Source organism: Dendrobates tinctorius, unplaced genomic scaffold (genome assembly GCF_039654945.1).
Source record: "Dendrobates tinctorius isolate UK_male_01 unplaced genomic scaffold, ASM3965494v1 ptg000395l, whole genome shotgun sequence".
NCBI lineage: Eukaryota > Metazoa > Chordata > Amphibia > Anura > Dendrobatidae > Dendrobates > Dendrobates tinctorius.
In genome coordinates this window covers 503,959-648,137 of record NW_027362061.1, presented here as the reverse complement: position 1 = coordinate 648,137, position 144,179 = coordinate 503,959, and the positions used below count along the sequence as shown (strand labels likewise).

Genomic DNA, 144,179 nt, shown 5'->3' with positions numbered 1-144,179 from the left:
CAGGACCTGTGATGAGGTCACAGGAGGGGAGGAGTCAGGGGTCACATGATCAGGGGCCTCAGTGTGTGCAGGACTCTGCTGTGCTGGTTGTCATGGTGCTGGATGAGGGGAAGTTTATGTGTGGGGTCAGGAGGGGTTTACAGGGTGGATGTAGCAGAGCCGCGTGTGTACGAGGTGTACGGAGCGGAGCCGTGTGTGTACGAGGTGTACGGAGCGGAGACGTGTGTGTACGAGGTGTATGGAGCGGAGCCGTGTGTGTACGAGGTGTACGGAGCGGAGCCGTGTGTGTACGAGGTGTACGGAGCGAAGCCGTGTGTGTACGAGGTGTACGGAGCGGAGCCGCGTGTGTACGAGGTGTACGGAGCGGAGCCGTGTGTGTACGAGGCGTACGGAGCAGAGCCGTGTGTGTACGAGGTGTACGGAGCTGAGCCGTGTGTGTACGAGGTGTACGGAGCGGAGCTGTGTGTGTACGAGGTGTACGGAGCGGAGACGTGTGTGTACGAGGTGTATGGAGCGGAGCCGTGTGTGTACGAGGTGTACGGAGCGGAGCCGTGTGTGTACGAGGTGTACGGAGCGGAGCCGTGTTTGTGTGGACCCCTCTGTGTTCTCTGTATACCCCCAGGTTCGGTCGCAGACACCTCTGTGTACGCTGTATACACCCGTATACCCCAAGCTTCAGTCACAGACCCCGCGTCCCTCACACTATATACACCTGTATACCCCCAACTTCAGTTGCAGACCCCTCTGTGTATGCTGTATACACCTGTATACCCCCAGCTTCGGTCACAGATCCCTGTGTACTCTGTATACACCCGTATACCCCCAGCTTTGGTCGCAGACCCCTGTGTATGCTGTATACACCCGTACACCCCCAGCTTCGGTCACAGACCCCTCTGTGTATGCTGTATACACCCGTATACCCCCAGCTTCGGTCACAGACCCTGCATCTCTCACACTGTAGAACTGACGCCGGACACACACAGTAAAACTGTGGTCGTCGGTCTCTCATCTCTCGCACTTATACTGATAACATAAGATGGAGTCAGACGAACCCTCCTACAAAACGTGAGAACAAAGTCATTACTACAGGACTGTGTGAGAAAGGGATTTATTCTACAAGAAAAGCTGGGGCCACAAATGAGAATAACATTTTTAACAGGGAAAAATGCAAAGTGCTACATCTGGGCAATAAAAATGAAAAAAGCATATACAGAATGGGAGGAATAGGGCTAAGCAAGAGCACATGTGAAAAAGACTTGGGTATACTAATAGATCACAGACTGAATATGAGTCAACAGTGTGATGCAGCAGCAAAAAAGGCAAATGCAATTCTAGGATGTATTAACAGAAGCATACAGTCTAGATCACGTGAAGTCATTATTTCCCTCTACTCCTCTTTGGTCAGACCTCATCTGGAATATTGTGTCCAGTTTTGGGCGCCACATTTTAAAAAAGACATCAACAATCTGGAGCAAGTTCAGAAAAGAGCGACCAGAATGGTGATCGGTCTGCAAACCCTGTCTTATGAGGAAAGGTTGCAGGATTTGGAAATGTTTAGTTTGCAAAAGACAAGACTGAGAGGAGACTTAATAGCTGTCTACAAATATCTAAAGGGCTGTCACATTGTAGAAGGATCAACTTTATTCTCATTTGCACAAGGAAAGACTAGAAGCAATGGGATGAAACTGAATGGGAGGAGACACAGATTAGATATTAGAAAAAACTTTTTGACAGTTAGAGTGATCAATGAGTGGAACAAGCTGCCATGAGAAGTGGTGAATTCTCCTTCAATGGAAGTCTTCAAACAGAGGCTGGACAGACATCTGACTGGGATGATATAGCGAATCCTGCTTTGAGCAGGGGGTTGGACCAGATGGCCCAGGAGGTCCCTTCCAACTCTACGATTCTATGATTCTAATGTTGTTCATCTTCTCTTTCACCATAGATATTGGCAGTGAGGGCGACTTCCACTTTGCCGCAATGTGGATTTTAGTGGCCATACATAAGTAGTTTACTAGCTTCTGAAAGCTTTTTGGAAGCTGGGAAGGCCTGGTTCCCAGTAAAAGGGTAGAAGGTTCCAGATCAACCGGTCCACCATACATCTGTGCTATCAGACGCTTCACCTTCTCCCAAAGCCCAGAAACCACCGTACAAGACCACCAAATATGTGTCATGTCACCAGATATTCCACAGCCCCTAAAACAGTCTCCCGAGATTTTAGGAAAAATGCTGTGAATTTTTTCTGGTACATAATAGACTCTGTGCAATAGTTTTAAGGAGGTCTCCACAAGAGAAGTCTGGTGACTACCTCTTGATATGGTGTCATAATTGACTGTTCAAACCCCAAATCCTCCTCCCACTGTAACATATACTTCAATTTTTTATCATTTTGTGGAGAATTTATAGCATAGTAGATCAATGAGTAGAGGCGTAGCTAGGGTTTTGGTTCGGGGGGGCGAAACTTCTGAGTGAGCTCCCAACCAGGTAACCTTGATTACAACTCGGTGACGCCCAGTAATAGTGGAGGAGAACCTCAGCAGAGGACGGCGCTGTTGCTGAATATAATTTCTAAATAAAGACCAATATTGATATTACCGCCATATAGTGAGTGGTAGATACCCGTCCTACACAACATACTGTATAAGAGATCACAGCACAGTTACAGATGGTAACTTACAGCTGACGTTCTTTCTGATGGAATCGTTCACTTTTCCATCTGGCCCAGACCAACATGACAACTTCTTCCAGGAAGGACTCGTCTGCAGAGATTACAACAAAGATTCATTTCATGTCTCAAATTTTCAGCACTGTCACCAATGGGACTACTCCCTACCTGCACAAACTCCTTACCCTGATGATACCCCAATGCTGAGCCGCTGCTGCTGTATGTGTCCCTTTAACTGGACCTGCTGTGTGGTTCTCTGTGCCCTCTAAATTCTAAAGCAACTCTCGAAAACAGTGCCCATATTTTGTCCCCTAGAAAGTAATAGCTCCATTTGTGCCCCTTTGACAGTCACAGTTACCTGAGTTCCCTATAACAATAAGTGCCCACTTTACATTTAATAATGTCATGAGTCTCCTGCTGTACAGCTCCCCTATACACAGTATGATGCTCCCCTATACACAGTATGATGCTCCCCTATACACAGTATGATGCTCCCCTATACACTGTATGATGCTCCCCTATACACTGTATGATGCTCCCCTATACACTGTATGATGCTCCCCTATACACAGTATGATGCTCCCCTATACACAGTATGATGCTCCCCTATACACTGTATGATGCTCCCCTATACACTGTATGATGCTGCCCTATACACTGTATGATGCTGCCCTATACACTGTATGATGCTCCCCTATACACTGTATGATGCTCCCCTATACACAGTATGATGCTCCCCTATACACTGTATGATGCTCCCCTATACACTGTATGATGCTCCCCTATACACTGTATGATGCTCCCCTATGCACTGTATGATGCTCCCCTATGCACTGTATGATGCTCCCCTATACACTGTATGATGCTCCCCTATACACAGTATGATGCTCCCCTATACACTGTATGATGCTCCCCTATACACAGTATGATGTTTCCCTATACACAGTATGATGCTCCCCTATACACTGTATGATGCTCCCCTATACACTGTATGATGCTCCCCTATACACTGTATGATGCTCCCCTATACACTGTATGATGCTCCCCTATACACTTTATGATGCTCCCCTATACACTGTATGATGCTCCCCTATACACAGTATGATGCTCCCCTATACACTGTATGATGCTCCCCTATACACTGTATGATGCTCCCCTATACACTGTATGATGCTCCCCTATACACTGTATGATGCTCCCCTATACACAGTATGATGCTCCCCTATACACTGTATGATGCTCCCCTATACACTGTATGATGCTCCCCTATACACAGTATGATGCTCCCCTATACACAGTATGATGCTCCCCTATACACAGTATGATGCTCCCCTATACACAGTATGATGCTCCCCTATACACTCTATGATGCTCCCCTATACACTGTATGATGCTCCCCTATACACTGTATGATGCTCCCCTATACACTTTATGATGCTCCCCTATACACTGTATGATGCTCCCCTATACACTGTATGATGCTCCCCTATACACTGTATGATGCTCCCCTATACACTGTATGATGGCCCCCTATACACTGTATGATGCTCCCCTATACACTGTATGATGCTCCCCTATACACTGTATGATGCTCCCCTATACACTGTATGATGCTCCCCTATACACTGTATGATGCTCTCTTATACACAGTATGATGCTCCCCTATACACTGTATGATGCTCCCCTATACACTGTATGATGCTCCCCTATACACTGTATGATGCTCCCCTATACACAGTATGATGCTCCCCTATACACAGTATGATGCTCTTATACACAGTCTAATCCCCCCTCACTGTATATACACTGACCGCTTAGTATTCCCCAAATTGTTTGATAGCTCCAACACTGTAATCTCCACACTGTATGATGGCCCGCTAGATAGCCTCCATATAGTATAATGTGCCAGACAAGTTCACTATAGTCCTCAGTATAGTATAATGCACTCCCCATAGGCAGACCCTATAGAATAATGCAGCCCTTTATATAATGCACCCCATAGGCAGCCTCATAAAAAATAATTCCAAAACTCACCTTTCCTCCTGGTTTCTTCACTGCTGCGAGCTCCCGCACATCTCCGGACTGTAGGCTCCGAGTAGTGATGTCATTGCGACCCCCTGTCAGTGTTGGCGTTAGTGACATCAGAAGCTGATGAGAGGGGGATGATGGGAGAGGAAGCGTAATGCTCCTTCTCTCACCAATGGAGTCAGCTGAAATGGCCTCCAGCCAACACAGTTGATTTTGCAATGACAGGTGGGGACCCACTGCTGGTGCAGGGCCCTAGCGCCTGCTCAGGGGCCCCATAGCGGCCGGGTGGCAGAGCAGGGAGATCGATTCTGCCTGATCGGCCGCAGAATGTAACACTATCGGCGTGCTGTGGGTGGGTCCCCTCAGAGCGCTGGTCCCGGGGTGACCTCCCTCCCCCCTGTAGCTCACCACATTGTAGGATTAACGATAAGTCACCTGCATTACTGACACTAATATATCACACTAGTAACACGTCCATGCCACTAACAATCGCTGCATAGAAAAACACTATTCCACAGCTATTTGTCATCAAGCACTAACTGCTGCTGTGGCACTACAAGTGCCAGACTTCACTTCCCAGTAGGAGCAGCAAACACTAGTTAGGGTGTGTGCAGACGTTGCGGATTCTGCTGCGGATCCGCAGTGGATTTGGTCCTGCGGATCTGCAGTTTCTGCTGCGTTGTACAGTACAGTCTATGAGAAATGAAGAACACAGTGCACACGCTGAGGATTCTGCTGCGGATCCGCAGTGGATTTGGTCCTGCGGATCAGCAGTTCCTGCTGCGTTGTACAGTACAGTCTATGAGAAATGAAGAACACAGTGCACACGCTGAGGATTTTCTGCGGATTTAAATCTGCAGCATGTCCATTCTTTGTGCGGAATCCGCAGCGTTTTGTCACCTGCTCCATTATAGGAATCCGCAGGTGTAAAAACGCAGGGGAAATCCGCACAAAATCTGCACTAAATCCGCAGGTAAAACGCCGGTCATTTAACCTGTGGATTTGGCCAAATCCGCGCGGAAAAATCCGCAGAGTAATCCACAACGTGTGCACATCCCCTAATCCTTCAGGACTCGTTGTCAGCCTGGTAACGGGTAGGTTAATAATTACACGCCAGCACAAACAGCGAGATAAGGTGATACACTGGTTTAACCCTCCCTCTGCCAGGGAGGATGCGCCGCATTCTCTGCACAGCTCAATGACTGCAGCCAGCAGTGCGATCTCTAGTTTGCACTTTTCCTGGTTTTCTCTCAGTCCCAAAGTGCAGTAAATTCCCAGGCCAAGACAAAGCATCGCCATATAGCGCATCAGTGACCGCTGCAAAGTGCCTGAAAACTATGTAACACGTAAGGAGAGCATCATGTAATGAATATTACACCCCAATAGCAGTAAGTTGTATGTATATATCCAAATCAACAGATTAGACACTTCAAATAGTAATTACCATAGATACTCATCAATCCCCATGCTGTGTGCAGTGTCCACCGGTCCTGGAGCAGCGGCTCCTCAGCTGTCAGGCTCCTCTCAGTCAGAAGCAATCAAGTGCCGAGCAGACAGTGAACTCAGCTCACAGGCAGAGGCAGAGCCCCCCGCGTCCAGGCTGCTGCTGGAGCTGATGACTTCTCTGCAGCAGGGAGATTTCAAGGAGAGCGCGCTCAGCCAGGATTGGGTGAGTGACCTCCCCTCCCCCTCTCCTCTGCAGAACAGCGGTCACATGACTCACTCCCTGCTGCAGCATGTAATTGTATCGGCGCGATCTGCATGCCGATATAGTTACATAGCATAGCTCGGGTGGGCCCCATCAGAGCGCGGGGCCCGGGGCCACCATCCCCTCTGCCCCCCCCGGTAGCTACACTACTGTCAATGAGAGATCGTTCCCCTGCCCAATGGGTCATTTAGACATTAATTTTCAAAACTGGTTGCCCTGAGAGTAGTACCGCTCGGGAGGATCTGCTTTGCAAAGTGGAAGATCTGGTTCAGTCGCATTACCTCCCTAAGGCTGGTTTCACATTCGCGCTTTTTAAGCGCACGCACGGCCGGGGGTAGCTCCGCCCCCGAGCCGGCTCTCTGCCCGGCGTGCCCGCCCCTTCCTTGTAGCGCCGCCTCCTAGCGCACAGCGGCGCCTGCGATCGGCGCACCCTATCTTTAGCATAGGGTGCGCAGATCGTGCGCAGGCCGTGCGCTAGTTGCGCTTTGACCTGCGCTGCGCACTTTTGACGGTGCGCCGTGCGCGCCAAAATCAAACTTTTCGGATTTTGGCGCGCACGGCGCACCGTCAAAAGTGCGCAGCGCAGGTCAAAGCGCAACTAGCGCACGGCCTGCGCACGATCTGCGCACCCTATGCTAAAGATAGGGTGCGCCGATCGCAGGCGCCGCTGTGCGCTAGGAGGCGGCGCTACAAGGAAGGGGCGGGCACGCCGGGCAGAGAGCCGTCTCGGGGGCGGAGCTACCCCCGGCCGTGCGTGCGCTTAAAAAGCGCGAATGTGAAACCAGCCTAACTGGAGGGTCAAATGTTTGAACAAATTCCTGTCTGTCAAGTAAGATATTAAATGGGGAACACAAATGTTGAAGTATATGAATACCTTTCAGCTTCCACCAAGAAAACATTTGTGGCTCAAGGCCGGGCGGGAACATGGGGTTTTGTAATATAGCTGTCAGGGGAGAAGGACTTGATTGTAAGTTATATTTAAACTTTCCTCCAAAGAAGCAACGAGTGGACTGTAAAAGGAGCCACATTCATTAACCCCCGTGGAAGTCGGTCTGTGGTCCACATTAGGCCTGATAAAGAGAATGGTTTGGAGAGAAATGATTCCAGAATAACCCATCTCAGACTATTGGGATATGAACACGCACTTATTAATGGAGCAATCTGTGCCGACTTGTAATAAAGTGTAAAATTAGGGAGGGATAAACCCCCTTCATTTCTATGACGGAACATAAGTTTTTGCACAATTCTGGGATGTTTTCCGAGCCAAAGAAACTTAGACCTCATAGAGTGTAAATGAGTGAACGTTCTGGCTGGTACCATAATTGGGAGGGATCTAAATAGATATAAGAAGCGAGGCAGTGACACCATTTTTAATGCATGTATTCTGCCGAGCCAGGATAACTTTGAGGAAGCCCATCTATCCAGGTCCCTCTGGAAGTTTTGGATCTGTGGAGTGTAATTCCTCCTAAACAGAGGTGACCTGTTGGCTGTTAAGTTGATACCCAGATATGTTAGATAATGTTCTTTGTCTATAAACCCAAAATGGGAGGCTATATTAGTTTGCTCTGTCTTAGGAAAATTTACAAATAATGCTTCGGGTTTATCAATGTTAATCTTTAACCCTGAGATCTTCTCAAATTCTTGAAGGAGAGAAAACAAGTGAGGGAGTGTAGTGTGGGGACGTATTAATGTTAGCAGGAGATCATCCGCAAAGAGGCTGACTTTATATTGGTCTCCCATATTCTCAGGGCCCAGGATATTCTGATCTCTCCTTATTGCTTCCACAATGGGTTCCATTGCAAGTGCAAAAAGATCCGGAGATAGAGGACAGCCCTGCCTGGTACCCTCTGAATATTAATTGGAGGGGGATGTGGTGACGGGAGTTTTACATAAGCGATAGGGCTATCATATAACAATTGGAGGCACTTTATAAGATTAGGGGAGAATCCGACTTCCGATAGAACCGTAAAGAGATATGTCCGGGACACCGAATCGAAAGCCCTCTCAGTATCTAATGCAAGCAGGAGAAGTCGCTTTCGTTGTAGGTTAGTTGTATGAATAATATTTAACGCTCTCCTAATATTATCTGGGGCCTGTCGCGCTGGTATAAAACCAACCTGACCCCGATGGATGAGGTGAGGGAGGATTTTATTGGTCCTGTTAGTCACAATGGATGTAAAGATTTTGAAGTCAATGTATAAGAGGGATATAGGTCTATAATTTGTTGTGAGATGATCTTTCTTAGGATTAGGGATTACGGTTACATGCGCCACGTAGAACTCAGGGGGCAGCTGTGAGCCATTTAGTAGTGAATTACAGAGGTTTTTATATGTGGTGTCAGCACATCGCTGCATTTTTTATAATATATTGCTGTAAGACCATCCGGCCCCGGGGCCTTTCCTTTTTTTAGTTTTTTGATTGTTGAAACTATTTCCTCCTCAGAGATGTGTAAATGGAGTTGTTGTGCCGCGGACTCAGTCAGGTTAGGTAGATGTAGTGTGTGAAGGAATGACTCCAGTAGTGAGGGGGGTGATTGTGGGGGGAATACAAACTCTGGGGGTATTCATTATAAGTGCTATACATGACATCGGGGTGGGCTGAGGTCTGACCCTTAGGGTCTTTTATAGAGGAGATTATTGTGATGTACAATGTCTGTGAGGTATGGGGTTTTGTCCACAAAATATGATGTTTTCTGTTGTAACTTTCCAGAAAGATCCGGCACATATGACAATCCAGGCTGCTAGCTCTGCAGCTTCACCCCTCCTCCCTTCACACACACAGAGCAGTGCCACCCCCCCTCCTCTACAGCCTGTGTTCGCACTAGTAATAGGAGACCCCCCTGCTGTTACAACCATTTGTTTCCTTCTCTCAGCTAAAAAATGCGGGAAAAGGTCTTTGTTTGAAATAAAGGTTAGTAGTAAACCTTTAAGAGCCTGCCCTGCGAAAACCGTACAAAGTAGAGATATGAAAATCATATTTTTGTAACCTGAGAGGTCCCAGCTTCGATACCGCGTATCTTTCGAAGTTCTACCCTGTCCAGAACATGAGATAGGATTTGCACCCAAATGGACGGTCATATCGCATAGATGTTTGATGTTTTCTTGATAGGCTCATTACGCTGGGAAACATGATACCACTGATGAGTCCATACCAGCTTCTCCCATAAAGTTATAGCTAATCTAAGTTTTGTAGCCAAAACATAACTTGGATAAGAGAGGTGGGATCAACCCAGAATGCACCTCTCTGTGATGTCACATAGGAAAGTCTATAAGGCATGCCCTGGCAGAACCAGCTCAGAACAGCTCAAGTCGTCGTGCTAGAAAGACCCGCAGATGAGCGGAGAAGTGCAGCTCCGCCTCCACCCCCTTAAAGCCACATGGGATGCCAACTGACCACATGTGAGTGTGACTTTCTACCCTTTTAATCCTTTTATTTTATATCTGTACTGTACCTATTTTATGTCTCAATTTTATAGCAACTTTTATCTGTAATCACTGTCCTCTTTCGGAAAATAAATGAAATAATTATTTAGATCTGTCTCCATGCTCTAAGAATCGAACTATATGCCTTTGATAGATAATCACTACTAATTCAAGGGGTTTGCCACGGACCCTCTTAATTTAACACTGTGAATTAAGTAACCGTGACTGGTGGCAGCACGTTGTGCACGGCTATTGCGGCTTGCTGGCAGCCTAGAAGGGTCTTATATTGCTGAATGAGGGGCTGCGGCCACAGCTGATAATTCCCTTACTGCAGAAGCCTAATTGCCGGTTCACAACAGGCAGCCCGTCCGGCGCCTAATTATCCTAGGTGCAGTTCCATGACTGACCTGAGGGTAAGGGGGGCGCCGGAGAGCTGCGAGTTCCAGAGTGGAACTGAGAAAGTGGGATATACATAAATCCCCGCAGTACTTGGAAGATTGATAGCAGTGGTGGGGCATCCAAATTAACCCCCCTGCGGCAAATTGTAGAGCGAGAGTAGCTTGCTGGATATTTTGGTCACATGGTGCCAGTGGTGGGATAACTAAGATAAGCCCCACTGTGCATGTGAAAGCCGTGTGCCGGCAGTGTGTCTCGTCCCTCCGTCCGCTGATACACCCGTGTCAGTGGTGGGACTGTGACATAGTGGTGACACAGGGTCCGCTGTCCGTCATGTTTTGGTGGCAGCGGGACCCCCGATAGTCGTCACCCGTAAGTGGACGAACGGCGGTTTGGGCCGTTCGTCACATATTGGTGGCAGAGCGGTGGGATAATCCTAGAGCATTAGTGATTTGGTTTGAGCAATCATTCCTCTCACTAAAGACCTGCACCGTTCCTGCGGGAATCCTGCATCAAAGGTTTTGGAGAACAGATTCGGTGGTTACTAGTCCTGAGACATTAGTGTGTACTTGCAAGTATTCCCTCCCTTTTTCTCCGTTTTTCTTTTCTGTCTTTTATTTGGCAACCATGGCTACGATGGGAGCAGAGTGGTATAAGCAGCATAACAAGGCATCTCTTATTGCCCTCTGCAGGGTGTGGCGGATCGACACCACGAACAAAAACAAAGCCCAAATGATCGCGGCTCTGGTGCAGCGGGAAAACAACCAGAGCCCAGCGAACGCAGAAGCGGGCTCAAGTAACAATGGGGCTGCAGCAGAGGCTCCACTCATGAACGCTGGCCCCACATTCAACCATAACGGGGTGGACCCCTATCTGCAAATGGCCTTGGACGAACTCCCTGCCGAAGACAGTGAGGGTCGTCTGACACTGATCCGGCAATATCGGCAGGAGGCCCAGGCCGAGCGTCAAGCCCAGGCTGAGAGAGCTGAGCGACATGCAGAAGCTCAGAGGGCCCATGAGCTGGAGATGCTCCAGCGGGGGTGGAATGCCCCCACAGCCCGAACCAGTGAGCCCAGCAGCGTCCAGACTCCTAAACCCCGGACCGAGCACTTTCCCATGATGGAAAAGGGCGGGGACTTGGACACGTTTCTGCGAGCCTTTGAGAAAGCCTGCAGACAGTACCAGCTGCCTAGAGACCAATGGGCAAGGTACTTGACCCCAGGGCTAAAAGGCAAAGCCCTGGAGGCATTTGCTTCTCTTCCGCCAGAAGCCGATGACGACTATGACGCCATAAAGCAGGCGCTGATCGCCAAATACCGGCTGACACCTGAGGTATACCGAAAGAAGTTCCAGCACCTCCAACGTGGCCCACACGATAGCTACAGTGATGTGGTGCAAGGACTCAGAACGCACTTTGACCAGTGGATCCATGGACTGTCCGTTGAATCCTTTGAGCAGCTACGGGACCTGATGATCAAAGACCAGTTCCTGCATCTCTGCCCAGCTGAGGTCCGACAGTTCATCCTGGACCGCGAACCAACGAACGCGGACAAAGCGGCGCAGATCGCTGACAACTACGAGGCGAACCGGAAGCCCGAGACGCGGAGGCCAGCCGCCACCAGCTGGAAAGGGGGTAAGCCTGCAACCAACCCCAGTGCCCCAGCTAGCCGTCCCTCCGGAGGCCCTGTCCCTGTTGCCAACAACAGGCCGGCTACTGACAGTCGCCTGTGTCACCACTGCAAGCGGCCTGGTCACTTCTCTTACACCTGTCCGGATAGGCCGAAGAACCCCCCAGCCAAGGCCCCCGGGCCCAACGCCTCTGTTCTTTTGGTGGGAGGTGTGGTTGGGAGGGCTGATGACAACGTTCAACCTGTTCAGGTGGGGGCCCGTCTTGCTACAGGCCTCAAGGACACCGGGGCTGAACGAACCCTCATCCGTCCTGGACTGGCGGCCCCTGAAGAGTTTGTTGAGGGGAAAACCCTGACTGTCACCGGGATTGGAGGCACCCGTTGTCCCTTGCCAGTGGCCCGGGTTTTTCTTGATTGGGGTGCCGGGAGCGGGTTGAGGGAGGTGGGAGTGTCTGAAAACCTGCCCACTGATGTTTTATTGGGGACTGACTTGGGGAGGATGGTTGCATACTATGTCCCTGACACCCTTCCCCAAACTGATAATAAGGGTAACGTTAACCCTGATGATGTTGATGATGGGAAACTGAATGTGTTACCTGCTAATGCCTTGATGAGTAATGATGTAACTAACAACCATTCTTTCCCCAGGTATGATGCTGATGCTGATGTGAATGTACCAAAGCAAACTGATAACCATTCTTCACCTAGGAAGGATGATGATGATGTTGATGTATCTGTGCCGACTGAACCCGTTAACCCTTTCTTTGAAGCGGTAGATGTGTCCACAGGTACCGAAGTGCTCAGTCCCGTCACTCTGCGGAGTGAGACAGCTGAGGAACCCCTGGCAGGAGTAAGCAACGGTGCTCAAGGAAATGGGGAGGTGCATGGGGACCATGAGGAAGGTAATGCCATGCAGCTGACCAGTGCCACCGAGGAAGGTAACTGGCCCATAAGTAGCCCTGCTCCTGAAGTGTTGGGGGTGGATGGGGAGGTAGATCCCAGGGCAGCACCGGCTGGTGGGTCTGTAGAAATCCCCAGGGAGGCAGCGTACATAGCAGCTGTCACACGCAGTCAGAGTGCCCAGATCGCAGGTAACGCACTGTCTTCTGGACCCTCTGCTGCTACAGGAGAGACTGAACCAGAGGTGAACCCAGAGCCGGTTCCAGAGGGTCCCAGTAAAGGAGGTACCCTGACGTCACTTCTGGCAGCCTCCAGCATGGAGTTCCAGGCTGCTCTGCACTCAGATGCCAGCCTGGAGAAATTGAGAGGTCTCGCCGAGATGCCCACCTCCGAGTCTGATAAGGAGAGGGTGTTCTGGGAACGAGGAAGGTTGTACCGGGAGACAGTACCCGGAGATCCTAAAAAGGAGTGGTTGAGGGAAAGACAGCTGGTCGTCCCCTATCAGTTCAGAACTGAGTTGTTGCGGATTGCCCATGAGATTCCACTCGCTGGACACTTGGGGATCGGCAAAACAAAGGCACGGCTGTCTCAACACTTCTATTGGCCCAAGATGGGGACAGATGTAACACACTACTGCCGCTCCTGTGCCACCTGTCAAAAAGTGGGTAAGGCGGGGCCTGCTCTTAAGGCTCCCCTTATTCCTTTGCGGGTGATAGAGGAGCCTTTCCAGAGAATCGCGGTGGACATTGTAGGACCGCTGTCCGTCCCCAGCAGCTCCGGAAAGCGATACATTCTCACCGTGGTAGACTACGCTACCCGGTACCCAGAGGCAGTAGCTCTGTCTTCAACCAGGGCAGATAAGGTGGCTGACGCACTGGTGACCATCTTTTCAAGAGTAGGATTTCCCAGGGAGATGCTTACCGATCAAGGGCCCCAATTCATGTCTCGCCTAATGGAGGCTCTCTGTGAGAAAATGCAGGTGACGCAGCGTGGTATCGAGTCCATATCACCCACAGACTAATGGTTTGTGTGAACGTTTCAACGGTACCCTCAAACAGATGCTCCGCATACTGGTTGAGACCCAAGGGCGCGACTGGGAGCGGTACCTCCCACACCTGCTGTTCGCTTACAGAGAAGTTCCGCAGGCCTCGACCGGGTTCTCCCCCTTCGAGCTCCTGTATGGCAGGCGAGTCCGGGGACCCCTTGGGTTGATAAGAGAATCCTGGGAAGATGAGCCAAACCCCACAGAAGTGTCCATCGTGGATTATGTCATGCGCTTCCGTGACAAGATGCAGACCTTGACGCAGTTGGTGCATGACAACATGACGCAGGCTCAGGCTGACCAGAAGCGCTGGTACGACCAGAACGCCTGGGAGCGGACCTACCAGGTGGGTCAAAAGGTATGGGTGCTGGTCGCTGTACCAACGGATAAGCTTCAGGCAGCCTGGGAAGGCCCGTACGTCGTCCACCAACAGCTCAACCCGGTCACCTACGTGGTCACGCTTGACCATGCTCGGGGTAGGCGCAAGGCCTTTCACGTCAACATGCTGAAGGCGCACTACGAACGTGAAGCTTGCGTCCTACCGGTCTGCAATCTGCCAGAGGATGGGGAGGAAGATCCTCTCCTGGACATGCTGGCCCAGGCCAAGGCCAATGGATCCATTGAGGACATGGAGATAAGTGGTTCGCTCACCGTGTCCCAGCGGTTGCAGTTGATGGCCACCCTGGAACTCTTCCGGCCCGTGTTCACCAACCGTCCTGCGAGGACGGAGTTAGCGGTTCATGAGGTGGACACCGGGAATCACGCCCCATTACGGCGAACACCTTATCGGATCTCTGAAACGGTGCAACAAGTCATGCGCCAAGAGATCGATGAGATGTTAAGGCTGGGGGTGATTCGACGGTCAAAAAGTGCGTGGGCTTCACCTGTAGTCCTCGTGCCTAAAAAGGATCAAACCACCCGGTTCTGCGTGGACTACAGGGGGCTCAACGCCATCACAACCTCTGATGCCCACCCAATGCCGCGCATCGAGGATCTGCTCGAGCGGTTGACAAACGCCAACTACATATCCATCATGGATTTGAGTCGGGGATACTGGCAGATTCCCCTGAGCCCTGAGGCGCAGGAGAAATCCGCCTTTATCACCCCCTTTGGACTGTACGAGTCCACGGTCATGCCCTTCGGCATGAAGAATGCCCCTGCCACTTTCCAGTGGATGGTCAACCACCTGCTTCGGGGACTGGAGGAGTACGCAGTGGCGTACTTAGACGATATTGCCTTCTTCAGTTCCACCTGGGAGGAACACCTTCAGCACCTCCAGGAGGTGCTCAAGCGTCTTCACCAGGCAGGCCTGACCATCAAGCCGGGGAAGTGCCAGATAGGCATGCGCAAGGTCCACTACCTGGGGCACCGGGTAGGCGGGGGTTCCATGAGTCCGGAGCCAGAAAAAGTGGACGCAATGGTGTCCTGGCCCACCCCCAGGACCAAGAAACAGGTGAAGTCCTTCTTGGGCACTGCAGGGTACTATAGGCGGTTCGTACAGGACTATAGTGCCCTTGCCAAACCCTTGACTGACCTCACCAAGCAGAGGCTACCCCAAACAGTCAACTGGACAGATGACTGTGAGGTGGCTTTCCAAGCTTTGAAAGCAGCCCTGTGCAACTCTCCAGTGTTGAGAGCAGTCGACAGCAGTCGCCCGTTTCTGGTACAGACCGACGCCAGCGAGTTTGGCCTCGGTGCTGTGCTTAGCCAGGTCGATTCGGGGGACCAAGAGCACCCCATGTTGTATCTGAGCCGGAAACTTTTGCCGAGGGAAGTGGCATACTCGACCATCGAGAAGGAGTGTCTGGCCATGGTGTGGGCACTGCAGCGTTTGCAGCCCTACCTGTACGGGCGCGCCTTCACGGTGGTAACTGACCACAACCCTCTGAGCTGGTTGCACACAGTGTCCGGAACCAATGGAAGGTTGCTCCGCTGGAGCCTTGCCCTTCAACAGTACGACTTCACTGTAAAACACAGGAAGGGCAGTGAAAACGGCAATGCCGATGGGTTGTCCCGCCGGGGCGAACCCGCTGAGGTGCGCATGGCCGATTACCGAGAGGTAATGCCTCCTTAGCGTCCTCTTAAGGGGAGAGGTGTGATGTACAATGTCTGTGAGGTATGGGGTTTTGTCCACAAAATATGATGTTTTCTGTTGTAACTTTCCAGAAAGATCCGGCACATATGACAATCCAGGCTGCTAGCTCTGCAGCTTCACCCCTCCTCCCTTCACACACACACAGAGCAGTGCCACCCCCCTCCTCTACAGCCTGTTTTGCACTAGTAATAGGAGACCCCCCTGCTGTTACAACCATTTGTTTCCTTCTCTCAGCTGAAAAATGCGGGAAAAGGTCTTTGTTTGAAATAAAGGTTAGTAGTAAACCTTTAAGAGCCTGCCCTGCGAAAACCATACCAAGTAGAGATATGAAAATCATATTTTTGTAACCTGAGCGGTCCCAGCTTTGATACCGCGTATCTTTCGAAGTTCTACCCTGTCCAGAACATGAGATAGGATTTGCACCCAAATGGACGGTCATAACGCATAGATGTTTGATGTTTTCTTGATAGGCTCATTACGCTGGGAAACATGATACCACTGATGAGTCCATACCAGCTTCTCCCATAAAGTTATAGCTAATCTAAGTTTTGTAGCCAAAACATAACTTGGATAAGAGAGGTGGGATCAACCCAGAATGCACCTCTCTGTGATGTCACATAGGAAAGTCTATAAGGCATGCCCTGGCAGAACCAGCTCAGAACAGCTCAAGTCGTCGTGCTAGAAAGACCCGCAGATGAGCGGAGAAGTGCAGCTCCGCCTCCACCCCCCTTAAAGCAACATGGGATGCCAACTGACCACATGTGAGTGTGACTTTCTACCCTTTTAATCCTTTTATTTTATATCTGTACTGTACCTATTTTATGTCTCAATTTTATAGCAACTTTTATCTGTAATCACTGTCCTCTTTCAGAAAATAAATGAAATAATTATTTAGATCTGTCTCCATGCTCTAAGAATCGAACTATACGCCTTTGATAGATAATCGCTACTAATTCAAGGGGTTTGCCACGGACCCTCTTAATTTAACACTGTGAATTAAGTAACCGTGACTGGTGGCAGCACGTTGTGCACGGCTATTGCGGCTTGCTGGCAGCCTAGAAGGGTCTTATATTGCTGAATGAGGGGCTGCGGCCACAGCTGATAATTCCCTTACTGCAGAAGCCTAATTGCCGGTTCACAACAGGCAGCCCGTCCGGCGCCTAATTATCCTAGGTGCATTTCCCTGACTGACCTGAGGGTAAGGGGGGCGCCGGAGAGCTGCGAGTTCCAGAGTGGAACTGAGAAAGTGGGATATACATAAATCCCCGCAGTACTTGGAAGATTGATAGCAGTGGTGGGGCATCCAAATTAACCCCCCCTGCGGCAAATTGTAGAGCGAGATTAGCTTGCTGGATATTTTGGTCACATGGTGCCAGTGGTGGGATAACTAAGATAAGCCCCACTGTGCCTGTGAAAGCCGTGTGCCGGCAGTGTGTCTCGTCCCTCCGTCCGCTGATACACCCGTGTCAGTGGTGGGACTGTGACATAGTGGTGACACAGGGTCCGCTGTCCGTCACGTTTTGGTGGCAGCGGGACCCCCGTTAGTCGTCACCCGTAAGTGGACGAACGGCGGTTTGGGCCGTTCGTCACAATTATATGCAGTGACTCTCTCATTCTGAGCTTACGAGCGGCATCTTATTAGGCTTATTGGCATGGTGATAAAACGCGGCTTTACTCCAAGTTAGCGCCTCTCCGTTCTGGAGGTGAGAATGGCGTCTAATTGTAATTTCATATCTTGTATTTGTGTAGATAAGTATAGGGGTGAAGAGTGCTGATTGGCCAATTCTAACTTCTCTATGCTGAGCAAAAAAAAAAAAAGGGGAAATAAATACTTAACAGCAGTTATACGTACTTACTTAAAAATGAGGTTGATGTAGAATATTCTGTGTAAGTTGAGATGTCTACGTGGTAAGTAGTTTGCAGGTTATCTGATGGGGGAGATCTCGTTTTTGATAGCTGCTGATGCTATTGGAACAATGATATATTAAGGTACCAATAAAACATACAAAAGGTCACAGCACTCCTCGCATGTCCACCATACTCACTGGTTGTATCTTACCGTTTATATGCTACCCAGGTGTAAATCCTGATAGACTCTCTATAATGGTCTTTGTTGGCTTTATTTACAGCCGGTGCAGGGATGATATCCACTGTTAAAAAAATGACAAAGTGCTGGGTAACAAGGGATCCACTAAACCCACAAATAGTGCTAGCGTTCCAGTAGCCAGTTAGTCCTGGTAGGACAGGGCTATCCTGACGAAGAGAGAAGCCCCCCTCGAAACATGTTGGTTGGTTTGTGCCTCTCGTGCACCCGTCCTCCTCCCTGCCTGTGACTTCACAGTAGCTCTGCCCCCCCACTCTCGCCGCGTCCTCGTCAATACTTCCGGCCGGAGTACACGAGGTGCTGGCGTCTACCCGCTCCCCTACTACAAGCTGCATAGCTTATCGCTCCATCAGCAGCCGCTACCTCAGCCAGACTGCGCCGGAGCAATCACCAGAAGTGCATAGAAGTCCTACCAGGACTAACTGGCTACTGGAACACTAGCACTATTTGTGGGTTTAGTGGATCCCTCCTTACCCAGCACTTTGTCATTTTTTTAACAGTGGATATCGTCCCTGCATCGGCTGTAAATAAAGCCAACAAAGACCATTATAGAGAGTCTATCAGGATTTACACCTGGGTAGCATAACAAATCTAGCACAAGTAAGTGCATATGTACCCCAGGAACTGGGACTGAATATCAAGGTTGTGGTCACTGTTAGTAATTGAAATTCTCTTCATATTTAGTATTGTATCAATTGATCCACCATAAACGGAACACCTCGAAGAGCATATAAACGTTACGATACAACCAGTGAGTATGGTGGACATGCAAGGAGTGGTGTGACCTTTTGTATGTTTTATTGGTACATTAATATATCATTGTTCCAATAGCATCAGCAGCTATCAAAAACGAGATCTCCCCCATCAGATAACCTGCAAACTACTTACCACGTAGACATCTCAACTTACACAGAATATTCTACATCAACTTCATTTTTAAGTAAGTACGTATAACTGCTGTTAAGTACTATTTCCCCTTTTTTTTTTTTTCATCTGCTCAGCATAGCGCGGTGAATCACACAAATATACGGTTCGCTCAGACTTTATAACAGGAGCCGACACTGTCCTGTCTCTTCACCAGCTGCATCTGAGTTTTCTGGATAGGTAGCGCCCGTGTTACTTTACCGTAATTATTTTTCAATTCTAACTCCTGCAGTTTCTCCTCCAGTCTGGGCTGTAATTCAGACCTTTCTTCTTCCTGTCGGCCGATAACTTATCACAGAACCGGGAATAGATTTTCTGTGCGCGAGTCACATTGCTCCAAGTGAGGCCTCCTCCGCTGTGTGAGTTTAGGGGACATTTGTTATATCTTCTCTTATAGCGGTTACATTAGAGATTTGGGCATTTTAGCTCCTGGTGTGGAGTCGATAGCACAATCATATGCCGCCATATAGTAGACGGCCGGTAACCGGTGATAATTCCCTCATGTGTGGGGTCTATTTCCCTCCAGAGAAACCACACGTTACATTCCACACATAACACTGTGTAGAGAAGGCGGCGCGGGGTAATTGTGCCAGTAGTGAGGGGAGAATAATGGCGGGAATGTCACTGACTGAGAAGAAGGCTCCATGGAGGTCTGCACTCCGGAGATCATGTGACCCCTGACTCCTCCCCTCCTGTGACCTCATCACAGGTCCTGTGCACAGAGCAGCCATGTATGTGGAGTGCGGCTCTGCAGGTGGAGGTATGTGGAGATTCCCCATTACTGAGCGCGGGGGGGGGGGACATTAACCCCTTCTGCACTGAGACTCTGTATAAGAACCATCACGTTTCTGTTTCCTGTAATAGATACATACGACCCCACTATGGAGGACAGGCAGTGAGGAGACGGAGTGTTCTCATAGTACAGGGCCCCTTTCTTGGCCCCACACAGTGTAATGCCCCCATTATGCCCCTGTAAGCAGGGTTCTGCCCCCACAACCAGCTGCCTCGGGCACTTTACCATGGCCGGTACCTCAGATTCCTCCCCGCACCCCTTTCCTTTGCTTGGCACCAGAATGCAGCTTTCCTCCTGAATAGCTGCCACTTCTCCAAGCTTTGTCAGAACTGCAAGAAACTCCTCTCTGTAGTTCCTTCCTTCACCAGACTTTAGACCAGAGCTCCACTGAGCTGCAAGGAACTCTCTCTAGCTCCTTCCTCCAAGGATGGTTGAAATGACCAATATCACCAACAGTGATTGCAACACCTGACACTCTTTTATAGGTCAGAGCCAGACACCTGCTTTATAATCACGTGCACTAAACTAAAGTAACCAGAGTGCAATGACCCTAACGGCCACCGGGGGCAAAACTAGAACTGAAACCATCACAGTGCAATGACCCTAATGGCCACTGGGGGCAAAACTATCTTTAAGCACACTGCTTAAAGGAAAAAAAGGTTACTTATTAAAAACCTGTCATATCCAACCTGGATCATGACAGGAGGTTGCCCAGATTCTTAGGTACCTTTTTCTTCATTGTTTAAGTTACAGCTGGAAGTGGAACTTTATGTCCAGAACTGTTGTACTCCGACTTCAGCTTTTGTGGACTGCGGGTCATCTTTGAACTTGATTGACTCTGCCTTGGTTGCCAAATGTACGTTAGGGACAGTCAGGTTGGGAACTCCCATTAATATCGTGGCCATTGATAAAACACCTCTTGCTAATAATGTTATTAAGTTTGTCTCTGAGGAGTTTATCCTCAAGGTGGGGTCCTGTCATCAGGAACGTATTACATGTTTTGTTCTGGACAATCTTCCTGCGGGATTGGTGTTGGGGTTTCCCTGGTTACGAGTACATAACCCGATTATTGACTGGGAATCCCGGGACATTGCTAATCGGGGTCTTATTTGTTTGAAGGGGTACATTGTTAATGTATCTGTGTCATCCATCAGTCTGGAAGGTATTCCAGAGTATCTAAAGGATTTTGAGGATGTGTTCTCCGAAAAGGATGCTGAGGTCTTACGACCACACCGCCCATTTGATTGGGCTGTTAATCTCGTTCCTGGTGCCAAATTGCCCAAGGCCTGTTTGTACAATCTCTCCGGCCCTGAGCAGGCTGCTATGAAGGAGTATATATCCGAGAGCCTTTGTAAAGGACACAATCGTCCTTCTGTTTCCCCTGTGGCAGCGGAGTTCTTTTTTGTTAAGAAAAAAGATGGTGGTTTATGCCCATGCCTCGATTTTCGAGAATTAAATAAAATCACTGTAAGGAATACTTACCCCCTCCCTCTTATTCCAGATTTGCACAATCAATTGTCTGGGGCCAGGTGGTTCTCTAAGTTGGACCTCAGGGGAGCATATAATCTCATCCGTGTGTGGGAGGGGGGTGAGTGGAAAATGGCATTTCTCACCTCCGAGGGATTGTTTGAGAACTTGGTTATGCCTTTTGGCCTGATTAACGCGCCAGCGGTATTTCAGAATTTTGTTAAATATGTTTTTTCTGATTTTATTGGGTGCTTCATGGTAGTTTATCTGGATGATAACCTTATATATTCTGCTGATAAACAGAACCACATGGGTCACCTTTGTGCAGTCCTCCAGAGGCTTAGGGAGAACTCCCTCTTTGCTAAACTGGAGAAGTCTTCATTTTTTTGTTCAAGAATTGTCCTTTCTGGGGTTCATTTTGTCTGCTGAGGGGTTTCGCATGGACCCTAGAAAGGTACAGGCTATTGTGGATTGGGTGCAACCCAGAGATCTCAAAGGTCATCAGCGTTTTTTGGGTTTTGACAATTATTATAGAAAATTCATAAGTGGTTTTCTCAGGTGGTTAAACCCCTGGTCAGCTCCAGCTTTAGCAAAGTTTTCTTCTTTAAAAGAATATTTTATGTCTGCCCCTGTACTACTTCAACATGATCTATCTGAACCATTTATCATGGAAGTGGACGCCTCAGAGGTGGGAGTGGGGCGGTGTTGTCCCAGAGGCCGACAATGTTAACCAATTTAAGATCATGTGCCTTCTTTTCGAAAAAAAAATTCCTCTGCTGAAAAGAATTATGATTTGGGTAACTGGGAGTTATTAGCCATTAAATAGGCTTTTGAAGAATGGAGGCATTTATTGGAGGGGGCTGTCCATCGAATCACAGTCATTATGGACGACAAGAACCTGTCATACATTGAGTCTGCCAAACGTTTAACCCCGAGTCAGACAAGGTGGTCACTTTTTTTTCTCGATTTCAGTTTTCTATCACTTTTAGGCCTGGGTTCAAGAATGTGAAGGCTGATGCTTTATCTCGCAGCTTGGATCCAATGTTACCTACTGAACCTCATCCATTCTACAGCACAGAGTAGTTGTGGCTGGGGTTTTATCAGTCTCTTGCTTCTCCGTCTGTGCCTGATAATAAGTTCTTTGTGCTGGTCCAATATCAGTTAACGGTGTTCCGGGAGTTCCACAACTCGGCTCTTAGTGGGCATCCAGGATTCTCGGCCACATGTAAAGCCATCGCTAGGCTATTTTGGTGGTCCGCGTTGGCTTCTAATGTCACTGTATTTGTGTCCTCCTGTGAAACATGTGACAGTGCTAAAACCTCCCATAACCAGCTGGCCTGGGAATTAGTGCCATTTCCAATTCCAGATAGACCTTGGACTCATCTGTCCGGGAATTTTATCACTTATCTCCCTCCTTCCAATGGCAAAACTGTGGTCTGAGTAGTGGTGGTTAGGTTCAGTAAACAGGCGCATATTGTACCGTTGGCGGGACTGCCTAATGCCGAGACTTTATCGAAACTATTCATTAAGCATGTTGTGCTATTACATGGTGTGCCTATGAGTGTGGTGTTTGATAGAGGGATGCAGTTTGTGTCTTAAGATCTGGAGGGCTTTTTGTGAAAGGCTGGGTATCAGTTTGACCTTTTCATCAGCCTATCATCCCGAGACCAACGGTCAGACTGAAAGGACCAATCAGTCTTTGGAGCAGATTCTACGGTGTCTTGCCACATCTCGACAGGATGATTGGTGCTCTTCATTACCTATGGCAGAATTTGCATTTAATAATCGTGTCAATCAGTCCACTGGTACTTCCCCGTTCTTCTGTAATTATGGTTTTCACCCTTATTTTGGTGAACTTTCCTGGCTGGATTTGGGGTGTTCAGGGGCTGATTCGTCCATTCTGTGGTAGGCTGAGGTCTGGAGGGAGGTCTAGAGGAACATTGGGGAGTCTCAGGGCAAGTATAAATTTTTTGCAGATAAACGACGGTCGGTGGGGCCGTTATTCCAGGTGGGGGATAAGGTATGGTTATCCATCAAGAATATAAGGTTGAAGGTTCCTTCTGCTAAGTTGCGTCCCAAGTTTATTGGTCCTTACGAAATTTTAGAGGTGGTTAATCATGTTGCCTTTTGCGTGCTGATCCCCAATGTGTTTCCTAAAAAGTAAATTATATTACAGTAGTAATAATGTCCCTAACTGGACTGTAAAGAAATTATGTTTCCCACTTGTCACCATAAATTAATATAGCGTGTTCCTCATTCTGGCCCTCCAACAGTAATTTAGTCCCTCATCCTGCCCCCCTTTATTTAATAATCTTGCCCAGCCTGGCCCCCTTTATTTTGTAATATGCTCCAGCCTGGCCTCCTTTATTTTATGATATTCCCCAGCCTGGTCCTCTATGCCCCTTGTCCAGCCTGGCCCCCAGATATCCATCCCGTACCCCCAGCTATACATAGAAGCCCTCATATGTGTCTTATCCTGCCCTCATATATCTTTACTGGATCACCATATATCCTTCCTGGTCCCTTTTCCTGGCTCCCCCATATATCCATCCTGGTCCTCCATATATGTGCATCCTGGTCTTTTGTCCTGCCCCCCATATATGCAACCTGCCCCCACATATGTCTATCCTGGCCCTTCCCCATATATATCCATCCTGACCCCCATGTGTCTCTATCCTGGCTCCCCAAGTGTATCCAGCCTGACCCCCATATGTCTCCATCCTGGCCCCCATGTGTAACCATCCTGGCTCCCATGTGTATCCATCCTGGCCCATCCATATATATCCATCCAGGCCCCTATGTGTCTCTATCCTGGCTCCCCATGTGTATCCATTCTGGCACCCCATGTGTATCCATCCTGGCCCCCATGTGTATCCATTCTGTCCTCCTATGTGTATCCATCCTGGCACCCCATGTGTATCCATTCTGTCCTCCTATGTGTATCCATCCTGGCACCCCATGTGTATCCATTCTGTCCTCCTATGTGTATCCATTCTGGCACCCCATGTGTATCCATCCTGGCACCACATGTGTATCCATCCTGGCACCCCATGTGTATCCATCCTGGCTCCATGTATATCCATCCTGGCCCCCCATGTGTATCCATCCTGGCCCCCATGTGCATCCGTTCTGGCACCCCATGTGTATCCATTCTGGCCTCCTATGTGTATCCATCCTGGCACCCCATGTGTATCCATCCTGGCACCACATGTGTATCCAACTTGGCCCCCCATGTGTATCCATCCTGGCTCCATGTATATCCATCCTGGCCCCCCATGTGTATCCATCCTGGCCCCCATGTGCATCCATTCTGGCACCCCATGTGTATCCATTCTGGCCTCCTATATGTATCCATCCTGGCACCACATGTGTATCCATCCTGGCCCCCATGTGTATCCATCCTGGCACCCCATGTGTATCCATCCTGGCACCCCATGTGTATCCATCCTGGCACCCCATGTGTATCCATCCTGGCCTCCCCATGTGTATCCATCCTGGCCCCCCATGTGTATCAATCCTGGCACCCTATGTATATCTATCCTGGCCCCCCATGTGTATCCATCCTGGCCTCCCCATGTGTATCCATCCTGGCCCATGTGTATCCATCCTGGCACCCTATGTATATCTACCCTGGCACCCCATTTGTATCCATCCTGGCCCCCCATGTGTATCCATCCTTGCCCCTTGTCCTGGCTTCATGTACAGAGAGACAGAGAGGACAAAAAAAAGATTCCTCTTACCTTCCAGCGCTTCCTGCTCCATGCGGCGTCCTCCTCCTCTGCAGGTCCGGAGTGCACTTAGTAAAATAGCTGCCGTCATAGCAGAGGCCGGCAGTGAATTTTTGCGGACGTCGCTTGTGGCACGTTTCACTGTCATATGCCGGTGGCGACAGGCGCACATTCTTCAGTATTGATCGGCACATGCGCCGCAGTGGTTCAGGTAATGACCACTGTGTGCGCGCACCCCTGCACATTGTCTGCCTGCGCTTTTCAAGGGTCCTCGCCCCTAAAAACCGCAGACTTTTTTTTTCTTTTTCTTCTCCTTTCCTTCCCACAGCCAAGGGTCCATCAGAGATTTCCCCGATAACCCGCCAGGCCAGTCCGAGCCTGTGTGTGTGTGTGTATATACTGTATATACACTGCTCAAAAAAGTGAACACTAAAATAACAGAATATAACTCCAAGTAAATCAAACTTCTGTGAAATCAAACTGTCCACTTAGGAAGCAACACTGATTGACAATCAATTTCACATGCTGTTGTGCAAATGGAATAGACAACAGATGGAAATTATTGGCAATTATCAAGACACCCTCAATAAAGGAGTGGTTCTGCAGGTGGGGACCACAGACCACATCTCAGTACCAATGCTTTCTGGCTGATGTTTTGGTCACTTTTGAATGTTGGTTGTGCTTTCACACTTGTGGAAGCATGAGACGGATTCTACAACCCACACAAGTGGCTGAGGTAGTGCAGCTCATCAAGGATGGCACATCAATGCGAGCTGTGGCAAGTAGGTTTGCGGTGTCTGTCAGCGTCGTGTCCAGAGGCTGGAGGCGCTACCAGGAGACATGCCAGTACACCAGGAGACGTGGAGGGGGCCGTTGGAGTGCAAGAACCCAGCAGCGGGACCGATACCTCTGCTTTTGTGCAAGGAGGAACAGGAGGAGCACTTTTCTAAGAGCCTCAAACTTCTGTGGGTGAATCAGACCTGAGATCTAACGTGATAGAAGATTACAGTGTGGGGAAGATGGGAAACATTCATATAGATGGCCGGTGGGGATAGAGTCAGTGACCGACTGAACAAATATGTTTCTAGAGCCGTAGTAGAAGATGAAGATGTCGTCCTCATCATGAAGGAGTTATTTCTCATGTCGCGTGTAATGAATATCTCCTGCAGTATTGCTAATGCCGATTCCAGTGTCGGTAATGAGACGAGAATTAGCGTTATGGAAGATGAGTCTATGAGGAACGTGTTCAGCTGCCGACTCCGAGGAGGAAACTGCTTGTTGTCTGTGGCCTAAATATATAGGTTTTATTAGTAGATGTCAGGGAAGAAAACTAAACCCTGTAAAATAATAAATCTCATGTTTCCCTTATTATCTCCAGTAATTGTATTATTACACAGGATTCTTATGATGTTACATCGGATCATCTTCTTCTCATTCAGGTCTCTACAATATCGGATCCTCTCAGTGAAGATCTTCTACAAAAGAAAATATTCCTGATTTACCCATCAGGGATGGATATGGACAGAGACAAGATGGCGGAGAGGATATTACACCTCACCCTAGAGATCCTCTTCCGTCTCACTGGAGGGGTGAGAGATTCTGATGACGTCACATTACATCATTCTTATCTATGGGAATAACAGATGGACAGAACTGGAGAGGTGAGGACTCTGGAAATGTCTGTAGTGAGATTTATTAATGTGTCTCTCCATAACCAGGATTACACAGTGATGAAGAAGACCTCTAGTGATCGCTGTCAGGACCCTGTGTCTGAGGGATGGGGAAGACCCCCGAGCCCAATCATGGGGCCTCCACCTCACCCCCTGATCCATGAGGACATCAATGACCAGAAGATCCTAGAACTCATCTACAAGATGATTGAGCTGCTGACTGGAGAGGTGACATTGCTGGGAATGCTGGGACATTATACAGTAACGCTATGAAGGGATCGGGGGGATGACGGTATCATTGTATGTGTCAGGTTCCTATAAGGTGTCAGGGTATCGCTGTCTATTTCTCCATGGAGGAGTGGGAGTATTTAGAAGGACACAGAGATCTGTACAAGGATGTCATAATGGAGGTTCCCCAGCCCCTCACATCACCAGGTAATAGACAGGACTAAATACACACGGCCTATAATTATCTGTATGTAGAGAATGAATTCAGTCCCTGTATGTGTTTCCTCCAGATCTATCCAGTAAGAGGACAACACCAGAGAGATGTCCCCGTCCTCTTCTTCCACAGGACTGTAACCAAGAAGATCCCAGTGCTCCTCAGGATCATCAGGTAGATGGAGAGAAGGTGTCAGGAGATCTCCCCTATGATGTGTAGACGGCTGTGAAGGTCTTGTGCTCAGTCTTGTTTTATCCACCAGTATTATATGTTTTATACTTGTGTAATGAGAACGGTGGAGATGGCAGGATTAGAGCTGATCATAGATGGGACTTCTCCATCTGTCTGTGACTTTTACAATATTTGTTTCAGGGTGAAGATCTGACCCATATTAATCCTACAGAGACATATGTGAGAGATGATGAGTGGTGTAAAGAGGAGATTCCCACATATGACTACCCAGGTGAGTAGTGACCACTGAATGCAGAGAAGTCACAGATTCCTCTCAGTCACCGGTGGTGTAGTCCGGCCGTATTACCATGATCACCATTTTGTCTCCCGACCACAACATTCTCCTCCACCCAAAACCGTTCAAGTAACTTTGGGCATTGAAAGCCCTTTTCTATAGAACTTACAACCTGGAGGATTCACCTACCCCCTGGGATTAAGAGACGCTGACCGTTACCTGCCCAGATCTGTAACTATAAAGCCAAATGACAGGGTACTTAGAATGTGCTGACATGAGATTCTCATGCTCTGGGGCGGGGCTGTGGGCGGGACTGTGGGCGGGGCTTTATGAGGTGTGCTGATTACATATTCCTCTGTATTGGCTTATGACAGGTCGCAGATCCCTCACTGACCTGCCCCCATTATTACATAATGCATATAATAGCATTGATATTATTGGTGATAATGCCTATAATATTGTGGCTATTGTGAGGCTTAGAAAAAAAATTACATCCAGCAAAATGACACCAGCGGCTCCTGTCCAGTAGCCTCTATCTCTTTTTTTTAAAAAAAAACTTCTTTTTTATTGAATTTATATAGAATACAACATAAAGACCATTGTATACAGTGCAATAGCTACGAGCATTTATTCCATGGCGCTTTACATGTGGAAAAGGGGAAATATAGACAAGTATAGTAAACATGTGTAAGACATTGACACACAAGTACATAAGGAGAGGGGACCCTGCCCGCGAGGGCTCACAGTCTACAGGGATGGATGAGGATACAGTAGGAGAGGGTAGAGCAGGTCGTGCGGTGGTTCAGTAGACCGAGGATCATTGCAGGCTGTAGGCTTGTTGGAACAGGTAGGTCTTCAGGTTCTTCTTGAAGGTTTCCGTTGATGGTGAGAGTCTGATGTGTTGCGGCAGAGAGTTCCAGAGTATGGGGGAAGCACGGGAGAAGTCTTGTATGCGGTTGTGGGAAGAGGAGATAAGGGGGGAGTAGAGAAGGAGATCTTGAGATGATCGAAGGTTGCGTGCGGTTAGGTACCTAGAGATCATGTCACAGATGTATGGAGGAGACAGGTTGTGGATGGCTTTGTATGTCATGGTCAGGGTTTTGAATTGGAGCCTCTGGGCAATAGGAAGCCAGTGAAGGGCCTGGCATAGGGGGGAGGCTGGGGAATAGCGGGGAGACAGGTGGATTAGTCGGGCAGCAGAGTGCAGGATGGACTGGAGTGGAGCCAGAGTGCTAGAGGGGAGGCCAGAGAGTAGGAGGTTGCAGTAGTCGAGGCGGGAGATGATAAGAGCATGCACTAGTGTTTTTGTGGTTTCGTGGTTGAGGAATGAGCGGATCCGGGAAATATTTTTGAGTTTGAGGCGGCGGGAGGAGGCGAGGGTTTGGATATGTGGTTTGAAAGAGAGTGCAAGTCTTCTAATAGATACCAATCTGAGTTAATGAAAGACACCGTTATCCCCTGTATTTCTCCAGTAGACAACATCGATTCCATGAACATTTTCCATTTTCTGAAAAACTTTTCTGTAATTTTATCTTTCTGTCTTTCTGCCTCTTTTTCTTCCAAATACAAGACAGAAAGCAGCCCTGCCTTTACGTCTTTTACCCCTGGAAGCGTTTTGGCAAGCCAATGTTGTAAAATTAGACGCTTTGTTACCAGAGTCAGAGTATAAGCAGTTTTCCACCACTTGTTTTGCCTATCGTTTAGTGAAACAACCAGCTCATTGGATCGATATCCACCCGAATCCCACATATCTGTAAATACATGTCTTGGATCTTGACCCAGAGTTCTTGTGTTTTAGGGCACGACCATATTCCATGTTCCATGTCTGTTTTAGGAGTGTTACATTTAGGACAACTCGTTTGTCTATCAGGTTTTTGTGGAGTAGGCTGTATATTAAATCCGCATATCGTTTTGTGCATTATCCTAAACTGGCTGTCCCTCCACTGCTCATTGATAATATGTTTCCTTACCAGTTCCCAACCTTGTAGTATTTTATGATTGAGTTCTCCATCTTGTATATGTTTTTCCCATTTGTGAAAAACTCTGTCTGTTCCCGATGGGCGTAGCGTGTCCCTCAGTTCCCCATATATTGAGGAGATCGATACTTCCCCAATGTCCCTGGTAACCATGTCGCCCCATACCTCGGAGTCGATTTCCTTCCTCACATCCTGCAAATTATCTAATACATAATGCTTTAATTGACTATAGAGCATCAGATGGAAACGTGGCATTTTATATTTGTCTATCACCTCTGGTCCCGTCAACCAATGACATCCCTGAACATGTATTAAGTCATCTAACGTCTGTATACCTTATTGGATCCATTCCGAATATAGTTTATTTTCTCTACCCAATTTAAAAGCTGGGAACACCCAAGAATTAAGATGTTTTGATACCCTCCATGACATTTTCCGTTTTTTCCGTACTGCCTTCCATGTGGCAATGGTGTCCTTACAGATTACCGAGTGCATAATATCTGGAGGAATAGGTGACAATGGTGTGTGAAGCAATGCCGTCAGGTCCCATGGACCACAAAATTCCGATTCTAGCGCATAATCAGTATAACGCCCCGTCTTTTTAATCCAATCAATTACATTTCTCATTAAGCATGAGAGATTGTAGCCTCTAATGTTTGGAAATCCTACCCCCCTCCCTCTTTTGAGCGCATTAGAACTCTCAAAGCAAGTCTCGCCCTTCTCCCTCTCCATATGAACCTAGAAAAGGCCTTATTCAGTCTTAGAACATCCACGTGTCTGATCAGCATTGGAACAGTCTGCAATGGGTACAAAAGTCTTGCAAAACTTGTCATTTTGATTAGATGGCATCTTCCTAATAGTGAGAGGGGTAAGCTCCCCCATCTTTCCAATTCTTTTTCTATTTTGTCAGTAATTGGTTTATAGTTTAGATCATATATCTGTTTCGGGCATGTCCCCAGATTTATTCCCAAGTATTTTATAGATGTTGTCGCTTTCGGGATACCCACTATATTATTTTCCTGGCTTCGTTTCTAACCATTTCTCATAAACAAAATCTCGCATTTACTCTTATTTAACCGAAAGCCCGAAAATTCTCCAAATTTTTCAATCTCTGATAGTAATCTAGGGAGATCTTCTTCTGGATTTCTCATAAATACAATTATGTCATCCGCAAATAATGCAGATTTAGCCATCTGTCCCTCCACCGCCACTCCCCTGTATATATCATGATCATTTAGATATCTTGACAGGGGTTCTATTGCCAGGTTAAACAGTAGAGGAGACAGAGGGCACCCCTGCCTCGTTCCTTTTTTCAGCTTGAAGGTTTCTGACAAAAATCCGGGCGTATATATCCTTGCTCTTGGGTTATGATATAGAGCTGTCACAAAATCCCTAAATGGGCCCACCAAATGTATTCTGTCTAATACTTGACCCAGCCACGGCCACCTCACGTCACACGCTTTTTCTGCGACTAGTGTGACCATGGCTGGATCTTCCCCCCGTTCCAGGTGTTTATTTCTAGTCACGACTAGTAGCAGCATAGCTTTCCTAATATTAGTAACGGCTGACCTTCCCTTTACAAAGCCTGTTTGATGATTCGAGATTAACCTAGGTAGTATTCTAGCCAGTCTATCGGCCATTATTTTTGAAAGGAGATTGACATCTTGGTTTATTAATGATATTGGCCTATATCCCGAGGGATCTTCTAGATCTTTCCCTTCCTTCGGGAGGAGTTTTATGTAAGCCGTATTCATAATTTCTGACAGGGCTTCCCCTTGCAGAATACTGTTAAATAGATCTTTAAGTATGGGAGTTATTTGTCCATTTAATGATTTATAGAAAGATCCATTAAACCCATCGGGTCCAGGAGCTTTATTGGACCCCAACCCCTTTATTGCCATACTTATTTCTTCCTCTGTGATATAACCATTTAAGTCCTGTAACTCCTCATCCGTAAGTTTCGGGATATTAATTTTGTCAAGCCATGCGTCATCCCCTGTTGCGTCTTGTCGTCCTTCCTCTCTGTATAGGTCAGCGTAGCATTTCCCTAACTCCCTATTTATATCTATAGGGTCCGTCAGTCGTTGTCCTTCCTTATTCCTAATTGCCATTATAGATGTAGGAGCATACCTTCCCTTGGCTAAATTGGCCATTACTTTCCCTGCTTTGTCGCCATACCTATTTAATTCTATGTCTAAGTAGCTCCTATGTATTTGTTCCCTTTTTTCTGCCCATTCCTCAAAATCTTTTTTAGCTCTCATCCAATTGTTTTTATCCTCATCCAATAGGGAGTTTTTATACTTTGTATATGTTGTCCTGACTTCGTTAATTGCCCTTAAAAATTGGTCTTTTAATTGCTTCTTTAATCTTTGTGTGTGGGCTATGATGTTTCCCCTTAATGCCGCCTTCGCTGTTTCCCAATAAAGTCTAGGGTTGGATTTGTGTTCTTCATTATGGGATGTAAATTCTGTCCACCATTCTCCCATCCGTTTAACAAAATCATAATCTTTCGTCATGGTTCCCGGAAAACGCCATATGTAGTCTGTCCCTTTCTGGTGTATATCAGCCAGGTCCAGAGTTACAGGACTATGATCCGAGATCACCATGTCTTCAATATTGACAGCCAGCATTTTAAGCAAAAGCTTGTCTGAAAGAATAAACATGTCTAACCTCGACCATGTCTTATGCGCATGAGAGTAATGTGTAAATTCCCGGTCCATAGGGTGCGTTGATCTCCACGCATCCTTTAGCTGCCAATTCATTATCATGTCTTCTAAGTACCCTTTTCTCCCCGTGTGCCCTTTCTCCTGACCCAGGTTTAATCCTGCTAACCTCCCTTTTCTATCCTCGTCCTCTCTAAGTACCTCGTTATAATCTCCCCTTATAATTATGTTATCATTCTTATCCGTAAGTATTGTGTTCTGTAAAGATGTAAAGAATATCTTTTGGTTTGTGTTTGGGGCGTATATGTTATATAAACTAACAATGTCGTTATGTATTTGTAATTTCAAATGTATTATCCTGCCCTCTTGGTCTGTCTCTACAGATGTCACTTTATGTGCCAACGCTTTATGTATGAGTATTAGGACCCCTGCTTTCCTGTCTGACGCACTAGAGCCATAAACTTCTCCCACCCATAGTTTCTTCATCCTAAAAATATCTCCCTTGGCTAGATGCGTCTCTTGAAGCAAGGCTACATCTACCCTTAGTCGTTTCAAATGATGGAGTACCATCAGCCTTTTGTTTGGTGAACGTAATCCCTTTACACTCCAAGTTATTAACCTAACCATTTTTTAGTATAAGATATTTCCTTCTGCGGGTATAGGTGAAATTCAACTGCACCTTAATCGGGTACTTTATGTCATTAAGTAACTTTTTAGCCAGTAGTAATCTCATAAGTTTATAACAAGTAGAATCACGGAAATCCCCCCCCCCCCCCGTTTTCCCCATTCCCCAGTCCTCCCTCCCCCTGTAGAAACCACGTCTTTGACTTCTCTTTTTTTCCACCACTTTCCAGACCGAACTATCCTCCGTCCGCCGTATTTCAAACATCTCACCTTAACCGTTGATTTTATATGTAGTTAGACCCTGAGCCCTAAACCTCTTGTAAACATCAAACTTCCAGCCTTTAGACCCTAAACATCCCCCAAACTTCTGTATACTTACAACAGTTCTAAAATTCCTGAACTTCTCCCCCCAACAGTACCAAAAAAGCCCCTTTCATCGCCCCATCTATGAAGCCAAAGAAGCATGAAGTTTGTTCCCCCCCAAGAGAGCCCCAACAGTATACTTTTAACAAATATGGGGCAATTTCACCCTTAGAAAGTTCTCAACTCAGAACAAAGCAATACAACTAGTGTTGTCCTTGTCCATCTTCCTAATATACTGGTCGCCACCAGCCGGGATTGTCAAGAGTCGGCATAAAGTTCTCTCCTGTGGAGACATCTCAGTACCTTAGTCCCTTGGAACAAGAGAACACAAAGCTCGACAGCCGCTGGTGCACTCCATATCCTAGATTGATGAAATACGCATCCTGGGTCTTTCTTTTGTCTCAGCTGTATCTGCATAGCCTAAAAGGGGGGGAGGAGAAAAAAAAAGGTGGGGGGAGGAAGACAGAACAGAAAAAAAACAAGAAAAAGGGATTCCACGGGGGGGGGGGGGGGTGGTAGATTATGAGATCTGTAGGTGAAAGAAAGCGTCCCTTCACAAACCGGCTAATGAACATATTGGTGATTGTTGCGTCTTCGTGCGTATTTTAGATGCAGTCTTTTGTCGGTTTTCAGCTACTTTTTCTCAGAGAGTTGGAGATAACAAACAGTCCTTACTAAGCTCATTATTTATCACGCTTAGTCTTCATCACCATCTCTCAAGTGCATCTTGTATGGCTTTAACATTAACTGGACGTCCTTACCAATCACAAGATGTACTTTATCTCGGTTTTTACGTCCTCGCTTCATTTTGCGTCTTGTGTTATTTGGCTTTTCTTGGTCGACCTTGTCACTGGGGGGTCTCTGTTCTTTTGCCATTGAGACTCTTTCATTGTCCCCCTCTGTATGCACCTCCGATCTTAGTCTGTAGGTGTGGGGTTGAGTCGTCCCTCTCTCCTCTTCTATGTTCCTTTCCGCTGCCTCTCTCGGGGGGCTGGCGTTTGCTGGTGATTGGTGGCCGGATGAGGGCATTTGTTGGTTTATACATTCCATGGCCTCTTTAGGATCTATGAACGACTTCATCGTACCCTCTCTTGTTCTGAACCTCAAAGTTGCTGGGTAATTCAGTTGGAATCTTACATTGCGTCTGAACAGTGTAGTACATACTTCACTGAAAGCTCTCCTTCTTCGTGTCACTTCAACCGAAAAATCTCCAAACAGAAGGGCTTTGTGTCCCTGTATTATCAGTGATCGTCGCCTCCCCTTATAGGCTCTCAGTATTTCTTCTTTATCTTTAAAATTCAGATATTTTGCCACAGATTGACGTGGTCTTAGTGTTTCCCTGTTATTTCGTCCACTCCTGCTTTTATCAGGCTCTAGGGGGGCCGATTCTATGGGCACGTTCGACTCTGCACTTGTATGCCAGACCCAACTCCTTTGGCAGTTCTATCTCAAATATATCATTTAATTGTTGTGCTTTTATTGACTCTGGGAGACCTATCAGCTTCAAATTATTTCTGCGGGACCTATTCTCCAAATCGTCCAGTTTATCCATAGTATAAAGCCCCCGTTACACACTGCGATATCGCTAGCAATATCGCTGTAAAGTCACCGATTTTGTGACGTTGCAGCGATATTGCTAGCGATATCGCTGCATGTGATACTTACCTCCGACCGGCTCCCCCTCTGGTTATCGCTGATCGCGCGAGAAGCTCCTGGACCATTCCTCGTCGGTCACTTCCTGCGGCGCTTCCTGCTGTGACGACGAGCAGCGCGTGGAGCCGGGTGGGAGGATGCAGGATCGCCTCGTCTGACAGGTAAGTAGCGACCCCCGTCCCCTGCGATGTCGCTGGTGAGATCTGCCTGAGTGGCAGCTCACTAGCGACCACCTAGCGATGCACCAGCGATCCTGACCGCGTCATATCGCTGGTCGGGATCGCTGGTGCATTGCTAGGTGTAACGGTACCCTAAGAGGACTGTCTCTTTAAATCATTAACCTGTGCCTGTCCTCAGCCTCTGAGATCCTGTGCTCTCCTCCTGTAGCTGCCCTTCCTGATGAGTCATTTTGCACTGCAGCTCTTTGGTGGTGACTTGTATCATGTCAGCTACAGCCTGCTTGAAATCTTCAGTCAGGTACACAGCCATTTCTTTTGCTAACAGCTTGAAATTCATTTGTCCCTGTGTATGGAGCTGGTTTTCCACCAAGCCTCCTAAATCTGCTCCCCTTTGCTGGCTGTGTTCCTCTTCTGTCCCAGGGGCCTTCTTCCCCTTCTCCTGCCCTGTTCCTCTCATCCCCTGGTCTGTCTGACTCTCCTGTCCCGCTTGTGTCTCCGGCGCCATTATTGTACCTCCACCTTGCAGGCTGCCTCCGCTCTCCTCCTCCTCCTCCTCCCTCTCTCTCCCCGCGCCTCTGGTAATAATAATAATAATCTTTATTTATATAGCGCCGACATATTCCGCAGCGCTTTACAGTTTAACAGTTTCAAAACACAAGTCATAAGTAACAACGTTAACAATACAATAATTTAAGCAAAATAAGACAAAATAATCCGCCCCTGCTCGTGAGAGCGTACAATCTACAATGAGGTGGGAGACGTACAGAGTACAGGTGTGTATTCACACTGGTGTATTTACAGTGATGGTCCAGCCATCCTGAGGGAGTGAGGGATGGATGGAGATAGTGAATGGGCTACACACGCACACTTACACATAGAATGACTGTGATTAGTGAACGTGATAGGCCGCTCTGAACAAATGTGCTTTGAGGGAACGCCTAAAACTATGCAAATTGTGGTTAGTCCTAATTTCTTGGGGTAGAGCATTCGAGAAGATAGGAGCAGCACGGGAGAAGTCTTGGAGTCGGGAGTGGGAGGTACGGATTAGTGCAGAGGTTAGTCGAAAGTCGTTTGCAGAGCGCAGCGATCGGCTAGGCCGATAGACAGAAATGAGGGTAATAAATCGGTCCATGTCATGGCCGCTCTCAGATGACACCGCTGCACTCCCAGTGTCAGTTTTAGTTCAGGGCTCTGTGCAATAACAGATTTTTGGCGGCAGTCGGCGGGAGCTCCTTCACCCACGTCCGTACATGGTGGCGCCGGAACCGGAAGTCTAGCCTCTATCTCTTACTTATAGAGGCTACTGTGCAGGCGCCGCCATCACCGGTGACATTTGGCTGGATGTAATTTTTTTCTAAGCATCACAATAGCCACAATATTATAGGCATTATCAACAATAATATCAACACTATTATATGCATTATGTAACAATGGGGGCAGGTCAGTGAGGGATCAGCGACCTGTCATAAGCCAATACAGATGAATATGTAATCAGTGCACCACATAAAGCCCCGCCCACAGCCCCACCCCAGCCCCGCCCCAGAGCACGAGAATCTCATTAACTGAAAACTACAAATACAGATTATACAACAACCACAAGACGGATTTCATCACCAGGTATCACTGTAATCAGTATAACGGCGCTGACCTGACAGTGTCTGTAGGTTACTGAGCACAATCCTGCTGACAGGTTCCCTTTAAGACATCTCAGCCCTGCACTATTATACACAGTTCTCTATAAATGTGTAATATTTCTTCTTGAAACTCATCTGACAGAAAATATTGGAACTTCCAATAGTATAGATTGTGACGTCACCGAGCCCCATACTCTAATTACCCCAGAGAGGTTTCACCACTAGCTGCTCATTTATTACTGATGGAGACTGTGGAGTTTGATCATCTCAGTAGATGTTATTGTCTATAGTCACAGTGTTTGATTACAGAAGTGTCCAAAATACTCTGATTTTTCAACTTCTCACTATACCCTATATACGGTTGTACACTACTGTCTGGCACATGGCAGTGTTCAGAAGGGAAGGAGCGCCATTTAGCTATTTGAATGCAGATCTAGCTGGAATAGTTTGCAGACACAATGTATTGGGAGCACTGTTCGTGGTCACCTGGCAGCTCAAAAGATGTCCACCATGAACATGCTTGGCGCTATCTTCTCTACTTTCTATATCCCAAGGATTGCCTTGCTCATCGCCCTATAACACCCTTACATGGATCTGCACTTACACTGGGACCCCTAGGCTTGGACCATGGTGTTACCTGCTATTCTGTGGTGTTAGATGGCAAGAAGAATAGTCAGGTAGCCGGGTCAGAACCAGAAGGACAGAATACAGAATCAGAAGACACAAGAGTAGTCAGTAAACGGGCCATGGTCACAGCAGGAAACAAATACACAAGCCACAAGCTGAGCACAGAGGACTGAACCAGAGGAGAACAGCGCTGTATCTGGCAGATTCCGGCCATGTGCTTTGCACTTTAGTAGGGTGTGGTACTTTCCAATTGGCTGAAGTAGGGAGCAGATTACTCCAGCTGGACAGCAGGAACAGATCCCAGATGAGATTGGACACACCATATGCAGAAGCCCTAATATGACTAAATGACAGAAAACCAGAATAGTAGAAATCCCCATAAAGTGATTCCATTTTATAAATTAATTCCCTGAGGGTTATAATCTATACACACGGGGTCAAAATTGTTGGTACCCCTCATTTAATGACAGAAAAACCCACAATGGTCACAGAAATAACTTTAATCTGACAAAAGTAATAATAAATAAAAAATCTATGAAAATGAACAAATGAAAGTCAGATATTGCTTTTCAGCCATGCTTCCATGCTGCATATGGCACAGGGTGTATAGAATCTGTGCAGGGTACAATGAAATCTCAAGACTATGAAGGGATTCTAGAGAGAAATGTGCTGCTCAGTGTCAGAAAGCTTGGTCTCAGTCGCAGGTCATGGGTCTTGCAACAGGATAATGACACACAATACACAGCTAAAAACAGGCAAGAATGGCTAAGAGGAAAACATTGGAATATTCTGAAGTGGCCTTCTATGAGCTCTGACCTAAATCCTAATGAGCATCTTTGGAAAGAGCTGAAACATGCCATCTGTAAAAGGCAACCTTCACACACGAGACACCTGGAGCAGTTTGCTCTTGAGGAGTTGCCAAAATACCTGTCGAGAGGTGCAGGAGTCTCCTTGACAGTTACAGAAATCGTTTGATTGCAGTGATTGCCTCAAAAGGTTGTGGAGCAAAATATGTTAGTTAAGGGTACCATCATTTCTGTCTAGGCCTATTTCATGAGTTTTATTTTTTTTTAAATTCTGAGGAAGCATGGCTGAAAAGCAATGTCTGACTTTTATTTGCTCATTTTCATAGATTTTTTATTTATTATTACTTTTGTCAGATTCAAGTTATTTCTGTGACCATTGTGGGTTTTTCTGTCATTAAACGAGGGGTATCGACAACTTTGACCACGTGTGTAGGAGGAGTGAATATTTTGACTCCACAGCCACTTTCCGGAAATTAACACGCAGTGGATGTTGGAGAGTGAAAATTACACATTTGCCATTTTCTTACCTAGCACATAGTGCCCAGATTGTGCTCCAGGAGACACCGCAAATTAAGTGGATTCTTCTCACTATAATATTGCTAAATACAGGAATCCTAAATGTTGTTTGTGCACACTGCAAGACTCCGAAGTGAGAGCGGATTTTGCTGGATTGGTTTATAGAAACTCTGCTGCTTTTCAGCAGCCTTTGAGCCACTAATAGTGTGGGAACCTCTGTTTTTCCATTGACAGATGATGGACCTGAGTCGGGACTTGTTTTTTTGTGAGATGAGAATTGGTATTATTTTCACCTACATAACACTGATTGGTTTCTTTTTATTTGATATTTGGGAGGCAGAATGAACAAACAGTTGAACACCGCACACTACTGGCTCATTAAACAAGGTTTTCTATTAGACTGTGAACTGTCATTGTCTTGGTAAATAAAGTTTTTTACATAGCTTGCCATTTTTATGGACAGTTTAAGTAGAAATGTTCAAAAATATAAAACTCAATTATATTTTATTAAAAAATATTTTTTTATCTTAGCAGATGACTGTACCAGGAGATCAGAGGGACAGCTGACATCTTCAATTTTGAAATCAGAAGATCTTGAGATCCTACAAGATACAACTGAAGTGAATGCCATTACTCCAGATATACCATCATCCACTCACAGCAAAGATCTGTCATCTGATCCTATGAAACAGGTCCCATCTTCTGATTCATTACTGACTACTAAGGAAAATGAAAGTCACAAAAGAGGCAATAAAAAACAAACTGCTCCTAAAGCAAAGAAGTCATTTTCATGTTCAGAATGTGGAAAATGTTTTATATGGAAATCACGTTTTCTTGCACACCAAAGAACTCACACAGGGGAGAAGCCTTTTTCCTGTTCAGAATGTGGGAAATGTTTTAACCAGAAATCACATTTCGTTAATCACCATAGAACTCACACAGGGGAGAAGCCTTTTTCCTGTTCAGAATGTGGGAAATGTTTTATAAAAAAATGTAATCTTAATATACATCTAAAAATTCACACAGGGGAGAAGCCTTTTTCCTGTTCAGAATGTGGGAAATGTTTTACACTGAAATCATATTTGGTTAAGCACCATAGAACTCACACAGGGGAGAAGCCTTTTTCCTGTTCAGAATGTGGGAAATGTTTTAACTGGAAATCACAATCAGTTAATCACCATAGAACTCACACAGGGGAGAAGCCTTTTTCCTGTTCATAATGTGGGAAATATTTTGACCAGAAATGGAATCTTTCTAATAATAATAATCTTTCTTTTTTAGATAGCGCTGACATATTCCGCAGCCCTTTACAGTTTGCACACATTATCATCGCTGTCCCCAATGGGGCTCACAATGTAAATTACCTATCAGTATGTCTTTGGAATGTGTGAGGAAACCCACGCAAATACGAGGAGAACATACAAACTCCTTGCAGATGTTGTCCTTGGTGGGAGTTGAACCACATTCTCCAAGCCTCTCATTTCTACGGGTTTCATCGTCCTCACCAAAGGCGACTCATCAGGAGACTTTATTTAATATTGATCTATATTCAAGCAAGACTAGACGAAAAAAAAATTAAAATCATGTATCATGTTATCCGAAACAGAAAACTAGCCACATATAGGCAGATCCCAGGCTTCAAACTATATACTTCGTATAGTTTTTACATCTCGAGGGACACGGATCTATCATTCTACAGGAAACAACCTAGGGGTTTTCAGCCACGGTTGGAAGAATACAGATCTGCTCCATTGACCATCGCTGAACCATGGATATGTATGGAGATGCCAGGTTGTGATCCTCAGATCAACTGGCATTTTACCTTGTATGGACTGAATGGATTGTCATCTTCCTTCGCTTGTCCTTACCTCCTCTCTGTGCGAACCACAGGTGGGGTAGCGACCCTGGGAGCGAATCAGCGGAAGGGTGAGACTCTGTAATGTGCACTCTGTTGGGTACTGTGCTGGGAATGTTCTATGTGTTATCTGCCTGTTTTGTGGTTCAATAAAGCATTGCCACACTGTTTTACCCTCAATGTGTGTTGTCTGAGTAGTGTCGTAGCTGTTTTTGTCCTGACCAAAGTCAGATCTGCCAAATCACCAGTGAGGCCAGATTAGGAGTTTTACGCCCTTAATTTACAAGCGCTTGGAGAAAAAAAGAGACTGCACACACACGAGCCATGGTCAAATCACTTTATCTGACGTAATGAAATACAAGGCAATCTTTTATACCATTTACAACAATATGTAATTCTATGGGGCTCATGTGGCCCCCACCATCACCTCAGTGTCATACCATGTTTACAATGTACCCAGAACACATTATGGTTGACTATTGAGAACATATATGATAAGAAGCATTTTTCCCTTGAAGAGGAGACTGGCAAACTGCAGAGTCATAAGAATAAATGAAAGGCAAATCAAGAATTAAAGGCAATTAAAGGGATATGAAGGCAAACCTTCCATATCAATTTCCCCCTTTTGTAAATGGTATAACCTTTGCCACAGGGTCAACTGATGTCCACAAAGGAGCTACTGTCTCATGGGTCTAGTACCCATACGGGGGCTTCCTACCTGCTTTGCCCATCCACCCTCAGTGTGGACACTCACTTTCCCCATCAGCAATGGCTACCTGGGGTCTATGATACACTACAGAAGGTTCAGCCTTAGATTCTTTTTTATGCATACATTATTCAGTAGCTTAAGTAATACATATATTAGCGCTTTTACGGCTACATAAACCAATAAGCAAAACAACAAAATTTGCATACAAGTCTGTACAATGCCAAAAATCCATCCTGCAAGGCCATTAAACCAATTTGCTGGATTTAGAAAAGAGAATGTGTTACCCCACCAGGAGTCTCTGTTTGCACTGTGTTGTTTTAACCATTGGTCTCTGAGTTCACCTATTTTGTCTATACTGGCCCTGATTGTGAGATTGCCAGCATGGTCGATATAATTACAATAGGTGGGACCAATTATCTGACACATTCCTCCTTCTTTTGCAGTCAGGTAATCTAGTACTATAGTATGCTGGTTAGTAACTACGATTAATTGTCTCTGTATTGTATTAGTCTCATTAAGAACTTCAAGAATCTGGAAAATCTGATCGTCCAGGTAGGCGGTGGCTTCCACTAATTTGTCCCACATTTGGGTTATGAAGGGGTATATTAGCATACTACTGAATATTTTATTTATTTCCCCATTTCTACTACATGCGGCCTACCATTTGGCCGGGGCTTATTGTCTGCAGCCCTTCTATACAAAGTATGAATTGGAACTGCTGCTGTGTCTATTTTACTATGAGGAACTATGAAAGTGGCTGGTATTAGTTTGGCAAGAGTGCAAACCCCCCTTATGTCTGGGCTCACCCACCTGTAGGCACAATGTCCGCAAACCAAGAATACTCCTTCAGGGAGAACACAAACGTGACCAGGGGTCTGTATACATTGGTATAAACTCAAAAGTCCTGACATAGGCTTATGGGCGCACCAAGTATTATTCATCTGTTTTCCACTCATATCAGATATACATTTACCCCTTTCTTTCCTTATTATTTTACCGGTAGATGCTTTACAGCCTTCAATACCATCCTGGTACACCGTATCATTAACCTGTGTTTGATCGCGAGTGTATAAGCGGAAGCAATTATTGTCCTCACCACAGGTGTCTGCTCCAGTGTGTTGAAGACTGAACCACAGTCCATCATTGGGAATAGGGTCTGAGTGAGGGATTTCAGTCCTCCTCCTGGCGACCATATTTCCGACATCTGAGTCATATTCCCGCCGCCACATTTGTACCTTTAGGCCGCGTTACATTAAACTGAAACCAGGGATTAGAGACCCATCCAGTTATAGCCAATGAGGCAGATATATCACGGGGCACATCTTTTCCCCAAAACCTAGATTGAGTCCAAGTCTCATTGTGTAAGCAGTGTGGGGTTAATACCTCCCATGGCTCCAGAGGTAAGGATAAGTACGGCATGGTCCTCGCAGATACTGGGCTGTGTGTACAGACCCAACAGTCCTTCGGTTTCTGTCCTTCCATGTCCTTTATAAGAAGAGCATGATGCCGAATAAGTTTGTTGTCCCAATCAGCATTTAAGAGTTTGTCCTGTGTCTCTGTAGAGTGCAGTAACCCTGTCACTGCCAGCAAGGTGATGAGGAGAACAGTCATTCTGCTGTTGACAGGACCTTCTTGCAGTGACTGGCGTGGATCCAGGTGGGCTTTCCCTCAAGTTTTACTGAGATGGATGTGGTAAGCTGGACTTGGAAGGGGCCGTCAAATCATGGATCCAGGCTCCTTTTCAAGTGTCTGCGTGCAACCACCCAATCACCTGGATTCAACTGATGCACATCTGCACTGGCATTAGGATCTGGAATGGATGAGAACACATGTTTATGAACCACATTAAGACTTTCCCGCAAGGCCTGGACGTAGGCTGTCATAGAACCGTAAGTACCAAAAAAATCCCCTGTTAATGGGAAACAAGTGATAGCACAACTCAGAAAGCAGTATATATCAACAAAGAACCATATCTCAACTATTAAGTGAAAATTAGGGACCAAAAGAGTTTTAGCAAAAAAAGTAAATTTTATTACATAATAATTAAAAACAGCAACAGAGCATCAATGCTAAAGCAGGCAGTGATAGACATAAATAATTGATGACATCTAGAGTAAAAAAATCCAAGTGGATAGAATAATCGTAGAGAGCATTACTCCCTCAAAGTACTCAATAATAAGTCACATCCATATAGTATAAATATAATCTAGAATGCCTCATTCATCGATCTGCCATATTTATGTAGTAGAGATAATAGAGAATATTTCTCTTGCCGAAGGATTTCTTTTAATGAATTCACTAAAATGTTAGTTCTTAGCTAAGGCACCGTACATTGCACCGTAAGCAGTTTTCACCGCACGGAGAGTGGATTTCAAAAAGCTGCGCCAATCACATGAACTCGCATAAAATGGCATGAGTTAAAAATGAGTACAAATAATTGCCACAATGTGAGCTGGCAAAAATTAGCCCACTGTGATGTCCAAAAAGAACAACATAAGCAAACAGATAGTTGCTAAGCAGAGTAAACTACATATTAATGCAAATTAAACTGGGCGCAATTTGATTTGAAAGTACAAGTAATAGCCTCAGCAAATACTGGCGAACATAAGCCCATTAAGATGACCAAACTAGGGCAAAAGCAAACTATTATCTACTATGCAGAGAAAAGCCTATTAATGCAAGTTAAACCAGATGACAATTCTGAAATAGAGTAACGTAACACTTACATTAAAGTGACTATGTGCTGCCGCTGCCTGCCGCCTCTACGCGCGTTGCGCCTTGGCTTCCTTTAGTGAATTCATTAAAAGAAATCCTTCGGCAAGAGAAATATTCTCTATTATCTCTACTACATAAATATGGCAGATCGATGAATGAGGCATTCTAGATTATATTTATACTATATGGATGTGACTTATTATTGAGTACTTTGAGGGAGTAATGCTCTCTACGATTATTCTATCCACTTGGATTTTTTTACTCTAGATGTCATCAATTATTTATGTCTATCACTGCCTGCTTTAGCATTGATGCTCTGTTGCTGTTTTTAATTATTATGTAATAAAATTTACCTTTTTTTGCTAAAACTCTTTTGGTCCCTAATTTTCAGTTAATAGTTGAGATATGGTTCTTTGTTGATATATGTCATAGAACCGTGTTGCATTTGTAGCACCTGTGGGAAGTACAGACCAGTCTTTGGTGCACTACCAAACAGGACTTCAAAAGGAGACAAGCCTGTCTTTCTATTTGGAGTGTGTCTGACTGGAAAGAGTGCAAGAGGCAAGCACTCTACCCAGCTCTTTCCTGTGTCTGCCATGGCCTTTTGACTTTTCAGTTTAAGGGTCCCGCTTAATCTTTCCACTTTCCCACTACTTTGTGGCCTATATGGTGTATGAAATGCTTGCTGTACACCCAGGGCCTGCATGACTTCCCTCATTATTTCTCCCGTGAAGTGTGCACCCCTATTGCTTTCTATGGATTCTGGGACACCATACCTGCAGATCAGTTCTTTCATCAGTTTATCTGCAGTCGTTTTAGCATTTTCACATTTTACCGGATGGGCTTCCGGCCAGCCAGAGAAGAGAGCTACACATACTAGGACATTTGCATACACTCCTACCTTGGTAGCTGTAGTCAATCTGCAGTCTCTGAAACTGGTAGAGAGGCCAAGTTGTCGCTTTCTTAGGGACTTTTACTGTTTTACCTGGGTTGTGCTGTGCACAGATGAGGCATGAATGTACAAGTTTTGCGGCTGCGTAACTGAAACCAGGAGCGATCCAGAAGGCATCTACCATGGCACACATGTGACTTTTTGAGGCGTGAGTGGGGCCATGTGTTGCTTGCGCCATAATCGGGAACAGGGACTTCGGTAGGCACAACTTATTCTTATTCTCCCATACTCCGTTTGAGTTCAGCTCAGCTCCCAGTCTCCCCCGGTGTACCTTCTCTGTTTGGGCAGCCTGTTGCTGGAGAGATTTCAGGACATCTAGGCTCAGTGTGGCTGGAATACGCTGACTCCCCGCCACCGTCCACTGCTCTCTCTAGGCCGCCTTGCTGCTACTTTAGCAGACTCGTCCGCCCTTCTGTTGCCCTCTACCTCCACGGAGTCACCTTTTGTGTGTGCTTTTACCTTGACAATGCCAACCTGGACTGGTAACATCAATGCCTCCATTAATTGTTTCACCAGCTCTGTATTTTTAATGGGCTTACCGGCTGATGTAAGGAATGCTCTGCTTCTCCATATAGGGCCATAATCATGGGCTATTCCCCATGCATAATTCGAATCTGTGTAAATATTAGCGACTTTACCTGCACCAGCTCTACACGCCTCAGTGAGTGCCTTCAACTCTGCCTCCTGTGCTGACATTTGAGGAGGGAGTGGTTCAGCTCGGATTACCTCATGTGAGGATACTACTGCATATCCATCCTGGTGGTATCTGGAGCCATCTACAAAAAAAACCTCAAAATCTGCATTAGGAACAGTTCTATGCAGTCATGTTCATGAGTCATGTCAAAGTATTCTTCCTCACTTGCTAATACGGTCACCAATTCCCACTTTTCTGGATCCACAGGCAGGAGGGTGGCTGCATTCAGAACATTACATCTCTTGAGGGAGACATAATCAGGAATTAGTAGAGCACACTCAAGTCGGAGCTGTCTGGTCATAGACAGATGTCTTGGTTGAACTTGTACGAGTATGGAATGGATGTCATGTGGGAAATAAATTGTCAAAGGAATGAGATCATAGGGGTCTGGGGACAAGCAGTCATAAAGTGGTTGCATCATTTGTGAAGAAGGCCTTATTCAAGGCCTACTGTAGGTCACTAAGCCTAGGAAAGTGCGTAGATGCTGATGTGACCTGGGTAGAGGGAGATCTTGAATTGCCTGTTTCCTGTAAGGTGTCTGGTACCTTCGGCAATACAATGTCCCAACAAATGTCACCTTTTGTTTGTAATACTGTAATTTGTCACGTGAGACCTTGCAGCCCTTTTCTGCTTAAAAAAACATAGCAAGGAGACTGTGGCTTCCCTGCAGGACCTCTGGTCCAGGCAGAACAGCAAAAGGTCATCCACGTACCGTAATAGTACAATCAGCGGATGAGGTGATTGCCACTACTCAAGGATACCTGCCATCGCTGCTGAATAGATGGCAGGGGTTTTCTTTCCCCCTTTGTGGGAGAACTGTCCAACAATATTGTTTACCTTTATGAGTAAAGGAAAAGATACTGACAGTCAGGGTGCAGGGGTACAGAGAAGAATGCACCCGCTAAATCAATGACTGCGAAACATTTTGACGTTGCTGGGATCTGTGACAGTATTGTGTGTGTGTGTTAGGGACGATTGAGGTCACACTCTCTGTAACATCATTAATAGCCCTTAAGTCATGAACCTTTCTGTAAGTGTCAGCAAACTCTTGAGTCCTTTTTCCCTAATGGGATACAAAGGGGTGTTGCAGGGGGAAGATCTTTGCACTAGAACCGCCCTGCCTTAACAAACTCTCTAATATCTCTGCTCGGGGCCATTGATTTGGCTAGGCTCAAGGGGTATTGCTTTAACAAGGAGGATTGGTTCCTTTTTTTTTTTCCCCCAATTTAATCATGATAGTAAATTCATAGGGGTATTGTCACTAACAATAAGTTTTGCAAGTACCACAATTCCAGCACTTCACTGTTTCTAGGTCCCTTGGTCCCCTATTACGTCTCCACTGTTTTCCTTGTGCTCCAGCATACATGACAGGTTGTCTTACCGTCCTTGTTTGCTCAACTTCTTTAGCTACCTTAAGGAGGTCTTTCGGATCTACATGTCTCCATTCAGGTCTGGCTGTCTGTACTGCGTCTTGTAAGTCTTTGTTCATGACGTCAATGAATGCATTTGGAGCGCCCTCGGTGGCCAGGGCTGTGGGGTACTCGGTACTGGATCCGTTGATCTCAATGGGAGTTGTCACGGAAGCTGTGACCCGGTCCGTGGCCCTGGTGCTCCATGGCAAAAAGGGGAATGAATGGATAATAGAATAGAATAGTTTGTGATGCCACCTGTGGTGTTCGGCAATGAAGATGTTAGGCCGACGCTGCATGCAGATCCTCTGGGACTGGTGGTGTGGTGCAGCCAAGATGGTGGAGCTCCCCACAGGTGGAGCTGTAGTCCCAGGGCAGTGTAGATGTGGTAAAGGAGAAGAGGCGCAGGCAGTGTAGAAACTGGTACTCAGATGTAGCAGTGTGGAGTGCAGCGTCGGACTGGCCCACCGGAGAACCGGTGGATTCTCCGGTGGGCCCTGGCATCTGGTGGGCCCTGGCACCTGCTGGCATACAGGGCCAGCAGTTGCCTAGGGCCCCCGCTGCTCCAGGGGCCCCCAGCCAGTGGTGTGTCGCACACCATGCAGCTGCTATGGGGGCCCCTGCCAGCGGAGCAGCAGCGGGTGTCAGGAGGCAGGAGCCCCTGTCCCCGCTGCTAAAGAGAAATGAATATTCACTGCGAAGCATATCATTTCAGGTCTCCACCCCCAGAGGCCCCGCCCCCAGCCCAGTAAGCCGCTCTGCATCAGGGCCGGCGCCGCCCTCAGTCCTCTCTGCTCCTGGCTCACAGCCAGTGGGCGATGACGTCACTACATCACACACCCGCTGTGTGTCTGGCAGAGGGGGCAGCTCCTGACACTGAAGCCGGGATCAGCGTGGGAGCGAGGAGGAGAGGTGAGTATTGTGTTTTGTTTGTTTTTTTATATCTCTCTCGCTCTCTCTATCTGTCTCTCTCTATCTATCTATCTCTATTTCTCTATATCTCTCTCTCTCTCTCTTATATCTATCTATCTATCTTTCTATCTCTATCTATTATCTATATCTATCTATTTCTATATCTATCTATATCGCTCTATCTTTATATCTATCTTTCTATCTCTACATCTATCTCTATATCTATCTATCTATATATCTCTATATCTATCTATTATGTCTATCTATCTCTATATCTATCTATCTTACTCTATCTATCTCTATATCTATTATCTCTATATTTATTATCTATCTAGCTACCATCTATATCTATCTATCTATCTTTATCTATATATATCTCTATCTAATATCTATATCTATCTATCTCTATACCTATCTATCTATTTATCTATCCGTTATCTATCTCTATATCTTTTCTCTGTATCTATCTATCTCTATATCTATATCTCTCGCTATCTATCGCTCTATCTCTATATCTATATCTCTATATCTATCTCTATTTCTCTCTATATCTATCTCTATATCTCTATAGCTATCTATCTATATATCTCTATCTCTATATCTATCTCTCTGTATATCTATCTATCGCTCTATCTCTATATCTATCTTTCTATCTCTATATCTATCTATCTTTATCTATTTAGCTCTATATCTTTTCTCTGTATCTATCTCTCTCTATATCTATATCTATCTCTATATATATCTATTATCTCTATATCTATATCTATTTCTCTCTATATCTCTCTCTATATCTATCTATCTATTTATCTCTATCTCTATATCTATCTCTCTGTATATCTATCTATCTTTCTATCTCTATATCTATCTCTATATCTATCTATCTTTCTCTATCTATCTATCTATCTATCTATCTATCTATCTATCTATCTATTTATCTCTATCTATTATCTATATCTATCTCTATCTATCGCTCTATCTCTATATCTATCTTTCTATCTATATCTATCTCTATCTATATCTATCTATCTAGCTATCTCTATTATCTATATCTACCTATCTCTATATCTTTCTATCTTACTCTATCTCTATATCTATCTGTTATCTCTATATTTATTATCTATCTTTATCTATCTATCTCTATCTATTATCTATATCTATATCTATCTCTCTATCTATTTATCGATCTCTGTATCTATCTCTCTCTCTATCTACCGCTCTCTCTATCTCTATCTATCTTTATATCTATATCTATCTATCTCTATATCTATTATCTCTATATCTATCTACCTATCTATCTCTATATCTATCTCTATATATATATCTGTTTCTCTCTATATCTATCTCTATATCTCTCTCTCTATAGCTATCTATATATTATCTCTATATCTATCTATCTATCTATTATCTCTATATCTATCTATCTCTATATCTATCTATCTATCTATCTCTATCTATCTATCTCTATATCTGTTATCTCTATATCCATATCTATCTCTATATCTATCTATCTCTATATCTATCTATCTCTATATCTATCTATCTCTATATCTATCTTTCTATCTAACACTATATCTCTATATCTATCTCTATATCTCATTATCTATCAATCTCTATCTCTCTCTCTCTCTCTCTTTATCTATCTATCTATTCATCTATCCATCTATCTCTATATCTATCTCTATATCTATCTCTATATCTATCTATTATATCTATCTATTATCTCTATTATCTATATCTATCTATCCATCTATCTATCTAGCTATCTCTATCTATCTCTATATCTCTCTATATCTATCTTTCTAACTCTATATCTATCTATCTCTATACATATCTCTATATCTAGCTATTATCTCTATATCTATCTCTATATCTATCTTTCTATATCTATCTGTCTCTATATCTATCTCTATATCTATCTATCTATCTATCTCTATATCTATTATCTCTATATCTATCTATCTCTATATATCTCTATATCTATTTTTATTTATAGCCATCTATCTATATATATTTATCTCTATATCTATATATGTCTATATTATTATTATTAGTATTATTATTATTATTATTATTATATCTGTATATCTCTATCTATTATCTATCTCTATCTATTATCTATCTCTATCTATATATCTATCTATCTCTATATCTATCTATCTATCTATCTATCCATTATCTATTTTCTATCTATCTCTATATCTATCTACCTATCGATCTATCTATCTATCTATCTATCTATCTATCTATCTATCTTTCTATATCTATCTTTATATCTATCTCTATCTATCTCTATCTATCTCTATGAATCTTTCTATCTATATCTATCCATTATCTACTTTCTATCCATTATCTACTATCTATCTCTATATCTATCTATTTCTACATCTATCTTTCTATCTATATCTATCTAACTCTATATCTATATATCTATATAGCATTATACCCTATGAGGGGGTGCATTATTATTCCCTATGAGGGGGGCAGTATTATACCCTATGAGGGGGGCAGTATTATACCCTATGAGGAGGCAGCATTATACCCTATGAGGAGGGCAGCATTATACCCTATGAGGGGGTGCATTATACCCTATGAGGGGGTGCATTATACCCTATGAGGGGGTGCATTATACCCTATGAGGAGGCAGCATTATACCCTATGAGGAGGGCAGCATTATTCCCTATGAGGAGGGCAGCATTATACCCTATGAGGGGGTGCATTATACCCTATGAGGGGGTGCATTATACCCTATGAGGGGGGCAGTATTATACCCTATGAGGAGGCAGCATTATACCCTATGAGGAGGGCAGCATTATACCCTATGAGGGGGTGCATTATACCCTATGAGGGGGTGCATTATACCCTATGAGGGGGTGCATTATACCCTATGAGGAGGCAGCATTATACCCTATGAGGAGGCAGCATTATACCCTATGAGGAGGGCAGCATTATACCCTATGAGGGGGTGCATTATACCCTATGAGGGGGTGCATTATACCCTATGAGGGGGTGCATTATACCCTATGAGGAGGCAGCATTATACCCTATGAGGAGGGCAGCATTATTCCCTATGAGGGGGTGCATTATACCCTATGAGGGGGTGCATTATTCCCTATGAGGGGGGCAGTATTATACCCTATGAGGGGGTGCATTATTCCCTATGAGGGGGGCAGTGTTATACCTTATGAGGAGGGCAGCATTATTCCCTATGAGGGGGTGCATTATTCCCTATGAGGGGGGCAGTATTATACCCTATGAGGGGGGCAGTATTATACCCTATGAGGGGGCAGCATTATACCCTATGAGGGAGTGCATTATTCCCTATGAGGGGGGCAGTATTATACCCTATGAGGGGGTGCATTATTCCCTATGAGGGGGGCAGTGTTATACCTTATGAGGGGGGCAGTATTATACCCTATGAGGGGGGCAGTATTATACCCTATGAGGGGGCAGCATTATACCCTATGAGGGGGGCAGTATTATTCCCTATGAGGGGGGCAGCATTATACCCTATGAGGGGGCAGCATTATACCCTATGAGGGGGGCAGTATTATTCCCTATGAGGAGGCAGCATTATACCCTATGAGGGGGGCAGTATTATACCCTATGAGGGGGCAGCATTATACCCTATGAGGGGGTGCATAATTCCCTATGAGGGGGGCAGTATTATACCCTATGAGGGGGGCAGTATTATACCCTATGAGGGGGTGCATTATACCCTATGAGGGGGTGCATTATACCCTATGAGGGGGGCAGTATTATATTCTATGAGATGGCTGCATTATATTCTATGAGATGGCTGCATTATACTATGTGAGGGGGCTGCTTTATATTCTATGAGGGGGCTACCCCAACTCCTGCTACATAATTAAGACATGTACAACCTTATATTATACCCGGATATTAGCGTGTTTTACCACATAATTGGTGGTCTGGTATTTAACTCTATGCAGCTACATAGTGGGCCCCAAGAATGATTTTCTCTGGTGGGCCCAAGGTGTTCCAGTCCGGCGCTGGGAGTGTGTTGGTGCAGGAATAAGTGGAGGACACCGGGTCATGTAGTTCCAAGGCTTTACTCACAGTCTGCAGTTCACACAGGTGCCTGCCTCCGTGCCGTGTCCTCCGGGCCAGGGACTCAGTCAACCTCCAGGCAAGATGGAATGCTCCCTTCCAAAACACCCCACCAACATGTACCTTTCTGAACTTCTCTTATAGCGCCTTTGAGTGAAGTACTCCCAGTACTGAGTTACACTGGAGTTCCTCCTGACAGATGTTCCTATGAACTCTACTTGTACGGCAGACAGCTGTGGCCTGCTTCGGGGACTCCTTACTCCTGAGTCCCGGCTCACTATCCAAGTTGCTGTTGTGCTCCCAAGTCTGGTGTGGGAATATAGCATTTACAGCTTCCTATTCCTCCGGTGTCTGTTGCAGGATCATCAGTATCCGAACAACCTTGGGGACCGGGCCCCGGCCTTGCGCTTAGGACTGGAAGGGGTTCTCCTCTAACCCGGTTCCCACCATCCTCTTATTCTCCTTACGTTCCGTACTGTTCTTCCCTTCTTATGTAAGGTTAGGATGTCAGTCTATGTCTCTCTCCTTTCTCTCTTTCCCGTGCCAGCAGGCCCAGGTCACTGTGACCTGCTGCAGCACTTCCTTCATACATCCATCTCTGGCTCTCACTCTAGCCCAACTCCTCTAATCCTAAACCTTCCTGCTCTTTATGTATTCTAAACTCCACCCGCCTCCCAGCACGTTTACTGTTCCAATCAGGGAGCCACCAAAGGTGCTCTGCTACACTCCAAGCAGGGAGCCGCAATGTGGCTTTGCTGAACTACTGTGTTGTGTGGGATGCAGGTGTTGGAGCGTGGTTAGGAGCCTCCACCTTACCTGGATGGTGGGGCACCACACCACAGGTGGAGGTGCAGTACCTCTGTGGCGACTGAAGCCTCAGGGGCGCCACATACCCCCCCATTAAACACAGCACGTCCGCGGGCTGCAAGTCAAACAGAGATAAACAATACGGGAACATACAAAATTTTTATATTGCTATGTAAACATGACTTATACTAAACTTCCTAATATAGGAGGCACAGTTTCTTGAACGTTACAAACAAGTTAACTATCTAAATTTTAAATTATGCTACCTAATTTAAAGTGCTGTAGTAGCAAACTCAGCATTAATTCACATTTTCTAGCAACACATCTCTTTTCTGTTACCTTTCACATTTTCTACTTTCTACTGTCTCTTCTAGACTTAAGATGACAACCGTGGATACCTGGTTCGTCACCTGTAATTCCAATTCTGCATTCACATCCTCAACATCTTTATTCAAAATTCTATAAAACATTCACTATGTCTTTTTCTCATTATACTCCTATAAAATCTGTCATTAAGATTTTCATTATATGCTAATACTTTCTAGCTTATTCAACAAAACTGAACATTATCAATAAGTGCGAGAATAGACACTGGTCCGGCCAACATGTCTGGAAATGTCCCTATAATGAGGTAGGTCTTCTTTCAAGAAGAGTGTCCTATGTAAAACCAAGAGAGAGCACCTAAAGAGGTGCAAACTATATACAAAACAGTTCTGGACCATTCAGGTTTCATGATCTCCACAGTTCAATATGGAAGCTGCCAACAAACTGGGCAACACTGGAAGAACAAAACTAGAACATGATATCAAAAACAGAAAAAACTGGAAAAAGGCACAACTGTGCAAATACCCTCCTGGGTAACGAGAGTTGAACTTAAGAAAGTATCTTAACTAGTTGTCCCCTCCTGGGGTTCTGGAAACTGGTTGCTGGGGACGGCTTCCAGAGGAGATGCTCTGGGTTTCTTCATCTTGTTTCTGGCGGTCTTGGTCTACCAATCATAGGTACTCCGCTTCCCAAAGGGTAAGGTAGGGGATTGTTGGGGTAAAGGACAGGGCCATAGAGAGATCAACCGCCTGCGGGGACAGCTGGTCCGCTACTGCCAAGGGTACCTCTGCTGCTGTGGGTGATCCAGTCGGCGTGGCCACTGATGACTCAGAATCAGACTCTGCGGTGTCCATCGGGACCTCAGTTGGCAGTGCCGCAGCCTGGGGTTGCAGACAGGGTGTAATCGGGCCATTCCGGCTCGCCGGTACCACTCCCGGAGATGAGTCTGGATCCAGTACGGGTACATGGTAATGAACGATGGTGGCCGCAACTCCCGGGGTTGTTGCTGAGGAAGGCCGCAGTTGGATGGGGGCGGGGGCAGAGTTGGTGTCCGCCAAGACCATTGGGGGAGACCCGCGCAGCCGCGCCAGGTCTAGACGGGAATATGGGCCCGGTCCTCCATTCTGCTCCAGGGCCCTCATATACCTCCTTCTCGTGGGCCGCATCCAAAGGCAGTATCGGCCGGGAGGTGGTGGCGGGAGCCGCACATGGCGCCGTAGCGGCCGTATGCTCCGCAGGGGTGGCCTGGGGGTAGGTTGCCCCCCTTCGCGTTCTTCCGACCCCTTCTCTTCTTCCATCATGGCGTTCTGGCGTTCTTCTTCCTGTCTCGGCTCCTTTCCCGCCGCCGGCTTTCGCTCCTCCTTCTGGGGGCGGCATCTTCTTCCAACTCCTCCATACCAGGCCAGTATCCGTACCCCTCGGGGGGTAGGCCATGTTGCAGTTGCATAGAAATTAAGGCAGGGGAGGCCCAGGACAGTTCGCGGTCTTTTCTTGGGACCACCCATCTTATCACGCCCTTCTTCATCATGCTGGCGGCCATTTTTGGCATTCATTGTACAGTCTATTAAAATGGGTCTTCGGCACATTCTCAAAAGTTTAAAGTCCAACAAATCTTAGGCACACAGAACCCGATGGCATTGGGTCCCGTCATCCTGTTCATGACGCCAAAATGGAGTGCCCTCGGTGGCCAGGGCTGTGGGGTACTCGGTACTGGGTCCGTTGATCTCAATGGGAGTTGTCACGGAAGCTGTGACCCGGTCCGTGGCCCTGGGGCTCCATGGCAAAAAGGGGAATGAATGGATAATAGAATAGAATAGTTTGTGATGCCACCTGTGGTGTTCGGCAATGAAGATGTTAGGCCGACGCTGCAGACAGATCCTCTGGGACTGGTGGTGTGGTGCAGCCAAGATGGTGGAACTCCCCACAGGTGGAGCTGTAGTCCCAGGGCAGTGTAGATGTGGTAATGGAGAAGAGGCACAGGCAGTGTAGAAGCTGGTACCCATATGTAGCAGTGCAGAGTGTGTTGGTGCGGTAATAAGTGGAGGACACCGGGTCATGTAGTTCCAAGGCTTTACTCACAGTCTGCAGTTCACACAGGTGCCTGCCTCAGTGCCGTGTCCTCCGGGCCAGGGACTCAGTCAACCTCCAGGCAAGATGGAATGCTCCCTTCCAACACTCCGCCATCATGTACCTTTCTGAACATCTCCTCTTATAGCGCCTTTGAGTGAAGTACTTCCAGTACTGAGTTACACTGGAGTTCCTCCTGACAGATGTTCCTATGAACTCTACTTGTACGGCAGACAGCTGTAGCCTGTTTCGGCGACTCCTTACTCCTGAGTCCCGGCTCACTATCCAAGTTGCTGTTGTGCCCACAAGTCTGGTATGTGAATATAGCATTTACAGCTTCCTATTCCTCCGGTGTCTGTTGCAGGATCATCAGTATCCGAACAACCTCGGGTCCGGGCCCCGGCCTTGCGCTTAGGACTGGAAGGGGTTCTCCTCTAACCCGGTTCCCACCGTCCTCTTATTCTCCTTATGTTCCGTACTGTTCTTCCCTTCTTTTGTAAGGTTAGGATGTCAGTCTATGTCTCTCTCCTTCTTTCTCTCTTTCCTGTGCCAGCAGGCCCAGGTCACTGTGACCTGCTGCAGCACTTCCTTCATACATCCATCTCTGGCTCTCACTCTAGCCCAACTCCTCTAATCCTAAACCTTCCCGCTATTTAAGTATTCTAAACTCCACCCGCCTCCCAGCACGTTTACTGTTCCAAGCAGGGAGCCACCAAAGGTGCTCTGCTACACTCCAAGCAGGGAGCCGCAATGTGGCTTTGCTGAACTACTGTGTTGTGTGGGATGCAGGTGTTGGAGCGTGGTTAGGAGCCTTCACCTTACCTAGATGGTGGGGCACCACACCTCAGGTGGAGGTGCAGTACCTCTGTGGCGACTTAAGCCTCAGGGGCGCCACACATTCACCAGTATTCTAACATCAAGTGGGTTTATGCAAATGTACCCCATGTCTGCCCATTTCAGCTGTAACCGTCCAAAGTGCATCTCTACACTCTCTCCTCTTTGCTGTGTCACGTTAGTCAGGAGTACTGACTGCTCTGATTGTTCTACTGTAGCCCATTGTTTTAGTGACTCACAGTACGTCTCCCCAGACCGTGCAGATTTATCATCCATGCCCCAAGCCTGATTCTTTGCCACATCTGTGTGTGTATTAATTATATGTCCTAGTGCGTCACCTGCCTTTAAACTCACCAACCTCTCTAGGTCTGCCCAGGTACACTTATATGTCTTCTGTATTTCCTTTATGTGTCTGTAAAATGGGAATGGTTGGCTTTCAGGGTCAGGTAACTGCTTTAGCATAGCCAACTGGTCAGAGGGGCTCCAGGGATAATACACTTGAATCTTTCTTATTCTAGTCGCCCTTCTAGGTCCTGATGTGGTTGGTCGTCTGATGTCTACAGTCAGCTCACTCCTCAAAGGTCAATGTCCCCACTACCCACCATCCACACTAGTCTGGACAGGATTTAGCGCAACTCGCTTAGGTCAGTAGCACAGGTCACACAAGTAGCTATTCAGTCTGGGTTTGTCTGAGTCTGATCACAGTGTTTACAAGTCCATCTGTTTTGTCTGGGTCTCTGGTTAAATTTTGTCAATCAAAACATTCATAATACACCTTCTATACTGCTGCACATTCTCAAGCATCATTTATTCACTTGCTATTTTCTTACCTTGTCTGTGCCTTTTTGTACATCCAAACATTCACACTCTGGTATTTTTGCCTTTTTCAATATTGGTCCCACTTGTTTTACTGCTTCCTTTCTTCTCTGTCTTTTTCAATTTGCATAGCTGTCCCGGATCCCATTGGGGGCACCGACTGTACGCAGAAAAAGGTTGCCCATGGCTTCAACCTTTCTCTGCCGACAGCTCACCTTACTTATGAAATGCCCTCTCAGTGTGCCTGACTTTGTCTTACAGGACACACTTAGCAAGTCAGAGAGAGCCTGCCAAGGTGTAGCGGGAAGGCTCCTTGCCTCTCACCCGGTAGTCCTACAGGATGTAACGAGAAGGCTCTCTGCCTCTCACCCGTTAGATCAGCTGGCTAGATAGGAATAGGCCTTTTTTCTTCCAGCCCAGCTCCATGGATTGTGGGAAGGCTGCTTCAACTTAGACAGCTCATCTTTCTTCTGAAATGCTCTTCTGTGTGTCTGGACCTCTGTCTTACAGCCCACACATAGCAAGTCAGAGTGAGCCTGCCAAGGTATATCCAGAAGGCTCCTTACCCTCGCCTCTCATCCACAACAAAAAACCCGCTGACTAAAGTAAGAAGGCCCAGGTGTGATAGGCCTCTAACCTACTTTATCAGCCATACAGTCGGCTACCTCCTTTGTTGATCCACAACATGCCATACAAATTAATCAAACAACTATAAGCAGGTTCAAACACATTAATGACCAAACAATCACTTACAATTTCCTTCTAAGTTAGGCACATATTTTACTTTCAACTTCAACTTACAAAATTTCATTCCACTTCAATTAAGTACTGTTGCTTTAAAATGCACAAATCTAGCAGCAAGCATTTCAGAACTACAGAGAATCTTGAACGCGGCTCAGTGCCCCCTCCTATTAGACACTCAGCAGAGATAAGACGAGAGGAGCGAGGGGAGAAGAGAAACTGCGCAGCGGCATCATTCCCCCTCCCATCAGAATGTAGTGTCCTTCATCACGGGATTTCACTGTACAGTAAGAGCAGATAACTGTATAATGTGAGTATCCACGCCTTGCCCTTTTCTGGCAAAATGATTCCAGAAAACTTTCCAATGTCATACCACATATAACACGAGCTATATCATTACTCAATTCATTCAATCTCAGATGTAGATTGAAATATCTGTAAAGTACCCCTAGAACTCCTGTGCAGTCTTCACAGAATGGTGTAAATTCATCAAATTCATTCATGCGTGCTCATTCAGGGATTGATTTTTTTCTCCTCTTTCACTTTTCAGTGGTCATTTGATTTTACAAAGAGAAGATAACAAAAAATCCCTTATCTCAATTACTCATCTCATTCGGAGGTTCTTATAGACATATACGTATACAAGGATTCACACAGCCTGCCTATCTTGCGCTTTGGATTTGACACCTTAACCTACAGCAGTGTCCACTGAAACTCTGAGAACACCAAAGCCAACTTAAACAACAAGAATCAATGAAAACCAGAACAACCAAAAAACACAGTCCTATACAAAATACAGCCTCATATGATTTACTGAAAATCCAAAATAGTCGCTGCACAAAGTCTATCCCAGGCTTTGTGCTACACAGTACACCAGTACACAACCAGTTAGTATATTAGGATATTGCCAGAACAGATTGACAGATAATACAGATGACAATTATTATCTTATTACTCTATTATTCAACTCTCATACAGACATACTCACTGCTCACTGGTGATGTGGGTTCTTTTGAACCGTGTCATACAGTCTTACCCAGAGATATGTAGAGATCCCTAGAGAGGTTGCAGACACAGAATCAATGTAAGAATAAATGTTCTCACCTGCTGCAGCCTGGATTCTGCATATTCAACCTCCCAGGAAGCTCCCACATACGGATTCCGAATAGGCTGGTTTCCACGGTCCCCGTTGGGTGTGAAAACTGTTGTAGCTGTTTTTTGTTATGACCAAGCATCAGGTATGCCAGATCACCAGTGAGTCCGGATTAGGAGGTTTTCGCCCTTCTGTTCACAAGTGCTTGGAGACAAAGATACTCAACACACACGAGCCGTGGTCAAATCACTTTATCTGACATAATGAAATACAAGGCAATCTTTTATACCATTTACAACAATATGTAATTCTATGGAGCTCATGTAGCCCCCACCATCACCTTCAGGGTTATACCATGTTTACAACGTACCAAGAACATGTTGTTACTGACTATTGAGAACAAATATGATAACAAGTATAGTTTCCTTGAAAACAGAGACGAATAGCCTACATAAGAATAATTCTAGCAATAATAGGCAAAAGGCAATTGAAGTCTTAAAGGCATTTAAAGGGATATAAAGGCAAATCATTAACTCTTCTATATCAAGGCCGACCATACAGCCGGTATCTGAGGCTGAGAACAATGAATAGTAAAGAAGAAGGTTTCATACAACAAGCGGATAACCTGACAGACGACTTATTACACAGAGGTTATCCGCCAACATTATTACACTGTGCTAGAGCGATGGAGGAACCCATGTGGGTCTAGTTACAGGATCGAGGAGGAAGAGCAGAAAGAAGGACGAGATAATAAAAGGTTTATTGTTACTTTTACACCTAATCCCAATATGAATGTAATAAAATCGGCGATAAACAGGAATTGGCATTTGTTAGGAGATAAAGATTTAGCCGTAGCAGCAAAGAACAACCCTCGATTGCTTCTAGAAGAAGCGGTGACTTAGATGACTTATCGCTACAGGAAAGATTCCAGGAGAAGAACAATAAAGTCACCTGGTTACATGGAAGACGCCCAAGAGGCCATTTCCATTGTGGGGATCGCTCCTTCTGTCATCTCCATCTTACAGGAGAAATCTGAGGATCGGGGCGATGACGGTAGAGAAACTAATCACGGGCCGCACAGAGCAAGTGCTTTATGTCATATACTGCCCAGGACGATTATTATACTGCCCAGACTATTAGACCGCGGCACATCAGGCTCAGAGAACATTTCCATTCAGTTACACAGGGAAAGGATCTGTGACATTAATGATATAAGAGAGGTCCATAATGCGGACCCCGATGTGCTGAGATCTGCAGGAATTGAGCCAGCTGATTATCCTGTACAAGGCGGTGACCAGAATAGATTACTACTAACAAGAGAAGCAGCATGGATTGTGGATTGCGATGCACAAGTTCCCCTTGGCCTCAATGATACATTGAATATGTCTGTGTGGCTATGATCTATGTTATAGTTCTTTTAATTTTTTATATTAATCATCTCACTGTACTCACTGTAAATGTTTTGCACTTCTCAGTTAACCATTCCCTAACCCTTATAAGGAAGTGGTGTTACCCACTGACAAGCATGTAGCGGTAGAGGCGCTAAGCAAGTGCGAAACGGCCGTAGTCCGTCAGGCTCTCTCATCTGTATAGCTCCCTGCTACCTGCATGCCGCACTCTAATATGGTTTGATGTCACGTTTCACCATGGAATAAAATTGTAAGAAGGATCTGGGTGACAATTCTTTCAATTCCTTATGATTACTCTTATACGTATACACAATGGTGATGAATGGAAGGCCGCATTCAATACACCGGAGGGGCATACTGAAAATTTGGTGATGCCATTCAGATTAAACAATGCTCCGGCAGTCTTTGAAAATTTCATTTTTTTTCTCACTGATGGGTAGATTTGCGGTAGTTTACCTGGATGATATATTGAGTTACTCACGTCCTCTGCAGCAGCATCATGAGCATGTCAGACAGCTGGAGTGGGAAAAACATTACCCAGCAATCCCTTTTTGACATTTCGAAGACTTCCATCATTGAAAAATGTCCTAGCACCAAGAAAAATAAAAGAGAAGAAAGAAGATTTGCTAAAAGTCGCCTGTCTCCCGAATAAAATCATTACATGCAATCTGAAAACTTGCCTCTGTTGTGACTCGATCTGCCATGGTCTCTCTGATCTCACCCTTATTTCTACTGGTGAAATTTTCCCGACCAAAACTCCCATGTCATGTTCCACCAGTTATGTTACACACGTGATTATATGCTCATACCAGAAATTATATGTGGGAAGGACGACCCAACCCCTCCACAAAAGGCTGAACTCACACCGTTCCAATACTCCATAGGGTTTTCTCCAACATGGGCTTTCACGTCACTGCACCATCAAACACAAGAAAGATTCCACACAACTGAGAATATTCCCCACAGAGGAGATTCCCCCACAGGATCAGAATCGCATTGGACAACTACATCGGGAAGAAATCTTCTGGATTTATAAACTAAACCCCCTTACTCCAAATGGCCTCAGTGAGATTACAGATGTTACAGAGGCTCCTGCTGCACCAGCCTGGGGTAAGTCAGATCATCGTCGGATCCCCGAACACCTCCTGTGACCCGACTCCACCAGCGCTGCCGATCCCCCCCGGGTTTACTGAATTCAGACTGTGGGACAGACCCTCATTTGACACATTAACTTTTTCCCTATTTTCCTTCTGAGAATTTGGGGTGCGTCTTATGGTCCGGTGCGCTTATAGTCAGAAGACACAGTATATTTTTATTCATTCTTTTAGGTGACCTCACTTCATTCATAGGCGCTTTATAATATAATTATTGTATGTAAGTGTGTTCTGTTTTCTCATGAACTATAATTTATCTTTGTGTGACGGACTTTCTCATGAACTTTGACATCTTGTGCTTTGTTGGCGTTTTTCATTCCAAAGACATACTGATAGGGAATTTAGATTGTGAGCCCCATCCGGGACAGCGATGATAATGTGTGCAACCTGTAAACTGCTGTGGAGTATGTTGGCGCTATATAAATAAAAAGGTAACTTGGATAAAACCAATGAAGGGACTGCTGGGACCGTAGCGGGGTCCATCTGAGACCCCAATGCAGAAGCCAAATGTCCTGAGATCTGGACCTGCTGGACCACAAATTGTCATTTCTCCAGGTTACCAAATACATAGTTGTCATGTAGAACCTGGAGACCCTGTCTGACATGCTCAGCATGCTCCTCCAGAGGACGGGAGTAACTCAATATATCATCCAGGAAAATTACCACAAATCTACCAATCAGTGAAGAAAAATATAATTACTGACATTGTCACAGACTGCCGGAGCATTGGTTACCCCGAATGGCGGCATCAGGTTGGGTTTTCTTACAGCGAATATTGGATTTATGTTGGGGCCCCCTGTCCCTGACAGCCGGTGTCATTTCCCCTACAGAGGCTAATCCACAAGGGCACTGAGGTGCGAGACTCGGGCGAGTTTCTCCCAAGTGTGACCCCAGCCTCAGCCGGACTCTGGAAGGGGGGAAATAACCGAGATTTGGGAATTTTAGCTCCTGGTGTGGAGTCGATAGCACAATCATATGCCGCCATATAGTAGACGGCCGGTAACTGGTGAGAATTCCCTCGTGTGGGGTCTATTTCCCTCCAGAGAAATCACACGTTACACTCCACACATAACACTGTGTAGAGAAGGCGGCGCGGGGTAATTGTGCCAGTAGTGAGGGGCGAATAATGGCAGGAATGTCACTGACTGAGGAGAAGGCTCCATGGAGGTCTGCACTCCGGAGATCATGTGACCCCTGACTCCTCCCCTCCTGTGACCTCATCACAGGTCTTGTGCACACAGAGCAGCCATATATGTGGAGTGCGGCTCTGCAGGTTAGTGATGGGCAGTCCGGCTCTTCTTGCTCCTTTCCCCAGTTTTCACCCTCCTGTCCCTTCACTATAAAGCCTGGGCCTCATTATACAGCTGTACAGGGGTCTAGTGAAGGCTTTTTAGCCCTTTCCTCAGACTGTAGCTCCTGGGCACAGGCCCTCACTCCTGTCCCTTCACTATAAAGCCTGGGCCTCATTATACAGCTGTACAGGGGTGTAGTGAAGGCTTTTTAGCCCTTTCCTCAGACTGTAGCTCCTGGGAACAGGCCCTCACTCCTGTCCCTTCACTATAAAGCCTGGGCCTCATTATACAGCTGTACAGGGGTCTAGTGAAGGCTTTTTAGCCCTTTCCTCAGACTGTAGCTCCTGGGAACAGGCCCTCACGCCTGTCCCTTCACTATAAAGCCTGGGCCTCATTATACAGCTGTACAGGGGTCTAGTGAAGGCTTTTTAGCCCTTTCCTCAGACTGTAGCTCCTGGGAACAGGCCCTCACTCCTGTCCCTTCACTATAAAGCCTGGGCCTCATTATACAGCTGTACAGGGGTCTAGTGAAGGCTTTTTAGCTCTTTCCTCAGACTGTAGCTCCTGGGAACAGGCCCTCACTCCTGTCCCTTCACTATAAAGCCTGGACCTCATTATACAGCTGTACAGGAGTGTAGTGAAGACTTTTTAGCCCTTTCCTCAGACTGTAGCTCCTGGGCACAGGCCCTCACTCCTGTCCCTTCACTATAAAGCCTGGACCTCATTATACAGCTGTACTGGAGTGTAGTGAAGGCTTTTTAGCTTTTTCCTCAGACTGTAGCTCCTGGGAACAGGCCCTCACTCCTGTCCCTTCACTATAAAGCCTGGGCCTCATTATACAGCTGTACAGGGGTCCAGTGAAGGCTTTTTAGCTCTTTCCTCAGACTGTAGCTCCTGGGATCAGGCCTTGACTCCTGTCCCTTCACTATAAAGCCTGGGCCTCATTATACAGCTGTACAGGGGTCCAGTGAAGGCTTTTTAGCCCTTTCCTCAGACTGTAGCTCCTGGGCACAGGCCCTCAGTCCTGTCCCTTCACTATAAAGCCTGGGCCTCATTATACAGCTGTACAGGGGTCTAGTGAAGGCTTTTTAGCCCTTTCCTCAGACTGTAGCTCCTGGGATCAGGCCCTCACTCCTGTCCCTTCACTATAAAGCCTGGGCCTCATTATACAGCTGTACAGGGGTCTAGTGAAGGCTTTTTAGCCCTTTCCTCAGACTGTAGCTCCTGGGAACAGGCCCTCACTCCTGTCCCTTCACTATAAACCCTGGGCCTCATTATACAGCTGTACAGGGGTCTAGTGAAGGTTTTTTAGCCCTTTCCTCAGACTGTGACTCCTGGGCACAGGCCCTCACTCCTGTCCCTTCACTATAAAGCCTGGGCCTCATTATACTGCTGTACAGGGGTCTAGTGAAGGCTTTTTAGCCCTTTCCTCAGTCTCTAGCTCCTGGGCACAGGTCCTCACTCCTGTCCCTTCACTATAAAGCCTGGGCCTCATTATACAGCTGTACAGGGGTCTAGTGAAGGCTTTTTAGCCCTTTCCTCAGTCTGTAGCTCCTGGGCACAAGCCCTCACTCCTGTCCCTTCACTATAAAGCCTGGGCCTCATTATACAGCTGTACAGGGGTCTAGTGAAGGCTTTTTAGCCCTTTCCTCAGTCTCTAGCTCCTGGGCACAGGCCCTCACTCCTGTCCCTTAACTATAAAGCCTGGGCCTCATTATACAGCTGTACAGGGGTCTAGTGAAGGCTTTTTAGCCCTTTCCTCAGTCTCTAGCTCCTGGGATCAGGCCCTCACTCCTGTCCCTTCACTATAATGCCTGGACCTCATTATACAGCCGTACAGGGGTCTAGTGAAGGCTTTTTAGCCCTCTCCTCAGTCTGTAGCTCCTGGGATCAGGCCCTCACTCCTGTCCCTTCACTATAAAGCCTGGGCCTCATTATACAGCCGTACAGGGGTCTAGTGAAGGCTTTTTAGCCCTCTCCTCAGTCTATAGCTCCTGGGATCAGGCCCTCACTCCTGTCCCTTCACTATAAAGCCTGGGCCTCTTTATACAGCTGTACAGGGGACTAGTGAAGGCTTTTTAGCCCTTTCCTCAGTCTGTAGCTCCTGGGCACAGGTCCTCACTCCTGTCCCTTCACTATAAAGCCTGGGTCTCATTATACAGCTGTACAGGGGTCTAGTGAAGGCTTTTTAGCCCTTTCCTCAGACTGTAGCTCCTGGGATCAGGCCTTCACTCCTGTCCCTTCACTATAAAGCCTTGGTCTCATTATACAGCTGTACAGGGGTCTAGTGAAGGCTCTTTAGTAGAGTTGAGCGAAACGGGTCGAAAAAATTCAAAAGTCGCCGACTTTTGCCAAAGTCGGGTTTCATGAAACGAAACCCGACCCTAGGATGAGGTCGGCCACGAGGTCGGCGACTTACGCACCAAAGTCGCGTTTCAAAAGTTTGTTTTGCGCTCTTTTTCAGCCAATCAGGATCCACGGACACTGTGGGCAACGTGATGACCTAGGCACGGGTCACCACCATCTTTCAGAAGGGCATGCAAGTGATTGGCTTGCTTTGGTGGGCGTCACAGGGGGTATAAAAGGGCGTGCACGCCGACCGCCATCTTACTTCTGCCGATCTTAGTATAGGGAGAGGTTGCTGCTGATTCTGTAGGGAGAGCGTTAGGCAGGGAAGAAGACAAAAAAACTGCTTCTGCTGCTATCGATTTGGCCTTCACAACACACAAGTCACTGTGTGTGCAGTGCAAGGGGAGGCTATATTGTGGTGTATCAGTGGTGTTGGTTGTTGGGCTGCCTTTTAAGGCTTCCTGACACGCTGGCATTGCTGTTTACCCACTGCTTCGCAAACTGCTTTTTTAAAAGCAATCCAATCTCCCTTATCCTCTAGTCACTTTTGTCACAGCTGTGCCATCGAGCCTGTCACATAGCGCTCAGATATCAGTGGGCCTCACACAATCCACAAGTGTCCAGTGTCCAAAAGTGTGCGCAGAGATTCAAAATCTCCATTATCCTCTCGTCACTTTGGTCACAGGCAGCTGTGCCATCGAGCGTGTCACATAGCGCTCAGATATCAGTGGGCCTCACACAATCCACAAGTGTCCAGTGTCCAAAAGTGTGCGCAGAGATTCAAAATCTCCATTATCCTCTCGTCACTTTGGTCACAGGCAGCTGTGCCATCGAGCGTGTCACATAGCGCTCAGATATCAGTGGGCCTCACACAATCCACAAGTGTCCAGTGTCCAAAAGTGTGCGCAGAGATTCAAAATCTCCATTATCCTCTCGTCACTTTGGTCACAGGCAGCTGTGCCATCGTGCGTGTCACATAGCGCTCAGATATCAGTGGGCCTCACACAATCCACAAGTGTCCAGTGTCCAAAAGTGTGCGCAGAGATTCAAAATCTCCATTATCCTCTCGTCACTTTGGTCACAGGCAGCTGTGCCATCGAGCGTGTCACATAGCGCTCAGATATCAGTGGGCCTCACACAATTCACAAGTGTCCAGTGTCCAAAAGTGTGCGCAGAGATTCAAAATCTCCATTATCCTCTCGTCACTTTGGTCACAGGCAGCTGTGCCATCGAGCGTGTCACATAGCGCTCAGATATCAGTGGGCCTCACACAATCCACAAGTGTCCAGTGTCCAAAAGTGTGCGCAGAGATTCAAAATCTCCATTATCCTCTCGTCACTTTGGTCACAGGCAGCTGTGCCATCGAGCGTGTCACATAGCGCTCAGATATCAGTGGGCCTCACACAATCCACAAGTGTCCAGTGTCCAAAAGTGTGCGCAGAGATTCAAAATCTCCATTATCCTCTCGTCACTTTGGTCACAGGCAGCTGTGCCATCGAGCGTGTCACATAGCGCTCAGATATCAGTGGGCCTCACACAATCCACAAGTGTCCAGTGTCCAAAAGTGTGCGCAGAGATTCAAAATCTCCATTATCCTCTCGTCACTTTGGTCACAGGCAGCTGCGCCATCGAGCGTGTCACATAGCGCTCAGATATCAGTGGGCCTCACACAATCCACAAGTGTCCAGTGTCCAAAAGTGTGCGCAGAGATTCAAAATCTCCATTATCCTCTCGTCACTTTGGTCACAGGCAGCTGTGCCATCGAGCGTGTCACATAGCGCTCAGATATCAGTGGGCCTCACACAATCCACAAGTGTCCAGTGTCCAAAAGTGTGCGCAGAGATTCAAAATCTCCATTATCCTCTCGTCACTTTGGTCACAGGCAGCTGTGCCATCGAGCCTGTCACATAGCGCTCAGATATCAGTGGGCCTCACACAATCCAAAAGTGTCTACTGTCCACAAGTTTGTGCAGAAATTCTAAATCTCCCCTGTCCTATAGACACCTTGTACCTTGTTTTACATTACTATATAGTTTGTTGGATTTTGTCTACATTTCTACCAAAAATGAGGAAGGCTGGTGGAAGAGGCCGTGGAATTGGGCGGGGGTTGGCAGCTGGTAATGATGGTGTTGGTGGTGGATCTGATGGTAGTGGCAAGAGCAAAATAGGACCGAATGCAGGAGGTGCTGACCCTGCGTCATCGTCTGGCTACATAAGGCCTCGAACGCTTAGTTTTCTAGGAGTTGGCAAACCGCTTTTAAAGGCAGAGAATCAGGAAAAAGTTTTGTCTTACATTGCTGACACAGCCTCCAGCTCTATCGCCTCCTCTTCTTCAGTTGTAAAAAGTAAAAGCACTGAGTCGTCATTGGAGGCTCATGTTCATGAACCACACCTTTCCTTGTGTCCTTCACCCCAACCAAGATTGAAGGATGACGCAGGCCATACTACTGATTACTCCATGGAGCTGTTTTCACATACCATGCCTGGATTATCAAGTGAAATGGTGAATTACCCAGGCCAAGATGAATCTGACATGGAGTGCACTGATGCACAGCCGCTGATGGATGATTCTGCTGGTACATTCACTCAGAGCACTACATTGTCCTCGCAGTGTACAGAGCCAGATTTTGACCCTGATGAGACTCAGGTGCCCCTTCCCGCACACTATACCACCATACACGGTGACACAGAGAAAGGTGCACATGACATAGAAGAGGAGGTGATGGATGACCCAGTTGTTGACCCAGATTGGCATCCATTGGGGGAAGAGGGTGCTGCTTCCAATAGCTCAGATGAGGAGCATCCACAGCAGACATCGACATCGCAACAGCTGTTATCTGGCAGGCCCGGAGCACTCCAAAGACAGGTTCCAAACATCAAAAGAGTTGCTGGACAGCTTGTCCAGAGGGTCAAAAGATCACAGCGTGCTAGGCCGCAAAATGTCTGCCAAAGTAGGAAGAGTGCAGTGTGGCACTTTTTTGAACAAAATCCTCATGATCAGGCCAAGGTTATCTGTAAGAAGTGCGCAAAGACCTTTAGCCGAGGGAAAAATCTGAAAAATTTGAATACCAGTTGCATGCTTAGACATTTAACCAGCATGCACTTGCAAGCGTGGACACAACACCAAACCTCAAGTGCCACATGTGCAACTGATCACAACGAAGGTAGTCAGCAACGCTACATTGTTTCCCCCACTGTAAGCCCACCGGTTAGCACAGCAGCAAATGTTGAGGTGTCGTTGCAAGACCACAGCAGTCAGGGAATCCCACTGTTATATCAACGAAAGACTGATTCTAGGCCATCAGAAAGAACACCAACTCCATCACCATCATCAACCCTCTCTCAGTCCGCCCTGTCCACCGCTACTTCCACCATATGCAGCTCTCAAGTCCAGCTCACCCTCCCAGACTCTATGAGTAGGTCAAGAAAGTACTCAGTCTCTCATCCGCGTACACTGGGTTTGAACGCCCACATTGCCAAACTAATCTCGTTTGAGATGATGCCCTTTCGGTTGGTGGAAAGCACAGCTTTCCGCGAACTCATGGCCTATGCAGTACCACGCTATGACCTACCCAGTCGCCACTTCTTCTCTTGCAAAGCCATCCCAGCCCTCCACCATCATGTGAAAGACCGCATTGTCCATGCACTCAAGCAGTCAGTGAGCGGAAAGGTGCACCTCACAACTGATGCATGGTCCAGTCGGCATGGCCAGGGCCGTTACGTGTCCATCACTGCGCACTGGGTTAATGTGGTGGATGCAGGGTCCACAGGGGACAGCGGTGGTGGGACAGTGCTGCCTAGCCCACGGTATAGGAAACAGTTGGCTGTAGGCGTTCGACCCTCCTCCTCCTCCTCCTCCTCCAGAAGCGAAAGCTCGTCCACAGAGCGCAGTCGTACGAGCACTCCATCTGCAGCTGCCACTGTTGCACATGATGTGTCCCCCTATCGAGCAGCTAGTGGAAAGCGTCAGCAGGCTGTGTTGCAGATGATGTGTTTGGGCGACAGACACACCGCCGAGGTGCTGGCCGAGTACTTGAAGCGACAAACTGAGTCATGGCTGGGCAGTGTACATCTTGAGGCAGGCAAGGTAGTTAGTGATAACGGCCGTAATTTTGTGGCAGCCATAGCCCTTTCAAAACTCAGCCACATACCTTGCTTGGCTCACACCTTGAACCTGGTGGTGCAGTGCTTCCTCAAAAATTATCCGTAGTTAACAGCCCTGCTCCAGAAGGTGCGAAGACTGTGCGCGCACATCCGCCGGTCGCCTGTACACTCCGTTCGTATGCAGAAGCTGCAGCGATTGCTCCACCTTCCCAACCACCGCCTCATTATCGACATTGCAACAAGGTGGAACTCCACCCTGCACATGGTGGAGCGGCTGTGCGAGCAGAGGCAGGCCATAATGCATTTGTGGGAGGATACACGGCCAGGCACTTTGAGGGCAGACATGGAGTTGACAGGTGAGCAGTGGTCGAAGCTGAAAGACCTTTGTAAAGTCCTTCAGTGTTTTGAGGAATGCACATGGCTGGTAAGCGCAGACGACGCCATCCTAAGCATGAGCATCCCACTTATGCGTCTGCTCATGCAAACTTTGACGCACCTTAAGGAGCAGGCGTCTGCAGCCAATGTTGATGAGGAGGAAGAGGAGGAGGGAATCCTTGATGACATTCAGCCATTGTCTGCTCAGGGACCTCTCCTGGACGAGGTGGAGGAAGAAGAGGAGGTGGAGGAGGATGATGGGGATGATTACTTAGGGGAGGAGGATGCATCTCGTGGGGCAAGTGAAAATGTTGGCGTGGCAAGGTCTGGTACAGGGTTTGTGCGTGACTGGAGGGATGTGGATTTGCCAGAAAGTGCTCCTCCACCCAGCACTCGCAGTGCATCATTGACACCGGGAACATTGGCCCACATGTCAGATTATGCCTTGCGGATCCTAAAAAGGGACCCCCGCATTGCCAAAATGATGAACGATGACGACTACTGGTTGGCCAGCATCCTGGATCCACGCTATAAAGGCAAATTACAAAACATCATGCCACAGGAGAACCTTGACCTAATATTGGCTAATAAACAAGCAACTCTGGGAAATCGGTTGCTTGAGGCATTCCCAGCACACAGCAGCGGTGATGGTTCTCACACGAGCCGTACGGGCCGGGGGCAGCTTGGCAGAGGTGTTCGTGGTGCACACAGCAGAAGTGGCGTTGGAGACAGGGGTTTCATGACAATGTTGTGGACTGATTTTTCAAATACCGCTCACACAACTGGTAATACTGCATCGATGGAAAGTGACAGGAGACAGCAGTTGTCAACCATGGTTACAAACTACTTTTCCTCCCATATCGATGTTCTCCCACACAGGTCATTCCCCTTTGACTATTGGGCCGCTAAACTGGACACCTGGCCTGAATTGGCCCAATATGCCTTACAGGAGCTCGCTTGCCCAGCTGCAAGTGTGCTATCGGAAAGAGTCTTCAGTGCAGCTGGATCAATCCTGACAGAAAAAAGGACCCGTCTGTCAACCCAAAATGTGGATGATCTAACCTTCATTAAAATGAACCACGCATGGGTTTCCAAGGATTTTGTCCCACCTTCCCCTGATGACACATAGGGTGACAGAAAAATGGCTTGCTTTGGTCCACCTCTTCCTGGTACTTCACCTATTTCGCCTTTTGCATCAGCTGAATGTCCAACATCAACATATGCCACTTTCTAAAACTCCCTAACTGTGCTGCCTCCCCCCCCATGGCCGGGGTCACCACCTACCGCACGACACCGTGCGAGTGCCGTTGCCCTGGACAGGTGGGTAGGCCGACTTTTGGGCGCGGGCACTGGCACAGGGTCCCTCATAGTGCAATCAAGTGTCTCTGACGGTGGTGGTGCACACCCGCCATCAGACACACCGCTGTACTATGAGGGGCCCAGTGCCAGTACCGACTCCCACGAGTGGGCCCCCCTTGCTTGGGCAGGGCCCCAGCATTTGCAATCTTTACCTCTCCCTGCTCCTCCGCTGTGTAATCTGGGCCGTCAAATCCATACTGTGCCTGACACCGTCTGAGCCTGCCTCCTGAGACATATATTTTGAATGTGTACGCTATCCATACATGTTATCCGGGAATACGGTACCCTTTCTAACCTTTGTGCATTCACGTGCAATCCATACTGTGCCTGACACCGTCTGAGCCTGCCTCCTGAGACATATATTTTGAATGTGTACGCTATCCATACATGTTATCCAGGGATACGGTACCCTTTCTAACCTTTGTGCAATCACGTGCAATCCATACTGGGCCTAACACCGTCTGAGCCTGCCTCCTGAGACATATATTTTGAATGTGTACGCTATCCATACATGTTATCCGGGGATACGGTACCCTTTCTAACCTTTGTGCAATCACGTGCAATCCATACTGGGCCTAACACCGTCTGAGCCTGCCTCCTGAGACATATATTTTGAATGTGTACGCTATCCATACATGTTATCCGGGGATACGGTACCCTTTCTAACCTTTGTGCAATCACGTGCAATCCATACTGTGCCTGACACCGTCTGAGCCTGCCTCCTAAGACATATATTTTGAATGTGTACGCTATCCATACATGTTATCCAGGGATACGGTACCCTTTCTAACCTTTGTGCAATCACGTGCAATCCATACTGGGCCTGACACCGTCTGAGCCTGCATCCTGAGACATATATTTTGAATGTGTACGCTATCCATACATGTTATCCAGGGATACGGTACCCTTTCTAACCTTTGTGCAATCACGTGCAATCCATACTGGGCCTAACACCATCTGAGCCTGCCTCCTGAGACATATATTTTGAATGTGTACGCTATCCATACATGTTATCCGGGGATACGGTACCCTTTCTAACCTTTGTGCAATCACGTGCAATCCATACTGGGCCTAACACCGTCTGAGCCTGCCTCCTGAGACATATATTTTGAATGTGTACGCTATCCATACATGTTATCCGGGGATACGGTACCCTTTCTAACCTTTGTGCAATCACGTGCAATCCATACTGGGCCTAACACCGTCTGAGCCTGCCTCCTGAGACATATATTTTGAATGTGTACGCTATCCATACATGTTATCCGGGGATACGGTACCCTTTCTAACCTTTGTGCAATCACGTGCAATCCATACTGTGCCTGACACCGTCTGAGCCTGCCTCCTGAGACATATATTTTGAATGTGTACGCTATCCATACATGTTATCCAGGGATACGGTACCCTTTCTAACCTTTGTGCAATCACGTGCAATCCATACTGGGCCTGACACCATCTGAGCCTGCCTCCTGAGACATATATTTTGAATGTGTACGCTATCCATACATGTTATCCGGGGATACGGTACCCTTTCTAACCTTTGTGCAATCACGTGCAATCCATACTGTGCCTGACACCGTCTGAGCCTGCCTCCTGAGACATATATTTTGAATGTGTACGCTATCCATACATGTTATCCAGGGATACGGTACCCTTTCTAACCTTTGTGCAATCACGTGCAATCCATACTGGGCCTAACACCGTCTGAGCCTGCCTCCTGAGACATATATTTTGAATGTGTACGCTATCCATACATGTTATCCGGGGATACGGTACCCTTTCTAACCTTTGTGCAATCACGTGCAATCCATACTGGGCCTAACACTGTCTGAGCCTGCCTCCTGAGACATATATTTTGAATGTGTACGCTATCCATACATGTTATCCGGGGATACGATACCCTTTCTAACCTTTGTGCAATCACGTGCAATCCATACTGTGCCTGACACTGTCTGAGCCTGCCTCCTGAGACATATATTTTGAATGTGTACGCTATCCATACATGTTATCCAGGGATATGGTACCCTTTCTAACCTTTGTGCAATCACGTGCAATCCATACTGTGCCTGACACCGTCTGAGCCTGCCTCCTGAGACATATATTTTGAATCTGTACGCTATCCATACATGTTATCCGGGGATACGGTACTCTTTCTAACCTTTGTGCAATCACGTGCAATCCATACTGTGCCTGACACCGTCTGAGCCTGCCTCCTGAGACATATATTTTGAATGTGTACGCTATCCATACATGTTATCCAGGGATACGGTACCCTTTCTAACCTTTGTGCAATCACGTGCAATCCATACTGGGCCTAACACCGTCTGAGCCTGCCTCCTGAGACATATATTTTGAATGTGTACGCTATCCATACATGTTATCCGGGGATACGGTACCCTTTCTAAGGCTAGTTTCACACTTGCTTTTTTTTGCAGCGCGTTTTTCCCGCAAAAAAACGCATTGAAAAAACGCATACAAAAGCATACAACTGCTGCGTTTTTTTCAAGCATTTTTATGAGCATGCATGAAAAAAACGCAGCGTTTTTATGCGTTTGTATGCGTTTTTAGTGCGTTTTTACCGCGTTTGCGTTTTTTTCCAACATTAGGTGGCCCCTCACACTAACCCAAACCATGACTTTACTAACCCTAACCCTGACCCTAACCTTAACCCTAACCCTGACCCTAACCCTTAACCAAATCATACTTAACCCTAACCCAAACCCTAAACCCTAACTAACCCTAACCCTAACCCTAACTCTGACCCTAACCCTAACCCTAACCTTGACCCTAACCCTAACCCTAACCCTGACCCTAACCCTAACCCTGACCCTAACCCTTAACAAAACCATACTTAACCCTAACCCTGACCCTAACCCTGACCCTAACCCTAACCCTAACCCTGACCCTAACCCTTAACCAAACCATACTTAACCCTAATCCTGACCCTAACCCTGACCCTAACCCTTAACAAAACCATGCTTAACCCTAACCCTGACCCTAACCCTAACCCTAACCCTAACCCTGACCCTAACCCTAACCCTGACCCTAACCCTTAACCAAACCATACTTAACCCTAATCCTGACCCTAACCCTGACCCTAACCCTTAACAAAACCATACTTAACCCTAACCCTGACCCTAACCCTAACCCTAACCCTAACCCTGACCCTAACCCTAACCCTAAACCTGACCCTAACCCTTAACCAAACCATACTTAACCCTAATCCTGACCCTAACCCTGACCCTAACCCTTAACCAAACCATACTTAACCCTAACCCTGACCCAAACCCCAACCCTGACCCTGACCCTAACCCTAACCCTAAACCCCCTTAACTAACCCTAACTCTAACCCAAACCCCTAAATTCCATGGTTAAAAAAAAAAAACGCATATGCAAAAAAACGCATACATGAGCATGCCAGTGCGCACATATGCGCATCCATGGGCTATAATGGCCATTTTTAGCGCAAAACGTGCGCATATGTGCGCATGCGCTTTTTTGCAGGGCCAAAAAATGCAACATGCTGCGTCTGGAAAATACAAACGCACACCCCAAAAAAACGCAGCGCATGAAAATCGCATACATGCGCTTACAAGCGCGCAGGTATGCGCACCCATGTTAAATATAGGGGAAAAAACGCATGCGCACATATGCGTTTTTTTCCAGCGCTAAAAAACGCAAATGTGAAACCAGCCTAACCTTTGTGCAATCACATGCAATCCATACTGGGCCTGACACCGTCTGAGCCTGCCTCCTGAGACATATATTTTGAATGTGTACGCTATCCATACATGTTATCCGGGGATACGGTACCCTTTCTAACCTTTGTGCAATCACGTGCAATCCATACTGTGCCTGACACCGTCTGAGCCTGCCTCCTGAGACATATATTTTGAATGTGTACGCTATCCATACATGTTATCCAGGGATACGGTACCCTTTCTAACCTTTGTGCAATCACGTGCAATCCATACTGGGCCTAACACCGTCTGAGCCTGCCTCCTGAGACATATATTTTGAATGTGTACGCTATCCATACATGTTATCCGGGGATACGGTACCCTTTCTAACCTTTGTGCAATCACGTGCAATCCATACTGGGCCTAACACCGTCTGAGCCTGCCTCCTGAGACATATATTTTGAATGTGTACGCTATCCATACATGTTATCCGGGGATACGGTACCCTTTCTAACCTTTGTGCAATCACGTGCAATCCATACTGTGCCTGACACCGTCTGAGCCTGCCTCCTGAGACATATATTTTGAATGTGTACGCTATCCATACATGTTATCCAGGGATACGGTACCCTTTCTAACCTTTGTGCAATCACTTGCAATCCATACTGGGCCTGACACGTCTGAGCCTGCCTCCTGAGACATATATTTTGAATGTGTACGCTATCCATACATGTTATCCAGGGATACGGTACCCTTTCTAACCTTTGTGCAATCACGTGCAATCCATACTGGGCGTGAGAACGGCTGGCGAGCTGTTAAGCAAGCTACAGCACCTGTCCAGACAAGTACAGGGATTCCCTAGCGAGGAGACTTATTTGATTGTTTTCAATGTTGGGACAGCAATTTTTGGGGAGCACTATACTCTGGAGAATGATAGATGGGGCCCACCATACACTGGAACATTCCAAAGGTGGACATCAGACACTGGAGCAGCATTTACAGGGCCCATTATACACTAGAGCATTAGAAATGGGGCCCATTATGTTTGGAGCATTATTTGGGCCCATAAGACAGTGGAGCTTCATCCATGGGGACCAACATATACTGTAGCATTATGTGGAGCTCATCATATACTGTTTCAAACATTATATGGGACCAATGATTCTGTATGGAGAAATAGATGGGCCTCGTCATGAGATGTAAAAAGTGAGGTATTTTTCATTGTACTATACCGCTATTTATCTGCCGTATCGGAGCATGATGAGTTGTGGTATGTGTTAAAGGGGCACTCTTTCACCCAGGGCACATGAAAACCTGCAGCCAGCCCTCCCCCCCCACAACTTTAGCCAAATAACCCCCATTTTTCAGTGCGTAACTTGTATTATGAAGTTAATTAAGGTTGACAAGCTTAAGTAAGAAGAATTGATGCTTTTGGCATTCAAATGGGCACTGTAGGTGTGTTTCCTGTCCTCCTCTCACTGCCGACTTTTATTCCCCATTGACTTACATTGGGTTTCGTGTTTCGGGACGACCCCGACTTTTCCCTATAATCGGACGATCTTGCTCGACCCGACTTTTGGAAAAGTCGGGTTTCACGAAACGAAACGCGACCCTAAAAAACCAAAAGTCGCTCAACTCTACTTTTTAGCCCTTTCCTCAGACTGTAGCTCCTGGGAACAGACCCTCTCTCCTGTCCCTTCACTATAAAGTGTGGGGTGCAGCACGCAAGCATCCCATAAGCAAAGCATCACAGAAGCTAAGCAACCAGCAAAACGGCAGTTATACATGGCAGTTAGTCAGGGCAGGAGTCAGTTAACCCACACTTTGCTCTCCCCTTTAACCATGTGCTTTATTTTTATCCTACTGTGTTCCCTTGCCATCCACATTCACCACCCTATCCCCCCTCCATCATGACTTGTACACATCAGCCCCTCTATACTTCCCTTTCCCATGTACAGCTCACATGTACTCACCTTCCTGAGAAACCCTAGCCCATCTTGCCCAAACGCATCGCAGAAAAAAACTACGTACAATTCCAACAACTATTTGCTCTTTATCTTCCTACTCCTACTGATTTCAGGGGACATCTCCCCCAACCCTGGTCCACCATCCCCCAACCTCAACGCCTACCCTACCTCATATCGAAACCGTAATAATCTTATTAACATTACTTGCACTCCCTCATCTCCATCTTTTAATTGTGCCCTCTGGAATCCACGGTCTGCTTGTAACAAGCTTCCTTTCCTACACAACTACTTTCTGAACAACTCTCTTAATCTGTTGGCCCTCACTGAAAGCTGGATTCAGGATTCTGACACTGTCTCTCCTGCTGCCATTTCCTACGGTGGCTTACAATTCTCTCACTCCCCGAAACCCACAAACAGACATGGTGGTGAAGTCGGCATACTCCTGTCCCCACAATGCACTTTCCAGGTCATCCCCCCCAGTTCCATCACTCTTATTCCCTTTTGAGGTCCACACCATCAGGCTCTTCCGTCCCCTCTCCCTCAGGGTAGCGGTCATATACTGGCCCCCAGGCTCACCCACCCACTTCCTTGACCACTTTTCAGCCTGGCTGCCGCACTTCATGTCCTCAGAACTTCCAACCCTCATCCTGGGAGACTTCAACATCTCCATTAACAGCCCTACTTCCACATCTGCATCCCAGCTTCTATCACTAACCACCTCTCTAGGCCTCTCGCAGCTTTCAACCTCTGAGACACACAAGGACGGTAACACCCTTGATCTGGTCTTTGTCCGGCTCTGCTCAATCTCCCACCTAAATAACTCACCGCTTCCACTCTCTGACCACAACATTCTCTCCTTCACACTCACAAATCCTCACCCACCCCAGCTCACTCCTACCTCCCACACAGTCAGAAATCTACAAGCCCTTAACCCTCAGACACTTTCAGATTCCCTACACTCATCACTGTCCCCTATCTCCACTTTTTCCTGTCCTAATCTGGCTGTTCATCACTACAATGACACACTTAGAAGCACCCTTGACCAAGTAGCTCCCCTCACCCTCAGAACCTCCAAACACAGAGTAAAACAGCCCTGGCTCACATCACAAACTCAACTTCTCCAGCGATGCTCCAAGAGTGCTGAACGCCTATGGAGAAAAACCCTCACACCAGAAGACTTCATCCACTTCAAATTTATGTTAAGAACCTATAACGCTGCCCTTCACCTCGCCAAACAGACCTACTTCACCACCCTGATCTCCTCACTAGCCAACAACCCCAAGAAACTTTTTGACACTTTTCACTCCCTCCTCAGGCCAAAAGCACAAGCCCCTATCACAGACATTTGTGCTGATGACCTGGCCTCCAACTTTACAGAAAAAATAGATAATATCCGTCAGGAAATCTGCTCCCAACCACCAAGTGCTGTGACTCCCATCCCTTCCTGCATCTTCCCTGGCTCACTTTCCACATTTGATCCCATCACAGAAGAAGAAGTCTCCAGACTCCTCTCTTCTTCTCATCCGACTACATGCACTACCGACCCCATGCCCTCACATCTCCTCCAGTCTCTCTCTCCAGTCGTCACAACCCACCTAACTACAATCTTTAATCTCTCCCTCTCCTCAGGCATTTTCCCATCCTCCTTCAAACACGCCATTGTTACTCCATTACTAAAGAAACCTGCTCTCGACCCATCCTGCACAAACAACTACAGACCAGTCTCCAATCTCCCCTTCATCTCTAAACTTTTGGAGCGCCTAGTTTACTCCCGCCTTACCCGTTACCTCTCCACTCACTCCCTTCTAGACCCTTCACAGTCCGGCTTCCGCCCCCTACATTCGACTGAAACTGCACTTATCAAAGTGACCAATGACCTTCTGACAGCAAAACGTAACGGTGACCACTCTCTGCTCATTCTTCTCGATCTATCTGCAGCTTTCGACACTGTTGACCACCATCTCCTACTCTCTAGGCTCCAGTCACTAGGCATTAAGGACACTGCACTCTCCTGGTTCTCTTCTTATCTCTCTGACCGCTCCTTCAGTGTTTTGTTCTCTGGCTCCACGTCATCTCCTCTTCCTCTTGCTGTCGGGGTACCTCAGGGCTCAGTCCTTGGCCCCCTTCTTTTCTCTCTCTACATGGCCCCAATTGGACAGATCATCAGCAGATTTGGCTTTCAGTACCATCTTTATGCTGATGACACACAACTATGTACGTCTTCCCCCGACCTTACCCCCTCTGTACTACAGAACCCCAGTGACTGTCTGTCCGCAGTCTCCAACGTCATGTCCACTCTCTATCTGAAACTCAACCTCTCTAAAACTGAACTTCTGCTCCCGCCGTCTACTAACCTCCCTTAAATCTGACATTTCCCTCTCTGTGGGTGGTACCACAATAACAACCCTGCAGCAGGCGCGCTGTCTGGGTGTTATGTTTGACACCAATCTCTACTTCACATCCCATGTACAATCTCTTGCCCACTCTTGCTGCTTACACCTAAAGAACATCTCTAGAATTCGCCCTTTTCTCACCATGGAAACAACAAAAACCCTCACTGTAGCATTGATCCACTCCCGCCTGGATTACTGCAATGCTCTATTAATTGGCCTCCCCGTCACTCGACTATCCCCCCTCCAGTCCATACTTAATGCAGCAGCCAGTGTCATCCATCTGGCTAATCGGTACTCGGATGTGTCCGCTCTTCGTCAGTCATTACACTGGCTGCCCATTCATTATAGGATCCGATTCAAAGTACTTGTTCTCACCCACAAAGCTCTCCATGGTGCGGCAACCCCCCTACATCTCCTCCCTCATTTCTTTCTATCGGCCTAGCCGATCGCTGCGCTCTGCAGACGACTTTCGACTAACCTCTGCACTAATCCGTACCTCCCACTCCCGACTCCAAGACTTCTCCCGTGCTGCTCCTATACTCTGGAATGCTCTACCCCAAGAAATTAGGACTAACCACAGTTTGCATAGTTTTAGGCGCTCCTTTAAAACACATTTGTTCAGAGCGGCTTATCACGTTCGCTAATCAAAGTCATTCTATGTGTAAGTGTGCGTGTGTAGCCCATTCACTATCTCCATCCATCCTTCACTCCCTCAAGATGGCTGGACCTTCATTGTAAATATACAATTGTAAATTCACACCTGTACTTTGTATCTCCCCCACCTCATTGTAGATTGTAAGCTCTCACGAGCAGGGTCATCTTATTCCGTCTTATTTTGCTTTAATTATTGTATTGTTAACGTTGTTACTTATGACTTGTGTTTTGAAACTGTTAAACTGTAAAGCGCTGAGGAATATGTTGGCGCTATATAAATAAAGATTATTATTATTATTATTATTATTATTGAAGATTACAGTGCGGGGAAGCCGGGAAACCTTCATATAGACGGCCGGTGGGGATGGAGTCAGTGACCGACTCTGGCCAAATCTGTTTCTAGAGCCGTAGTAGAAGATGAAGATGTCGTCCTCATCATGAAGGAGTTATTTCTCATGTCGCATGTAATGAATCTCTCCTGCAGTATTGCTAATGCCGATTCCAGTGTCGGTAATGAGACGAGAATTAGCGTTATGGAAGATGAGTCTATGAGGAACGTGTTCAGCTGCCAACTCCGAGGAGGAAACTGCTTGTTGTCTGTGGCCTAAATATATAGGTTTTATTAGTAGATGTCAGGGGAGAAAACTAAACCCTGTAAGATAATAAATCTCCTCATATGTTTCCCTTATTATCTCCAGTAATTGTATTATTACACAGGATTCTTATGATGTTACATCAGATCATCTTCTCATTCAGGTCTCTACAATATCGGATCCTCTCAGTGAAGATCTTCTACAGAAGAGAATTTTCCTGATTTACCCATCAAGGATGGATATGGACAGAGACAAGATGGCGGAGAGGATGTTACACCTCACCCTAGAGATCCTCTTCCGTCTCACTGGAGAGGTGAGAGATTCTGATGACGTCACATTACATCATTCTTCCCTGCCTAACGCTCTCCCTACAGAATCAGCAGCAACCTCTCCCTATACTAAGATCGGCAGAAGTAAGATGGCGGTCGGCGTGCACGCCCTTTTATACCCCCTGTGACGCCCACCAAAGCAAGCCAATCACTTGCATGCCCTTCTGAAAGATGGTGGTGACCCGTGCCTATGTCATCACGTTGCCCACAGTGTCCGTGGATCCTGATTGGCTGAAAAAGAGCGCAAAACAAACTTTTGAAACGCGACTTTGGCGCGTAAGTCGCCGACCTCGTGGCCGACCTCAGCCTAGGGTCGGGTTTCGTTTCATGAAACCCGACTTTGCCAAAAGTCGGCGACTTTTGAATTTTTTCGACCCGTTTCGCTCAACTCTAGTCACAATCTAAACTATCGGAAGCTCCAATATTTTCTGTCAGATGAGTTTCAAGAAGAAATATTACACATTTATAGAGAACTGTGTATAAGACCGGTTTCACACGTCCTGATATTTCCGGTACCGGAAAAAACGGGAGCGGAGATGTCCATGTGTGTAATAGTTGTGGCACACATGTGACAACCATGTGCAGCATCAGTGCAGTATGTTCCCCGGCGGCGGGTGCTGAAGACGCTCGGGGAGAATGATGAGAGTTATATAAAAGTGAGAATGATGACAGCAGGTGGAGGATTTTGGGACTATTACTCACCTGCTGCTGCTAAGAACAGTGACAGCAGGAGCGGATGATGGGAGTATTCCTCACCCGCCACCTGCGCTATAACTAAATAAATGAATGAAACAAATGGCGTGGGTTCCCCTGTATTTTCTATAACCAAAGAAAAAAATGAATGATGCTTTGAAAAAGAACAAGATACTGTTCGAAACACGTTGCTTGTTACACACAACCATGTGATTCTCTTTTACTGGATCTTTTGGACTTGCTTTTATTCACAATAAATTGGAATTTTGGAAGCTGGATTTTTTCCCCTCTGTTTTTGCTTATTTTCTATAACCAGTCTTGCAAAACTCACATCTGTGGGCTGCAACCCTCAGCTGTCAGCTTCAGCAAGGCTGGCTATCAAGAATAGAGGGGTCCCCACTCTGTTTTTTAATCATTTAAATAATTTTAAAAAACGGCGTGGGGACCCCCCATTTTTGACAACCAGCCTTGCTAAAGCTGACAACCGGGGGCTGGTATTCTCATCTCAGGCTAGTAAGGGGCCATGGATATTGAACCCCCCCAGCCTAAAAATAGCAGCTGCCCAGAAAAGGCACATCTACTAGATGCTCCAATTCTGGCGCTTTGCCCGGCTTTTCTCACTTGCCCTGTAGTGACGGCAAGTGGGGTTCATATTTGTGGGGTTGATGTCACCCTTGTATTGTCAGGTGACATAAAAAAAACTTTATTCTGGCTGTGTCTTTATTTACCATATAACTATAGAATTAGTAATGTATGGGTGTCTTAAAGACAGCGCTCCATTATGTGGGCTTAGTAATGGAGAGGCGTCTATAAGACCCCTATCCATTCCTAATCCTATAGTTATATGGTAAATAAAGACACAGCCAGAATAAAGTCTTTTATTAGAAATAAAACAAAACACAGGGCAAGTGTGAAGAGCCGGGCAGAGCGTTGGAATTGGCGCATCTAATAGGTGTGCCATTTTTGGGCAGCTGCGGGCTGGTTATTGTTTAACCCCTTCCCAACCAATGACGCCACATAGGCGTCATGAAAGTCGGTGCCAATCTGACCAGTGACGCCTATGTGGCATCATAAATAGATCTCCCTCCTGCGGGTCGGGTGACCGGGTTCAATCAAAGGTCACCCGACCCGCCGTTACAGGGAGACCTAGACTCGGGGATACGATCACTCCTGGTGACTTTTTAGTCACCCCCCCTCACATCTGATTGGAGCTAGCGTCCATGTGACGCTAGCCGTCCAATCAGATATGGAGGGGCAGAGTAAAACGATGGCTGCCTCACTCCTCAGCTTCATCCTGTTTGTGGAAGCTGAGGAGTGTGGTGACTGACAGCTGCCCCGTGATCACTGCCGCCGCCACTGACATACGGTACACACCTCTTCTTCCCCACCGCCTGTTTCCATCCCCCCAACCTCCGCTCACTACCCCCTGAACTCCTGATTAACCCCTGCCCCCCTGATCAACCCCTGCACCCCTGATCATCTCCCCTGCTGCTGCAGGCTCCTCAGCCCCTTCTTCCTGTGCCTGACAGCCCCCTCCTGGCCCCCCCCGTGATCACCCCTCAGCCCCCGATTAACCCCTGTCCCCCTGATCAACCCCTGCTGCTGCATATCCACTTCCATCTCCTCAGCCCCCTTCTGCCCCCAGTGATCATCCCCCTGCTGCTGTTGCAGCTCCCTCCTGCCCCCCGGGCTCCTGACAGCTCCTTCCTGCCCCGCCACGTGCCTGACAGCCTCCTCCTGACAGCCGCCTCCTGCAGTAAAGTTTCAACAAACACTCGCACATACACACGCACTATAATAAACCTTTTTTTTACGCACGCACACACACATAAGGTCCCGCTCATCCCAGTCATCAAGGGTCTACTCAATTGAGGAGTCATATGACATTACTGCCTCCGAAACTGATAGTGAGGGAGAGGACCCCACCTTTCTCTATTCCTCCCACTCTTCCTCCTCCAGCAACACAGACTTACCACCACCAAGATGTCGCAGGACGAGAAATCGTCTGGAGCCCAGGGAGGAAGAGACGGAGGCCGAGGGAGAAGACCCACAGCCAAATGTGAGTAACCCCCAACCTAGTGCTAGTCAGGCCCAACCTAGCACTAGTGCCCCCTCATGGACCCCTGTCCCTGAGAATTTTGCTCCACGGATTCCTGATTTCGTTTCCCAATCAGGAATCCAGTTCGAGACTGCCAACTTCAGGGAAAGAGACTCAAAGTCTATTTCTCGGAGTCAATCGTCAGTCTCATGGTGGAGCAAACAAACTTGTACGCCCAGCAATTTTTGGCTGAAAACCCTAATTCATTATTCTCTACTTGGAGCCCCATTGACTCTGTAGAAATGATGAAATATTGGGGACTGGTCCTTTACATGGGGATTGTGAAGAAACCAGAAATTCACCAATACTGGAGTACTGTAATTTTATATCAAACTCCAGTATTTGGCATAGTTATGAGTCGCATAAGTTTCTCCATTTTAGGGACAACACTGACAGTCTTCCCCGTGATGACCCCAATTTTGAAAGACTGTTCAAAATTCGGCTGGTCATCGAGCACTTCAGCAACAAGTTTTCTGAAGTGTACATTCCTCAAAGGGAAATTTGTGTGGATGAATCCCTCATCCACTTCAAAGGGAGGCTTCAGTTCCGTCAGTACCTGCCCAGCAAAAGGGCGAAGTACGGGATAAAACTCTACAAGCTGTGTGAGAGTACCTCAGGGTACACGCTCAGCTTTAGAGTTTACCAAGGGAAGGACACCAGGATCCAGCCCCCAGAATGTCCACCTGCTCTGGGGGTGAGTGGGAAAATAGTGTGGGATTTGGGCCACCCTCTGATTGATAAAAGTGACCATCTGTACGTTGATAACTTATATACAAGCTTCGCACTCTTTCACTCCCTCTCTGCCAGAGCTACCGTCGCTTGCGGTACTGTGCGCAAAAGCCGGAGGGGTCTCCCTTTGTCGCTAATTGAGCAGCCTCTCCCAAAGGGTGAGAGTTGAGCCCAATGTAGCGGCAACATGGTTGTGGTCAAGTTCAAAGACAAAAGAGATGTTTTTTTCTCTTGACAACATTCCATGGTCCCGGCACCACGGCCACCACCGTTCGAGGTACCCCAGACCAGGTCCACAAACCGGACTGTGCCCTGGGGTACAACAAACACATGGGGGGAGTTGATCTTTGTGATAAAGTCCTCCAGCCCTATCGTGCCATGTGGAAGGCAAAGGTGTGGTATAAAAAACTGGCTGTGCACATCATACAAATGGCACTGTATAACGCATGCGTGCTATCACGATGTGCAGGCCAGACCATCAACACCTTCCTTCAGTTCCAGGAGGAGGTGATAAAGGCCATGATTTTTGGAGAGGAGGATGGAGCGTGTCCCAGCACCCCTGGAACTCAAGTTTCCCGTATGGTACCAGGACAACATGTTCCCACTAAGGGGAGAGCAAAAATAAATGTGCCGGGTGTGCTATAAAAGGGGGATAAGAAGGGAAACTCGTTTCCAATGTGAAACGTGTCCTGACAAACTGGACTGTGTATGAATGAATGCTTGAGAATTCATCACACGTCCGGGGACTAAACACATCCTGACATTCCACTACAGAACTCACCCACACCAGGCTGACACACACAACACCACACACCCAACCTGACGTACACTACACCACACACCACAACCTGACATACACCACACCACACACCCCAACCTGACGTACACTACACCACACACCACAACCTGACATACACTACACCACACACCGACCTGACGTACACTACACCACACACAGACCTGACATACACTACACCACACACCGACCTGACGTACACTACACCACACACCGACCTGATGTACACTACACCACACACAGACCTGACATACACTACACCACACACCGACCTGACGTACACTACACCACACACCGACCTGATGTACACTACACCACACACCGACCTGACGTACACTACACCACACACCAACCTGACGTACACTACACCACACACCAACCTGACATACAGTACACCACACACACCAACCTGACATTCACTACACCACACACCCCAACCTGACATACACTACACCACACACCAACCTGACATACACTACACCACACACCCCAACCTGACATACACTACACCACACACAGACCTGACATACACTACACCACACACAGACCTGACATACACAACACCATACACACCAACCTGACGTACACTACACCACACACCGACCTGACATACACAACACCATACACAGACCTGACATACACAACACCACACACAGACCTGACATACACAACACCATACACAGACCTGACATACACAACACCACACACACACACCGACCTGATGTACACTACACCACACACCAACCTGACGTACACTACACCACACACACCAACCTGACATACACAACACCACACACCCAACCTGACGTACACTACACCAAACACCACAACCTGACACACACCACACCACACACCCCAACCTGACGTACACTACACCACACACCACAACCTGACATACACTACACTACACACAGACCTGACATACACTACACCACACACCGACCTGACGTACACTACACCACACACAGACCTGACATACACTACACCACACACCGACCTGACGTACACTACACCACACACAGACCTGACATACACTACACCACACACAGACCTGACATACACTACACCACACACCACAACCTGACATACACTACACCACACACAGACCTGACGTACACTACACCACACACCAACCTGACGTACACTACACCACACACCAACCTGACATACAGTACACCACACACACCAACCTGACATACACTACACCACACACCCCAACCTGACATACACTACACCACACACAGACCTGACATAAACTACACCACACACCGACCTGACATACACTACACCACACACCCCAACCTGACATACACTACACCACACACCAACCTGACATACACAACACCACACACCGACCTGACGTACACTACACCACACATACTGACCTGACATACACTACACCACACACACCAACCTGACATACACTACACCTCACATCAACCTGACATACACTACACCACACACAGACCTGACATACACTACACCACACACCGACCTGACATACACTACACCACACACAGACCTGACGTACACTACACCACACACCAACCTGACGTACACTACACCACACACCAACCTGACATACAGTACACCACACACACCAACCTGACATACACTACACCACACACCCCAACCTGACATACACTACACCACACACAGACCTGACATACACTACACCACACACAGACCTGACATACACAGCACCATACACACCAACCTGACGTACACTACACCACACACCGACCTGACATACACAACACCATACACAGACCTGACATACACAACACCACACACAGACCTGACATACACAACACCATACACAGACCTGACATACACAACACCACACACACACACCGACCTGATGTACACTACACCACACACACCAACCTGACGTACACTACACCACACACACCGACCTGACGTACACTACACCACACACACCAACCTGACATACACAACACCACACACCCAACCTGACGTACACTACACCAAACACCACAACCTGACACACACCACACCACACACCCCAACCTGACGTACACTACACCACACACCACAACCTGACATACACTACACCACACACAGACCTGACGTACACTACACCACACACCAACCTGACGTACACTACACCACACACAGACCTGACATACACTACACCACACACCGACCTGACGTACACTACACCACACACAGACCTGACATACACTACACCACACACAGACCTGACATACACTACACCACACACCACAACCTGACATACACTACACCACACACAGACCTGACGTACACTACACCACACACCAACCAGACGTACACTACACCACACACCAACCTGACATACAGTACACCACACACACCAACCTGACATACACTACACCACACACCCCAACCTGACATACACTACACCACACACAGACCTGACATACACTACACCACACACCGACCTGACATACACTACACCACACACCCCAACCTGACATACACTACACCACACACCAACCTGACATACACAACACCACACACCGACCTGACGTACACTACACCACACACACCGACCTGACATACACTACACCACACACACCAACCTGACATACACTACACCACACATCAACCTGACATACACTACACCACACACAGACCTGACATACACTACACCACACACCGACCTGACATACACTACACCACACACAGACCTGACATACACACCACACACCGACCTGATGTACACTACACCACACACAGACCTGACATACACTACAACACACACCGACCTGACATACACTACACCACACACAGACCTGACATACACTACACCACACACAGACCTGACATACACTACACGACACACCACAACCTGACATACACTACACCACACACCCCAACCTGACATACACTACACCACACACAGACCTGACATACACTACACCACACACAGACCTGACATACACAACACCATACACACCAACCTGACGTACACTACACCACACACCGACCTGACATACACAACACCATACACAGACCTGACATACACAACACCACACACAGACCTGACATACACAACACCATACACAGACCTGACATACACATCACCACACACACACACCGACCTGATGTACACTACACCACACACACCAACCTGACGTACACTACACCACACACACCGACCTGACGTACACTACACCACACACACTAACCTGACATACACAACACCACACACCCAACCTGACGTACACTACACCACACACCACAACCTGACATACACCACACCACACACCCCAACCTGACGTACACTACACCACACACCACAACCTGACATACACTACACCACACACAGACCTGACATACACTACACCACACACCGACCTGATGTACACTACACCACACACAGACCTGACATACACTACACCACACACCGACCTGACGTACACTACACCACACACAGACCTGACATACACTACACCACACACAGACCTGACATACACTACACCACACACCACAACCTGACATACACTACACCACACACAGACCTGACATACACTACACCACACACAGACCTGACATACACAACACCATACACACCAACCTGACGTACACTACACCACACACCGACCTGACATACACAACACCATACACAGACCTGACATACACAACACCACACACAGACCTGACATACACAACACCATACACAGACCTGACATACACAACACCACACACCGACCTAATGTACACTACACCACACACACCAACCTGACGTACACTACACCACACACACCGACCTGACGTACACTACACCACACACACCAACCTGACATACACAACGCCACACACACCGACCTGACGTACACTACACCACACACAGATTTGACATACACAACACCATACACACCAATCTGACATACACTACATAATTTCCATACGCGACATGGTGTCCGCTAACGACTGGAGCTAATTTTCCCTTCAAAAAGTCAATTGGCGCTCCTTCCCTTCTGAGCCCTGCCGTGCGCCCAGTGGTTTATGACCACATATGAGGTATCGGTGTACTCAGGAGAAATTGCCCAACAAATTTTAGGATCCATTTTATCCTGTTGCCCATGTGAAAATGAAAAAATGAGGCTAAAAGAAAATTTTTGTTGGAAAAATTAAAATGTCCATTTTTTCTTCCACATTGCATTAGTTCCTGTGAAGCACCAGAAGGGTTAATAATCTTCATGAATGTGGGTTTGAGCACCTTGAGGGGTGCAGTTTTTGGAATGGTGTCACTTTTGGGTGTTTTCTGTCATATTGACCCCTCAAAGTGACTTCAAATGTGAGGTGGTCATCACTAAAAAAAATGGTGTTGTAAAAATGAGAAATCGCTGGTCAACTTTTAACCCTTATAACTTCCTAACAAAAATTTTTATTCTCCCAAAATTGTGCAGATGTAAAGTAAACATGTGGGAAATGTTATTTATTAACTATTTTGTGTCACATAACTCTCTGGTTTAATAGAATAAAAATTCAAAATTTGAACATTTTGAAACTTTCAAAATTTTCACCAAATTTCCAATTTTTTCACAAATAAATGCAAAAATTATTGACCTAAATTTACCACTAACATGAAACTCAATAGGTGATGAAAAAATTCTCAGAATCGCTCGGATCCGTTGAAGCGTTCCTGAGTTATTACCTCATAAAGGGACACTGGTCAGAATGGCTAAAAATGGCCCAGTCATTTAGGTCAAAGTAGGCTGGGTCAACCTTATATAAGTCAGTTCAGATATGGTGAACCAAGATGGCGTCTGTGTCTTCAGACAACACCCTGGAAGGAATCCTTGGAATGCAGAAGCTGAGATACTGGATACCATATATGGAAGTGAAGCTGAAATGGACCTATCATAGACTGACACTGGCTACTCAGAAGATTGTGTGAAACCCATTTCCTGTCTCTTTGTCTTGAGAATAAACTTCAGTTCTGTGCAAGCCTTTGCTGAGAAAGGAGTAGACATCTAACTCTGTGCTCAGTGTGACTCTTTAAGTGCGCACTCGGCCTATATTGGGTCAGGTACAAGCAATCATATAGATCTCGCTTTAAGGGATCACCCTCACACTAATACCAGGGGGTAGGTGGATCCTCCAGGTTGTAAGTTCTATAGAAAAGGGCTTTCAATGCCCAAAGAAATTTGAACAGTTTTGGGTGGAGGAGAATGTTGTGGTCTAGAGGCAAAATGGTGATCATGGTAATACGGCCGGACTACACCACCGATAAAGCAGCCACAGCCAGTGACTGAGAGGAATCTGTGACTTCTCTGCATTCAGTGGTCACTACTCACCTGGGTAGTCATATGTGGGAATCTCCTCTTTACACCACTCATCACCCCTCACATATGTCTCTGTAGTATTAATATGGGTCAGATCTTCACCCTGAAACACATATTGTAAAAGTCACAGACAGATGGAGAAGTCCCATCTATGATCAGCTCTAATCCTGCCATCTCCACCGCTCTCATTACACAAGTATAAAACATATAATACTGGTGGATAAAACAAGACTGAGCACAAGACCTTCAAAGCCGTCTACACATCATAGGGGAGATCTCCTGACACCTTCCATCTACCTGATGATCCTGAGGAGCACTGGGATCTTCTTGGTTACAGTCCTGTGGAAGAAGAGGATGGGGACATCTCTCTGGTGTTGTCCTCTTCCTGGATAGATCTGGAGGAAACACATACAGGGACTGAATTCATTCTCTACATACAGATAATTATAGGCCGTGTGTATTTAGTCCTGTCTATTACCTGGTGATGTGAGGGGCTGGGGAACCTCCATTATGACGTTCTTGTACAGCTCTCTGTGTCCTTCTAAATACTCCCACTCCTCCATGGAGAAATAGACAGCGACATACTGACACCTTATAGGAACCTGACACATACAATGATACCGTCATCCCCCCGATCCCTTCATAGTGTTACTGTATAAGCATTCCCATCAGTGTCACCTCTCCAGTCAGCAGCTCAATCATCTTGTAGATGAGTTCTAGGATCTTCTGGTCATTGATGTCCTCATGGATCAGGGGGTGAGGTGGAGGCCCCGTGATTGGGCTCAGGGGTCTTCCCCATCCCTCAGACACAGGATCCTGACAGCGATCACTAGAGGTCTTCTTCACCACTGTGTAATCCTGGTTATGGAGAGACACATTAGTAAATCTCACTACAGACATTTCCAGAGTCCTCACCTCTCCAGTTCTGTCCATCTGTTATTCCCATAGATAAGAATGATGTAATGTGACGTCATCAGAATCTCTCACCTCTCCAGTGAGACGGAAGAGGATCTCTAGAGTGAGGTGTAACATCCTCTCCGCCATCTTGTCTCTGTCCATATCCATCCTTGATGGGTAAATCAGGAAAATTCTCTTTTGTAGAAGATCTTCACTGAGAGGATCCGATATTGTAGAGACCTGAATGAGAAGAAGATGATCCGATGTAACATCATAAGAATCCTGTGTAATAATACAATTACTGGAGATAATAAGGGAAACATATGAGGAGATTTATTATCTTACAGTGTTTAGTTTTCTTCCCTGACATCTACTAATAAAACCTATATATTTAGGCCACAGACAACAAGCAGTTTCCTCCTCGGAGTCGGCAGCTGAACACGTTCCTCATAGACTCATCTTCCATAACGCTAATTCTCGTCTCATTACCGACACTGGAATCGGCATTAGCAATACTGCAGGAGATATTCATTACACGCGACATGAGAAATAACTCCTTCATGATGAGGACGACATCTTCATCTTCTACTACGGCTCTAGAGACAGATGTGGCCAGAGTCGGTCACTGCCTCCATCCCCACCGGCTGTCTATATGAAGGTTTCCCGTCTTCCCCGCACTGGAATCTTCTATCACGTTAGATCTCAGCTCTGAGTCACACAGAGAAGTTTGAGGCTTTTAGAAAAGATTTTTAGTTTCCACAAACACAACGGACAGAAATGATCTGATCCCAAAGTCTCCATGTACAGTGATTTATGGGGTTTATTTCTGGCCTTAGACTTTCCTATATTACAAGAAAAACTCCAGAAAAAGCCGATATTAAAATGTTTCTAAAGAAAATTGGCTCCAACAATTCTTGTAAGAAGAAAGAAAATATGCAAAAAGCAGAAGACACATTTTATAATTTATAACATGTTGAACATTTATTAAAAATAAATTAATCTGTTTGGGCCCCAGAACATAGATGTACACCGCAGGGACGGCACAGATGAGGCTGCAACAAAAACCCTGAAAAGCAAACATAGCATCTAAGAAGGTGTGACAGAGTTTGGCTGAATGCCCCCCGCCCCCAAGTACTCGATAGTATGGGGCGGCCTAGTTACTACGATACTTACATGCCTAATAATGGTGTCTGGGCTGCAATGTATGAAGGTCTATTAGGCCGAGCCAGAGGCAGCGTCCAATAAGTTACCTTATAACGCCCCCATACACATTAGGCTAAAGTTCCATGAAAGCACTGATTTCGGGGGGTTTGGCCGACCATATAATGTATTTGGGGGCCTCCCGACAGATGATGTCAGGGCAGAGAACGATCCGGCATCCTGAATTTCAGAGGAGTATCCGTTTGTTCTTCCTGTAGATAATCCTCCGCTAGAGGAGTCTGGAGGCGACTCTCTCATACAGACCACAGGAAAGCTGGAATATTTGTGTGCATGGGGGAGTCGGGAGAGATCGCCGTCTGCCAAATGACCGCTCAGCCAACTCTGATCTCATGTGTATGGGGCCGTTAGTATTACACTGACAGGCAGTGATGATACACGGCACTACAGTAGTACAGGGCATCACCGGAGCCATCAGAGGCTTGTATGTTGTGTGATCGCACTGATCAGAGGGGTTTAAAAAAGGTTTAAAGTGGAAAAAATCACAGTTTTAGCAACAAGAAATATCCATCACTATATGGAAAGCAGAGTCACTGCCCAATGTTAGTTATGTCACGTCCATAACTACTTTATTATACTCTATTATCCTGTACACAGTGGAGTAGATAGAAATCACAGATCCCACAGCAATAGCTGGAATTGGACCCTCCAACGTAAAGAAAAAAAATCTCTCTATCTATATACACTGTTCAAAAAAATAAAGGGAACACTTAAACAACAGAATATAACTCCAAGTAAATCAAACTTCTGTGAGATCAAACTGTCCACTTAGGAAGCAACACTGACTGACAATCAATTTCACATGCTGTTGTTCAAATGGAATAGAAAACAGATGGAAATTATTGGCAATTATCAAGACACCCTCAATAAAGGAGTGGTTCTGCAGGTGGGGACCACACACCCCATCTCGGTACCAATGCTTTCTGGCTGATGTTTTGGTCACTTTTGAATGTTGGCTGTGCATTCACACTCGTGGTAGCATGAGACGGACTCTACAACCCACACAAGTGGCTCAGGTAGTGCAGCTCATCCAGGATGGCACATCAATGCGAGCTGTGGCAAGAAAGTTTGCTGAGTCTGTCAGCATGGTGTCCAGAGGCTGGAGGCGCTACCAGGAGAAAGGCCAGTACACCAGGAGATGTGGAGGGAGCTGTATGAAGGCATCAACCCAGCAGCAGGACCGTTACCTCCACCTTTGTGCAAGGAGGAACAGGAGGAGCACTGCCAGAGACCTGCAAAATGGTCTTCAGCAGGCCACAAATGTGCATGTGTCTGCACAAACTGACTCCATGAAGATGGTCTGAGTGCCCAACGTCCACAGATGGGGTTGTGCTCACAGCCCAACACCGTACAGGACACTTGGCATTTGCCACAGAACACCAGGATTGGCAAATTCACCACTGGCGCCCTGTGCTCTTCACAGATGGCAGCAGGTTCACACTGAGCACATGTGACAGACGTGACAGAGTCTGGAGACGCCGTGGAGAGCGATCTGCTGCCTGCAACATCCTTCAGCATGACCGGTTTGGCAGTGGTCAGTAATGGTGCGGGGTGGCATTTCTTTGGAGGCCGCACGATGTTGGGCTGTGAGCACAACCCCCATGGAGACACAATTGTGCCTTTACCTGGAGATAAATTCCCAGTGGGGGCAATTTCCAAAATGCAATAACTTAAGTGGGGAATTCAGCTCTTTTCGCACTTAAGGGATCTGTATATGGAGTCTACAAACTACAGCGGGGAAAATAAGTATTTGTTACGCTGACAGTTTTGGGGCTAAAGTCACATTTTTGTGAGGAAAAATAGTAAAATTGTCATTTTTTCCTTCCACATTGCTTATATTCCTGTCACACTGTCCGAATTCAGATATTGTCCTGTCAGAAAGGAGAATACAGGGAGCGAAAGGGTTAATAGGACTCACAGGAGGAACCGGCCCAGAAAGCAGAAGATCCAGGAGTGTCCGCCACATATATGACTGCTCTGTGCGCACACGACCTGTGATGAGGTCACAGGAGGGGAGGAGTCAGGGGTCACATGATGAGGGGCCTCAGTGTGTGCAGGACTCAGTGTGCTGGAGCGCTCCCGATAATCAGCTGCGTGTGTCGCGCTGTGTGATAGTCACAGCACCTGCATGGAGGGCGACACATGCAGCTGATTATCGGGAGCGCTCCAGGGATCCGGGGTCCCGATGCAGCTATTCGGTAAGCGATATTAGCCAATAACAACTTCACCGACGATATTCGCTCATCTCTAGTAATAACAGCTCAAAGAAATTCACCAAACTTTTCATTAAGTTTAATAGTAAGACCCTATTAAATATTGAGCACCAGCAGGATGAAGCATTGACAGCGTCATGTAAAAGTGTGGGCGCCCCTGGTCAAAATGACCGTTATTGTGAGCAGTAGTAAGATGAAGATGAAATGATCTCTAAAAGGCCGAACCTCTAAGGCTGGTTTCACATTAGCGCTTTTTAAGCGCACGCACGGCCGGGGGTAGCTCCGCCCCCGAGCCGGCTCTCTGCCCGGCGTGCCCGCCCCTTGCTTGTAGCGCCGCCTCCTAGCGCACAGCGGCGCCTGCGATCGGCGCACCCTATCTTTAGCATAGGGTGCGCAGATCGTGCGCAGGCCGTGCGCTAGTTGCGCTTTGACCTGCGCTGCGCACTTTTGACGGTGCGCCGTGCACGCCAAAATCAAACTTTTCGGATTTTGGCGCGCACGGCGCACCGTCAAAAGTGCGCAGTGCAGGTCAAAGTGCAACTAGCGCACGGCCTGCGCACGATCTGCGCACCCTATGCTAAAGATAGGGTGCGCCGATCGCAGGCGACGCTGTGCGCTAGGAGGCGGCGCTACAAGCAAGGGGCAGGCACGCTGGGCAGAGAGCCGGCTCGGGGGCGGAGCTACCCCTGGCCGTGCGTGCGCTTAAAAAGCGCTAATGTGAAACCAGCCTAAGATGACACATGGCCTTTGTATTTTACTAAAAAAAAATAATAAAAATTTATATATATAGGGAGAGGCATTTTTTACAATTTCATAATTGCAAAAAGGAAAAAAGGGCGATGCAAAACTTTAGGCACCATTGGAGATTTGCGTACTGAGATCATTTTGACCAAAATTTCACACCTTACTTAGTTTGTTAGGGTTATGGTGAGATCACATGGTGACCAGGAGCTACAGTCTGAGGAAAGGGGTAAAAAGCCTTCACTAGACCCCAGTACAGCTGTATAATGAGGCCCAGGCTTTATAGTGAAGGGACAGGAGGGAGAAAAGTGGGGAAAGGAGCAAGCCGCCTCGACTACTGCAACATTCTTTTCTGTGGCCTCCCTGCTAACACCCTCGCACCTCTCCAGTCCATCCTTAACTCTGCCGCCCGACTAATTCATCTCTCTCCTCGCTACTCCTCCGCTTCTCCCCTCTGCAAATCTCTTCACTGGCTCCCATTCCCTCAGTGTATCCAGTTCAAATTACTAATACTGACCTACAAGGCCATCTATAACCTGTCTCCTCCATATGTCTCTGAATATGCCCAGGCTTTATAGTGAAGGGACAGGAGTGAGGGCCTGTGCCCAGGGGCTACAGACTGAGGAAAGGGCTAAAAAGCCTTCACTAGACCCCAGTACAGCTGTATAATGAGGCCCAGGCTTTATAGTGAAGGGACAGGATTGAGGGCCTGTTCCCAGGAGCTACAGTCTGAGGAAAGGACTAAAAAGCCTTCACTAGACCCCTGTACAGCTGTATAATGAGGCCCAGGCTTTATAGTGAGGGGACAGGAGTGAGGGCCTGTGCCCAGGAGCTACAGTCTGAGGAAAGGGGTAAAAAGCCTTCACTAGACCCCAGTACAGCTGTATAATGAGGCCCAGGCTTTATAGTGAAGGGACAGGAGTGAGGGCCTGTGCCCAGAAGCTATAGACTGAGGAAAGGGCTAAAAAGCCTTCACTAGACCCCAGTATAGCTGTATAATGAGGCCCAGGCTTTATAGTGAAGGGACAGGAGTGAGGGCCTGTTCCCAGGAGCTACAGTCTGAGGAAAGGACTAAAAAGCCTTCACTAGACCCCTGTACAGCTGTATAATGAGGCCCAGGCTTTATAGTGAAGGGACAGAAGGGCCTGTGCCCAGGAGCTACAGTCTGAGGAAAGGGCTTAAAAGCCTTCACTAGACCCCTGTACAGCTGTATAATGAGGCCCAGGCTTTATAGTGAAGCGACAGGAGTGAGGGCCTGTTTCCAGGAGCTACAGACTGAGGAAAGGGCTAAAAAGCCTTCACTAGACCCCTGTACAGCTGTATAATGAGGCCCAGGCTTTATAGTGAAGGGACAGGAGTGAGGGCCTGTTCCCAGGAGCTACAGTCTGAGGAAAGGGCTAAAAAGCCTTCACTAGACCCCTGTACAGCTGTATAATGAGGCTCAGGCTTTATAGTGAAGGGACAGGAGTGAGGGCCTGATCCCAGGAGCTACAGACTGAGGAAAGGGCTAAAAAGCCTTCACTAGACCCCTGTACAGCTGTATAATGAGGCCCAGGCTTTATAGTGAAGGGACAGGAGTGAGGGCCTGTTCCCAGAAGCTACAGTCTGAGGAAAGGGCTGAAAAGCCTTCACTAGACCCCTGTACAGCTGTATAATGAGGCCCAGGCTTTATAGTGAAGGGACAGGAGTGAGGGCCTGTTCCCAGGAGCTACAGACTGAGGAAAGGGCTAAAAAGCCTTCACTAGACCCCTGTACAGCTGTATAATGAGGCCCAGGCTTTATAGTGAAGGGACAGGAGTGAGGGCCTGTTCCCAGGAGCTACAGACTGAGGAAAGGGCTAAAAAGCCTTCACTAGACCCCTGTACAGCTGTATAATGAGGCCCAGGCTTTATAGTGAAGGGACAGGAGTGAGGGCCTGTTCCCAGGAGGTACAGACTGAGGAAAGGGCTAAAAAGCCTTCACTAGACCCCTGTACAGCTGTATAATGAGGCCCAGGCTTTATAGTGAAGGTACAGGAGTGAGGGCCTGTTCCCAGGAGCTACAGTCTGAGGAAAGGGCTAAAAAGCCTTCACTAGACCCCTGTACAGCTGTATAATGAGGCCCAGGCTTTATAGTGAAGGGACAGGAGCAAGAAGAGCCGGGCTGCCCATCACTAACCTGCAGAGCCGCACTCCACATATATGGCTGCTCTGTGCACATGACCTGTGATGAGGTCACAGGAGGGGAGGAGTCTGGGGTCACATGATCTCCGGAGTGAAGACGCTCCATGGAGCCTTCTCCTCAGTCAGTGACATTCCCGCCATTATTTTCCCCTCACTACTGGCACAATTACCCCGCGCCGCCTTCTCTACACAGTGTTATGTGCGGAATGTAACGTGTGATTTCTCTGGAGGGAAATAGACCCCACACAGGAGGGAATTCTCCCCAGTTACCGGCCGTCTACTATATGGCGGCATATGATTGTGCTATCGACTCCACACCAGGAGCTAAAATGCCCAAATCTCGGTTATTTCCTCCCTTCCAGAGTCCGGCTGAGGCCGGGGTCACACTTGGGAGAAACTCGCCCGAGTCTCGCACCTCAGTGTCCTTGTGGATTAGCCTCTGTAGGGGAAACGACACCGGCTGTCAGGGACAGGGGGCCCCAACATAAATCCAATATTCGTTGTAAGAAAACCCAACCTGATGCCGCCATTCGGGGTAACCAATGCTCCGGCAGTCTGTGACAATGTCAGTAATTATATTTTTCTCACTGATTGGTAGATTTGTGGTAATTTTCCTGGATGATATAGTGAGATACTCCCGTCCCCTGGAGGAGCATGCTGAGCATGTCAGACAGGTTCTACAGGTTCTACGTGACAACTATTTATTTGGTGACCTGGAGAAATGACAATTTGTGGTCCAGCAGGTCCAGTCCTCAGGACATTTGGCTTCTGCATTGGGGTGTCAGATGGACCCCGTTACGGTCCCAGCAGTCCCTTCTTTGGTTTTAACCAAGTAACCTGAAAGTGTTACAGAGATTTCTTGTAGTCGAGATACTGAGGAACAAACAAGCGAAAAATAGGGTCTTACCTGATAACCAGATATAATGAGAGTAGGGGAGTATTACACTCACCTGATGGAGTGGCGCCTTTACACCATGCTCAATGCATAAATCAGCTGCTGCAGGACCCGGGGCCAAAGACCGAGCAGAAGAGCTGATCCGGGTATAATGTGTCTGAACCTGCGCTGCTGATGGAAACGATCGGAGATGGAGATTTTCCTTAAAAACGTTTATTCAAATAGGTTTTCAAAGTCAACGCGTTTCACAGTCACGCAGGACGTCTTCCTCAGGACAAAACCTGAGAGCGGATAAACATGTCAAGCCTGGAACGTTTTATATGCAGTCTTTATAATAATAATAATAATAATCTTTTTATTTATATAGCGCCAACATATTCTGCAGCGCTTTACAGTTTGCACACACTATCATCGCTGTCCCCGATGGGTCTCACAATCTAAATTCCCTATCAGTATATCTTTGGAATGAAAAAACGCCAACAAGAGGCGTGGCCTGGATCTCACACAGGGAGGACGTGTCTTATGGCAGCTCGCGCTTCCAGCCACAAAACTACCTTATTTGGCCCGGACGAAAGTGGCTAAAACTAATTTTAGAGTGCCCCGGGCTTGGAGGAGAAGGTGAGGGGTGGTAGGGAGAAGAGAGGGGCTGCTGCTCTCCGCCGTGACACCGGAGCGCAGAGCGGCCTCGTGGAGGGTGCTGCAGCGCTGGAGAGAGACGGGCGCCATCTTTACATCCCCCTGAGCACAAGGCCTGGAAACCGGACCGCAGGAGGCCCTCGATAGAGGCGTGAGACCGCGGAACAAGGAGCGGTCTCGCCCGTTAGAGCAAACGGTGGTGAGAGGGAACCCCCGGTGAGCTGTCTCTGGGGCCTGCGGGGATCACTATCGATACGTGCGGTGGAGGAGGGTGCTGGCTCTGGGCCAGACGGGTTGTTGACGGCCCCCTCTTTTTACTGAGACATTTCCCAGGGACTGAGTTGTTTTTGGAGCGGGGGATATCGCTCTCCTCACATAGAGGTGCTGCTGTCTACAGATTTATGCGACATTGGTGAGGAGGACATTGTGTCTTTTCTGCAGCGCCGTGGTGGGGATTTGACGTTACCCTGTCCCTACCGGCTCCAGCAGATCCCCACGGATGTTTCCATATATTAACCCCTCGCCCTCCAAGTTGCATGGGGCTATTTTCATATAGAAAAATGCACTACTAGACTTTTCTGGACGCACGAGTGGTAAATTAAAGGCGCGCTTTAATTAAGCAAAATGGTCAAAACTAACAAAGAGCGTGCAAAACCGTTGGCTGCAGAGGCGTATAGAAGCAAACAGGGTGAAATGGATAAATTTTTGAAAAATAAATCTGCTTCGTCTAAGCCTGATGCTAAAAGGCTCCCTGCAGAGGTTGTGGAGGAGGAGCATGTCGAGGACTCAGACTCCAGTGACGATGCTTCAGGCAGCGATGTCACTCAATCAGATTCTGGGAAACTTTCTAGATCATTTTTTAAAAAATTATTAGCACAAGCTATAAAACCATTAGTTAATGAGATATCTGGTATGAGAGCGGACTTGCTACACATTGGTAATAGAGTGGAGTCTTTGGAGTCCTCTCAGTCCTCTATCATTAGCCACTCCAATGCCATGAGAGAGCATCTGGACTACCACAGAGCACAGCTTAACAACTCTTTTCTAGCTCTCGAGGATCAGGAAAATCGGAGTCGCAGGAAGAACATACGGATAAAAGACTTACCTGAAAGTGTTTCCACAGAAATATTAGAAAAATCTACGAAGGAGATCTTTGCCCTCTTAATCCCACAAGAAAAATGTGACCGAATTGTAATAGAAAGGGTGCATAGATCACTTAGACCAAAGCCGAAGCCAACGGAACCCCCGAGGGATGTGATTTGCGGCTTATTGAGCTATTTGAATACCAATGCTATTTTGTCTGCCTCAAGAGACATTAAAAATCTTTCTTATGAGGGATCTGCTATTCATCTTTATCAGGACGTTGCGCCGTCAACCCTTGCAAAAAGAAGAGTCCTAAGGCCCCTCCTGGAGGTGTTACGCTCACGTAAAATCTTATATAAATGGCTGTTTCCGTTTGGTATATCTATACAAGGAGATGGTAGGCAAATAATGGTTCGGACCCTTGAGGATTTAACCAAAATATGGGACGCTTTTGGCATTGCCCCTATGGATATTCCTTCCTGGCTACCTCTGGACATGGATCATCGCACACCTCCCCCTGTCTATGCTTATGCTGGAGGGCAGGGTGACTGGGTCCTAGGAAAGAAACGCTCGACTCCTAAAAGAGGGAAATCTGGAATGGAAAAGGAGATACCCCCCTGAGCTTTCTTGTGCTTCTCTTGGTTGCATCTTTCCAATACTGGAGCCGGACCCCTCGGTCCACTCGGACATGTTCTATCTTATTTTAGCTTGCTAAGTTTGACATTTACTCATGTGTTGATATCATTCAATTGCCGTATAAGTTAACATGTGCCACTTGTGTGTCGGAAATGTTATTTCCTGCTCTGTTATGGGAGGTATGTTTGACCCCCTACCTCTGCTACAGGCAGGTGGTTGGTTCTTGTTATATTTCTCTTGTTTTATCTTAATAATTTTTAGGGTTTTTGTTATTTTTTTCATCTCTTTGTTTTTTTTTTAATTTCGGTGGTTTGATGACAGAGGAATCTTTATTATTGCTTCCTTTACCAAACTATGGGTGACAAGGTAACCTTCGCTACTATGACAGTGGCCTCGTATAATGTAAAGGGCTTACGATCCCCAAGTAAGAGAAGCCAAGTAATGAATCTTTTGCATTCAAAGAAGTCTAGTATAGTTTTCCTGCAGGAGACACATTTTAAAAAAGGGAGAGTCCCAGATATGTCTAGATCTCGCTACCCGTCCTGGTACCACAGTGCGGGCGGTTCAGCGTCAGGGTGGAGTGAGTATTGCTATAAAGAAAAATGTTCCCTTTATTTTGAGTGATTGTTTATCGGATTCAGAAGGCAGGTACATTATAATTAAGGGCCTTTTGGCCAACACTAAGATTACCCTGTGTAATTTATATGCCCCAAATAGGAACAGATAGGTTGGCTGTGTAAAACAATGAATGTTCTAGAACTTTTTACTGAGGGTCTGTTGTTGGTGGGAGGGGATTTTAATGTATCTTTGAACCCAATTTTAGATACTTCAACAGGCAGGTCGGCTCTTTCTCAGAGGGCGCTGAGAAGATTACACCTTTCATTACAAAAATTGCATCTGATAGACCCTTGGAGAACACTTTTTCCTTCGGGCAGAGATTACACTTTTTATTCCCATCCAAATAATAGCTATCACAGAATTGATTACCTATTGATACAAACAACTAATCTCCAATTAGTTAAAAAAGCTAATATAGATATCATCTCTCTCTCAGACCACGCTCCCATTTTCCTTGACATAGAGATAAAAACTCTACCACGGCCGGCTGGGTCATGGTCACTGAATGAGACACTGTTGGACTCGGATTCCCACATTGAAAAACTGACAAGCACTCTTGACTTCTTTTTTCAAAATAATTTGCACTCAGGCCCGCCCTTGTCTATGGTATGGGAGTCACATAAAGCAGTAATGAGAGGGGAATTTATAGCCCTAGGCTCCTATTTGAAAAAAGAGCGAACAAAAAAGGTTGTGTCTATTCTACATCAAATTAGTTCCTACGAGAGACTACATAAGAGATCTCAGGTAAATAAAACATTATCTGAACTGACAGATCTGAGAACCTCATTAAAAAACCTATTAAACATTCAATCAGCGAAAACCTACATGAGAAGTAAGCAGAAGTTTTATCTTCATGGCAATAAAAGTAGTAAGCTTATGACATCCCTACTTAAGAAACAAAAAGAAAAGACGTTTATTAGACAACTCAGAGCTTTGGATGGCTCTTCAATTCTCGGGACTGCAGATATTGCCAGGGAGTTTAGAACCTTTTATGAAAATTTATACAATTTAAATACACCGGATAGCATGCAGGAGCCAGTCACAGCCTTGGCAAAAATAAAAGAATTCTTGACCTCACTACATCTCCCTAAAATAACTCTTGAAGGCCAGTCCTTGCTGACTGCTCCAGTTACCCCCAAAGAAATTTTAGACACTCTTTCTACTATTCCGAACGGAAAGGCACCGGGTCCGGATGGTCTTCCCATTATCTATTATAAAAAGTTTATAAAACCATTGTTACCTCGCCTAGTGTCTTTGTTTAATTCCTATTTGGAAGGCCAGCTCCCCCCCTAGACAATCCTTAGAGGCATACATTACAATCCTCCCTAAGGAGGGTAAAGACCCCAACCTGTGCGCTAGCTACAGACCAATATCACTGCTTAATGCAGATATTAAGATGTGGGCTAAAATATTAGCGGGCAGATTAAGTAATTTCTTACCTAAGCTAATTCATGCAGATCAAGTAGGTTTTGTAAGAGGCAGGGAAGGGAAGGATAATTCTACTAAAGTCATTCAGTCTATAATGTTTGCTAAGACTCGGGGTATACCTTTGATGCTTCTGTCGACGGATGCTGAGAAGGCTTTCGACAGAGTGAGCTGGAGGTTCATGGAACAAGTAATGATTAGGTTTGGCTTCCCCCCTCAATATATAACAGCGGTCCTCTCGCTTTAACGGCACCCTGTCAGATAGTTTTGGGATTAATAACGGGACTAGACAGGGTTGTCCCTTGTCGCCATCTTTGTTCATTTTAGTCGTAGAAACTTTGATACAAAGCATCAGACAAGACCAACGTATAGAGGGGTTGACGGTGGGTCGAAGGTCACTTAAAACTAGCTTTCGCAGATGATCTGCTTTTCCTTATCTCCAATCCATCCCGGGCATTCCCAATTATCCTTCAGGCCTTTCATCATTTTGGTCTCCTTTCTAATTTCAAAATTAATTTGTCAAAATCTGAAGTGCTAAGCGTTGGTCTCCCTCACTCTCAGACCTCCACTATTTGTACGCAGATTCCATTTTCTTGGGCTACTAATTCTATTAGATATTTGGGAATAACGATAACTAGAGATCCCGCCAACCTATTCCACAATAACTACATTCCTTTAATTCAAAAGGTCAAAAGCCTGATGCAGAAGTATAGCCTACCCACTTTATCCTGGATGGGTCGTATTAATGTGTTTAAGGCATATATAATGCCTATTATACTATATACCATGAACATGGTTCCGATTCGGATTCCCCTGACATTTTTTGGAACATTAAAATCCCTTATTGGAAAATTTATTTGGAAATCTAAAAGGGCTAGGTTGCCATATAAGTTTCTTTCTCGCCCTATCTCTTCTGGAGGATTGGGGGTCCCAGACCTTCTTTTATACTATAAGGCTATTCATCTCAGTAGATGGTTAAAGGTGGTGTCCTGTGCTGGAAGGGAGGAGGGGGATAGTGTTGACTGGGCTTTATTGGGCCCGAGGGGTTTGCCATATCTTTGGACTAAGGCTAAGCCGCCGGCCTCTCTTTGGTTGGATGACGTAACTACAACTACGTTGCGTATTAAAAGATTGGTAATGGGAGAGTTCCCGGAAGATACCTTCCCCTCAATATTGACACCGATCGGTTCAATTCCCTATTTGTTAGAGCTAGATTTTCAAGACCCATACAATTTATGGTCCAACCTCCCTAGAGAAACGTTGAATAGTTTTTATGGTAATAGCATCTTGCGGGAGGGGTCTTGGCCACAGGGAGTGTCGACTCAACCAACAAATTTTCTCCAAAAACAACACATCAGACGTACACTTTTACAGTTTAGACGGAGATTCCCGTCTAAATCTAATTGGTCCTGGTTAGATATTATGGTTAAACTTCCATCCCCACGGCTAAAAATTATATCTCACATTTACTCGCATCTCATCTCTCCGACTGTACACTCTAAACCCTCGTTTATACACTCTTGGGAAATGGAACTTAATACCACGTTTACAGAAGACCAAATATCTAAAATGTTGTCAAATGCTCGGGGTTTTTCTAGATGTGTACTTCTGCAGGAGAATTCTTATAAAATATTAACTAGGTGGCATTTAACTCCAGCTAAATTATTCCAGTTAGGCCTCGCGGATAATGATGAATGTTGGCGATGCCTCAATTCTAGAGGACATCATTCACATATTTTCTGGGACTGCCCTAGACTGCGGGTTTTTTGGGAGGGAGTTGAACTAGTTCTCAAAAAATTAAAACTAATAAAGGTTGATCTTAGAGCCACGGAGGCTCTCCTTTCATGGGCTTCATGGGCTTCTTCCACTGATGTTGAGTGCGGCGAGACAGTTGATAGCTGTCCATTGGAAGGATGTAGCTCCTCCCACGTTGGGAGAATGGTATACCAAAATAAATCAGATCTCTCGCTTAGAGGAGCTGTCTAGCTGGGAAATTTATAATCATAGAGCTTATGTGTTAACTTGGGCCCCTTGGAATAGGTATTTAGAAGATAATCCTCTTTAAAGGCATTTTAGAGTTTCTCAAGTTTAACCCCTTCACCCCCAAGGGTGGTTTGCACGTTCATGACCGGGCCAATTTTTACAATTCTGACCACTGTACCTTTATGAGGTCATAACTCTCGAACGCTTCCATGGATCCTGGTGATTCTGACATTGTTTTCTCGTGACATATTGTACTTCATGATAGTGGTAAAATTTCATTCAAATAACTTGCGTTTATTTGTGAGAAAAACGGAAATTTGGCGAAAATTTTGAAAATTTCGCAATTTTCCAACTTTGAATTTTTATGCCCTTAAATCACAGAGATACGGCACACAAAAAACTTGATAACTAACATTTCCCACATGTTTACTTTACATCAGCACAATTTTGGAACCAAAATTTTTTTTTGTTAGGAAGTTATAAGGGTTAAAAGTTGACCAGCGATTTCTCATTTTTACAACACCATTTTATTTTTAGGACCACATCACATTTGAAGCCACTTTGAGGGGTCTATATGATAGAAAATACCCAAAAGTGACACCATTCTAAAAACTGCACCCCTTAAGGTGCTCAAAACCACATTCAAGAAGTTTATTAACCCTTTAGGTGCGTCACAGGAATTTTTTTGAATATTTAAAAAAAAATGAACATCTAACTTTTTTTCATAAAAAAAATACTTCAGGTTCAATTTTTTTTATTTTACCAAGGGTAACAGGAGAAATTGAACTGCAAAAGTTATTGTGCAATTTGTCCTGAGTACGCAGATACCTGATATGTGGGGGGGAACGACTGTTTCGGCGCATGGCAGAGCTCAGAATGGAAGGAGCGCCGTTTGACTTTTTCAATGCAAAATTGGCTGGAATTCAGATTGGACGCCATGTCACGTTTGGAGAGTCCCTGATGTACCTAAACAGTGGAAACCCCCTACAAGTGACCCCATTTTGGAAACTAGACCCCCCAAGGAACTTATCTAGATTTGTGGTGAGAACTTTGAACCCACAAGGGCTTTACAGAAGTTTATAACGTACAGCGGTACAATTAAAAAATCATATTTTTTCCACAAAAATGATCTTTTCACCCCAATTTTTATTTTCCCAAGGGTAGCAGGACCCTAAAAGTTATTGTGCAATTTGTCCTGAGTATGCTGATACCCCACATGTGGGGGTAAACCACTATTTGGGCGCATGGCAGAGCTCGGAAGGGAAGCAGCGCCATTTGACGTTTTTGGCTGGAATTGAGATCGGACACCATGTCGCGTTTGGAAAACCCCTGATGTACCAAAACAGTGGAAACCCCCCACAAATGACACCATTTTGGAAACTAGACCCCCTAAGGAACTTATCTAGATGTGTGGTGAGAACTTTGAACCCCCATGGGCTTCACAGAAGTTTATAACATAAAGCCATACAATTAAAAAATCATATTTTTTCCACAAAAATGATCTTTTCACCCTCAATTCTTATTTTTCCAAGGGTAACAGGACCCTAAAAGTTATTGTGCAATTTGTCCTGAGTACGCTGATACCCCACATGTGGGGGTAAACCACTATTTGGGCGCATGGCAGAGCTCGGAAGGGAAGCAGCGCTATTTGACGTTTTTGGCTGGAATTGAGATCGGACACCATGTCGCGTTTGGAAAACCCCTGATGTACCAAAACAGTGGAAACCCCCCACAAATGACACCATTTTGGAAACTAGACACCCTAAGGAACTTATCTAGATGTGTGGTGAGAACTTTGAACCCCCATGGGCTTCACAGAAGTTTATAACATAAAGCCATACAATTAAAAAATCATATTTTTTCCACAAAAATGATCTTTTCACCCTCAATTCTTATTTTTCCAAGGGTAACAGGACCCTAAAAGTTATTGTGCAATTTGTCCTGAGTACGCTGATACCCCACATGTGGGGGTAAACCACTATTTGGGCGCATGGCAGAGCTCGGAAGGGAAGCAGCGCCATTTGACGTTTTTGGCTGGAATTGAGATCGGACACCATGTCGCGTTTGGAAAACTCCTGATGTACCAAAACAGTGGAACCCCCCCACAAATGACACCATTTTGGAAACTAGACCCCCTAAGGAACTTATCTAGATGTGTGGTGAGCACTTTGACCCCCCCAGTGCTTCACAGAAGTTTACAACGCCCGGGCGTGAAAATAAAAAATTCGTATTTTTTCCACAAACATGATCTTTTAGTCACCATTTTTTTATTTTCCCAAGGGTACCAGGAGAAATTGGACCCCAAAAGTTGTTGTCCAATTTGTCCTGAGTACGCTGCTACCCCATATGTGGGAGAAAATTACTGTATGGGCACACGTCGGGGCTCGGAAGGGAAGTAGTGACGTTTTGGAATGCAGACTTTGATGGAATGGTCTGCGGGTGTCATGTTGCCTTTGGAGAGCCCCTAATGTACCTAAACAGTGGAAACCCCCCACAAATGACACCATTTTGTAAACTAGACCCCCCAAGGAACTTATCTAGATGTGTGGTGAGCACTTTGACCCCCCCAGTGCTTCACAGAAGTTTACAACGCCCGGGCGTGAAAATAAAAAATTCGTATTTTTTCCACAAACATGATCTTTTAGTCACCATTTTTTTATTTTCCCAAGGGTACCAGGAGAAATTGGACCCCAAAAGTTGTTGTCCAATTTGTCCTGAGTATGCTGATACCCCATATGTGGGAGAAAACTACTGTATGGGCACACGTCGGGGCTCGGAAGGGAAGTAGTGACGTTTTGGAATGCAGACTTTGATGGAATGGTCTGCGGGTGTCATGTTGCCTTTGGAGAGCCCCTAATGTACCTAAACAGTGGAAACCCCCCACAAATGACACCATTTTGTAAACTAGACCCCCCAAGGAACTTATCTAGATGTGTGGTGAGCACTTTGACCCCCCCAGTGCTTCACAGAAGTTTACAACGCCCGGGCGTGAAAATAAAAAATTCGTATTTTTTCCACAAACATGATCTTTTAGTCACCATTTTTTTATTTTCCCAAGGGTACCAGGAGAAATTGGACCCCAAAAGTTGTTGTCCAATTTGTCCTGAGTACGCTGCTACCCCATATGTGGGAGAAAATTACTGTATGGGCACACGTCGGGGCTCGGAAGGGAAGTAGTGACGTTTTGGAATGCAGACTTTGATGGAATGGTCTGCGGGTGTCATGTTGCCTTTGGAGAGCCCCTAATGTACCTAAACAGTGGAAACCCCCCACAAATGACACCATTTTGTAAACTAGACCCCCCAAGGAACTTATCTAGATGTGAGGTGAGCACTTTGACCCCCCCAGTGCTTCACAGAAGTTTACAACGCCCGGGCGTGAAAATAAAAAATTCGTATTTTTTCCACAAACATGATCTTTTAGTCACCATTTTTTTATTTTCCCAAGGGTACCAGGAGAAATTGGACCCCAAAAGTTGTTGTCCAATTTGTCCTGAGTACGCTGACACCCCATATGTGGGAGAAAACTACTGTATGGGCACACGTCGGGGCTCGGAAGGGAAGTAGTGACGTTTTGGAATGCAGACTTTGATGGAATGGTCTGCGGGTGTCATGTTGCCTTTGGAGAGCCCCTAATGTACCTAAACAGTGGAAACCCCCCACAAATGACACCATTTTGTAAACTAGACCCCCCAAGGAACTTATCTAGATGTGTGGTGAGCACTTTGACCCCCCCAGTGCTTCACAGAAGTTTACAACGCCCGGGCGTGAAAATAAAAAATTCGTATTTTTTCCACAAACATGATCTTTTAGTCACCATTTTTTTATTTTCCCAAGGGTACCAGGAGAAATTGGACCCCAAAAGTTGTTGTCCAATTTGTCCTGAGTACGCTGACACCCCATATGTGGGAGAAAACTACTGTATGGACACACGTCGGGGCTCGGAAGGGAAGCAGTGACGTTTTGGAATGCAGACTTTGATGGAATGGTCTGCGGGTGTCATGTGCGTTTGGAGAGCCCCTGATGTACCTAAACTATTGAAACTCCCCACAAGTGACCCCATTTTGGACACTAGACCCCCCACGGAACTTATCTAGATGTGTGGTGAGCACTTTGAACCCCCAAGTGCTTCACAGAAGTTTACAACACTCGGACGTGAAAATAAAAAAATCATTTTTTTCCACAAAAATGATATTTTTGCCCCCAATTTTTTATTTTCCTAAGGGTAACAGGAGAAATTGGACCCCAAAAATTGTTTTGCAATTTGTCCTGAGTAGGCTGCTACCCTACATGTGGGGGTAAAACACTGTTTGGGCGCATAGCAGAGCTTGGAAGGGAAGGAGCACCATTTGACTTTTTCAACTCAGAATTGGCTGGAATTGAGATCAGACGCCATGTTGCATTTGGAGAGCCCCTGATGTGCCCAAACAGTGGAAACCCCCAATTCTAACTCCAACCCGAACCCCAACACGCCCCTAACCCTAGCCCTAACCCTAGCCCTAACCCTAGCCCTAGCCCTAACCCTAGCCCTAACCCTACCCCTAACCCTAGCCCTAACCCTACCCCTAACCCTAGCCCTAACCCTACCCCAACCCTACCCCAACACACCCCTAGCCCTAACCCTAGCCCTAACCCTAATGGAAAAATGGAAATAAATACATTTTTTTTATTTTATTATTTTTCCCTAACTAAGGGGGTGATAACGGGGGGTTTGATTTACTATTTATGGCGGTTTTTATGTTTGGCGGCTGTCGCACGCTAAAAGACGCTTTTTATTGTAAAAATAGTTTTTGCATCACCACATATTGAGAGCTATAATTTTTCCTTATTTTGACCCACAGAGTCATGTAAGGTCTTATTTTTTGCGGGATGAGTTGACGTTTTTATTGGTACCATTTTCGGGCACGTAAAATTTTTTGATCGCTTTTTATTCCGATTTTTGGGACGCAGAATGAACAAAAACCAGCGTTTCATGAATTTCTTTTGGGGGGGGGTGCGTTTATACCGTTCCGCGTGCGGTAAAATTGATAAAGCGGTTTTATTCTTCGGGTCAGTACGGTTACAGCGATACCTCATTTAGGTCGTTTTTTTATGTTTTTGTCGGTTTTATGCAATGAAAACTATTTTATATAAAAAATAATTATTTTGCATCGCTTTATTCTGCGAGTTATAACTTTTTTATTTTTTCGCTGATGATGCTGTGTGGTGGCTCGTTTTTTGCGGGACAAGATGACGTTTTCAGCGGTACCATGGATATTTATATGCGTCTTTTTGATCGCGCGTTATTGCACTTTTTGTTTGGCGGTATGATAATAAATCATTATTTTTTGCTTCGTTTTTTATTTTTATTTTTTAAGGGGTTCGCTAAAGGGGTTAACTAATGGGACAGTTTTATAGGGCAGGTCATTACGGACGCGGCGATACCTAATATGTGTACTTTTATTGCTTTTTTTTTTTATTATTTTCAAAAAATGAATTTATTGGGGAATATTTTTTTTTTTTTTTACTAATTTATTTGGCGATTTTTTTAAATTTATTTTTACACTTTTTTTTAATTTTTTTTTTACTTTATTACATAGGCCCAGGTGGGACATCACTGTCCTGTGACAGATCGCTGATCTGTCACATCACAGATCACTGTGACAGATCAGCAATCTGTCACAGGCAGTGCACAAGGCTTCCTCATGCCTGCGCTTTGCAGGCACTGAGGAAGCCAGCTTCCCCAGGCCCCCGAAGGCCCCCGTCGCCATCTTGGATTCGGGGGCCTGGAGGAAAGGAGCCCCCCGCAGCAGCGCTGCACATTGCGCTGCCGTGGGGGGCTCAGGGAAGCACGGAGGGAGCCCCCTCCCTGCCGATGCTTCCCTTTAACTCCCGGTACACCGCGATCGCGTTTGATCGCGGTGTGCAAGGGGTTAATGTGTCGGGGGCGGTCCGTGACCGCCCCTGACACATTGTGCCGGGTGTCAGCTGTGATAATCAGCTGACACCCGGCCGCGATTAGCGGCGCTCACCATGTGGGCGCCGCTGATCGCGGTAGACGTACTATCCCGTCCCCGGTCATACGGGCCCGGGTACCGTGGACGGGATAGTACGTCTCATGTCAGGAAGGGGTTAACTGAATTAGACGGCTTCTGTTCTGGGGCTCTTAGCCTCACTGCCCCAAACTAGATAGCCCAATTGTAATGTAGTGCGATGTGTTATTTCCCAAAGTGCACCCATTTAATGATTGTGCTTCTGTTGTCAACCACATGATGTTGATGTTAATGTTGTTGATTCTGTATATGTATATGTATGTGTACCCTTTTTCCCTTTCCCTTTCTTTTTCCCTTTTCTCCCCTACCTATTTTTCCCTCATTTTTTCCCTTCCTTATCGCCTTAAACCAACCCTTGCTTAACATTTCGCCAACTGTACCTGTGAACTGGTGTTGGTTTTAATGGTGATGTGTAAAATTTTCAAAATAAAGAATTTACAAAAAAAAAAGAAAAAACGCCAACAAAGCACAAAATGTCACAGTTCATGAGAAAGTCCGTCACACAAAGATAAATTATAGATCATGAGAAAACAGAACACACTTACATGCAATAATTATATTATAAAGCGCCTATGAATGAAGTGAGGTCACCTAAAAGAATGAATAAAAGTATACTGTATCTTTCGGACTATAAGCCGCACCGGACCATAAGACGCACCCCAAAGTTTCAGAAGGAAAATAGGGAAAAGTTAATGTGTCAAATGGGGGTCTGTCCCACAGTCTGAATTCAGTAAACCCGGGGGGGGGGATCGGCAGCGCTGGTGGAGCCGGGTCACAGGAGAAGTTCGGGGATCCGGCGATGATCTGACTGATCCCAGGCTGGTGCAGCAGGAACCTCTGTAACATCTGTAATCTCACTGAGGCCATTTGGAGTAAGGGGGTTTAGTTTATAAATCCAGAAGATTTCTTCCCGATGTAGTTGTCCAATGCGATTCTGACCCTGTGGGGGAATCTCCTCTGTGGGGAATATTCTCAGTTGTGTGGAATCTTTCTTGTGTTTGATGGTGCAGTGACGTGAAAGCCCATGTTGGAGAAAACCCTATGGAGTATTGGAACGGTGTGAGTTCAGCCTTTTGTGGAGGGGTTGGGTCGTCCTTCCCACATATAATTTCTGGTATGAGCATATAATCACGTATGTAACATAACTGGTGGAACATGACATGGGAGTTTTGATCGGGAAAATTTCACCAGTAGAAATAAGGGTGAGATCAGAGAGACCATGGCAGATCGAGTCACAACAGAGGCAAGTTTTCAGATTGCATGTAATGAGTTTATTCGGTACAGGCGATTTTTAGCAAATCTTCCTTCTTCTCTTTTATGTTTCTTGGTGCTAGGACATTTTTCAATGATGGAGGTCTTCAAAATGTCAAAAAGGGATTGCTGGGTAATGTTTTTCCTACTCCAGCTGTCTGACATGCTCATGATGCTCCTGCAGAGGACGTGAGTAACTCAATATATAATCCAGGTAAACTACCGCAAATCTACCCATCAGTGAGAAAAAAAATGAAATTTTCAAAGACTGTCGGAGCATTGTTTAATCTGAATGGCATCACCAAATTTTCAGTATGCCCCTCCGGTGTATTGAATGCGGCCTTCCATTCATCACCATTGTGTATACGTATAAGAGTAATCATAAGGAGTTGAAAGAATCGTCACCCAGATCCTTCTTACAATTTTATTCCATGGTGAAACGAGACATCAAACCATATTAGAGTGCGGCGTGCAGGTAGCAGGGAGCTATACAGATGAGAGAGCCTGACGGACTACGGCCGTTTCGCACTTGCTTAGCGCTTCTACCGGTCCATGCTTGTCAGGGGGTTACACCACTTCCTTATAAGGGTTAGGGAATGGTTAACTGAGAAGTGCAAAACATTTACAGTGAGTACAGTGAAATGATTAATATAAAAAATTAAAAGAAATGTAACATAGATCACAGCCACACAGACATATTCAATGTATCACTGAGGCCAAGGGGAACTTGTGCATCGCAATCCACCATCCATGCTGCTTCTCTTGTTAGTAGTAATCTATTCTGGTCACCGCCTTGTACAGGATAATCAGCGGGCTCAATTCCTGCATTTCTCAGCACATTGGGGTCCGCATTATGGACCTCTCTTATATCATTAATGTCACAGATCCTTTCCCTGTGTGACTGAATGGAAATGTTCTCTGAGCCTGATGTGCCGCGGTCTAATAGTCTGGGCAGTATAAGAATTGTCCTGGGCAGTATATGACATAAAGCACTTGCTCTGTGCGGCCCGTGATTAGTTTATCTACCGTCATCGCCCCGATCCTCAGATTTCTCCTGTAAGATGGAGATGACAGAAGGAGCAATCCCCACAATGGAAATGGCCTCTTGGACGTCTTCCATGTAACCAGGTGACTTTATTGTTCTTCTCCTGGAATCTTTCCTGTAGCGATAAGTCATCTAAGTCACCGCTTCTTCTAGAAGCAATCCAGGGTTGTTCTTTGCTGCTACGGCTAAATCTTTATCTCCTCACAAATGCCAATTCCTGTTTATCGCTGATTTTATTACATTCATATTGGGATTAGGTGTAAAAGTAACAATAAACCTTTTATTATCTCGTCCTTTTTTCTGCTCTTCCTCCTGGATCTTGTAACTAGACCCACATGGGTTCCTCCATCGCTCTAGCACAGTGTAATAATGTTGGCGGATAACCTCTGTGTAATAAGTCGTCTGTCAGGTCATTCGCTTGTTGTAGGAAACCTTCTTCTCTACTATTCATTGTTCTCAGCCTCAGATACCGGCTGTATGGTCGGCCTCTGTTAGTATGTTCCAGGTGCGCATTATTAGAATGGAGGGACATATTGGTGGCTGCAGGTTTTTATAGGTGCTGGTTATTATTCTACCATCCACTATTTTATTATTCACATCTGAGAAATCTAAGTTATTCTGTCCAAATTGTGAATAAATCTCATATTAACCTTATTCTCCTCGATCATATATGTAATGAAATCATTAACCCCTTTCTGTCCCAGCCCACACCAGAAACACATCATCCATGTACCGGTGGTCCGCACGGAGGTGTCAGGTGGGAGTTTACACTATAAATATATTTATTTTCACAGTCTGGCAAGAACAAATTAGTGAAACTGCAGCATCCGGCGCCCCCATCGCTGTCCCCGTCATCTGGGTGGACCAGCTGCCCCCAGAAGAGAAGGCCTTATGGGACAATATAACATTCAGGCTTTCCAGGATGAATCCAATATAGTCATCTGTTTCAGCAGTTTTTTCCATAGATTTTTTATTGCTTCCAGTCCTGTGATTTGTGGAATTCGTGCGTACAAGCTCCCGACGTCGATCAAAGCCAATCTATAACCCTCCTGCCAATCTATACCGGACACAGTTCTCTATAAATCTCCGGTGTCCTTGATGTGAGCAGGTGCTATTCTCAGTAATGGTCTCACACACCGGTCTATAAATGTAGAGAAAGATTCTGTTACTGATCCGACCCCGCACACTATCGGGCGGCCTGGTGGGGGAGCTGCGTCTTTGTGGACTTTAGGAATATAATACCCATGCCGCTTGTGTGGAAATTCAGGGAAGAGTTTCTCTGGTATTCCTTAGACAATCGTCCCTTCTCTATGTGAAATCTCAGAGAAGATCTTAGTTGTTCCTTCTCGTTATTTGTGGGATCAGCGCTTGTTTTCTCTGTGCTGCTCTCTGATCGCTGTCTTTCTGCTCCTTACTATATTGTCCATTGCTACTAACACTACATTATTGCCTTTATCGGCTTCTCTAATAACAGGATCTTGGCAGTTTTTATCTCCTTCAGTGCTCGCTGTTCTTTTTTGTTACATTATCTGTTGTTTTTGTACAGCACGGCCTGTGTGTCTTTTACCACTCTGTAAAAAACATAAAAACAATTAACCCGATCAGTAAACACCGGAAATAGAAAAAATGTGAGAATTGCCAAAATTACGTATTTATGGTTGGCACAATTCCACAAAAAATGCTGTAACGAGCGATCACAATTGTACTAATAAAAACGTTATCTCGTCCTGCAGAAAATAATCCATCATATAGCTCCACCGGAGGAAAATAACAATGTTACGGGGCTCGGGAAATGGAGAAACTGCTCCAAAAATGTTTCTTTGCAAACCTCAGATTTTTTTCTCCACTAAAAGAATAATAAAAACTGGACATGTTCGGTGTTGCCGTAATCATAGTGATGAGGAGAATCATATTACATGGTCAATTTTACCACAAAATGGACACCGTAAAAACAATGTCAGAATTGTTTTTTTCACAATTTCACCGCACTTGGAATTTTTTCCTCGTTTTTGAGTACACTATGTGGTAAAATTAAGGGAGTCATTGAAAAGTACAACTCACCCCACAAACATCAAGCCCTCATATGTCTATGTGGACAGAGAGATAAAGAGTTATGGCTCTGGGAAGAAGGGAAGGAAAAAACAGAAACAAAAAACGAAAATGGGCAGCAGCATGAAGGGGTTAATTGCGTCTTTCTGCCACTTACAGGGAAAGTTAGAAATTAGTTGTGTCAGTTCAGCGTTATGTTCATGGCTTCTGATTTAGAGGAGTTGACTATAAAATTCCTTCCATGGCCGAATTCTCCGAATTCCTTTATTACAGAGGGAGATGAGATCATTGGGGTGAAACATAGAGCCACAAGTCACCTGTGTATAGAGCGAGTGTATAGAGCTGTGAGCCTATAGTGACCCACTAATATCGGGATTTATACGTAATGCCACCACTAACTGCTCCATCACCGGTGTGTATAGGAGAAGTGATGAGGGACGCCCTCGCCTCGTCCCATTATTAATAGATGATGTGTCAGATAGAAGGCCGTCTCCCCTAATTATCAGTTTAGGGTCAGTGTATAAGGAGAGAATGATAGATAACAAGAAAAGGCCCAACCCAATATGTCGTAGGGTGATCTTCAAGAAAGTCCGGGCTCTATGTCCAACGCTTCTTCAGTGTCGGCAGAAACAAGGCACATTGGGATCCCCGGGGTTTCCGCATGTGACATTAATAACAATGTTTTCTCACGAGCTTCTCTGTCCTTAATAAAGCCAACCTGATGGTCGGTAACAATTGGGGGCAGGTAGTGGGAGAGCCGGGCTGTAATCACTGTAGAGAGTATTTTCACATCTACAGTAATTAGTGATATCGGATGAAAATTAGGGCAGACATTTGGTTCTTCTCCAGGCTTTCAGTAACAATGTTATGTCAGCCTCAAGTAATTAAGGGGCAAAGAGGGAGTCTTCTGAGATATTACTGATCACTTCTCCTAAAATGGTAATAACTGGGGTGCAAACATCTTATAAAATCTATTATTGCCTCCATCCGGCCCAGGGTTCTTCCCGATAGGGAATGATGTAATGGCCTCTCCGATCTCTTCCTCAGTGACAGCTTTGTCTAGTTCCTCCTGCTCAGGGGTCTGTAAGGAAGGAAGAGCAGCGTCCATAATATATTTGTCAATTTGTCTTTCCAGAATATTAGGTGGCATGTCGTGGTATTATCCATGGATATTATAGAGCGAGCTATAATAGCAACAACATGCCTCAGCTGTGTCAGAGGGGTTATGCATTTCTGGCCCGTGTGCCCCTTCTATTTTGGATATGTATGTCCCTTGCATGCATGGATATAACCTCCTTGCTAATGAGCGACCACATTTATCTGTGAATTCGTACGAGCACCTTCTCATGTGATCTTGGTATTTTCTATACGTTTCATCTATTAGCAACTTTATCGCCTTTCTTTTTTCAATCAGATCATTTTTATTGAACAAAACAAAGAATTACTAACATTTTGTTTTCCTTGTACAAACATTGTGAGAAAAACAATAAAAAAATAAAAACCAGTAAACAATACAACAACCGGTTACAATGATATAAATCCCAATTTTGCTCTATAGTAGAGGGTGTACAGCAGTGAATAAGGCTGTGCATCCTCTGTAGTCCCGGAGCGTCTCTCCCAAACCCCCCTCCAGCCCCCCTTCTCTCTCTCTTTCTCCCTACAGTCAGGTTAGAAGTTGAGAGTGAGTGGGAAGGGGACGATTGTGAGGAAGCAATTTGAATGTTCCTGTGTCTACCGTGTGCAGTGTCATCAAGAAGTTTAAAGCCCATGGCACTGTGGCTAACCTCCCTAGATGTGGACGGAAAAGAAAAATTGACAAGAGATTTCAACGCAAGATTGTGCAGATGTTGGATAAAGAACCTCGACTAACATCCAAACAAGTTCAAGCTGCCCTGCAGTCCGATGGTACAATAGTGTCAAGCCATACTATCCGTCGGCATCTGAATGAAAAGGGACTGTATGGTAGGAGACCCAGGAAGACCCCACGTCTTACCCCGAGACATAAAAAAGCCAGGCTGGAGTTTGCCAAAACTTACCTGAAAAAGCCTAAAACATTTTGGAAGAATGTTCTCTGGTCAAATGAGACAAAAGTAGAGCTTTTTGGGCAAAGGCATCAACATAGAGTTTACAGGAGAAAAAAAGAGGCATTGAAAGAAAAAAACACGGTTCCTACAGTCAAACATGGTGGAGGTTCCCTGATGTTTTGGGGTTGCTTTGCTGCCTCTGGCACTGGACTGCTTTGACCATGTGCATGGCATTATGAAGTATGAAGACTACCAACAAATTTTGCAGCATAATGTAGGGCCCAGAGTGAGAAAGCTGGGTCTCCCTCAGAGGTCATGGGTCTTCCAGCAGGACAATGACCCAAAGCACACTTCAAAAAGCACTAGAAAATGGTTTGAGAGAAAGCACTGGAGACTTCTATGTTGGTCAGCAATGAGTCCAGACCTGATTCCCATATAAGACCTGTGGAGAGATCTAAAAATGACAGTTTGGAGAAGGCACCCTTCTAATATCAGGGACCTGTAAATAAATAATAATAATCTTTATATAGCGCTAACATATTCCGCAGCGCTTTACAGTTTGCACACATTTTCATCACTGTCCCCGATGGGGGCTCACAATCTAAATTCCCTATCAGTATGTCTTTGAAGTGTGGGAGGAAACCGGAGTACCCGGAGGAAACCCAAGCAAAACATACAAACTCCTTGCAGATGTTGTCCTTGGTGGGATTCGAACCCAGGACCCCAGCTCTGCAAGGCTGCAGCGCTAACCACTGAGCCACCGTGCTGCCTGTAGCAGTTTGCCAAAGAAGAATGGTCTAAAATTTCAGCAGAGCATTGTAAGAAACTCATTGAAGGTTACCGGAAGCGGTTGGTCGCAGTTATTTTGGCTAAAGGTTGTGCAACCAAGTATTAGGCTGAGGGTGCCAATACTTTTGTCTGGCCCATTTTTGGAGTTTTGTGTGAAATGATCAATGTTTTGCTTTTTGCTTCATTCTCTTTTGTGTTTTTTCATTTAAGACAAATTAAATGAAGATAATACCAAAGAATTTGTGTTTGCAATCATTTTCAGGAAGAAACTGAGTATTATCTGACAGAATTGCAGGGGTGTTAATACTTTTGGCCACAACTGTATAGTTCTGTAATTGTAGTGTCGCCATAATAGGTGTAGTGTCGCTGCAGGTGTACAGTGCTGCGGGGGCTCTGCTGACATTTTGTGAAAGGCCAAAACCCCCCGCAGTTTATATATTTATATTTACTCATTTATATAACGCTATTAATTCCACAGCGCTTTACAGACATTAGTGGCGTTGTCCCCAATGAGGCTCACAATCTACATTCCCTATCCTTAGAAACAGACATGCGGCGCGTCTTTCCAGTTCACAACATGTCTATTTATCTTGCAGAGACGCAATAAACCTCACCCGTACAATGGATTGTATGCGGATAATCCACACGGTTCAGGGATCACATGTGGAGTCAACTGTGTTCAGTAGCCGGCAGCGGACGTGTGCGGAGTCTAAAGCGCTGCCAATTCCTGATCGTGTGCACCCGGCCTAAGGAAATAAATCAGTCAATTTCAGATAAAAAACAAATTCCTTTGTCCTCTGCTGGTGTCAGTGCCGTCTGTGGCCCCAACAGGGATTTATGTGAATCCTATTTTAGATGGATTCAGGCAGAGCCCCCGGATGCACTGCAGAAGCGCAGTGTGAACAGGGCTTAATATCCTATTGTGTGGAATAATGCCGTCTACTATACTATTCCGGCCTGTCCCAGTGCAGCGGCCAGACACGGACACGGACAGCAGGCAGACACGGACAGCATCCAGACATGGACAGCATCCAGACACGGACACTGGGCAGACACGGACACCGGCCAGACATGGACAGCATCCAGACACGGACCCCGGGCAAACACGGACACCGGCCAGACATGGACAGCATCCAGACACGGACAGCATCCAGACACGGACACCGGCCAGATACGGACACCGGGCAGACACAGACAGTGGGCAGACACGGACAGCGGGCAGACACGGACACCGGCCAGACACAGACACTGGGCAGACACGGACAGCGGCCAGACACAGACACCGGCCAGACGATACTTATTTTATAAATCCGTTGCACATCATCATTCAGCATTTCTGCAGCTACTCTCATCACTGGGCTGTAGTGGTCTTGTGGCTCTGGGGGTCTCCGTCAGTCGCAGCACTGGGCTGCAGTGTTCTTGTGGCTCTGGGGGTCTCAGCCAGTCTCAGCACTGGGCTGCAGTGGTCTTGTGGCTCCGGGGGTCTCTGCCAGTCTCAGCACTAGGCTGCAGTGGTCTTGTGTCTCCGGGGGTCTCTGCCAGTCTCAGCACTGGGCTGCAGTGGTCTTGTGTCTCCGGGGGTCTCTGCCAGTCTCAGCACTGGGCTGTAGGGGTCTTGTGGCTCCGGGGGCCTCTGCCAGTCTCAGCACTAGGCTGCAGGGGTCTTGTGGCTCCGGGGGTCTCTGCCAGTCTCAGCACTGGGCTGCAGTGGTCTTGTGTCTCCGGGGGTCTCTGCCAGTCTCAGCACTGGGCTGTAGGGGTCTTGTGGCTCCGGGGGTCTCTGCCAGTCTCAGCACTGGGCTGCAGTGGTCTTGTGGGTCCGGGGGGTCTCTGCCAGTCTCAGCACTGGGCTGCAGTGGTCTTGTGGCTCAAGGGGTCTCCGTCAGTCTCAGCACTGGGCTGCAGTCGTCTTTTGGCTCCGGGGGTCTCTGCCAGTCTCAGCACTGGGCTGCAGTGGTCTTGTGGCTCGGTGGGTCTCCGTCTGTCTCGGCACTGGGCTGCAAAGGTCTTGTGTCTCTGGGGGTCTCTGCCAGTCTTATCACTGGGCTGCAGTGGTCTTGTGGCTCTGGGGGGTCTCTGTCAGTCTTATCACTAGGCTGCCATGGTCTTGTGGCTCCTGGGGTCTCTGTTATTCTCAGCACTGGACTGCAGTGGTCTTGTGGCTCCGGAGGTTTCTGCCAGTCTGAGCACTAGACTGCAATGGTCATAGAATCATAGAATCATAGAATCATAGAATCGTAGAGTTGGAAGGGACCTCCTGGGCCATCTGGTCCAACCCCCTGCTCAAAGCAGGATTCGCTAAATCATCCCAGTCAGATGTCTGTCCAGCCTCTGTTTGAAGACTTCCATTGAAGGAGAACTCACCACTTCTCGTGGCAGCCTGTTCCACTCATTGATCACTCTAACTGTCAAAAAGTTTTTTCTAATATCTAATCTGTGTCTCCTCCCATTCAGTTTCATCCCATTGCTTCTAGTCTTTCCTTGTGCAAATGAGAATAAAGTTGATCCTTCTACAATGTGACAGCCCTTTAGATATTTGTAGACAGCTATTAAGTCTCCTCTCAGTCTTCTCTTTTGCAAACTAAACATTCCCAAATCCTGCAACCTTTCCTCATAAGACAGGGTTTGCAGACCGGTCACCATTCTGGTCGCTCTTTTCTGAACTTGCTCCAGTTTGTTGATGTCTTTTTTAAAATGTGGTGCCCAAAACTGGACACAATATTCCAGATGAGGTCTGACCAAAGAGGAGTAGAGGGAAATAATGACTTCACGTGATCTAGACTGTATGCTTCTGTTAATACATCCTAGAATTGCATTTGCCTTTTTTGCTGCTGCATCACACTGTTGACTCATATTCAGTCTGTGATCTATTAGTATACCCAAGTCTTTTTCACATGTGCTGTCACTTAGCCCTATTCCTCCCATTCTATATATGCTTTTTCCATTTTTATTGCCCAGATGTAGTACTTTGCATTTCTCCCTGTTAAAAACCATTCTGTTTGTTGCTGCCCACTTCTCCAGTTTATTTAAATCTTTTTGAATCCTCTCTCTCTCTTCTCTAGTATTAGCTATCCCTCCTAGCTTTGTGTCATCAGCAAATTTAATCAGTTTACCCTCAATGCCTTCATCTAAATCGTTGATAAAGATGTTGAACAATACAGGGCCCAGGACAGAGCCCTGTGGTACCCCACTTGAGACATTCTTCCAACTGGATGTGCAGCCATTTACGACCACTCTTTGGGTCCGATCACTAAGCCAGTTATGAATCCACCCAACAGTTGCCTTGTCCATACCATACTTAATCATTTTTTCAATAAGGATTGTATGAGAGACTTTGTCAAATGCTTTGCTGAAGTCAAGATATACTATATCTACAGCATTTCCTTGATCCACCCAATCAGTGATACCGTCATAGAAGGAAATTAAATTAGTCTGACATGACTTATTAGTTACAAACCCATGCTGACTCTGTTTAATCACTTCATTCTTATCCAGGTATTGACATACATGTTGTTTAATAATTTGTTCAAAGATCTTTCCTGGTATAGAAGTCAGACTCACCGGCCTATAGTTACCTGGGTCCACCTTCTTCCCCTTTTTGAAGATAGGAACAAAGGTCTTATGTCTCCCGGGGGTCTCCGTCAGTCTCAGTACTGGGCGCCAATGGTCTTGTGGCTCCGGGAGTCTCTGCCAGTCTTAGCACTGGGCTGCAGTGGTCTTGTGGCTCCGGGGGGGTCTCTGTCAGTCTCAGCACTGGGCTGCAGAGGTCTTGTGTCTCCGGTGGTCTCTGTCAGTCTTATCACTGGGCTGCAGTGGTCTTGTTGCTCCGGGTGGTCTCTTTCAGTCGTAGCACTAGGCTGCTGGGGTCTTGTGGCTCCTGGGGTCTCTCTCAGTCTCAGCACTGGACTGTAGTGGTCTTGTGGCTCCGGAGGTTTCTGCCAGTCTGAGCACTAGACTGCAATGGTCTTATGTCTCCCAGGGGTCTCCGTCAGTCTTAGCACTGGGCTGCAATGGTCTTGTGGCTCCAGGGGTTTCCGTCAGTCTCAGCACTGGGCTCCAGTGGTCTTGTGGCTCTGGGGGTCTCTGCCAGTCTCAGCACTGGGCTGCAGTGGTCTTGTGGCTCCGGGGGTCTCCTTCAGTCTCAGCACTGGGCTGTAGGGGTCTTGTGGCTCCGGGGGTCTCTGCCAGTCTCAGCACTGGGCTGCAGTGGTCTTGTGGGTCCGGGGGGTCTCTGCCAGTCTCAGCACTGGGCTGCAGGGGTCTTGTGGCTCCTGGGGTCTCCCTCAGTCTCAGCACTGGGCTGCAGTGGTCTTGTGGCTCCAGGGGTCTCTGCCAGTCATTGCACTGGACTGCAAAGGTCTTGTGGCTCCAGGCTTCTCTGTCAGACTCAGCGCTAGGTTGCAGTGATCTTGTGGCTCAAGGGGTCTCCGTCAGTCTCAGCACTGGGCTGCAGTGGTCTTTTGGCTCCGGGGGTCTCTGCCAGTCTCAGCACTGGGCTGCAGTGGTCTTGTGGCTCAGTGGGTCTCCGTCTGTCTCAGCACTGGGCTGCAGAGGTCTTGTGTCTCTGGGGGTCTCTGCCAGTCTTCTCACTGGGCTGCAGTGGTCTTGTGGCTCCGGGGGGTCTCTTTCAGTCTTAGCACTAGGCTGCTGGGGTCTTGTGGCTCCTGGGGTCTCTCTCAGTCTCAGCACTGGACTGCAGTGGTCTTGTGGCTCCGGAGGTTTCTGCCAGTCTGAGCACTAGACTGCAATGGTCTTATGTCTCCCGGGGGTCTCCGTCAGTCTCAGCACTGGGCTCCAGTGGTCTTGTGGCTCTGGGGGTCTCTGCTTGTCTCAGCACTTGGCTTCAGTGGTCTTGTGGCTCCTGGGGGTCTCTGCCAGTCTCAGCACTGGGCTGCAGAGGTCTTGTGGCTCCGGGGGTCTCTGCCAGTCTCAGCACTGGGCTGCAATGGTCTTGTGGCTCCGGGGGTCTCTGCCAGTCTCAGCACTGGGCTGCAGTGGTCTTGTGGCTCCGGGGGTCTCTGCCAGTCTCAGCACTGGGCTGCAATGGTCTTGTGGCTCTGGGGGTCTCTGCCAGTCTCAGCACTGGACTGCAGTGGTCTTGTGGCTCCGGGGGTCTCTGCCAGTCTCAGCACTGGGCTGTAGGGGTCTTGTGGCTCCGGGGGTCTCTGCCAGTCTCAGCACTGGGCTGCAGTGGTCTTGTGGGTCCTGGGGGGTCTCTGCCAGTCTCAGCACTGGGCTGCAGGGGTCTTGTGGCTCCTGGGGTCTGCCTCAGTCTCAGCACTGGGCTGCAGTGGTCTTTTGGCTCCAGGGGTCTCTGCCAGTCTTTGCACTGGACTGCAATGGTCTTGTGGCTCCAGGCTTCTCTGTCAGACTCAGCGCTAGGTTTCAGTGGTCTTGTGGCTCAAGGGGTCTCTGTCAGTCTCAGCACTGGGCTGCAGTGGTCTTTTGGCTCCGGGGGTCTCTTCCAGTCTCAGCACTGGGCTGCAGTGTTCTTGTTGCTCGGTGGATCTCCGTCTGTCTCAGCACTGGGCTGCAGAGGTCTTGTGTCTCCGGGGGTCTCTGCCAGTCTTATCACTGGGCTGCAGTGGTCTTGTGGCTCCGGGGGGTCTCTGTCAGTCTTAGCACTAGGCTGCCGGGGTCTTGTGGCTCCTGGGGTCTCTGTTATTCTCAGCACTGGACTGCAGTGTCTTGTTGCTCCGGAGGATTCTGCCAGTCTGGACACTAGACTGCAATGGTCTTATGTCTCCCGGGGGTCTCCGTCAGTCTCAGCACTGGGCTCCAGTGGTCTTGTGGCTCCGGGAGTCTCTGCCAGTCTTAGCACTGGGCTGCAGTGGTCTTGTGGCTCCGGGGGGGTCTCTGTCAGTCTCAGCACTGGGCTGCAGAGGTCTTGTGTCTCCGGTGGTCTCTGTCAGTCTTATCACTGGGCTGCAGTGGTCTTGTTGCTCCGGGTGGTCTCTTTCAGTCGTAGCACTAGGCTGCTGGGGTCTTGTGGCTCCTGGGGTCTCTCTCAGTCTCAGCACTGGACTGCAGTGGTCTTGTGGCTCCGGAGGTTTCTGCCAGTCTGAGCACTAGACTGCAAAGGTCTTATGTCTCCCAGGGGTCTCCGTCAGTCTTAGCACTGGGCTGCAATGGTCTTGTGGCTCCAGGGGTTTCCGTCAGTCTCAGCACTGGGCTCCAGTGGTCTTGTGGCTCTGGGGGTCTCTGCCAGTCTCAGCACTGGGCTGCAGTGGTCTTGTGGCTCCGGGGGTCTCCTTCAGTCTCAGCACTGGGCTGTAGGGGTCTTGTGGCTCCGGGGGTCTCTGCCAGTCTCAGCACTGGGCTGCAGTGGTCTTGTGGGTCCGGGGGGTCTCTGCCAGTCTCAGCACTGGGCTGCAGGGGTCTTGTGGCTCCTGGGGTCTCCCTCAGTCTCAGCACTGGGCTGCAGTGGTCTTGTGGCTCCTGGGGTCTCCCTCAGTCTCAGCACTGGGCTGTAGGGGTCTTGTGGCTCCGGGGGTCTCTGCCAGTCTCAGCACTGGGCTGCAGTGGTCTTGTGGCTCCGGAGGGAGTCTCTGCCAGTCTCAGCACTGGGCTGCAGGGGTCTTGTGGCTCCTGGGGTCTCCCTCAGTCTCAGCACTGGGCTGCAGTGGTCTTGTGGCTCCAGGGGTCTCTGCCAGTCATTGCACTGGACTGCAAAGGTCTTGTGGCTCCAGGCTTCTCTGTCAGACTCAGCGCTAGGTTGCAGTGATCTTGTGGCTCAAGGGGTCTCCGTCAGTCTCAGCACTGGGCTGCAGTGGTCTTTTGGCTCCGGGGGTCTCTGCCAGTCTCAGCACTGGGCTGCAGTGGTCTTGTGGCTCGGTGGGTCTCCGTCTGTCTCAGCACTGGGCTGCAGAGGTCTTGTGTCTCTGGGGGTCTCTGCCAGTCTTCTCACTGGGCTGCAGTGGTCTTGTGGCTCCGGGGGGTCTCTTTCAGTCTTAGCACTAGGCTGCTGGGGTCTTGTGGCTCCTGGGGTCTCTCTCAGTCTCAGCACTGGACTGCAGTGGTCTTGTGGCTCCGGAGGTTTCTGCCAGTCTGAGCACTAGACTGCAATGGTCTTATGTCTCCCGGGGGTCTCCGTCAGTCTCAGCACTGGGCTCCAGTGGTCTTGTGGCTCTGGGGGTCTCTGCTTGTCTCAGCACTTGGCTTCAGTGGTCTTGTGGCTCCTGGGGGTCTCTGCCAGTCTCAGCACTGGGCTGCAGAGGTCTTGTGGCTCCGGGGGTCTCTGCCAGTCTCAGCACTGGGCTACAATGGTCTTGTGGCTCCGGGGGTCTCTGCCAGTCTCAGCACTGGGCTGCAGTGGTCTTGTGGCTCCGGGGGTCTCTGCCAGTCTCAGCACTGGGCTGCAATGGTCTTGTGGCTCTGGGGGTCTCTGCCAGTCTCAGCACTGGACTGCAGTGGTCTTGTGGCTCCGGGGGTCTCTGCCAGTCTCAGCACTGGGCTGTAGGGGTCTTGTGGCTCCGGGGGTCTCTGCCAGTCTCAGCACTGGGCTGCAGTGGTCTTGTGGGTCCTGGGGGGTCTCTGCCAGTCTCAGCACTGGGCTGCAGGGGTCTTGTGGCTCCTGGGGTCTGCCTCAGTCTCAGCACTGGGCTGCAGTGGTCTTTTGGCTCCAGGGGTCTCTGCCAGTCTTTGCACTGGACTGCAATGGTCTTGTGGCTCCAGGCTTCTCTGTCAGACTCAGCGCTAGGTTTCAGTGGTCTTGTGGCTCAAGGGGTCTCTGTCAGTCTCAGCACTGGGCTGCAGTGGTCTTTTGGCTCCGGGGGTCTCTTCCAGTCTCAGCACTGGGCTGCAGTGTTCTTGTTGCTCGGTGGATCTCCGTCTGTCTCAGCACTGGGCTGCAGAGGTCTTGTGTCTCCGGGGGTCTCTGCCAGTCTTATCACTGGGCTGCAATGGTCTTGTGGCTCCGGGGGGTCTCTGTCAGTCTTAGCACTAGGCTGCCGGGGTCTTGTGGCTCCTGGGGTCTCTGTTATTCTCAGCACTGGACTGCAGTGTCTTGTTGCTCCGGAGGATTCTGCCAGTCTGGACACTAGACTGCAATGGTCTTATGTCTCCCGGGGGTCTCCGTCAGTCTCAGCACTGGGCTCCAGTGGTCTTTTGGCTCCGGGAGTCTCTGCCAGTCTTAGCACTGGGCTGCAGTGGTCTTGTGGCTCCGGGGGGGTCTCTGTCAGTCTCAGCACTGGGCTGCAGAGGTCTTGTGTCTCCGGTGGTCTATGAGAGTCTTATCATTGGGCTGCAGTGGTCTTGTGGCTCCGGGTGGTCTCTTTCAGTCTTAGCACTAGGCTGCTGGGGTCTTGTGGCTCCTGGGGTCTCTCTCAGTCTCAGCACTGGACTGCAGTGGACTTGTGGCTCCGGAGGTTTCTGCCAGTCTGAGCACTAGACTGCAATGGTCTTATGTCTCCCAGGGGTCTCTGCCAGTCTTAGCACTGGGCTGCAATGGTCTTGTGGCTCCGGGGGTTTCCGTCAGTCTCAGCACTGGGCTCCAGTGGTCTTGTGGCTCCGGGGGTCTCTGCCAGTCTCAGCACTGGGCTGCAGTGGTCTTGTGGCTCCGGGGGTCTCTGCCAGTCTCAGCACTGGGCTGTTGGGGTCTTGTGGCTCTGGGGGTCTCTGCCAGTCTCAGCACTGGGCTGCAGTGGTCTTGTGGGTCCGGGGGGTCTCTGCCAGTCTCAGCACTGGGCTGCAGGGGTCTTGTGGCTCCTGGGGTCTCCCTCAGTCTCAGCACTGGGCTGCAGTGGTCTTGTGGCTCCAGGGGTCTCTGCCAGTCTGAGCACTAGACTGCAATAGTTTTAGGTCTCCCGGGGTCTCCGTCAGTCTCAGCACTGGGCTCCAGTGGTCTTGTGGCTCTGGGAGTCTCTGCCAGTCTTAGCACTGGGCTGCAGTGGTCTTGTGGCTCCGGGGGGGTCTCTGTCAGTCTCAGCACTGGGCTGCAGAGGTCTTGTGTCTCCGGTGGTCTCTGCCAGTCTTATCACTGGGCTGCAGTAGTCTTGTGGCTCCGGGGGGTCTCTTTCAGTCTTAGCACTAGGCTGCTGGGGTCTTGTGGCTCCTGGGGTCTCCGTCAGTCTTAGCACTGGGCTGCAATGGTCTTGTGGCTCCGGAGGTTTCCGTCAGTCTCAGCACTGGGCTCCAGTTGTCTTGTGGCTCCGGGGGTCTCTGCCAGTCTTAGCACTGGGCTGCAGTGGTCTTGTGCCTCCGGGGGGTCTCTGCCAGTCTTACCACTGGGCTGCAATGGTCTTGTGGCTCCGCGGGTCTCCGCCAGACTCAGCGCTGGGCTGCAGTGGTCTTGCGGCTCAAGGGGTCTCCGTCAGTCTCAGCACTGGCCTGCAGTGGTCTTTTGGCTCCGGGGGTCTCTGCCAGTCTCAGCACTGCGCTGCAGTGGTCTTGTGGCTCGGTGGGTCTCCGTCAGTCTCAGCACTAGGCTGTAGGAGTCTTGTGTCTCCAGGAGTCTCTGCCAGTCTTATCACTGGGCTGTAGTGGTCTTGTGGCTCCAGTGGTCTCCGTCAGTCTCAGCACTGGGCTGTAGGGGTGTTGTGGCTCCGGGGGTTTCAGTCAGTCTTATCACTGGGCTGCAGTGGTCTTGTGGCTCCAGTGGTCTCCGTCAGTCTCAGCACTGGGCTGTAGGGGTGTTGTGGCTCCGGGGGTCTCCGTCAGTCTCAGCACTGGTCTGCAGGGGTCTTGTGGCTTCACCTTATATTATAGCAGCAAAGTGAATAATAACCATCAGGGCCCCCGAACCATCGGCCACGGAGCCAGAGGGGATTTAGCAGAGTAGTTTGGGGGACATGTAGGACTTGTTATTAATCTCTTTTTATTCTGCTGTTTGTGAGGTAGGATGTAGAAAAAGACGGCAATTCTGCTAATGTTTTCTATTATGTGACTGTACGGCCCCTTCACACGACCTGTCATGTTTTTCACAGATGCCACGTGTCCCCTATTTGACCTACGGTGCTGCTCTCATGTCCGTGTTTTCCCAGCAGCACAGATGACAAAGGGCCAATACAAGTCTATGGGTCCGTGTAAACATGCCGTCCGTGTGCTGTACATGAGCCCTCTGTGTGCTGTACATGTGCTGTACATGTGACGTCCATGTGCCGTCCGTGTGCTGTACATGTGCCGTCCGTGTGCTGTACATGTGTTGTACATGTGCTGTCCATGTGCTGTAGATGTGCCGTCCGTGTGCTGTCTGTGTGCCGTACATGTGCCGTCCGTGTGCTGTCTGTGTGCCGTACATGTGACGTCCATGTGCCGTCCGTGTGCTGTACATGTGCCGTCCGTGTGCTGTACATGTGCCGTCCGTGTGCTGTACATGTACTGTCCGTGTGCTGTACATGTGCCGTCCGTGTGCTGTACATGTGCTGTCCGTGTAAATGTGCCGTCCGTGTGCTGTACATGTGCCGTCCGTGTGCTGTACATGTGCCGTCCGTGTGCTGTACATGAGCCGTCCGTGTGCTGTACATGTGCCGTCCGTGTGCTGTACATGTGCCGTCCGTGTGCTGTACATGTGCCGTCCATGTCTAACATGGAAAGTATATGAGAAGCTTTGTAATTCCATTTCCATTATCCATACGGATGACCAAGATCAGAGTCTCATTATCCCGAGTAGAGAAGCTCCAGGGACAAAGACCCCGTCTGGTCCTAACACGCTGGGGGCCCGGAGTATCCAGCCACGGGGCCCGGATTCTCTCATTTGTGGCCCCAGCGTTTCTTGTAGAATAAATCCCTTTCTCACACAGTCCTGTAGTAATGACTTTGTTCTCACGGTTTGTAGGAGGGTTCGTCTGACTCCATCTTATGTTATCAGTATAAGTGCGAGAGATGAGAGACCGACGACCGCAGTTTTACCGTGTGTGTCCGGCGTCAGTTCTACAGTGTGAGAGATGCAGGGTCTGTGACCGAAGCTGGGGGTATACGGGTGTATACAGCGTACACTGAGGGGTCTGCGACCAAAGCTGGGGGAATACAGGGGTATACAGCATACACAGAGTAGTCTGCAGCCGATGCTGGGAGTATACGGGTGTATACAGAGTACATAGAGGGGTCTATGACCGAAGCTGGGGGTATACAGGTGTATAAAGCATACACAGAGGAGTGTGCAACCAAAGCTGGGAGTATACGGGTATATACAGTGTACACGGAGGGGTCTGTGACTGAAGATGGTGGTATACAGAGTACACACACGGCTCCGCTCCGTACACCTAGTACACACACGGCTCCACTCCGTACACCTCGTACACACGCAGCTCCTCTCCGTACATCTTGTGCACACGCAGCTCCGCTCTGTACACTTCGTGCACACACGGCTCCGCTCCGTACACACACGGCTCCGCTCCGTACACCTCCATTTTACTCTGTGAAATTGAAAAATTGGATTCTAAAACATTACACCTTGTACATGCAGCTCTGCTCCGTACACCTCGTACACACGCGGCTCCGCTCCGTACACCTCGTACACACACGGCTCCGCTCCGTACACCTCGTACACACGCGGCTCCGCTCCGTACACCTCGTACACACACGGCTCCGCTCCGTACACCTCGTACACACACGGCTCCGCTCCTTACACCGCATACACACGCGGCTCCGCTCCGTACACCTCGTACACACGCGGCTCCGCTCCGTACACCTCGTACACACACGGCTCCGCTCCGTACACCTCGTACACACACGGCTCCGCTCCTTACACCGCATACACACGCGGCTCCGCTCCGTACACCTCGTACACACGCGGCTCCGCTCCGTACACCTCGTACACACACGGCTCCGCTCCGTACACCTCGTACACACACGGCTCCGCTCCGTACACCTCGTACACACACGGCTCCGCTCCGTACACCTTGTACACACACGGCTCCGCTCCGTACACCTCGTACACACACGGCTCCGCTCCGTACACCTCGTACACACACAGTTCAGCTACTTCCACCCTGTAAACCCCTCCTGACCCCACAGATAAACTTCCCCTCATCCAGCACCATGACAACCAGCACAGCAGAGTCCTGCACACACTGAGGCCCCTGATCATGTGACCCCCTGACTCCTCCCCTCCTGTGACCTCATCACAGGTCCTGTGCGCACAGAGCAGCTGTAGAAATCTCCGGCCTCGGGGGTCTCACCAGACTTCGCTCTTTTCTTGCAGGGGCCGCAGTGGATTTCATCCTGGATCCATAGAGCTGAATAGAGGAGCGATGTTCCTTCACTCTGATGGGAATTGATGGTGATGTTTGTCCAACGTCCACGTTACCGAGTAAATCCCCCCAGGACTGCAGCCGGTAAAGACCCCGATATCCACAGGTGTCCCCTCTAATTGGGGGAAAGGGATAGAAAAGCCTCTTATCCCGAGGGGAAACCCTGTACATGGAGACATCGGCCTCAGATCTCTCCTGTCCTGTTCTTCCAGAAAAGCCTCAAACTTCTGTGTGTGACTCAGAGCTGAGATCTAACGTGAGAGAAGATTCCAGTGCGGGGAAGACGGGAAACCTTCATATAGACGGCCGGTGGGGATGGAGGCAGTGACCGACTCTGGTCACATCTGTCTCTAGAGCCGTAGTAGAAGATGAAGATGTCGTCCTCATCATGAAGGAGTTATTTCTCATGTCACGTGTAATGAATATCTCCTGCAGTATTGCTAATGCCGATTCCAGTGTCGGTAATGAGACGAGAATTAGCGTTATGGAAGATGAGTCTATGAGGAACGTGTTCAGCTGCCGACTCCGAGGAGGAAACTGCTTGTTGTCTGTGGTCTAAATATATAGGTTTTATTAGTAGATGTCAGGGAAGAAAACTAAACCCTGTAAAATAATAAATCTCCTCCTATGTTTCCCTTATTATCTCCAGTAATTGTATTATTACACAGGATTCTTATGATGTTACATCGGATCATCTTCTTCTCATTCAGGTCTCTACAATATCGGATCCTCTCAGTGAAGATCTTCTACAGAAGAGAATTTTCCTGATTTACCCATCAAGGATGGATATGGACAGAGACAAGATGGCGGAGAGGATATTACACCTCACCCTAGAGATCCTCTTCCGTCTCACTGGAGAGGTGAGAGATTCTGATGACGTCACATTACATCATTCTTATCTATGGGAATAACAGATGGACAGAACTGGAGAGGTGAGGACTCTGGAAATGTCTGTAGTGAGATTTATTAATGTGTCTCTCCATTACCAGGATTACACAGTGGTGAAGAAGACCTCTAGTGATCGCTGTCAGGACCCTGTGTCTGAGGGATGTGGAAGACCCCTGAGTCCAATCACGGGGCCTCCACCTCACCCCTTGATCCATGAGGACATCAATGACCAGAAGATCCTAGAACTCATCTACAAGATGATGGAGCTGCTGACTGGAGAGGTGACACTGCTGGGAATGCTGGGACATTATACAGTAACACTATGAAGGGATCGGGGGATGACGGTATCATTGTATGTGTCAGGTTCCTATAAGGTGTCAGGATGTCACTGTCTATTTCTCCATGGAGGAGTGGGAGTATTTAGAAGAACACAGAGATCTATACAAGAACGTCATAATGGAGGTTCCCCAGCCCCTCACATCTCCAGGTAATAGACAGGACTAAATACACACGGCCTATAATTATCTGTATGTAGAGAATGAATTCAGTCCCTGTATGTGTTTCCTCCAGATCTGTCCAGTAAGAGGACAACACCAGAGAGATGTCCCCGTCCTCTTCTTCCACAGGACTGTAACCAAGAAGATCCCAGTGCTCCTCAGGATCATCAGGTAGATGGAGAGACGGTGTCAGGAGATCTCCCCTATGATGTGTAGACGGCTGTGAAGGTTTTGTGCTCAGTCTTGTTTTATCCACCAGTATTATATGTTTTATACTTGTGTAATGAGAGCGGTGGAGATGGCAGGATTAGAGCTGATCATAGATGGGACTTCTCCATCTGTCTGTGACTTTTACAATATTTGTTTCAGGGTGAAGATCTGACCCATATTAATACTACAGAGACATATGTGAGAGATGATGAGTGGTGTAAAGAGGAGATTCCCACATATGACTACCCAGGTAAGTAGTGACCACTGAATGCAGAGACGTCACAGATTCCTCTCAGTCACCGGCTGTGGCTGCTTTATCGGTGGTGTAGTCCGGCCGTATTACCATGATCACCATTTTGCCTCTAGACCACAACATTCTCCTCCACCTAAAACTGTTCAAATGACTTTGGGCATTGAAAGTCCTTTTCTATAGAACTTACGACCTGGAGGATCCACCTACCCCCTGGTATTAGTGTGAGGGTGATCCCTTAAAGCAGTACCTATATGATTGCATGTGCCTGACCCAATATAGGCTGAGTGCATGCTTAAAGAGTCACACCGATCACACAGTTAGGCCGGAATCACACTTCTTTGTGTGATACGAGAAACTCGCACGAATCTCTCGTAATCAACATCCAGCACCGCTGCTGGTACTCAGGAACGGAGCTGCGGCTGCATAGAAATGCATAGAAATACATGCAACCACAGCTCCGGTCCTGAGTGTCGGCGGCCGGGTGTTGATGCGAGAGACTCGTGCGAGTTTCTCACATCACACACAGTAGTGTGATACCGGCCTTAGATGTCTACTCCTTTCTCAGTAAAGGCTTGCACAACTGAAGTTTATTCTCAAAAGAAAGGAAACAGCCATTCTCTCCTTCACATTAGGAGACGCTGACCGTTACCTGCCCAGATCTGTAACTATAAAGCCAAATGACAGCGTACGTAGAATGTGCTGAGAAGATAGAAAATCACTTGAAGAAAAATCTTATGCTGGGCCTGTAAGAGAAAGCGGAGGGTAATGATGCTGTTGGCTTCCTAGATCCCTGAGATCTTATCGGATGAATCTTCTCTCCCTTCTGTGCTGCTGAATGTCTCATGGTCCCTAGGGATGAGCGAGTTTACTCGTTAGGATTTGGTACTCGTAGTACTAGAATCCTGGCGAGTATTTCACAACTCGCCTCTCTAAGCTGTGCGTGGCTGATGGCTGTAATATACATTTATTCCCGCCTGCAGGAGATGTGTTGGCTCCAGCCCTGGTGTCATGGAGTCACTCCACGTAATAAATTACATTGTTTTTGATCCTAAGGAATTCAGATTCCTGCACAATCTCCCCTGAAATGGGGAGCAATATTATTTTCTCTAATTTTCTGCTCAGGATCCATAGTAGCTCCAATGGTCCACCATAAATGAGGGCAACTCTGGTTTACTGTGGTGTAATCTGTATTTGTAGCTTTCAGTTAATGAGATTCTCGTGCTCTGGGGCGGGGCTGTGGGTGGGGCTGTGGGTGGGGCTTTATGTGGTGATCTGATTACATATTCCTCTGTATTGGCTTATGACAGGTCGCTGATCCCTCACTGACCTGCCCCCCATTATTACATAATGCATATAATAGCATTGATATTATTGGTGATAATGCCTATAATATTGTGGCTATTGTGAGGCTTAGAAAAAAATTACATCCAGCACAATGTCACCGGTGATGGCGGCGCCTGCGCAGTATCATCTATATCAACTATATCAAATTTTATTGTTAGGAAGTTATAAGGGTTAAAAGTTAAACAGCGATTTCTCACTTTTATAGCAAAATTTACAAAACCATTTTTTTAGGGACCACCTCACATTTGAAGTCACTTTGAGGGGTAAATATGACAGAAAATACCCAAAAGTGACACCATTGTAAAAACTGCACCCCTCAAGGTGCTCAAAACCACATTCAAGAAGTTTATTAACCCTTCAGGTGCTTCACAGGAATGAATGGAATGTGGAAGGAAAAAATAAACATTTACTTTTCTTTCACAAAAATTTTCCTTTACACCTAATTTTTTTTTTACTTTCACAAGGGTAACAGGAGAAAATGGATGATACATTTTGTTTTGCAAATTCTCTTTTTTTTTTACTGCAAAATATGCTGGAATAATTAGCGGATGCCATGTCGCATTTCCAGAGCCCCTGATGTGCCTAAACAGTGGAAACCACCAACAAGTGACCCCATTTTGGAAACTAGACCCCTTAGAGAACTTATCCAGATGTGTATTGAGCACCTTGAACCCACAGGTGCTTTACAGAAGCTCATAATGTAGAGCCGTGGAAATAAAAAGGCTAAACCACTGTTTGGGCGCATGGCAGAGCTTGAAAGGGAAGGAGCGCCATATTGGAGACCAGATTTTGCTGGAATTGTTTGTGGGTGATGTCACATTGTCAGAGACAATGACGTGTCTAAACAGTGAAGTGACCCCATTTTGGAAACTAAACCCCCCAAGGAACTTATCTAGATGTGTGATGGGCACTTTGAACCCCCAAGTGCTTCACAGAAGTTAGTTACATAGAGTTGTGAAAATAAAAAATCATATTTTTTCAACAAAAAATTAACTTTTCGACCTCAAATGTTTTTTCCAAAGGGTAACAGGAGAAATTGCACCCAAAAAGTTATTTTGCAATTTGTCCTGAGTATTCTGACACCCCATATGTGGGGGTAATCCACTGTTTTGGCGCATGGCAGAGCTCGGAAGGGAGTGAGCGCCATATTGGAGAGCAGATTTTGCTGGAATTGTTTGTGGGTGACATGTCACATTGTCAGAGCCCCTGAGGTGCCAGAACAGCATAAGCCCCAAAAGTGACCGCATTTTACCAAATACTTCCCTGAATGAATTCTTCTAGTGGTGCAGTGAGCATACTGACACCACCGCTGTTCCATAGAAAATTATACCATTGGGCAGTGAAGAAAAAATTACTGTATTTTTCGGACCATAAGATGCACCCCAAATTTTCAAAACGAGAATAGGGGAAAAAAGTGCCAAATGGGGGTCCGTCTTACAGTCTGAATTCAGCTTACCGGGGGGGATCAGCACAGGTGCAAGAGTAATCACAGAGGTTGTTCGGAGGTCTATGCTGGTGCAGTGGCCTCCGGAAAATCCCATCCCAGGCTGGTGCGGCAGCGGTGCTCTGTGCTGGGGTGGCGCCAGCGCTCTATGCTGGTGCGGCAGCGCTCTACCTGGGACGGTGGCAGCACTCTGTGCTGGGGCGGCGGCGCCATTTTGTCAAAGCCAGAGGCCTCTGCAGCTCCATTGCTGCGATGCGGTGGCTTCTGGGAAAATGGCAGCTGGGGGCGGTGCATGCTCAGATTCAGATCTCGGCAACGAGATCTTGGGGCGAGATCTGAATCTGAGCATGAGCCGCCCACAGCGGCCATTTTTCTGGAGACCACCGCATCGCAGCAATGGAGCTGCAGGGGTCTCCGGGCTTTGACAAAATGCTGGCGGAGCCCTCCACGCAGCACAGAGCGCCGCTGCATCATTTGTAAGTATATTCCTACTATAAGACACACCCCCATTTCCCCAAAAAAATATTTGGGAAAAAGTGCGTCTTATAGTCCGAATAATATGGTACATTTATACGAATAAGGCCGGTTTCACATTCGCGCTTTTGAGTGCAGCGACGGCCTGCGCACGGCCGCCGCTAAGCCCTGCCCCGCCTCCACCGGTATCTCCGCCTCCGGGCACATGACGTTGCATGCGTCATGCGTCCCCTATCTTCATCACAGAGGGCGCAGGCCGTGCGCAGTCTGCGCACAGTCTGCGTTTGGCGGCGCATGCGTCCTTTTGACGGTGCGCCGAAGCACAACCAAAATGCAACAGGTTGCGTTTGGCGCTGCTCGGCGCACCGTCAAAAGGACGCATGCGCCGCCAAACGCAGACTGTGCGCAGACTGCGCACGGCCTGCGCCCTCTGTGATGAAGATAGGGGACGCACGACGCATGCAACGTCATGCGCCCGGAGGCGGAGATACTGGTGGAGGCGGGGCAGGGGGCGGGGCTTAGTGGCGGCCGTGCGCAGGCCGTCGCTGCGCTCAAAAGCGCGAATGTGAAACCGGCCTAAAATGTTTTTTTAACCCCAGATATTACATTGGAAAATAGGTAGATAGGTAAATGGTCACTACACCCAGAGATGAATTCCCAGAGGGGTGTCATTTCCAAAATGGGGTCACTTCAGGGGGGATTCTGCTTTTATGGCACTTTGGAGAGCCGCTAAGTGCCAGAACAAGAGAATCCTCCCTGAAGTGACCCCATTTTGGAAATGACACCCCTCTGGGATTTCATCTAGGGATATAGTGACCATTTTCACTACATGGATGATTTCCAGAAACTCGTAGTAGAAGTTTTATAGCAAAAATTGCAAAAATGTGATTGTAGTGCCCAATATATTGTGCCCAGCTTGTATCTCTGGAGACCTCCCCCCACCTACCCCCGGAAATTGTTAAGTCAGCTCTACTGAAATGTGTCTGTCACTAAATAAACCAAATACTTGAATGTCAAAACAGTTCAAAAACGTGGTTCTGTGTGGAAGATTGTAAAGCCGTCATGGAGGCATAAGGCTGGCAATGATGGGCATTGTGGGTAATAATAGCGGGGATCATGCCTCATTCCTCTCTAGGAACATACACGACATCTTCTCTGGGGATCTTTCTTGTTTCAGTTACTGGGATGAGTGCAATAAAATGTCGCTCAGTGAGTCTTCTAACATCTTCACATTCTAAAGGATTGGCGGGGACAAAATTATCAAAAACAAGATTTTCAGTGACCTTTTCCTGATAATCAAGGAAAGTATCTGCATTTCCGGCTTTTTTGTATAACACAAAAGAATTATATGTGGCCACCTGAAACAAATACATGACTAACTTTTTATACCAGGTATTTGATTTTCTTGATACCTGGTATGGCTGTAGAACCTGATCTGCAAGGTCCACACCCCATATATTTGTTGTAGTCAGTGACAGACACAGGTTTTGGAGTAGTGGATCCCTGTTGGTCTGCAGTGGCCCTTGTGGCATCTGTGTGGATCGAGCTCAGGATAAAAATATCTTTATCCTTATACTTAAGGACAAGCAGCTCTCCATTGTGTAAAGCCCCTGACTGCCCCTTTCAGAACTTTTCTTTGACCAATGATTGTGGAAACCCCTAATGGTTCTTGCGAATGGTCCCACAAGCCCCTATGTTATGTTCAACCAGACTTTTAAATAGGGGTATGCTGGTGTAGTAGTAGTCAACATACAGATTGTAGCCTTTTTGTAAAAATGGAGTTATCATCTCCCAAACCATTTTTCCAGATGTCCATGTCATGATACCAGTGCTGGATGACCGGCACTTCTGGGGTTAATGTTCTGATCTCAGTGCAGACTCTCACCTGCACACCTGGGACCTATTATGGTGGCCTCTCATGGTTCTGGGGAGGCTTCTTATAGCCTCAGGAAGCTCCCATCCCCCGTCAGTTATACTTTCGCCCTTGGCATTGTGTGGTGACCCCTGAGTGTGTTAGTGCTGTGTTCTGGTTGCTTGATTCTCTGTGTACGACTCGGCCTGTTCTCTGGATATCGCTTTGGATTCTGCCTGGTACCTTCTACGTCTGTTTGGTTTTGATCTCTGCTTGGCCCTGACTGTCCGTTCTGTCTCATCCCTGGTACTGTACTGATATCTTGTGTATGACCTTTGGCTTTGTCTGACCTTCCGTCTGTTTATCCCTCAGGTACCTCACTTGCCTGTATTGTGCTTGACCCCCGCTTTGCCTGACTCTGAGTTTTCTACCTCCTCTGAAAGCAGGACACTAAGCCCTGCCCCCTTGCAGTCACATGACCATATGTCCTATGCCGGCTTGCTAAACTTCTACATTCAGGTCCTGTTCATCTTTATTTTCCGGCTATTCTTGTCCCCAGGGGTCCCTACGGTGCGGGTGAGTCCCTGCTTAGCGGAGGCTGTACGCTGGCGCTGTCAGGACCCTGACAGTCCCCAGATAAGTAGGGCTTCCTGGTGGGTTCAGTTTGCTGTCTTTCCCTTCATAATTGTGAAAAGCTGATGTGTATCCGGTTGAACTCTCACACATTTTATAGCGCTTTATGCCGAACCTTGCCCTCTTAGAAGGAATAAATTGCTTAAGATGCAGTCTTCCTTTGAATTTTATAATGGACTCATCAATGGAAATAACATAGGGGTGGCTTGAACAGGGCAGTTGGACCAATAGGACTGAATGCTCATTTTTTTAACAAGCTCCATATTGAATGTAAGTCCTAAAAATGTTTTACTTTCTAGGACATTAGTTGGTGTCCATAAATTTGACCTAGCATAATAGGATTGTGGATTCTGGCTGATGAATTGGGACACATATAAATTTGTAGGACAATATGCTCTAGCAAGCTATCTGTCAGAGACAAATTAAAAAATTAATTGTTCCAAAATTTTCCACCTCCACATTTATACCAGGAATGGCATTAAAATTAGGGATGAATGGAGTAGCCGAATCCGAAGCCTCCCATCTGGGAAATGCTACATCAAGAGGCAAAGCCCCTTGGACATTGGTGTGCGCCAATTCACGAGCACTAGGGACAGCGCTAGTACTGGGCATTGGAGTTGGAGACATTTCTCCAGAAGCGCTATTTGTCCTCCTTGTTGTACTGGTCCTTGTGTGTGAGGATGGACCAGAATCACTGCTCATTTCTGAGCTATCACTGTCGCTGCTACTAAAGCCCTCGAAATCCACATCGCCATCTGACACTGCACTTTCTTCACAGTCAGAACATAAAAGTGCATAAGCCTCCTCTGCACTATAATACTGACGGACCATTTTATTTATTTATTTTTTTCCCGGAAATAGAAAACTCTGACGTGACCAAATTATTGGGGAAACAATTGAGAAAAACCTAATTCTTTAGCCTAACCCTAACTTTAGAATAAACACTAACTTTAGTCCCAACACTAACCCTAACTATAGCACTAACCCTAACCTGCCTTATCTGTATTGTTACTTTATAGCACAATCGCTGACTGACACAGCTGTTCCCAGCAGCTCTTGTAACACTTTCTCCTCTAATCTCTTACTGACAGGAGATCTGAGGAGAAACAGCGTTTTTATGGGGCAGATCGCCAGGAAAAGTTCATTGCTGCAACAAACTTTCCCAGTGATTTGTCTCATTGGCTGGTGTGACGCTGACGTCATAAGGACCTGTACCGATCAGGTCTCAATGAGGTAGGGGGTCACAGGAAGCATTTTGGGGTGGAATCCCCTAGTTATAAGGTATGTGGGGTCCCGATGAGCACAAAACTGCCGACCGTAGACAAACGACTGCGCTGCACAAAGTCCTGCTTGCGCAGGCGTTTATCTACCATTGGCGGTCATGAACCGATTACGTTAAGGCCTATTTCATGAGTTTTAATTTTTTAAAAATTCTGTGGAAGCCTGGCTGAAAAGCAATGTCTGACTTTCATCTGCTCATTTTCATAGATTTTTGATTTATTTCTACTTTTGTCAGATTAAAGTTATTTCTGTGACCATTGTGGGTTTTTCTGTCATTAAACGAGGGGTACCAACAATTTTGACCACGTGTGTAGGAGGAGTGAATATTTTGACTCCACAGCCACTTTCCGGAAATTAACACGCAGTGGATGTTGGAGTGAAAATTACACATTTGCCATTTTATTACCCAGCACATAGTGCCCAGATTGTGCTCCAGGAGACACACACCACAAATTAAGTGGGTTCTTCTCACTATAATATTGCTGAATACAGGGATCCTAAATGTTGTTTGCGCACACTGCAAGACTCCGAAGTGAGAGCGGATTTTGCTGGATTGGTTTATAGAAACCTTGTTGGTTTTCAGCAGCCTTTGAGCCACTAATAGTGTGGGAACCTCTGTTTTTCCATCGACAGATGATGGACCTGAGTGGGGACTTGTTTTTGTGAGATGAGAATTGGTATTATTTTCGCCTACATAACATTGATTGGTTTCTTTTTATTCGATATTTGGGAGGCAGAATGAACAAACAGATGAACACCGCACACTACTGGCTCATCCAACAAGGTTTTCTATTAGACTGTGAACTCTCATTGTCTTGGTAAATAATTAAAGTTTTTTACTTAGCTTGCCATTTTTATGGACAGTTTAAGTAGAAACGTTCAAAGATATAAAACTCATGGATATTTTATTAAAAATAATTGTTTTTTTTATTTTAGCAGATGACTGTACCAGGAGATCAGAGGGAGAGCTGACATCTTCAATTTTGAAATCTGATGATCTTGAGATCCTACAAGATACAACTGAAGTGATTGCTGTTACTCCAGATATATCATCATCCATTCACAGCAAAGATCTGTCATCTGATCCTATGAAACGAGTCCCATCTTCTGATTCATTACTGACTACTAAGAAAAATCAAAGTCACAAAAGAGGCAATAAAAAACAAACTGCTCCTAAAGCAAAGAAGTCATTTTCATGTTCAGAATGTGGGAAATATTTTGCACGTAAATCACTGCTTGTTGCTCACCAGAGAACTCACACAGGGGAGAAGCCTTTTTCCTGTTCAGAATGTGGGAAATGTTTTACACATAAATCAGATTTTGTTACCCACCAGAGAACTCACACAGGGGAGAAGCCTTTTTCATGTTCAGAATGTGGGAAATGTTTTCACAAAAAAAAACTTTTTCTTATTCACCAGAGAACTCACACAGGGGAGAAGCCTTTTTCCTGTTCAGAATGTGGGAAATGTTTTAACCAGAAATGGCATCTTGTTAGTCACCAGAGAACTCACATAGGGGAGAAGCCTTTTTCATGTTCAGAATGTGGGAAATGTTTTAACCAGAAAGGGAATCTTAATGAACACCATAGAACTCACACAGGGGAGAAGCCTTTTTCCTGTTCAGATTGTGGGAAATATTTTAACCGGAAAGCGCATCTTGTTAGACATCAGAGCAGTCACACAGCGGAGAAGCCGTTTTCATTTTCTTAATGTGGGAAATATTTTACTTGGAAATCAACTGTTAATAAACATTAGAGACATCACATAGGGGAGAAGCCTTTTTTATGTTCATAATGTTGATATAGTTTTAAAGGCGAGTACTCTGGCAGCTGTGCTCTGCTTGTGAGCAACGCATTATGTCCCTGCCATGTGCTGCTTACAAGCATAAAGCAGTTGCTGGTATCAGAGCAGGATTCAGCAAGGGAGCGCCGGGTAGGTAAGTGTAATGCTTTTTTTTAATGTTTTGTGATGGGGCCATGGATACCAGGATGGGGCCAATTATAAGGATTGGGCTATGCATACCAGGACTGGAATGGGGGGCCAGTCATACCCGAATAGTGATGGTGCCCTGCATACCAGGATAAGGATGGGGGCCATGCATACCAGGAGCGGGATGGGGCCAATCATGCCAGAATAGGGATGGGACCCTGCATACTAGGACAAAATGGGGACGCTGCATACCAGGATAAGGATGAGGGCCATGCATACTACGACATGATGGGAGCCCTGCAAACCAGGATAAGGATGGGGCCATGCATACTAGTATAGGGATGAGGGATCTATGTATACCAGGGTAGGGATGAGGGGACCATATATACCAGGATAGGGGATATTAAGTACAGAATTAACCACAATTTTTGCTTCAATTTTTTTTCCTAATTTCCTCTAAACCTAGGTGTGTCTTATAGTCCAAAAAATACAGTATATATATCTTTTTTTTTTTTCTCAGTGAACTCATTCCTCACGTTTGACCTCATTAAAATAAAAACACACTCCACTGGCGGGCCGGCTCCACTTCAGTGGTGTTGAGACTCACGGTCCCGGGGCTAATGTGAGGTTCTCACATCACACGAGCCCTGCACCCAATCAGCGGCAGCTTCACTGCTCCTTCCTTTGGTCTGAACATCAGCAGGAAGCCAGGGCTGCGGCTGCTCTCTGACGGCCTCATGATGCTTGATTTGTCCGAAGGTGGGGACAGTGATGTCAGCGCTGATTGGGCACAGGGCTCACATGACATAAAAACCTCAAGAGACCCCAGAAAGCAGGTACCGACAACGTTTTCAAACATCAAAAATCCCACACGGGGAAAAGTCATTATTATACCTAGAGTGTGAGAAATGAGTTACAGGAAAATCGTATTTTGTGGGCCATCAAAAATAACTCAGACGAGGAGAACCTATATACATTATTCACAAATTGTACAAAAACATGATGCACGCGGCGTGTGTTCAAGAATGATATATTATATGGGAGTTTTATAGAATAAACCAAATACCAACAGAAAATAAACGACCAAAAACAAACATTTATCAGTAAAATTAACTCATCTTAATTAGGTAAAGTATGAAAGAATTGCGCCATTTTCCGATACCCGTCGCATCTTCATTTTTCATGATCTTGGGTTGGGTGAAGACTTATTTTTTGTGGCCCGAGCGGACGTTTTTAATGATACCATTTTGGTGCAGATACAATCTTCTGATCGCCTGTTATTGTATTTTAATGTAATAGTGTGGCGACCAAAAAAACTTAATTCTGGCATTTTTTACGTTTTATCTCATTACGCCATTTAGTGATCGGGTTAATTCTTTTTTTATGTTGATAGATCGGGTGATTCTGAATGCAGCAATACCAAATATGTATTTTTTATTGTTTTATTTTAAATGGGGCAAAAGGGGAATTTGAACTTTCATATTTTTTTTTACTTTTTTAATATTTTTATAAACTTTTTTTTTTTTTTTACTTTTGCCATTGTGAAGACATACAGCAGTGTTCCTTAATTAACCAGACAACTATTTTTAGCAAATAGAGAATAATAGAATGTTATCTGTATGTTGGCCTTAATTTTAAGTGTTTAATTTCTAGTTGGTCAAGAAAACAGACTTTTGTTTGTAAGCCGGTAATATTGACTTTTATTGTGCCCTTACCTTGATCACTAGTGATGTTTGCTGATATGCTAATTATGCATTGTGTTATGGAGCCAGTTTGTTGACTTCTAAAGCAGAGAGGGAAAAACTATGCAAATAGTTTAATCAAGTAATGCTACTTGTTCTCATCTCCATTCTTACCCTTTATGTAAATACTAAATGAGGGACACTTGTTAAGTGTACAAATAGAATAACTACAATGTCCCAAAACCTAATCCAAAAGGGCAAATCACGCAAATCCGTATCACAAATCCCATCAATATAAACATGGAACAAGGAAGAAATCCCAATAATATTAAAAATTCATTTTATTCAAAAATTCTAAAAATGACAAAAGCATAATGTCGTAATAGGGGACACCGTACACACTTAAGTAATCATGAGGAGACAATGTAAGACTGACATGTATGAACCAATTACATGACAGTACATATCAATTCTTATATCAATAATTATAATATTTATTCCATACAGTCAGAACCCATATACAATGTCTGAACAAGATCAATGATATCCAAAATATCCCTCCCCTAAGGGTATAAGGGAAACCACTCAGAGGCTAAAGGCATATATACTATAACCGTGTAAAATAACACGGACACAATGAGAACGTCAAGAATCCTGATCATAAATATGCCGATATGCACAGAGCACAAGGAATGAAAAAGTAATATTACCTCTAATTACAAGTGTGATCCAGCGTCCCCTCACCCCGACGCGCGTTTCGCCGCCTGCTTCTTCCGGGGGCGTCAAAGAATTAAGAGTGGTGTACTTAATTATTTGTACCAACTGGGGGGTCTGTATGTGGGAGAGACAGGGCAAAAGCTTAGAACAAGGATGAATTCTCACAACTACACAATAAGAGAAAAAAGAATAGATCTACCTGTGGCAAAACATTTTTGCAGCCCTGATCACAGCACCATGGACATGAAATTACTTGTATGAAAAAGGTAACTTCAAATCTCAGAGAAACAGAAGGATCTGGGAGTATAAACTCATGACAGTCTTTGACACTCTCAATGCAGGAATGAATGTGTCGCATGGATTCATGTCTAATATCAATTAAGGAATTTTCTCCTCAGACATTGTGGGGCATCACAACACAGAACCAGACCCCTATCAGGGGACAATAAAACTTTCACACTCCTAATCTATGAACTGTTCCAATATTTATGGCCACCACTGTTTATCCCTCCCCCATAATGATAGTTCTACTTCACGTCATTTGTCTTACCTATTGCATTATGTCTGTGCTATGTGATTCTTCAGATTTTGTATTACTCTATGCCTGAAGAGACCTGAGTAGTCTGGAAAGCTTGCAATGTGTTACCATCTTTTCAGTTAGCCATTAACCCCTTTACTCCCAAGGGTGGTTTGCACGTTAATGCCCGGGCCAATTTTTACAATTCTGACCACTGTCCCTTTATGAGGTCATAACTCTGGAACGCTTCCATGGATCCTGGTGATTCTGACATTGTTTTCTCATGACATATTGTACTTCATGTTAGTGGTAAAATTTCTTTGACATGACTTGCGTTTATTTGTGAAAAAAATGGAAATTTGGTGGAAAATGTTGCAATTTTCCAATTTTGAATTTTCATGCCCATTAATCACAGAGTTATGTCACACAAAAGACTTAATAACATTTCCCACATGTCTACTTAACATCAACACAATTTTGGAACCAAATTTTTTTCGTTAGGAAGTTATAAGAGTTAGAAGTTGACCAGCCATTTCTCATTTCTACAACACCATTTTTTTTTTAGGGACCACATCACATTTGAAGTCACTTTGAGGGGTCTATATGATAGAAAATACCCAAAAGTGATACCATTTTGAAAACTGCACCCCTCAAGGTGCTCAAAACCACATGTCAGAAGTTTATTAACCCTTCTGGTGCTTCACAGGAATTTTTGGAATGTTTTAAAAAAGAAATGAACATTTAACTTTTTTTATAAAAACTTTACTTCAGATCCAATTATTTTTTTTC

The 144,179-nt window shown here is 46.8% G+C and overlaps 1 protein-coding gene and 1 long non-coding RNA gene across 2 annotated transcripts; both read left to right on the top strand.

Annotated features, from left to right (window-relative positions):
- The first annotated feature begins 39,056 nt into the window (after positions 1–39,056).
- LOC141076235 (uncharacterized) lies at positions 39,057–40,554 on the top strand. Its single transcript, XR_012227445.1, has 2 exons — positions 39,057–39,211; positions 39,801–40,554. It is a non-coding gene; the product is annotated as an uncharacterized lncRNA (long non-coding RNA).
- A 1,917-nt stretch (positions 40,555–42,471) lies between these two features.
- LOC141076218 (oocyte zinc finger protein XlCOF8.4-like) lies at positions 42,472–140,308 on the top strand. Its single transcript, XM_073563575.1, has 6 exons — positions 42,472–42,483; positions 130,660–130,839; positions 130,922–131,045; positions 131,129–131,226; positions 131,425–131,515; positions 139,483–140,308. Exons 1-6 carry the CDS (start codon positions 42,472–42,474, stop codon positions 140,253–140,255), a joined length of 1,278 nt encoding a protein of 425 aa, XP_073419676.1. The 3' UTR covers positions 140,256–140,308.
- Positions 140,309–144,179: the final 3,871 nt, after the last annotated feature.

What these genes read in the sequence shown, in the direction of transcription:
- LOC141076218 (XM_073563575.1), top strand. An exon ending in TGGAGCTGCTGACTGGAGAG is followed by an intron (nt 130,840 to 130,921) that starts GTGACACTGCTG and finishes TGTATGTGTCAG; the next exon opens with GTTCCTATAAGGTGTCAGGA. An exon ending in GTGCTCCTCAGGATCATCAG is followed by an intron (nt 131,227 to 131,424) that starts GTAGATGGAGAG and finishes TATTTGTTTCAG; the next exon opens with GGTGAAGATCTGACCCATAT.